At 37.6% G+C, this 144,179-nt stretch overlaps 1 protein-coding gene across 1 annotated transcript; it reads left to right on the top strand.

Moving 5' to 3' along the window:
- The first annotated feature begins 24,901 nt into the window (after nucleotides 1-24,901).
- Nucleotides 24,902-130,761, top strand: LOC149845803 (pectin acetylesterase 12-like). Its single transcript, XM_089996024.1, has 12 exons — nucleotides 24,902-25,398; nucleotides 26,528-26,610; nucleotides 26,795-26,924; nucleotides 27,169-27,242; nucleotides 53,373-53,459; nucleotides 90,021-90,145; nucleotides 90,285-90,345; nucleotides 90,465-90,518; nucleotides 90,600-90,677; nucleotides 90,778-90,883; nucleotides 91,017-91,162; nucleotides 130,399-130,761. Exons 1-12 carry the CDS (start codon nucleotides 25,185-25,187, stop codon nucleotides 130,510-130,512), a joined length of 1,272 nt encoding a protein of 423 aa, XP_089852150.1. The 5' UTR covers nucleotides 24,902-25,184; the 3' UTR covers nucleotides 130,513-130,761.
- The last annotated feature ends 13,418 nt before the right edge of the window (nucleotides 130,762-144,179 follow it).

Genomic DNA, 144,179 nt, shown 5'->3' with positions numbered 1-144,179 from the left:
TAAAATAATTTCTTAGTCAAATTAAGGCAAAGCAAAAGGCATTGATTCGATCCTTGGCTCGATTACCCTTGGTAAAGGTGCCAGGAACGACCGAACCTTGTACCGACAAGCGAGTCCCTATTTCCCATCTTTTTCAAAAATGGCGGAAGTTGATTTTCATTTTTAAAAAAATAGAAACATTTGAAATGCGAAAGGATCCCGCTCAAGGAAAAAATTTGCATGGATAACAGTCGACTAAAGAAAAGTTAGTCAACTGATGAAAATCATCAGTAGACTAAAAAAAACTTTCAGTCGACTCCTGCTAAATTTTTCAGAAATCGAATATTCTGGCCAGTCGACTAAGTGTCGATTAGTCGACTAATCAGAAAATTGACGTTTTGCTTTGAAAAACTGGCATAAAAAATTGGTCGACTGATGAGTCTATTGGTCAACTGATAAACCTGAAAATGTGGGTAAAGAGCTTTCTAAAATGATTTTCGCCATGGGTTCTTTTAAAAAAGTTTTTCTTAAGTATTTTTAGGTGAAATGCAAGTAATATATGCAATCAAAGTAAGGCTTTTACAAGAATCTAAGACTTTTAAAGAAATTTACATTTGCACACTTGTCTTCACAGATTCTTCAACGAATCCTTCAATTCCTTTCATCTTTCTTGATTGCCTTAGCTGAAATTCAGTTGTTCTAGTTGTTCATCATCAAAATCTTGTACTTGAATTATCGTGTACGGCTTCCATGTCTTAACAGAAAGTTGTTGTAAAACTCATGATTCCCAATGTTGCTAAAAGAACCATTTGTTATTTTTGTGGTTATGCCACTTTGTTGCTAGAAATCATCCTTGTGTTGTTAAAGGATCCCTTAGAGACCTCTAACCATCACAGTTGTTGCAAATCATTTGTCCAAGTTTTTCATGGCTTTTTTTATCGACTTGCTGTCATTTGCACCCTTCTTCTGTTTGGGTGTGTCACCCCTGCACACTGCTCATGAATGTTTTTGTGAACCTTTGGACTGATTAAGAACTTTTTTCTTTTATCTGCAGATCTGGTTTGAATATACTTACCTTAATTTATAGTAGTTCTTGCCTCTTGTCTGATCAAAACTAGCATTTTTTGGCATTGAATCTTGAGTAAATATTTTTGCTAGTTAGATTTTATACTTGAGATTTTATTCTTAATCTTTTGCTAGTCTAACCAAAGCTGGGGTAAGGGGGAAGGAAAACTTTTCATTAGAGAAAATACCTTACAAGTGTTTGTGTTTGCCGGTTGAATAGTAAACTTAAAACTAAAACTTGGTTAATCTAAAAAAGTTCTTTGAACCATGTATGCCATTAACTCATATTTGTGACAATCTGTTTGTCAGACATATTCACACTATTTGCACCATATCTCTTAAAATACATAAAGACAATTCGTGTGTGATAGCTCGTTGGAAAGCTAACATCTGCAGCTATAATTTTTGTCATATTTGCTGAATCGATCATCTTGACTGTCAAAAGTGACTTAAAATAGAGAAACAATTCTATGAATGACTATTTAGGACTGTATCAGTATGCCCGCTTGTTCAGATCGTATCAGAGTCATATGACCTCTAATTTATGTGATTTTTATTTTTTTGGATCTGTAATTAAAATATCCATAATTTTTGTGTTTGTGTCTTCATCGAAATCCCCAAAGTGCATCCTTGTTCTGGTCTATCTCTGCAGAACAGTTCCAAGAGTCCCAACCTGTGAACACCAATCCTCTTCTCTGGTGTCAGTATTGTATCTCGGCCATCATTTGTCTAAAATTCATGAATTTGGATTCGTTAGAAAGGAAAAGACAAACACATTTATCTAACTTGATACGCCTTGCAAAGGCTAGAGGAATGTACTGCAAAAGCAAATGGTCTTTCAGGTCATGCATTTATCACTAGCCAGGGGGGAATTTAACACTCAATCAAATGATTCCAAAAGTTCTCAAATTCTCATCCCAGATAGAACTCCACATAAAACAATCAAAACAAATGAGTATTTAGTTACAATACATCATGAAAAGTTACTTATGGGAGGACATTTTCGTCAAATGCATATCTATCTTTTAAAGACTCCCATTTTTACAAAAGAAATCACCAAAACATCTATATTGTTCATCGTCGAGTTCATTTCTTGCTGCAAAATGATTCTATGTGCAGCTGCAGATACATCCTCTCTAAGAAAATGAGCTCAAAATGATTCTATGTGTAACTGAGGATACTCCACTGCACCATTTTGTCATGAAGTATATCGAAGATTAGGCAGATATTTTTTCAACTGCGAAGTATGATTTATGAACAGTAGAGGGACCGACAGTAGGAATAGACCAAATAGATGGACATCAGCATCACCCCCTCCTCTCTATCATGTAGAATATTTGTGCTTGCTCCGGTATGGCGGCAACAATTGAAGATGATTATGGTCATTATATTCTGCGTAAGCTTTGATATACTTCATGACAAATATGCCACAGTCGTATGTGTCATGAATATATCGATGTATACATAGAAGATAATAACCATAATCATCATCGAAAATTATACACATCTTTCCTCATGGTGTGAAACAACTATATTATCAGCATCAAACCCTATCTATCAAGCACAGGTAGAAGGAACACTGAAGAAGAAAGAAAAATACAAGGAAGAAGAAGAAGAAGAAGACGAAGGAGAAAAAAGAAGAAGAAGAAGAAGAAGTTGTTTTGCCTTAGAAAAGAGGAAGAGAGGTTAAATAGATTAGGGTTTTAGACATGGACAACATGTCGGGTCGGGTAAAGTAGGGTTTTACATAGAATAAGGTTTTACACATATCTATATTAGGGTTTTACATAGAATAGGGTTTTACCCACGTATACACAAATCGACATGACGTTTAGACTTAGTAAAGTACAAATCGATTTATAACTTGATATAAATATTTAAGTAAAAGTTGCAAATCGCTATCACTGTTTTATAAAAGGTGTTCTATAACGATCTGTACAACAATGGACATAAAGTGAAAACAATTTGTCCTATCGCGATTTGCATTTATGAGCTTTGTTTATGTGAACGATGTCCTAACACGATTTACACAATGCTATATTAGTAAGAACCCGTTATTATAAATCATCATCTCACGTTTAGTACTCATGAATAAAAATCATGATTTACACAATAATGCTATATTAGTAAGAATCAGGATTAGGGTTTGTTGTCCTATCGCGATTTGCTTTTATGAGTATTTTCTACGTGAACGATATATTGTATCGCGATTTACATAATGATTGATTCATAAAAGGCAGAAAGGAAAAACAATAAACAAATAGACACAATGTTTAGACTTAGTAAACTATAAATCAAGGTAACTTTATAAATACAAATCAACGTAACTTCATAAATACAAATCAACATCGTTCACAAAGACAAACAAAGACATATCATTGTCGTGGTAACTTCATAACTACAAATTGACGTGATTTACAACCACATTCATTTACAAAATATATGAGTATTTAGTTACAATACATGATGACCAATGGTTTGGCTTAGATACAATAGATGGCCATCATCATCGAAGAAAACATACATCATTATATGCCCAATAGCGATTAGGGTTTAGGGTTTAGGATTTTAGGGGGTTAGGCTTTATGGTTTACGATTCAGGATTTGGGGTTTGAGGTTTGGGGTTTGAGGTTTAGGGTTTAGGGTGTAGGGTGTAGGGTGTAGGGTGTAGGGTTTAGGGTTGAGGGTTTAGGGTTTAGGGTATAGAGTTTTAAGGGTTCAGGGTTTAGGGATTTGGGTTTAGGGTTTAGGGTTTAGGGTTTAGGGTTTAGGGTTTAGGGTTTAGGGGCATAGGGTTTAGGGATTGGGGTTTAGGGTTTAGGGTTTAAGGGTTTAGGGGTTTAGGATTTAGGGTTTAGGGTTTAGGGTTTAGGGTTTAGGGTTTACGGTTTAGGGTTTAGGGTTTAGGGTTTAGGGTTTAGGGTTTAGAGTTTAGGGTTTAGGGTTTAGGGTTAGGGGTTTAGGTTTAGGGTTTAGGGTTTAGGGTTTAAGGTTTACGGTTTAGGGGTTTAGGGTTTAAGGTTTAGGGATTGGGGTTTAGGTTTTAGGATTTAGGTTTAGAGTTTTAGGGGTTTAGGGTTTAGGGATTGGGGTTTAGAGTTTAGGGTTTAGGGTTTAGGATTTAGGATTTAGGGTGTAGGGTTTAGGGTTTAGCGTTTAGGATTTAGGGTTTAGGGTTTAAGGTTTAGGGTTCAGAGTTTTAGGGGTTTAGGGTTTAGGGTTTTATGTTTTAGGGTTTAGGGTTTAGGGTTTTAGGGGTTTAGGGTTTAGGGGTTTAGGAGTTTAGGGTTTAGGGGTTTAGGTTTTTGGGTTTTATGTTTTAGGGATTGGGGTTTAGGTTTAGGGTTTTAGGGGTAAGATTTAGGTTTTTGGTTTTTGGATTTTAGGTTTTAGGGATTGGGGTTTAAGGTTTAGGGTTGATGAGTTTTGTCTATGTGAATGATATATCTTATTGCGATTTACACAATGACTGATTAATAAAAGGCAGAAAACTAAAACAATAAAAAAATCAAGATGATGTTTAGAATAGATAAAGTAAAAATCGAGGTTACTTCATAAATACAAATCGATTTACAACTTGATACTGATTTAAGTCACAGTTGCAAATCGATTTCATTACAACAATTTATCTTATCACAATTTGCTTTGACGAGCTTTGTCTATGTTAACGATTTTCATATCGTGATTTACATAATGACTGCTAAAAGATGAAAAAGAGGAAGAAAAAATAAATTGACACGATGTTTATTGGTAATGTGAACGATTTATCCTATCGCGATTTGTTGTTACGAGCTTTGTCAATGTGGACGATATGTCAAGAAAAATAATAAATAAATCGACACGATGTTTAGACTTAGTAAACTACAAATCGAGACTTAGTTGCAAATTGACTTCACTATAACGATATGTGTTATCACGATTTGCTTGATACGTCCTATCGCGTTGACTAGTTTTGTAAATGGCAGATGAAATGACATTTTTTAATTTAATTAATATGCAATGCAATTTATTTGCTCACGCTTTTTGAAAACTACTGGTATTTTTTTGAAAACTGGCAGTATGTGAAACGAGGTTTATTTATATATGAGTGACACATTGCACAAGTTTAGGACGATGTTGTTTCGCTTTGCTTCGTGAAGAAGGAACAGACGCACCAACATTTTCTTTATAAACGACATGTTTATGAATCAAACATATAACCTGCTTCATCGTAAAGGGGGTATCGATGTCGAGGAAGGAGATGACGACACAACCAGTGATGGTGAATCAAGTGTATATTGTCTAAACCTCATGACAAGTTTCTTCAAAATTTGTCTCTTTTATGACATATATTTGATTTGTGTTGTGTACTGTAGAAAGGAATTTCAATATCGTTTCTTGAATATTTTGTTAATGTCAGTGAAACATCCACAAAAGCGGTGCCTGAAAACTCAGCAAAGAGCTCCAAGATAACATCAAACGGCTGCAAAACGAATTTGCAAAAGGAAACACTATCAGTAATTTTGTACATATAAAACCACTATCAGTTATATATTATATATTCCATGGGTATGTATGTTAACATGTGCATATTTGTTGCAAACAGACTATATCTGATTTTGTCATGTATATTCAAAGCAACACAACAACCAATACTAGATGCATCATCACCCTTTATTTCATGGTATATCGGTTCTCTTATATGTTTATTTATTTTTATTTACTCTTGTTGCTTCGTATTTTAACTTTACTATTATCACTGTTTCGTTCAACAGAGTTTCGTTCATCGATTGCCATACTCCATTGGATTTCAAGATGGACTACCATACCGGGGTAACGATGATCACTGCAGAGACTTTTGGTCAAGTGAAAAGGCAAGTGAAGAAACCTCTTGTCCAAAGTTTAGGCATAACAGTCCTAACATGATTTTTACTATCGATTTGTAAGATATTTTATCGATTTGCAGATATTGATTCCTACACTCTGGCAAACTGCTTAACAATGGGTCTTATACGTGATGGATTTACGGAAAAAACAAATATGGTGCTATAACTCATTGGACTTTCACACTGGTGTACATCGTGACATTTTGCATTTGGTAAGTTTTCATCTATAAGGGTATCGTATCATGTACGGTGGCAAAAAATTTACTTGCTTCTGCATTAATCACAGGTGGGATTCGTTAAAGACGTTTTGGGTGTCGACATTGGTGAGTGGAGTTTTTGCTCAGCACATGATGCTCCTTTACAAAATAATGGCGTCGATTGTAGCATATTTGTAATGAAGTACATTAAAGCAATATACAATGAACGAGAACCTGATTTCAATGTTGTATGCTCTTTATTATCCTCTATTATTGGGGACTCAATTTATATATTGGTGTCACATTACATTTTTGTTGTAGGATGATATACCTAGATTCTACACAGAACTATGCAAAAATTTGACAGAGTTTCTAATTGCAGAAGAGAAAAAAACTCAGCTAGCAAGAATACCTAGAAGGCAACGAATGACGCGACCCCCCTAGGAGTAATATGATGTATATCAACTTCTAACAGATTTTATAGACTGTATAACCAAATTTTGTAAGACTATGTATACAAATTATGTAAATCTCTCTGGGTTGAAATAAATAAAATTTTGATTTTACTAAACATGCCAATAAGTTGGACTGTTATTTGTAGTAAAGGCAAATCGTTGTTATGTTCACCCTTCGTAAATAGAAATCATAAAAGTGATTAGCATTGTGTATAGTGGAAATGAGTTGTTTTCTGTAACGTGATATTCTATTAGTGTATAAATCTATTTTAATTAGTGTAGCACACAAATGTCACTGAACAAATCATTGTAATGATCGGCCTTCGTAAATTAAAATCGAACAAGCATTTATATAAGGCTGAAATGATTTGCCCAAACATTGATAAATGGCTGAAACGATTTGCACAAACATTGTCCATTACAACGATTTGTACTCATGCACAGTGTGATTTTCATCCAGTTATGGTCGCCATAGACGTCATTGTGTAACTTATTATACCATCCTAATTTACACAATGACGTATGAAGGCTACGTGCTATCACGATTTGCTTTTATGAGCTATGTCTATGTCAATGATATTTCCTAATCGCTTTTACGAACGATTGGGGTTGAGGGTTTAGGTTTTGGGGTTTGGGGTTTAGGTTTTAGGTTTAAGGATTTTGGATTTTACTTCAACGATACAAATTGAGTTAACTTCTTAAATATAAATCGATTTTGTTCACAAAGATAAATCATTCTCGCCGTAACTTCGTAACTACAAATCCACATGATTTACAACCATATTCATATACAAAAAATATTAGTATTTAGTTACACTACATCATGACCAAAGGTTTGGCTTAGATACAATACATGATCATCATCATCAAAGAAAACAAATATACTCACCAGTATGAAACCCACGTCCAAAATAATGATGTGCTTCTAATGCAATCCATGTGCGAAAATATGGAAAGCTATTTCTGGGAGGACATTTTCGTCAAACGCATATCTATCTTTTAGAGACTACCATTTTTATAGAAGAGATCACCAAAACATCTATATCTTTCATCGTCGAGTTCATTTCCTACTGCAAAGCAATTCTATGTGCAAATGAGGATACATCCTCAACAAGAAAATGAGCTCATTAGTAATGGCATCCCACTACATCATTTTCCTCGGATTGAGGTTGATTCTTAGATACTCTAGCAATGACGCACTCTTGAGAATATGCTTCACAAACTTCAGCTCATGCACTATCCCCTTGAAGGAGCCGATGGGCTACATGATAAATTGCTTTTACGTATTTGTCATGAAGTATATCGAAGATTAGGCAGATATTTTTCCAGCTGTGAAGTATGGTTTGCGAACAATGGAGGGTCCGACAGTAAAAATAGATGAAATAGATGGACATCAGCATCACCTCTTGTCTATCATGCAGAATATTTGTGCTTGCTTCAGTATGGCAGCAACGATTGAAGATGATTATAGTTTCATGAATATATCGATGTATACACAGAAAATAACCACCATAATCATCATCAAAGATTACACAAATCTTTCCTCACGGCGTGAAACAACTACGTTAATGATCATGCATATATTTCAGGGTTAATTAACATTAAAATATGCATGATTTTATAAAAAAATGTTTTAAAAACCCAATTTTATGCTAGTTTTGAGTGAATGACCTAAAATGAATTAAAAATAGAAAATGCTTGAAAATTAGTGTTATTTTGCAATTTAATGAATATTTTAATGTTTGTCATTGTGAGTTCCTAAAAATAAAATAAAAATTAGAGTTAAAAATAGAGTTAGTTAGATATATTTTAAAACATAGTTGAAAAGAGGTGTTTTGTAAATATTTGTTTTAGAAAAGCCTTTTAATGAAATATTAATAAAGTTTTGGACCTTTGAAAAAAAATAAAAATGGGTTACCGAATTGCTTTAAAATTCAAGAAAGGGGAAGAAACCAATTTGTCTCCCTCTTACGCTTAAGCCTTCCTTCTACCCCCTCTGTTCCCTCTCTTTTCCTATCTTCCACCGCAGGGTCTCCCTTTCCCCCTCTTTTATTTTTTCTGTGTTCTCCTCCTTCTGTATCTTATTCTTCGATCTGGTGGTGCTTCTTCAATCGACAATGGCGTATGCAATGGAGGCCACCTCTTCTCTATTCCAATTCATCTCAAATCACGATAAATCTTCTTCATCATTTTTTTTTCTTTCTGCTTTCTTTCTTGCTGTAGTTGTATGATTAGTTTAGTTGAGAAAATAATCCACAAAAAAAATAAGTATCATCTGATTTCTGTTTTTTTTTTATGCCTTATCTGATTTTCATTTGTTGTTTCAATGCATCATCTAATGTGAAGTTCCAGTTTATCTTCGTTTGATTTCTTGTGCTGTCTTTGATTTTCTGTTTGTTTTTATTTCTTTCTCATTCCTAAAATTTCTGTTCATAGCGTGATGTAGTTCCAGATTCTTTATTTTCATCTTGTGTTTTTTTTCCCTGTTTTTCATTGTATTTTTTTTGTTTCATCGCATTAATTTCTGTGTTGACTTCACTCGATCGGATATCTGGATCCCTTCTATTGCTGTGTTTTTAACTGATCATCATGTTTTTTTTACATCAGAAAAAGAGATCACCGAAAATCTGGATTGATTTCCGCCTGATGGCCTGATGTTTACTGCATTTCCGGTGATGGATTGTTGTTTAATGATTTTTCCGGTGAGTGATTGTTTGAAATCTAATTGAGTGTCTAACATCCATCGATTGACTATCTGATTTCTCAATTATCGATTGAATGTCTTAATTTTATTTGGATCAGATGTTACTGATCTCTGATCGAAGTGCCACCTGAAATTTGGCTATTTCTGGTTGATTATTTGATTTCTGGAAAAGGTTGGGTTAATCAAAGATAAATGTTGTCCAGCCATTTTGATTGATTTTTAATTGCTGGATCAAGAGTGACGAGATATTGATCTCTGGATCAATTTGACTCATCAATGTGATTTCAAATTTTTGAAGATCTATCTGATTTCCCGTGACCAGGAGTATAGTTTACAGAGTTTTTTTTTACATTGTTGTTTTTTTTAGCTCATTTTCCAGTGGTGGTTGTCTAGAATTTCAATCAGTATTGTTTGGAAGGATTGATCAGATGTCGGGATTGCTTTGTTAGTTGTTAGTTAATTGAATTGTTAGCTATTAGTTGTTAGCATATTTGAGTAATACAAGCAATTTGTACTTTTAATTACTTAGTTGAATAAAGTTGCTTAAGTAAATAAATAGTGAGTTGTTAGTGTATCAATTTGTTTAGGATTAGTAGAATAAGCTTGTTTGAATTAGTTAAGTAACTAGGAATTGTTAGAGTGATTGATTAGTAAAGTAAACTAGCTTACTCAATATTAGATCATAAAATTTACTTAGTTGTAATGGATTAATTAGTTGTTTTTAATATTACTTTTAGTCTTAGAATTACTTAGTTAATTGTCATTAGGTTTATCTAGTTATTGTCATTTAGATTTCGTTTATTTTACTTTTCATTGTTTTAGTATTCTTCGTTTAGCACTGTTTCTACTTCTCTCTCTTGTACTGCTCGTGTTCATTTGACTTGTGCAGGATCGCATAGGAGTGGAGCAGAAGCGATTGCATGACACGAGAGGGTGCAAGAGTAGAAGCTTCTTTTTACTTTTCAGTTTAGAATTAGGAATTTAATTCTGGGTTTGTAAATATTGCATTTTATGCCCTCTGCGAAGGGTATTCATTTGTTGTAATAGTTAGTTGTTTTTAATTTACTCGTATATTTTACATTTAATAATACGACAACAAAGAATAAGTTTAAATTTGTGTGCTTGAATACAAAATATTCTCGTTCCCTAAGTTCGACCCGGTCTCATCCACTGGTGAGAACCAGTTTTTATTATTTGATGTCTGGTTTTCACATGTTTTACATATAAAAATCTTTTCAAAATTACAACGATTCAAAAGAAGACATCAAATTTTTGGCGCCGTTGCCGGGGAATGGCGAAATACTAGTATTCACTTTATTGCCTAGTGTTTGTTTGCATTTAGGAGTAGAACCACGTATGTGCATATCGTAGAGACGAGCTTACTTTTCTGCACAGCCCACCTACTAGGATCCCCTTAGAGGTGACTGTGTACGATTGGTATCGTACACATAGATTTCATACTTTCTTTGCATAATCTCTGTTGTGTGAAACTGTGTGGTGTTTGTTTAGTTTTTGTTGTTTTTAGTTTACTCACTTTTTGGTTTGCGTGGTTTGACCGCTTAGTGCGTTAGTTAAGTAGAAAACCCACAATTACGACATGTGCTACACCGGTCTATTCCAAGGTGTACGCAATGGCTGACGATCATCATTTGATTCATCTTTTAAGGGAGTACTTCGTGCCAAATACGTATACTCCTGCCTCCTGCATCACAAGACCTGATGTTGGAGCGAGCCATTTTGAGATTAAGGCCAGTATGATTCAAATGCTACCTTCGTTTTATGGCCTTAGCAATGAGGACCCATATCATCATCTCGACGAATTACTTGAGATTTGCTCGACAGTGCGAATCAATAATTTTGGAGATAATGCTATGAGGTTAACTTTGTTTATGTTCTCTCTTAAGGATAAAGCCAAGCACTGGCTAAAAGCTCTTAAGACGGTTCGTATTACTACTTAAAAAAGAATGCATAGCGAATTCCTCAAAAAGTACTTCCCAATTGGTAAAACGAATCAGTTTCATAAAGTTGTAACCAGTTTTTCTCAAATTGAGGAAGAACAGTTTCATGAGTCTTAGGAGAGATTGAAAGATCTTCTCTGCAAGTGTCCCCATCACCAGGTGCCTCGTTGACAGTTGGTGCAGTATTTTTATGACTAGCTTACTGAGAAGCACCGTCAAATGGTTGATTCATCTTGTGGGGGCACTTTTATGCTCAATAGTGAGGATGAGGCGTGGTCTCTATTTGAGACCTTGAGTGAAAATACTATGCATCATGCTTTGTCTTCACAACTCGATAGGACTACACCTGTGTCAAGTGGTCCTAGGAAAGTAGGGTTTTCCGAAGTTGGGTCTGAGTTAGAATTACGTACCAAGGTTGACCAGTTGACTAGGAAGTTGGATCAATTCCTAGCCAATTCTTCGCGAAGTCCAGTAGAAAGAGTGTGCAAGCTTTGTGCTAGCCCTGCACACTGTGTTTCAGAGTGTTCGGCAGCACCACTATATCCTGAATTCGTTCAGGAGCAGGTGAATGTTGCCCAAGGTTTCGCTAGGACCGAGCATGATTTATTTGCACCTTCATATAACTCGGGTTGGCGAAACCCCCTCATCAGTCCACCCCCTAACCCTTCCCAGAGTCAACCCAGGCAAGGCGGTTATGCGCCTAGATTTCAACAATCAAGTTATTTTCCAACCCAACCTGCTTATACTCAACCCTATTCTCATGAGCCTTCACCTAGTCAATCTTTCCAAGATAGGATATTACAAGTTTTGAGCTCCCATACGCAGTCAATAGCCAAGCTAGAGACTCAAATGGGACAGTTGGTTGAGACCTTCAGTAGGCAAAGCAAGGAGAACCCATCTAGTAGGCCTGTTGTCTCAAAGGGAGAGGATTCCATGTCATTTAACCTGCATCCCAATGATTCACATCATGAGCAGGTTAAATCTGTTATATCCCTTCAGAGCGGGAAGGCGTATCATTCCATTCAGGAATCGACTCATGAACCCCATATCATTTCTACTGACGAGTCGATTTCCATTATATCTCAGTAGAAGGGGTCTGGCCCACAGCATGCATTATCAGCACGTATTCATAAAGCCCCATTCTCTCAGCATTTAGGATCACCGATTGTTTTCAGTAAGCAAGAGGTACAGATGCAGAAGGTGCTTGACCAAGTCAAGCCAGATCATATTCACCACTTGTCTGAAGTTGCATTCATTGATAGTCGGTCGGTCCTAGACTATCATTTCTTGACCAGTCTCTCAGATGAGGCTAATTTTCGTTCTTCATGTCGAGAGAGTCATGATACTACATTTAGAGGTAGACAGGATGGAAACACAGTGTGCAGTGTCACAGATGATACTCTTTTCTTCATAGAGCCTGATTGAGCCTGACTTTATGTCCATTGATCTCATGAACGATGAAGGTTTTTCTAGGGATCCATCTGGCTGGGGACGTCAAACTTAGTGCTTTATGGGAGGCAACCCATATCTTGTATATTATTAGATTTTCTTAGAATTTGTAGAATTTTATTTTGTTCTTCCTTTTTCATTTTATTCATGAGTTTCATGTTTTGTCATATATGCATTGCATTCATTACATTCATAGAACGTGCAATTTTAATTCATGTCAGGTCATTCTACTCTTTTTTCTCATTTATTTCCTCTCATGTGCATTCACTTAGTTTCATATAAGCATGGGGGAGTGCCACTGGGACAGTGTCATTTAAGCATGGGGGACGGTGTAGTTTGCATACCTTGATATTTCTGTTTACGTTCTTGCACATGTTTACACATCTCTCATGAAAAGTAGGTTTTTAAAGAAAGAGTTTGAACTTATATGAATGTTATTTCAAATCTGATGTTTTTAAAGGATTTTTAAGCCCTACAAAATTTTTTTCTGACATAGATCTAAAAATTATGGTTATTTATGCGGATTTCGAAGAAATGATGATAGATACATGTTAGAATTTATTTTGAATCATAAATATGAATATGCATAGTTTTATTTTTGAAAAACTAAGCAAATGAACAAAAGCGTAAAAATGAGCTCAAAAAGTGAAAAAAGAGCATGCGTTAGGTTGTTTGGATAATTCCACAATCCCTAGTAGATGGAACTTAGATGTAAGTTGAAACTTTTAATTCCATTTCGAAAAGGATAGTGGAAAACTTTGTGATCCTAAGTAGCTGAGAACAGATACAAGTTGAAGTGTTTGACTCTCACGTTGCAAAGGTGAATGAAGGAAGTCACTTTTATGCCTTGTTGATATCTTTTTGGTATGCATTGAAAAAGTATAGAAGATATTGACATTGCACAAGGCATAAAAGCAGACCACACGCAAGCTATAAGAGAAGAATGAATGCGCAAAAAGAAAAAGTGTGAAAAGAAAAAAAAAAGAGAAAAGAGCTTAAAAAGAAAGAAAAAAGTTCAATGCTTAGAAGTGTGATTGAGAAAACCTATGCAGAAAACATATGAGTGAGGATAAGTAAATAATAACTTGTTTTTATTGGATTTTTTAAGAATAAAACATAAATAACTGTGATATTTAGAAAAGTGAAAGAAATTCTTTTTCTGTGGTGGTATATAAAAGATTCTAATTATATTTTGATTTTGAAATAACAAGAAATATTTGTGAAAATAAAGTCTTTCATTATCTACTACTTATGAGGATGTGTAATATTATGCATACATGACAGAAATGTTTGTGGGTAGCATCACTGCAAACCCTCACGAGACCTTACTTGTCCACTGGGGTAACCCAGGGGTTGAAAGGGCTTGTTGCATAAGATAAATGCAACCGTGATTCCTACGAAAGTGAGTTAGGTGATAGTTTTTCATTTCTGGCATTTTTCTAGTTTGCTCGAGGACTAGCAAAACATAAGCATGGGGGTATTTGATCATGCATATATTTCAAGGTTAATTAACATTAAAATATGTATGATTTTATGAAAAAATGTTTTAAAACCCCAATTTTATGCTGGTTTTCAGTGAATGAGCTAAAATGAATTAAAAATAGAAAATGCTTGAAAATTAGTGTTATTTTGCAATTTAATGAATATTTTAATATTTGTCATTGTGAGTTCCTAAAAATAAAATAAAAATTAGAGTTAAAAATAGAGTTAGTTAGATATATTTTAAAACATAGTTGAAAAGAGGTTTTTTGTAAATATTTGTTTTAGAAAAAGCCTTTTAATGAAATATTAATAAAGTTTTGGACCTTTGAAAAAAATAAAAAATCGGTTACCGAATTGCTTTAAAATTCAAGAAAGGGGAAGAAACCAATTTGTCTCCCTCTTACGCTTAAGCCTTCCTTCTACCCCCTTTGTTCCCTCTCTTTTCCTATCTTCCACCGCAGGGTCTCCCTTTCCCCCTCTTTTATTTTTTCTGTGTTCTCCTTCTCCTTCTGTATCTTATTCTTCGATCTGGTGGTGCTTCTTCAATCGGCAATGGGGTATGCAGTGGAGGCCACCTCTTCTCTATTCCAATTCATCTCAAATCACGATAAATCTTCTTCATCGTTTTTTTTTCTTTCTGCTTTCTTTCTTGCTGTAGTTGTATGATTAGTTTAGTTGAGAAAATAATCCACAAAAAAAATAAGTATCGTCTGATTTCTGTTTTTTTTTATGCCTTATCTGATTTTCATTTGTTGTTTCAATGCATCATCTAATGTGAAGTTCCAGTTTATCTTCGTTTGATTTCTTGTGCTGTCTTTGATTTTCTGTTTGTTTTTATTTCTTTCTCATTCCTAAAATTTCTGTTCATAGCGTGATGTAGTTCCAGATTCTTTATTTTCATCTTGTGTTTTTTTTCCCTGTTTTTCATTGTATTTTTTTTGTTTCATCGCATTAATTTCTGTGTTGACTTCACTCGATCGGATATCTAGATCCCTTCTATTGCTGTGTTTTTAACTGATCATCATGTTTTTTTTACATCAGAAAAAGAGATCACCGAAAATCTGGATTGATTTCCGCCTGATGGCCTGATGTTTACTGCATTTCCGGTGATGGATTGTTGTTTAATGATTTTTCCGGCGAGCGATTGTTTGAAATCTAATTGAGTGTCTAACATCCATCGATTGACTATCTGATTTCTCAATTATCGATTAAATGTCTTAATTTTATTTGGATCAGATGTTACTGATCTCTGATCGAAGTGCCACCTGAAATTTGGCTATTTCTGGTTGATTATTTGATTTCTGGAAAAGGTTGGGTTAATCAAAGATAAATGTTGTCCAGCCATTTTGATTGATTTTTAATTGCTGGATCAAGAGTGACGAGATATTGATCTCTGGATCAATTTGACTCATCAATGTGATTTCAAATTTTTGAAGATCTATCTGATTTCCCGTGACCAGGAGAATAGTTTACAGAGTTTTTTTTTTACATTGTTGTTTTTTTTAGCTCATTTTCCAGTGGTGGCTGTCTAGAATTTCAATCAGTATTGTTTGGAAGGATTTATCAGATGTCGGGATTGCTTTGTTAGTTCATTGATTTTTTAGTTGTTAGTTAATTGAATTGTTAGCTATTAGTTGTTAGCATATTTGAGTAATACAAGCAATTTGTACTTTTAATTACTTAGTTGAATAAAGTTGCTTAAGTAAATAAATAGTGAGTTGTTAGTGTATCAATTTGTTTAGGATTAGTAGAATAAGCTTGTTTGAATTAGTTAAGTAACTAGGAATTGTTAGAGTGATTGATTAGTAAAGTAAACTAGCTTACTCAATATTAGATCATAAAATTTACTTAGTTGTAATGGATTAATTAGTTGTTTTTAATATTACTTTTAGTCTTAGAATTACTTAGTTAATTGTCATTAGGTTTATCTAGTTATTGTCATTTAGATTTCGTTTATTTTACTTTTCATTGTTTTAGTATTCTTCGTTTAGCACTGTTTCTACTTCTCTCTCTTGTACTGCTCGTGTTCATTTGACTTGTGTAGGATCGCACAGGAGTGGAGCAGAAGCGATTGCATGACACGAGAGGGTGCAAGAGTAGAAGCTTCTTTTTACTTTTCAGTTTAGAATTAGGAATTTAATTCTGGGTTTGTAAATATTGCATTTTACGCCCTCTGCGAAGGGTATTCATTTGTTGTAATAGTTAGTTGTTTTTAATTTACTCGTACATTTTACATTTAATAATACGGCAATAAAGAATAAGTTTAAATTTGTGTGCTTGAATACAAAATATTCCCGTTTCCTGAGTTCGACCCGCTCTCATCCACTAGTGAGAACCAGTTTTTATTATTTGATGTCTGGTTTTCACATGTTTTACATATAAAAATCTTTTCAAAATTACAATGATTCAAAAGAAGACATCAGTTATCAGCATCAAACCTCATCTATCAAGCATAGGTAGAAGGAACACAAAAGAACAAAGAAGAATAAAGAAGAAAGAAAACTACAAGTAAGAGAAGAAGGAGAAGAAGAAGACGAAGGCAAAGGAGAAAAAAGAAGAAGAAATTGCGCTGCCGCAGAAAAGAGAAAGAAAGGTTAAATAGATTAGGGTTTTAGACTTGGACAACAGGTCGGGTAGGTTTTTATATATCGATCTATATTAGGATTTTACGCACGTGTACACAAATTGACACAATGTTTAGACTTAGTAAAGTACAACTCGATTTAAGTAACAGTTGCAAACCATTGTGAGTAAATCACGATATTATATATCAATATCGTTCACATAGACAAACAAAGACATATCGTTGTCGCAGTTACTTCATAAATACAATTAGACATCCCGATAATTACCTACTGGTGATGATATCTGTTTTTTTTATGATGATGGTCATGTAAAAAAAGACTAGTTTTTTTTTTAAATGATTACGGTTGTAAATCACATCGATTTGTAGTTTTAAAGTTACTCATCGATTTGTAATTGTTACTAAAATATTGTTTCTGTATAAAACGCAAATCGGTATCATGTTGTAAATCACTTCAAATTTACCTTAATTTTTTTCATTGAATTTCATGTCAATTTGTAATTATGGGTTTAGGTGGGGGAGTGATTGGATTGGGTTGTACAACAATGTGTATATTTGAAGGCTAGATGAGACAATGATTTGTCTATGCACTTTTATCGTGATTTATACTCATGCACATTGCAATTTTCATCCAGTTGTAGCCGACATAGACATCATTGTGTAGATCACGATAGGACACTACATGGTATAACATTTTACAAATTGACACTACAAAACACATAATATCTTACAAATCGATATACATATCGTAAATTATATTATAAATCGATACAGAAATTTAGGATAATAGCTTACAAATTGACACTATAAAACACATAATATCTTACAAATCGATATACATATCGCAAAATATATTACAAATCGATACAAAAATTTAGCATAATAGCTTACAAATCGATATTAATAAAAAAAATAATATCTCACAAATCGGTAGTATGTTACTACAACCGCGATTTGTGATACATTGCATATACTGAGTGAATGGATGATACTGGATGGGGTAGATGTCGTTTCTCGCATCTGTAAACAAGCATTCTTGTCAACAGGTCACACGACTGTAGCATATTTGTCATTAAGTATATCGAAGATTAGGCAGATATTTTTCCAACTACAAAGTATGGTTTTTGCACAACGATTCAACTACAATATATGTATAACGATTTGTATATATGAAGGCTAGATGAGACGAAAAATTTCACTAATTGTATAAGCATTGAGCAATGACGATTTACCTACGATATCAAAATTATAGCTTTAGGCTAGATGAGACAATGATTTATACATGTGAATGATACATATTATAATGATTTATACATATGAATGATACATATTACAATGATTTATACATGTGAAAGATATATTATTAAACAAAATTTACATGTCATTCCTGTGTTCCATAGTTTTTTGGATGAAGCCATTTTCATGAACGGTGATCCACATAAATATTAACAATTCTATTTTTGTGGCTCATGGTTCATGAAAATGGCTTCATCCAAAAACTCTTTCTTAATAAGATCATCCAATGTATAAGCATATTCAACTTCTGTTTTGTTAAACTCTTAACAAATCTGACAATATGAAAATTGGGTCATGCAAAGAGGCATAACAACTAACTTTATGGTAAGACTTAAACAAAATTCATACGTGATTCCTGTGTTCCATAGCTCACTTTCGAATTGATCTGAGCTTGTCATGAAACAGAACAATATAAGACACTACATTAAGTTTCACAAGAAATGCAAACATCCTCCCAACATTGATTACATACCAAAAGACTTATAAAATTGAAGTTATCCTTCCAGAAAAAACTGATCGGAAGGATTGAATGTTACAACATTGTAATGCACGTCTGTAGGGTATTGCTGCATGTTGGAAATTACACAAGTTAGATGTTGATAAGATGCATGTAATACAATTTACATGGGAAGCAATATAATGTATTACATATCTGTTCATGCGAAGGGCTTGGTTGCTTTTGCTTAGAGGTTTGTTGTTTTTTAGACCTTTTCTTACCAACCAATTTTAGTGCACCCTTTATCCTCCGACGACTGCGATTAGAGGTAGGTTTTCTTTTGATATCCTTCGCTAGGTAAATTTTTTTATCATAATCTACAACATTCACTCCTGACTTGTTGAAGATGATGTTTGCGCTTCAACGCAACTTCTTATGAGTGTTAAGGAAAACATGATTTTCACCTCCGTTGTTCACTCCCATGTTGTTGGACTGGCCTTCATGAGCTGCAACAGACTGATGGTGAATTAACTGCACGTTTTCAAGTAACTTCCTTGACAATTTTCTCATGCATACATAGGTTTCTTCACTTTTTAATGCCAAATATGCAACATACATAAGTGACCTATACAGTTGTTGGTAAAGGGAGGCTATGTGACACTTCTCATCAATACCAGATTGACTGACATTATATGTATCTTAAAGTTCAATCTTTGCTTGTCTCGTCTATCTTTGCATTAAATATGACTCAGGTATTTCTTGTATCTTCTCTTGATTAAGTGTCTTTAATGCATGATGATATAAAATACCTTTGAAGTCATACATTTTGTACATACATTCAACTGTTTTGTTGTCAACATTATACGTGATATGTGCTTCCTGCCTTTTTGGATGCTCTTTGCCCTTTCATACAATATGGTATTTGTGCATATTCTTGGTTTGCATGTGTCCTTCTATGTTGCAATTCATGACTTGTATAACCTCCTTAATACATTCAAATACAGTTAGTGTATATAGATCTGCAGGTCACATAAATATTTTTATGCTCAAAGTTACAGGGCATGTATTGAAGCATTTCATATCTTGTTCAAACTCATTCTGTCTAAGACCATCTACAAATAATTCATATTGTTCCATGAAGTGAAACATTGTTAAACATGAATATATAGTTTTCTTCAATGTATCATGCATAGATTCAACTCTTTGTGTGCTTATCATACCTGCACAAAAGTATTGTCTTGCATATGCCAATGCCCACTTCTCTTTTTCTGCATATAAATTTTATAACCACAGATAGTCTTCAAGGTTGTATATCTGAATCATTGCCTCCCAATCAGGCATAAAGGTGACCTCATCTACGCTCTCAAGTACACACTTTCTAAACTTTTTGTCAAACCCTTTCTTCTGATTAAATATGTGTCCTATGTTCTTTGCTGCATTTTGAAAGATATGACATAAACATAGGCGATAATGTGCATCTGGCCATGTATGAGATAATGTATTCGCAATTACGTGATCACCATCTATAAGTATAGCTTCAGGTTGCTTCTCATTCATTGCCTGTGTAAATACTCTAAATAACTACTCAAAGCTTTCCTTGGTCGGGTCATACAAAAAAGCACCGCCTAATATACAACTCTGTGAGTGATGGTTCACTTTGACAAACTGCGCAAATGGCCACTGTTCAGTATTAATCTTCATTGTTGTATAAAAAATAAGCACATCATTAAAGCATTCATAATCTACTCTTGACTTTGAATCTGCCCAAAACATATTCACATATATCCATCTTCATCAAGTTGCATTACGCTAAAGAAACCAGGGTCAATGCATGATTTTTTCTGTAAGTAATCAACCAAAGAACATATTTTTTTATTATTCATGTTATCTGTCATCTTCCTTCTCAAGTGGTTTCTTAGATCCATAGGTGTGAATGACACATTCTCACAACTACCATCTATGTGCATGCACAAATTGTATCTCTTCTTTGGTGTAATGCCGATGCTATCAACTATTTCAGCAATTATAGCATGCGCTTCAGTTACTTTACGATGTGACCTTAACATAGGAGTTATAAATAAAGCTGCTAAATCATGGTTATGATCATTGATTAAAGTACAAACTACATATTTCCCATTCGAAAGTCTTCTTAACACCATTCTCGCTGGACATCCACATCTTGAATAAAGCTTGCTTTTTGTTGGATTTCCACTTGACTTCTTCCAACCTTCCTTAGAACAAACATATGTCTTTCTCACCACGATACCCTGTGCATTTTTTGACCAAGAATACCTTCCAACACTGAAGCCAAGTTTTAAGGCATAATCATTGTAAAATTTGTATGCAACTTCCTCATTATTAAACAACATTCCTTCTACGGGAATAGAGTCAAGTGTACTATCATGTACATTTCCAGTGCCTGCACCTTTATCAAGTGTACTCTATGATCGACTACCTCATTATTGAATTGCATTTCTTCTCTTGGAACATTCAAGTCAATAGTGAATTCAATGCATGCACCCTTCTTATCATGTGTATCATTAATGTACATGTTCACTTCTTCAGGTGTGCCATTAGTACAAATGTTCACTTATCCATAACATTCCAATGATTGAGATAGATCATCTTCATTGCAACCAAATGATAAGCTCACCACTGTCATAAGCAAGATATCATTTTGCATTAGCCAGTGCATACATTTACTACGATTTATTCAAGATGCATATAACAACGGATACCGATAAGGTTAAGCAAGTTAAAGAAACGATTCAACGAATCATAGTATAAAAGCAATAGCGATTTGTTATTTGCTTATACTATGCATCGAGTTGTTACTTACCGTGCCAATAAAAGAAATGATTTATCATATATGTGTGTTGACGATAGCGATTCACGTGACAATGATTTAATTATATCTACGACATTGTGAAGCAATTTTAATAGAAATCACTAAATAAGCAGTGATTTGAATGCAAAAATCGTCATCGCAAGCGCAAAAATGTATTTTCGCATGCACACGTTTTAAAATTCTATCTACAAATATCTTACAAATCAATACTAGAAAACACATAGTGTCTTACAAATCGATATGGCAATTTAGCATAATAGCTTATAAATCGACACTACAAAACACATAATATCTTATAAATCGATATACATATCGCAAATTATATTATAAATTGATACGAAAATTCAGCATAATAGCTTACAAATCGATACTACAAAACACATAATATCTTACAAATCAATATACATATCACAAATTATATTATAAATCGATACAAAAAATTCAGCATAATAGTTTACAAATCGACACTACAAAACACATAATATCTTACAAATCGATATACATATCGCAAAATATATTATAAATTGATACGAAAATTCAGCATAATAGCTTATAAATCGATATTAACAAACAAAATAATATCTCACAAATCGATAGTATGTTACTACAACCGCGATTTGCGATACATTGCATATACTGAGTGAATGAACGATACCGGATGGGGTAGAGGCCCTTCCTTGCATCTGTAAACAAACATTCTTGTCAATAGGTCCCATTGTCTTTCTTTCAACCGTCGAAAGGACAAAATTCACCTGCAATAACAAAACAATGCCTTAATGGCACTCACGATGATATACGTTCTTCAACAATAATATGATGACATGAAAAGGTACTCACGACACCTTAATGACACTTGTTAGAATGTTTGCGCATCATTGCTTTCTTCCATACTGCCTAACGACAACGAAAAAGAGGAGAAGACTGTAAAAAGAGATGATCGACAAATGCCCCTATATATGACGCCCACCAATGATCGAACCAGTCGATCGATTTATAGTTATCTTCACAAGGTAGGAATGAACCCATGAATATTTTGTAACACAAGGCAGGAACGAGAAGGCGACAATGTGTTGTAACACAAGCTAAAAACCAAGGCGGGAACATGGACTCAAGACGACGACAAAGGCTGCTTCGACGATATTAGACGACGATAAAGGCTGCGTCGTCAAAAGGAACTCCTGTTACAACAGATGGTGCAAACAGAATGTTTGAATTTTGAAGAGTTAATATCATCATCCACTTTCTGGATGAAAGACATTTTTGTCCTTTTCTTGAACTGGCATTTTCCTTTTTTGGATGGAGAACATTTTTATCCTTTTCTCGAACCGTTGTTTCATGGCGAGAATGGCAGGAAAGGATACTTAAGTCTTTGCAATCGCACCAGACTCCGATGCTAAGTGATGTCGACACAAATGGGGGATATGAGGCCCACCTGCTTATATATGTGACACTCATTTGGACTCCCGAACATGCACTGTAGCAAACAATGCATCTTCGGGGAAGAACACACAACACCCTCCCGCAAACTAAGGTTAGTCAAACCCCTACAACCATATCATTGGGATTCAAAACTTGCAAAGTCTCAACACAAGGTGACATGCACTAGCTGCTCCAACCAGACAAGCAGAGGCCTGTTGGTAGAGAGATAAAGACATGGGTCTATTATATTATGCCCATTTAATTTGAGTTACCTAATGGAGTTTCAATAAATGAAACGAGATGGCCAGCACAAAAACAGATGTGGACGATGCAACTACCGCCCCGTGGTCACGTTTAGCACTTTAGTGGACACGACTTTCTCCAAAGTTAGGAAGATTCCTTTTGAATGTGGTCACGGCATACAAGCTTAGTGGTCAATTTTTTCGGAGCTTTTTGAAGAGAAATCCTGGTGGCAGTCACTTTCATAAATTAATTTTAAGAATTTTCTTCCTTCAAATAAAAACAATCCAACAATAAAAAAATGCCATCATGCCAAAGCTATTCATATTCAAAGGCTAAGAATGCATGAGTGTGATATATAATCGATCCTTAGTTACATTCAATCACTACCCCACACCTCACATGAGAACCGTGGTGCAACCCACTTGGAAACTGTGGGGTTAGAGTTCACATACATCTCCATCAAGCAAGATAAGAGTGTTGAATATCATCGATGACTCAATCATGTACAATATGACCTGAGCTGCCACCGGGATAATCGGTGACAGCCGATGCACAAACACCCACATACACACAATGTACCATTTCTGCATGTTTTAAGCTGATAGCTGTAATCTTTGTTTGATTCGAACATTCCAATTTGGAGCTGCGATCTATGACTTAAGATAAATTAAAAAACTTAAGAGCACACGAGTATGACGTTTTTTTTAAAATTATTATCTGTGGAAGGAAGACTTACGCTTATAAACCAAAAAGCTAGATCCTTTTTTATAATGTCAATTTTTACTGACACCCCCTTACAAGTATTCAATTCGAAAACGATTTACTCGATTGAGGGGGAGCTTTTTATTTCGAACGCTTAGCTAGAGGGCAAAACTAAAAGCGACAGTATTATTTCTGCAATTAGTTATTATAGAATGGAAGAGGCGCATTTTCACGAAAGCTTCGCATATGAAAGGACTAACGACCAATAAACCGTCAAGAATAGGGATGCCAATGGATTGGATTTTATCCGATGTCTGACTGAATCCTACTTAATCAGATGCAAAACTATTTTCATTTTAATCATATAAGGATACGGTTCTCGTTTTTTGTTACTGACTTACACAGATATACAGATTTGATGGATATCCAAATCTGATTACATGCAAAAAAGGGGATTTGGTATAAGCTTTTGACCATCCGAATCAGAATACGTTTAGGTAACATCCGATTAGTCAATCGGTTCTGGTACTGACCACACCCGATCCGAATCCGAACAGGTTTCATCCTTAAATAAGGATGTCCTAAGGACAAAACTGTCATCCACGATTGTCATGGAGGAAGCGTTCTTTTCGTAACTAGACAACGTGGATGACGTATTTTTAGTGAATGTTTCTAACGTGAAAAGACAACTATCACCAACATATCATTTACTCGCAATGAAAGTCGTAACTAGAGTAATACCGCACCATCCTTTCTGTTTTTTCTTCTTTTGAGAGAGAGACTCTTTCTTTCTTGTGATTATAAGCTTTTGTGATGCAAAACACAAAGTAACCATTTACGCTACAAAAGATCAACGATATTCGTGAAAAGAAAGATAGGAAACCGCGGTTTGGAAGTTGAAACTTGGCGGGCTATAAATATAAACTTCCCCAATTCCTCGATGTTTATGGTGAGATTTTTTTGCTACCCTTTTACTGTTCTGTGTGCTTGGCGGCAATCAGAAAGGAGGAGGTGCATTTATTCAACAAAATATAAAAAAAGCATGAGGATGATAAAAAAATTTGAGACGTCTTGAGAAAAGTAGAAAAAAAAAAATCACAGGTTAGTTGTTTCACTTTGCTTGAGGGGAGTGCAGAGTGCTAAAGTGACAATGAAACATTGTCTAATAGCTCTCAAAGGAACCGAAATAACTTGTCCCATTTTCGTTCTTGCAGCCTTCAGAAACGTTTTAGAGGACGTGCCGACCGTTACTGTGTCCCCTGACCACTGCTTTTCCATGTTTAGCGTCTTTTCTTGTGACCATTTTCAGCTGGTCATTTCATAATGGCCCCATCAATGCCGTAAGCTGAAAAAGCTAAAAACAACAGACACCCATTGGATATCAATATCTCCCCTCCGCTTCCTATTTATATGGTTCACCCATATTCACCAGAGAGAGAGAGAGAGAGAGAGAGAGAGAGAGAGAGAGATCCTTTCTATTTTGAGGAAGTGGGAAGAAAAGAATGGCGGCAGAGGGGCAGAAGTGGTGGTGCTTGGGATTAAAGAGATATGCGTTGTGGGTACTGGGCATGGCCGGGTTTTGCTTGAACGGCGATGGGGTTCTGGGTTTTGAGGATTTGAACTTAACAGAGGTATCACAGTGGGGTGATGGCTATATCCGCAATCCCCTCATAGTGGGCTTAACCCTTATACCTGGTGCTGCTGCTAAAGGAGCAGGCAACCTCTCTCTCTCTCTCTCTCTCTCTCTCTCTCTTGTTTCCCATCCTCTATAATGCTTCCCTCTAATCTTCCTCCCGTCATAATAGGAAAATATGAGATATTATGGTTTGTCTTTGATTGACGGTCAGATTGGGAAATCATGTGCTATTACTTTAAGGCTTGTAGCAATCATATTATATTCAATGAGGATTTTCTTATGAACACAATATGGTTGCAATGATGGTGTTAGTGTTGACTCTGTAATGGTGCTCTCTGTTGCCCCAAGTCCAAGTCATATAATATGTGTCCATTACTTTTCATGGATATTTCTTTTCCTTTTTCTGCCTTTCTTGCTTTTCTTCATCTGTCATTTCTTATTTTGTGGTTGCTCTAGCACTTGTTGTTTTTAGATTTTTGTCTTGGTTAAGATCTGAGGTTCTGAGATAGCTGAATCGCTTGTTCTGTGTTCGTTTTGTAAACTACCAGATTCGTGTGATAAGAGTAAGTGTCATGATTTACAGTAGTTATGTCTAACATCTCCTCAGTCTCATGTTCTGGAAATATCTCGTTTCAGCAATTATACTAGTATTTGAATATGTTCAATGCTCACAATCCAAAACATGGCATTTGAATAAAATCACTTCATATTTGGGAACATCAGTCACAACAGTGTTGTTCCATTGATGGATATAGTAGATAACTAAATTATACGATTCTGAATAATAGTTGGTAGAGGTTTATCATTAAAGGTTCATTTGATAGACGGTCTGGTTTCTATATGATTTGGTGATCCTGAAGAATCTGAACAGCTGTAGTAAAAGTTGATTAATCTTATCAACCGTAATAAGTTTATTGGATGAATATTCATCAGTCCCAAGTTGGTGTCAACCACATGGAATCTCTTCCAATGCTAGCAAACAAGAAATAAAAAGTATCAAGTAAAATTTTGGGATTTTGGATTGTATAATTTTTTCATGTACAAGCACAGTCCTGACTCCTGATACTCTCTCTCTCTCTCTCTCTCTCTGGAGCCCCTTTCCATGATAAAACCCCAAAAACTTAAATTATTTATTAAACTTATGTTTCAAGTGCTTTTCTAAAGAGTGTAGGATCTGGCTAATCCTTCTTCCTTTCACACTTTATACAGTTTGTCTAGATGGGACTCTACCTGGCTATCATCTACACCGTGGCTTTGGTCCAGGAGCTAATAGTTGGCTCATCCAATTGGAGGTATGGGATACCATGCAAATTGCAACTCATGTTAGTCAAGTGTGGTCATATTTGTATAAACTAATATTTCATGTGAAACCTGATCCCTGTATTTTTGAGTCTTTGTGGTGTGCTCCATGGTCCTTTAATATGAACATGCACTGTTGTCCATTTAATAACTCTTCTGGCAATGTTTTAATTACAGGGCGGAGGTTGGTGCAATAACGCTAGGAGCTGTATTTTTCGTAAGACAACTCGTCGTGGTTCATCAAGATTCATGGAAAAGCAACTACCATTTACTGGAATTCTAAGCAACAATCCTGCAGAAAATCCTGGTTTGTTGAAATTTTGCTTACTATGTTTTCATTTTCTTTTTTCTGAGTTGGATTTAAGATATCCTGATGTATCTGGAATACTTGAATGTTTTATTGTTCCAGTTTGTTGAAAATTTGCTTACCATGTTCTCGTTTTTCTTTTTTTCTGAGTTGGAAGTAAGATATCCTGCTGTATCTGGAATACTTGAATGTTTTATTGTTCTCCTGGGATAAATCCTCAAGATACTTGCTTGATGATACTCAGACTTTTTCAACTGGAATAGAGTCAAGCTTCGCTATTGTGATGGTGCATCCTTTAGTGGGGAAGGCACGGACAAGGTGAGCTTGATCCCATCACCGTTCTAATTACTTATATTCACTTTATATATGTGTGTGTGTGTGTGGAATCAGTTGCAGTAGGTTTTCCATTCTTTATTGAACTTTGCTAAGAGTGCCTTTGTCGAAGACTCAAGTGATGAGCATCTTATTAATGGTTAGTTTTTCCTTTAAAGTTGACCTATGTTTTTCAATATGAACAATACTGAAGTGGGAACCATCGTTGCTAAATGTTTATTTTTTCTCAAATATATCCCTTTGTTTTGGTATTTGCAAGCCGTTACTTTTGTTTGGTCCTGGGTGAATAGACACTGAAAACCACCAAAATGCAAGGCTAAAGTTGTTATGGTATGCTTGAGCTCTACTGTATATCCCAAGATTCTGCCTTTTGGATTTATGCTTCTCTATGAATTCCCTGAAATAAAGGCATGCTGTGACATATCTACGAGCAAAGTAGTATGTATTGTTATCACAGAGACACATGGGTGCATGAAAAATGACCGTCATATGCTTAGTAGAAGTTTCAATTTCATTTGGCTTTATGCTTCACCACTACCAACTAATAAGTGAATAGGAACCCCCTCAAATAGAGGTAACTGAAAAGGTCTAAAAGGAAAGCAGTTTGTGTTACGACATCTAGAGACATGACTAGAACATGCTTTGGTTGACATTGGAATTTTGCAAATTAGGTGCATGTTTTGGAAACTGAAGCATGAAAACTGTATCTTGAAATAATATTTTTGAAGACACTAAGATTAGATAATAAATATACCTTCATCTTACTACTTAGAAGAAAGAGTCTGTTTAGAAAAGGAAATCTATCTTCAGCTAGGAGAGGTTTGGTCAGACAATTGGAAAGTGTCTTGCATCCATGACCATGTCCAATTGAGTTGGTAGGATACAGGATAAAACAGGTGCCACACAGTGCAGAGTTTTTTTTCTTTCTTTTGTCATGATGAAAACAGATAATTTGGGATATATATCTTATTCCTGGTCATGTAAAAGGACCAAGAAACATCTCTTTGAACCAATGTGAACTAATCTTACAAGGGATTATATAAAGATCAGGGAATAAATAAGGTCAGTCTTAAGGCATGGAGAGCTCCATCTACATGAAAGTGAACATAGATGAGTCCTGTCCGATGGTGTCCAGACTCCATCCATAAATTTTTAAGGTGTTCTATATTATGTATGAATCTGTGAGCTGGATGTACTCGAGCCTGTCTTCAATGAGATTTGGCTTGTATTGATGTGATCCATATCCATATCCTTAAGGGTACTGCGTGAGGTACCCACATTCAGCCAATATTTTATATGGTTATCAGTATGGGGTTCCATTGTAACAACTGTATTTTTCCGTTAACTATTTGAATATTTTTATATAAATAACGCGTAATTCGTGTGATTCGGGCATGGATCCAAGTTATGGATCCAGGATCCATATATGATCTCTATATACATAGGTACAATACCTTATATATATACTTATAAAATAAATAAATAAATGAAAAATGTATATATATACGTACATCAAGGGATCCACGATTGGATCCATTCGGATCCAACTCGTGGATCCATATCGCGTGGGTGGTGCGGATCCAAAACCGTGGCTGGACCCGGGTCTCGGACCCGGCCCGCAGCCCGCATGCTTATATATAAAAAAAGGGTTTATGTTAAGGGGCATACGAAGGCCCGATAAAATGAAAGGGGTTAGGGTGAACCCTAACCCCTGCAAAGGGATATCGCAAAGGGGGAAGGGGCTGGAGCGCGCCGTCGGGAGGGCAGTGTGCTCCTGCCTCTTCGGGGATCAGCCTCTTCAAATGGGGGTCTCGCCCCTCTTCCTCCTCACCTCCGCTCTCTTCTTTCTCCCACTCTCTCTTCTCCTCTCGCTCCTGTCTCCGCCGACGACCCGAGAATATCCTCTCGTCTCCCTCTTGGTTTCACGCGCAACAGCGGGACCTTCGGTGCCGACGACCTCCCATCTGCGGCAGACACCTTCTCTCATCTCTCTCTGTCTTCTCCTACCCTCTTTGCTGCATCTCCAACGAGCCCCTGCGTGAACCTTCCTCGACAGTTGCCGACGCTGACGACAGTCCCCATCGGCGACCCGCGGCCAAGCACCACTCTCGGCCACCTCCTCTCGCCGGACAAGGTAGGATCCTGTGCTGCTATTGTAGGTGTTGATTGATATCTTGAATGGGATGGAGTTTGTCAAGGGAAGGAGTCTGGATTTTCGTAGGTAGTTTAGAAAGGGGTTCTTGTAGGGATCGGTACCCCCTCTCTGATTAGATTATCTATTGATCCCTAGTTGTGGGTGTTTCTGTCATGCCAGAAATTATTATGTGTATTGCATGCTCCGATGCTGGTGTTTGAGATTCTGTTGGCTGCTACACATATTTGGGGGTTTTCGTATACAACTCTAGTTTGAATGGAATATGGGGGTTATGATTGCTGAAATCTAACTTGATCGTTATATTTTCGGCTGCCATGGAACCCTATTTGATCACGGTTGTGGGAAAACCCCGAAATCAACAAATTTGGGGATTTTCGACAACAGTGAAATCTAGATGTTCTTGTTCTAGTTTTATAGGCTTGGACGATATGATGAGATGTTTCAGTTTTAAGTTTGGAGTGAAATGCATAAGGACTTGTTTTGGCAGGGGTGTTTGGTAGAAAGGATCTCAGTAGTTTAGCTGTTGGTTTTGTTCAGTATGGTGTAATTTTGTCTCTTCAGTAATTTGTGTGTTTTATCATACATATTATTATTGGACCAGTTTACTGTCACGATTTGGCAAACTGATATGAAGGCGATATTGTGACTGTGTTGATTTATTTAATTTGTGCCTGGAGATGGACTTGACATGCATGTGTTTCTTACTGGTATTAATTTCTTTCTGCTGCTGAAACGTGTGCAATCAACATTTTAGACATGAAAATCTATAATGACTATTAAAGGATTACCTTACAGAAATTCTTTGTAAAAGCATTTCAGTTTGTTCCCGAATGTAAACCCCGTATGATTTTCTAGTGAATAAATGTTCAGAACTCATGATCTATGGTAAAAGTTGTTAGAAAGTATGTAGCTAATACAAAATGACAGAAATACCCCTATTGGGTATTGCACACATATGTATATATATATATATATATATATATATATATACATATATATATCTATACATATATGTGTACGAGTACACATATTTTAACACCGCGCCTCGAACTTTGTGGGGGAAAAAAACCCAGAAGTTTGAAAATACAAAAAGAGTCTTGAAAAGAAGTTCAATTCTTCAAAAGTCTTCAAGGGAAATCTCCATCTTTGTGACATCTCAGCAAATGCTTTCAAATGTAAGTCTTCAAAAAATGTCTTTATTGGTGATCATCCCCATAGTACCTCCATTGATTGAATCCATGATGTATCTAAGGCACCACATCTTAACGATCCTGTAGAGAAAGAACAAACCAAGAGAAGACTCAAAGTATACAAGAGAAATAAAATATTCTAACCCAAGAATTGCAACAATAATATATTGAAAAGCAAGAGTGGTTTTAAACAAGATAGTAACAACTTTTCAAATCATTAGATAAGAGGCAACATTCTAAGGATGACGGTAAATCATGATTTACTAAGATGAAATATGTCTATTAAGAGACATTTCAAACAAATCCCCAAAAAGGATATCTAAATGGCAGATCATAATAGGATAATTAAAAAACTACTTAATCATTTCAATACTATGTGAAAAAGTCTTTAAGAAAAACAATGTATAATGTCTTCAAAGAGACAATGCATATGAAGTGCACCAACTTCCACAAATCGTTTGGCATAAAGGCCCAATAAGTATTCAAAGGAATTTATCAATACTTGGAAGTAAGAAGTGTGTGCACAGAAGAACACAGATACAAATTCCCAAAGGCATGACGAATATGAACTTCAATAAGAGGGGCTTTATAAAAGCATATTTAACACGCATAGATCAACAATAGAGTTTTTTACATCTTTAGGGAGAAGAAGATCTATGTCAAACAAATATCATATAAAAAACATGATTTGACTGAGTATATTAAAACATCCACCCAAGATTCAAGAATGAATGTTATTTGAGTAGAGAACCTTACACATTTAGGAAAATCTCACTCAAATGACAAAAAACTCATTTTGCATATCAAATACAAAACTGACCGAAAAACCATAAGCACTTAATATATAGATTAAATGCCAAAATATCAATTTGGTTTTAAAATATGCATATCAAAGATATGATTTACTTGTATCTAAAAAAAACAAAATATGAATGAAATTTCATAAATTTCAACAATAGTTCATCCACTACAAGTAAGTACCTCATTAGTCCTTAAAACCCCACAAATCAAGTGTATAAGCTACTAGAACAAGAATATAATTATAATGCTATTAAAGGCCAAAAGACACACACAAAGGTGTGTAAAAACATCTCTTGTCTATATGTAATAATACTTGAAATGAGTGTATCTACGACAAGGACAAGAGAATACACGCCAACATAGACCAAAAGCATCTTTTGTCTTCGTAAAAAGATATTCAAAATCAAGTATGTTCAGCTACTAGAACAAGAGTATCAAGCCAACCATGGGCTCAAACACAATACATCTTTTGTCTACATAAAATGACACTTGAAATGAGTGAAAGAAACCAACCATGGGCATATATCTCAGTGACTAGAACAAGAACACAAATGCCAATATGGACTAAAATCACGGACTAAAATCACACACCATGGTGTGAATCAACGTGCCTTGTCTACATATAATGACACTCAAGACAAGTGTGTTTAGCTACTAGACCAAGAGAACAAAGCCCACAAAGGGCTACCAACATAAAAAGGTGTAATAAAAAATCTTGTCTACATATGATGACACTTAGATAAGAGTTATAAAAGGAGAAGACTTTTGAGGCAATAAGACTTGTAATGACAAACATTTAACAAATAAAACATAAATTTTAATATACCTTAAAACATTTAAGGTTTCAAACTTCAAACATCCATCACAGATTCACATAAATAAGAGCATCTATAAAAACAATGGGAAAAAATAAATGAGTGACACACTCATAATTAAAGATCACATAACAAAAGTCATTTTAGAGTCAAACTACAAGTTGACAACCTAAAATGACATAACACGAGGTGCCCATAATTCACCTCAACAAACATCTCTAATATCACAATAATAAGGCTAAACAAATGATGCAAAACAACCTATGATGAATAAATATAAATGCCATAAAAAGGCAATAAATATTTAAGGAACTCATTTTCCAAATAGCTGATTTTACAAAGAGGGCCGATTCAATGGTCCAATACAATTAATCACAACAATATGCCTTAAAACAATAAATTTGCATAAATTATGTTTAATCATGATCAACTAAAAAAAATCATTTATACCAAAAAGGCTTATTATGCAATGACATGAAATATTTAAGTAATGTCATGTGTGAGAACGGATTTGGAATACTCCAAGAGTCAAATCAAGTCTTAACTACTTGTGCACAAGTACTAAGAACAATATTACAATATTCTTGGAAACAAATGCATGCACATACGCACAACAAAAACACTTGAAACACTTGTGCACAAAAAACACAATACAAACTCACAAATGCATACACAAGAGTCATAAGATTTAAGAAAGAAGCTTGGGCTATAATCCCAAAGCCTTAATCATGATAGATATAAAATGCAATTAAATGATAATAGATGCAATTTTATGTAATACAAGATGTCGAATGACAATATCTTGAAATAACAAATTTAGTTCAATATGGGCATTCTTTAATAGATGTGGTAAAATATGAAACTCATGCAGAAAGATTCTAAAAAAAAGGACAAGTTTGTAAAACTTGTAATATTAGGAGAAAAACTAAAACTAAAGGATCAAGCTTGTAGAAGGGATTGAAATTCTACAATTAGACCTTCAAAAGCCCACAACAAAACTTCCAAAAGAACAATTCGAAACTTCGAAGGATCTTCACAAGAACAAACACTCTTCTTATAAGAACCGTAGAAGTCTCACACATAGTACTTAACAATAAGAACCACACAACACTCAACAACGAATATGTAAAGCAAAGAGGAAAGATAAAAATTTAACTCCAAATGGAAGAACTCCATACACAAGAGTTACTAGAGGTATTCATATATCACTACATGAAGAATCTCTAATAAACATATTTTTACTACTCATGGCAAGAAAAGTATGCGTACTATCACAAGCTTTTATATGTTAAAGAATTTCAGTCTCAACCCAACTTTCTTTAAAAAACTTCTCATACATATGAAATTCATGCTTTTAAGCAAATATGCAAGAGATAATTTCAAAGTACCAAAGTTATTTGATAAAAATTTAAATTCAAAGATGTCCATTAATACAAAGCTTTAAATCATATGCAAGATTTAAAAAACAACAATAAAATCACATGGATCTAGTGAGTCCCATCCATGGATCTAGTGATCATGGAATTCATATGAGAAGGTGGCGGGTTAGGTGGTTAAGAGGGCGGTGGAGGGGAAGGTGGACTGGACGATTTAGCTAAAGTTTCATTGAGGTGGTGTGAAACAGAGTTGGGCAAAAAAGGTCAGGACATGAGATGACACATTTGTCTCACGGTCCACATCGACAATGGGAGGGCCTGTGCTAGAAGAAACCGTGGGAAGATATGTAGGAAATGGAGAAACTAATACATAACGAGGGGAATGTTCAAACAAAAAGGAAAAGGTGGATGTGACACACACACGCGATTTTTGGAGAAAACTAAACATCAATAGCCTTTATTCATTGGACTGTACCCCCAAAAAACACGAGTAGTTTTACAGTCAAGCTTATGTTTACGATAGTCCCCCAAATATAGAAAACAAAGACACCCAAAAAATTTGAGACTCTTATAGTCAGGAAGTTTATGGTAGAACTTTTGAAAGAGAATGATTTTGCAAAAGAAAGGTGAGCAGTTAATAAGATAAGTGGCAGTTAACAAACACCTGATCCCAATAATTTTGAGAAACTAAAGCATACACCAAGAGGGAGAGAGAGAGAGAGAGAGAGAGAGAGAGAGAGAGAGAGAGAGAGAGAGCCCAGTCTTGACAACATGACAATGCTTCCTCTCAGCAATGCCATTTTGTTCTGGGGTCTTGGGGGCAGGAGAACAGAGGTTGGATACCATTATCATTCAAAAATTTCATGAGCCGGATGATCACATTGAAAATAGTGAATTTGTTTTGAGAAAATATTTTTCACCATGAGAACAAACTTTCGAAAACAGTCAAAAGCATACAATTTCCCTTTTAAAGGATAGAGCCATGTATAACGGGTGCACTAATCAATAAATACAACATAATATGAATACCAGCATGAGAAACAATAGGGGATGGATGCCAAATATCTGAATGCACGACCATAGAAAGATGTTCAACGACACGATTCAAATCATCAAATGAAATACTTTTGCTACATTGTCAACTAGAGCAAACAAAATCATGTTTGTTATTTCTAGCAACTAATGACTCATTATACTGCAAAAGTATTGTAAACTAAGCTTCACTGGATGCCCTAGATGACTATGGCACACGTAAGAAGGAGCTTTAACTACAGCAAGGGCTTGAACCTCACCAACGTTCTCACTAGTCCACACCTTTCCAAACACTAGATACAAGTTACCATCAATCTTTCCATGCTGTAAAATTTTCCCCAACTATCAATCCTTAACAAAATAACCCCATGAGAAAAATTCAAAATAACATTCATTAAACGCAGCAATGGACAAGAGATTCTTCTTAATTTCAGGCACCACAAGAATATCTTGCAATTTAAAGAGCAAATCATTTATAGTGAGAGATGCATTACTAGATTGAGATATGAGAACAAGACTACCATTACCGACCATCACATGATGCATAACTTGATAGTTGTACATTCCCGCAACATTTTTTGGATTGTTGGTTATATCAGGATACCACTCATTCTCATGCCTTGCATCCATTATTGAGAGGCAACAAACGATTGTACCAACAAGTCGTTCTATAGGAGTTGAAATGACAAAGGCATTGAGGAAGTGCGCTTTCTTGAAAGTGTGAAACAGCGTGCTTTCGAAATGCGTTGGGAAGCGCAAATTTTTTTTTTGAAAAATGCTTCCCCCTTTTTTCCATTTTTTTTGTAGTTTTATTTTATTTTTATTTTTTTTTCTCTTTTTTCGCTTTCCCTTCTCTTCCCCCTCGCTTCCTAAGTCGCTTTCGGTTTGCTTCCTAGGTCGCTTCTGAGACGATTCTTGATTCGCTTCTAAGTCATCCCACGCGTCTCGCTTCCTAAAGTTTTGAAATTACCTCGCTTCTTGTTTCCCGCTTCCGCTTCCTGTATCGCTTCTCGCTTCTGCTTCCTCGACTAGCAACTCTGGTTGAAACTTGGGGCACATTTTAGCACTGTGACCTCATTGGCCACATGCTTGATAAATTGATTTTTCACGATTTTGATTGTCTCTTGCTGAATTATTATTCTGAATTTTTTTACCAGCCTGATTATTTCGACCCTGCTGATTATTATAATTTCCTCGACCACCAGCATTTGATTGAGAGTTATTTCCTCTTCCTCTATATCGACTTTCCCGGGAAAAAATATTATTATTTGAACGTCCTCCCTGTGAATAGGAATTTCCATGGCCACTGGAAGCGTAAAAGTTGACACACCACTATTCTAAGCATTGGATTCACCATAGATATTTTTGAGGCTTTGTTCTGTAAGGAAACAACTTTGAATATATTAGGTTCAATAATGAACCAATACACATGCACATGAAGTGCGAATATACCCACTAAAGGGGAAAACACAAGCACATAATGTGCTAACACATAAACCCACAAAGGAGCAAAAATGCCTATAAGGCATAAGTTAATATTATTGAAGAGAAGAAGGGTGTAACACCCATTACATGGAGCAAAAGCTCCTCCAAAGGAGTTAATAAATTACAAGAGGGAGACCCCTATTTATAACACAAGAGAGGAGCCACATAGGGGGCTCCCAATGACTCTTTGGGGAGCCTCCCTAGGTGGCGCAAACCACAAAAAAGAAAAAATAAAAAAGAAAAAGAAAAGTAAAATTACAAACACATTCCAAATGGAATAGGCGTAAAAAAGGGAAAATGACTAAACTACCCCTATGTCTAATAATAGAGAAATATATATTTTATATATATAATTAGGAAGATACATATGCATATATACCATATATGTATATGTATCATCCTTTATATATATAAAATATATATAAGATTACAAAGATTGAATCATACATTTTAACACCCCCCTCAAACTTTGCGTGGGGGAACGAAAAGATTGAAGAATGCAAGAGGAAGAATCTCAAGGCTTTAAGAGCCTTCAGTCCGAATGCCATTGAAATTTGCAAATGTCTTCCTCCAAAGTCTTTAACAATGAGCACCTTTCATGATCTATCCAAGGTACTTCTTTTTTTCTCATCTTCAAGATCCTGTGGAACAAATCAAGAAAAGGTCCAAGTAAAAGATATCTTTGCACTTTAATCAAGTGAAATATTCCAAATAAGATGAATTAACCAAAAATCATATCATATAATTCATCCAAAAGTAATGGTGCAAAAAGATATTCTATGCATAGTAAAAACACAATTATTTTATTTGAAACACAGGATTTGATGGAACAAGATAATTACTTATGTATGCAAAATGATTTTAGAAAACCAATTTTTCATAATCATATACCATGTTGAAGAGGGAGCTGAAACAAATTATAAGAATGCATAATGCATTCATAAAGTCCAACATTGGACAAACATAACTTCATAACGAGGAATAACATAATGGTCCACAAGGGACACCACGAGAAGCCTACGAAGAGGCATAAGTTGCACATAATTTATTGAATGAGGGCCAAAAGGCCATAATGAGCATATGCATATAATATCATGAAATGAATTAACACCTAAAAGAGTCATTAATGATCATGCTTCAATCATACTTTAGTCAAGTAATATTACATGAGCCGATAAGATAGAAAGACAAGTGTTATTGATTTTAGCAAGTCCTTTGAAAGCGATTTCAAGAGGGAAATGCTCAAGAGGATAAAAAAAGAGTGTATAAAACACAAGAGTTCAAAAGGTTTTAAGTCCACTTAAGAGGCAAAATAATGAGTTATTTGAGTAGAGAACCTTACACATTTAGGAACATCTCACTCAAATGATTGTAATTACAAAAACTCATTTTGCATATCAAATATAAAAAGGTGACCAAAAAATCAATTTGATTTTAAAATATGCATATTAATGATATGATTCACTTATATATTTAAAAGACAAAATATGAATGAAATTTCACAAATTTCAACAATAATTCATCTATTACAGGCAACTACCTCATTAGTCCTCCAAAACCCATAAGTCAAGTCTATAAGCTACTAGATCAAGAACATAAGTATAATGCCATTAAAGGCCAAAGACACACAACGGTGTGAAAAAGAACCTCTTGTCTACATGTAATAATACTTGAAATGAGTGCATCAACGATAAGACCAAGAGAATACACGTCAACATGGACCAAAAACATCTCTTATCTACGTAAAAATACACTCAAGACCAAGTATGTTCAGCTACTAGAACAAGAGTATCAAGCCAACCATGGGCTAAAACACAATACATCTCTTGTCTACATAAAATGACACTTGAAATGAGTAAAAGAAGCCAACCATGGGCATACATCTCAGCGACTAGAACAAGGACACAAATGCCAACATGGACTAAAGATCACACACCATGGTGTGAATCAACGTGCCTTGTCTACATATAATGACACTCAAGACAAGTGTGTTCAGCTACTAGACCAAGAGAACAAAGCCAACAAAGGGCTACCAACACACAATGGTATAATAATGTCTTGTTTACATATGATGACACTTAGATAAGAGGTATAAGAGGAGAAGACTTTTGAGGCAATAAAACTTGTAATGACAAACATATAAATAAAACCTTGGACAATATTTTGAAAATAAATATGTGCACATACGCACAACAAGAACACTTGGAACACTTGTGCACAAAAGCATGTAAAAGTATCTTTAACAAGATGCTATAATCGATGGAACGATATAAATGTAAGAACATACACACACCAAGAACACTTGGAACACTTGTGCACAAAAGCACAAAACACGAAATCACAAATGTGCAAATGCACTCATAAGATTCATAAGCAATAAAAGGTTGGGCAATAATCCCCAACACCCTTGAATTAAATATACCTTAAAACATTTAAGGTTCCAAAACACCATATATCCATCACATTTATATATAAATAAGAGCATCCATAAGATTAATGGCCAAAAGAAAACGAGTGACACACTCATAATTAGAGATCATATAACAAATCATTCTAGAGTCCCAAGGTGTTCATAACTCACCTCAACAACCATCTTTAATATGGTAAGTGAACAATCTAAAATGACATAACACAAGGTGTCCTTAACTCACCTCAACAATCATCTCTAATATAACAATAAGGCCATACAAAAAGGATTAATGCATCATATAACTTGTGATGGATAAAAATAAATGTCATAAAAGGCAATAAACACTTAGGGAAATCATTTTCCAAATATGTGATTTTATAAAGAGGGTCGATTCAAAGGTCCAACATAATTAATCACAACAATATGCCATATAACAATAATTTTGCATAAATACGAAATTATGTTCAATCATGATCATTATCAAAAGACTTAATAAACACAACATGAAATATTTAAGCAATGTCATGTGTGAGGACGGATTTGGAATAATCCAAGAATCAAATCAAGCCTTTATAAATTGCAATTATATGCATACCAAGATGTAGAATGACAATAATCTTAAATGAGCAAATTTAGGACAACATATAACAAGATAATGCGGAAGCACTTATAATGATAAAAGAAACAATCTCACAAGTCCACTAAGGGACAAAACAAGTTCTAAAAAAGGCAATATAAACATCTCTTTATTGAAAAGAGAGTACCATGTGAAAATGTCTGTGAAAAGACAACACACATACAAGCATAAATACTTTATAAAAGAAGTGCACGAAGACACTCTCACAACACTTGAACAAAATACGCAAAAAACGTAAAAGTAGCAAATATGCACTAGTGCATGTATTTCATAAAAAGAGTGAATGCTTGAGACACTCAAGCTTTCAAAAAGATGGTAATATTTAAAAAGTCTCATGAAAAACCAATATTAAAAAGAAGCTTATAACAATCATGAAATCTTCTAAAAGAGTATATACTCATAAGAAGATTCACAAGGATCAAAAGACCTCTCAAAGAGAGATCCAACAAACAAAATTCTCAAATGAGGGTACATACGAAAGGAAGAGGGAAAACTTTATTAAAGTGGAGAAAATCCCAAAAAAAATACTAGGATTGCGTTATGGCATAAATCTATAAAAAAAATTCATAATATTATATGACTTAATAGATTATAACCAACTCCTAATGTAATAAGTATGCAACATCAATGAAGACCATAAATCTTATAATAAAACATATTCTTGAAATTGAATTGAAGAATGAAAAGAGAATAACCATATTTCATGAAATCATTTTTAAAACTTAATTCAACCGATATTATAAAAATGTCTTCTTAATAAAAAATTGTTCATATGAAAAAGAACTCATTAGGTAGGAAAATAAAAGATCATTTTTCAAAGACACATGATATTATGAAAGGCCTCATATAGGACATTTTAGAGGGTAAACACATACCTTTAATATGAAATAATTATGATGAGAGTATGTGAGCAATGCTACATCTCTCACAAACATTTTACTTCTAACATAACTTTCTTTAAAAAACTTATTTTTCAAGAAAAGACATACGAAAAAGAATAATATAAAAAGTTCAATGGAATTGTTAAGAATCCAAACTCATAATGACATGAAGAACACATATGCAAAAACATATCTAATTCTTTATAATGCTCAATATTTAAAGAAATATAATGCATACCAAATATTTTAAGAAGCAAAAGAGAGAAACACATATGCAAAAACATATCTAATTCTTCATAATGCATAATACTTAAAGAAATATAATGCATACCAAATAATTTTAAGAAGCAAAAGAGAGAAACAAGAACTTCACCATTCTTCTTTAAAACTTCTTGAATAGCATGCTTCCCAATGCAACAAAGAGCAACTCGATCCCAACCTTGCTCTGATACCATGTAAGGAAACGACTTTGAATATATTAGGTTCAATAATGAACCAATACACATGCACATGAAGTGCGAATATACCCACTAAAGGGGAAAACACAAGCACATAATGTGCTAACACATAAACCCACAAAGGGGCAAAACTGCCTATAAGGCATAAGTTAATATTATTGAAGAGAAGAAGAGTGTAACACCCATTACATGGAGCAAAAGCTCCTCCAAAGGAGTTAATAAATTACAAGAGAGAGACCCCTATTTATAACACAAGAGAGGAGCCACATAGGGGGCTCCCAAAGGAGTCGTTGGGAGCCCCCAACGGTCACATTTGTGACCGTTGGGGGCTCCCCAACGACTCTTTGGGGAGCCTCCCTAGGTGGCGCAAACCACAAAAAAGAAAAAATAAAAAAGAAAAGTAAAATTACAAACACATTCCAAATGGAATATGCGTAAAAAAAGGAAAATGACTAAACTACCCCTATGTCTAATAATAGAGAAATATATATTTTATATATATAATTAGGAAGATACATATGCATATATACCATATATGTATATGTATCATCCTTTATATATATAAAATATATATAAGATTACAAAGATTGAATGATACATTTTAACATGTTCATGACTTAGCAATGAGGCTCTAAGTTCATCAAATATGGAAGGATTGTGGCAAGTATACATTGCCATAGAGTGAGATTCAAAATCTGGGTCAAGTTCTCTATGAACATGAAAAACCAGATCTTCGTTTGAAACAGGTTTTTGGATAATATCAAGAGAGTCAACAATGGTTTTAATCTTCTGCAAAAAATCATTAATGTGAAGTTACCTTTCTTGAGGCTCGCCAATTCTTGCTTCAGTTGCTTGTAGTAAGAATGAATGACTTGCAAAGTTATTGGCAAGAGCTGTCCAAACATCCTTCGACCTTCGAAGGCCCATGACCAATACAAACATGGATCTGTATAACTAGGATTAGAAGACACCTTTCCATCTGCTCAAGTTATTGTAGGATCAGGCAGTGGGACGGATCTATCAACATACCCCATGAGATCATGAGTGTACAATACAAGCACGAACTAGCTCCTCCACAACAACAAGTAGTTCATGTGATCTAATTTGATGCAGATGAGATCACAAATATTAAATATAGTTGATGGTGACAATGAGACCAAAGATAAAAAAGCCATTAGAGCACGTTTAAGGTCTCTAATACCAAAAATGACAGCAAGAAAAACAAAAAGATGAGCAAGCACAATTTTAACTTGGTTTGCCGTTCAGCCTACATCCACTCCACGAGATCCTCTGTCTCTCTCAACCAGCTTAGAGAGAGAGAGAGAGAGAGAGAGAGAGAGATTTCCTTTAAAGATGAAGAGTTACAATATGGAGTTTGCTTGCTTGTCAAGCTCCTTGAATTTTGGTTTACACTAGGAAGTTTCCTATCACAAGATTCTTTCTCATTAGAGCATACTTTCTTCTTAGATCTATCCAAACCACACTTGAACTAATACGCATAAAGGCGTAAAATAATGCAAACATGCACAAATGCATGTAATAAGAATATATTGAATGAAAAGTAGGAGCTTGAGACACTCAAGCCTTAAAGAATTACAAGGGGGAACACCCCTATTTATATACATCAAAAGAAGTCACATGGGGGGCTCCCAAAGGAGTCGTTGGGAGCCCCCAACGACTCTATTGCCCGTCCCTAGGTGGCGCAAACCAAGAAACAAAAAAAGAAAAAGAAGAGAGTAAAAAAAAATAAAGATAAAAATTACAAGCATATTCTAAATGGAATATGCGCAAATGGGAAATTACAGAAATACCCTTTTTGGGTATATTTGCAAAATAAACAAACAAATAAATAAATAAATAAATATATATATATATATATATTCACAGAGATATGTATACGTATCTCTCTCTCTCTCTCTCTATATATATATATATACATACAACTGGATTTAGGGATTACATTTTAACACCCCCCCTCAAACTTACGGTGTGATGACTGCATGTTTGCCAAGAAAGAAGTGAAATCTAGGCGAACAAAGTTCCTTAGTGAAGAAGTCGGCCAATTGATACTCAGACGCTACATATGGGAGATCAATAATCCTCTTCAAGTATTCTTCTCTGACATAGTGGCAGTCCATCTCGATATGCTTCGTGCGCTCATGAAAGGTGTGATTCTTGGCAATATATATTGCACTTTTATTGTCGCAGCATAGCTTTGTTGGCTCTTTAATACAAACACCCATATCTTCTATAAGACGCCGAATCCTTACAATTTTCATGGTTGTGGATGCCATAGCTCTATATTCAGCTTCAGTGGAGGACAAAGAGACCTTATGTTGCTTCTTACACCTCCAAGAGACTAGCGATTCACCTAAAAGGATACAGAAACCAGTGGTGGAGTGACGATTATTAAGGTCACCTCCCCAATCAGAGTCAGTATACGCAATTAAATTTAATTCAGAGGATGAAAAAAGAAATACTTCCTTATTTGTTGTTCTCTTTATATATCGGATGATTCGAAGGACTGCACTCATGTGAACCGATGTAGGAGCATGTTGGAATTGACTTGCAATGTGTATTGCATGAGATATATCGGGCCTAGTGATGCTAAGATACATCAATGACCCAACCAGCTGTCTGTAAGAAGTAGGATTATCCAAAATAATCCCATCATCGATCCTCATCTTGAATCCAACAACTTCGGGTGTTTCACAAATTTTGTACTTGTCAATTATCTCACAAGCAAACTTAGTTTGAGATAAAAAATATCTTCTATGAGAGAAAGCAACTTCAATGCCCAGAAAGTATGTCAGAAAACCTAAGTTTGACATTTCAAAATTTTCAGTTAGCGTAGACTTAATTTTTTTAATTTCCTTGATATCATCACCTGTAATTAACATGTCATCAACATATATCAACAAGATTACAATTCCTGCATCAGATTTCTTTACAAATAAGGCAATGTCAGAATAGCATGAGACAAATCTATTTTCTATCATTAAACAGTTAAATCGGTCATACCAAGCTTTGGGAGCTTGTTTTGGACCGTAAAGAGCTTTTCGTAAACAAATAACTTTACCATTAGGGCAATCCATTCCAGGAGGAGCAGTCATATAAACTTCTTCATTTAAATCTCTATTTAAGAAAACATTTTTAACGTCCATTTGATAAATGTTTCATTTTTTAATTAATGCGATGGTAATAAGGCATCTAACTGTAACCATTCGAGCAATGAGAGCAAGCGTTTCATCATAGTCTACCCCATATTCTTGTCCATATCCTTTAGCAACTAGACGCGCCTTATATCTCTCAAGAGTTCCATCACTCTTGGTCTTGACTTTAAAAACCCACCTACATCCTATACTTTTCTTTCCTTTATAAAGATCCTGAAACTCCTATGTTCTAGCTTTCCTAAGAGCTCTTAGTTCATTTTTCATGGCTTCTACCCATTCATTCATCTTTTTGGCTTCTTCAAAATTTTTGGGCTCAACATATGAGTGTATGGCACTAAGACACGCTCTATGTTTGGGAGAAAAGGACTCATAAGATATGAATCTAGAAAGAGGTCTCTTATTTCTCTCAATTCTTTGAGAACTTTCACCCAAAGTGATTGTTTCACTAGGCTCACTATATTTTTCTATAGCACTTTTAAAATTGTTTTGGTCTCTATGTCTGTATACAACAGGTTCCCTAGAAGATCTATCATCAGCCTTATGATAGATAAAAGGCGGAGGAGGATTGGCATTCTCTTCTACTTCATTTTCACTTGGTGTGGATTCCTCATCACTGATGTCATCATCCCTTGACAAAAGATCAAATAAAAAAGAATAGTCCATATTTTCCTCGTGAGATTCAGATTTTTCAAACACACTAACATTTTCTAGAAAGCTTACATTTCTAGACACATATAACTTATCATTCTTGATATCGTAGCACCAAAATCTTTTTTGAGTCTCGGAATACCCAAGGAAGGCACATGGGATGGCTTTAGGAGAAAGTTTATCATTTTTATCTGTCAAAATAAAATATTTGCACCCAAAAACCCTTAACCTACTGTAATTAGGATCTCTTTTATATTGAAATTTTATCTAAGTTTTTGGATGGAAGACAGTTGATAAGATAGACAGATGCAAGGGCGGCTTCGGCCCAAAATATTTTTGGGATGTTTTGGGAAATGAGCAAAGTTCTGGTTGTCTCAATAATGTGCCTATGTTTCCTTTCAGCCAAACCATTTTGTTGGGGTGTTTTGGGACATGAATTTTGATGAATTATCCCATATTTCTCAAGATAACTTTTAAAATTATTTGAAAGATATTCTCCCCCAGAGTCGGTTCTAAGAATTTTTAAATTTTCGTCAAATTGATTCTTAATCATCATATGATAAGATTAAATGTTGCAGAAACCTCATGTTTATATTTAAAGAAATATATCCAAGTAAATCTAGAGAAATCATCCACAAATATCACATAATAAGAGAACCCTCCTTTTGAAATAATGGGTGTCGGTCCCCAAACATCTAAGTGAACAAGTTCAAAAGGTTTTGTAGTAAACACGGATCTTTGATAATATGACAAACTTCTCATTTTTCCAAGTGTGCAATCATTACAAACAAAATTTTCTTTACATAAGTGTTTGGCAAACGGAAGATACAAAATTTTTGTCATATTGGGGTGACTAAGTCTTTTGTGCCATACATTAATGTCTTTGTGATGCAACACATTACAAAAAGAATCTTTTGCAATTTGAAGAAAGTCCATATAGTAAATATCTCATTTTCTAGAGCCTTCTCCAATCAATTTCTCGAACTGGCGATCCTGTATCCAACATTTATCAGATGAGAATTTTATATCACATCCATGGTCCGAGAGTTGAGAGACAGAAAGCAAGTTTAAATTTAGTTTTGGAATAAATCTAATTTTAGGAATAAAAAAATTTTTTTCTTCAAAATTTTCAGTTCCTTTAATTTCAAGAGAAGTGCCATCGGCAGTTGAAACAAAAGATGGTAATGAATTCTTTAAAAAATTGGATAAAGAACATATGTTGGAGGAGATATGAAAAGAGGCACCTGAATCTAAGAGCCAAGAGGTCTTACCAGGAGAAGAATAGGTAGATGTAGCGGCTTCAGAAACAACTCCCTTAAGAAGTGGTTGAAGCGCTTCCATGATCCGATGTAGATAAAGAGCTCCATTCGAGGGAGTCACATTTTCTTCCTTTTGAGATGTGGTGGCCATGGCAAGTAATTTCTTCCATTTAGGGCAAACAGGTTTGATGTGCCCGGGTTCCTTACAAAAATGACACACAATTTTGCTGTAGCCCTTTCTTCCTCCTTGACCACTTGATCCTTGATTTTGATTTTTGAAGTGAGGAGGCTTATAAGTTCGAACATTGTTTCTCGGTCTTGAAACAACATTAATGACATCACTTTCTTTATTAGTTGAAGTTGCAAGAACACTCAGATTGTTTTTGCAAGTATTCATACGCGTTTTCTCCCCACTAAGCTTTGTAATGACATCTTCAAGTGAGGGGAAAACTGTAACGACCCCAATCCATACCCTTTAAAAATGCGATTTTTTTTTCTAAGAGTTGAGGAAACCTTCCCAGAGATCTGGGGTCCTCACAGTTCCACTTTCCATTGGATAGCCCAACCACCACAAACGAAGTTGCAATCATCATCCATATCAACCAACTAAAACTCTTTTATTAATGAGTAAGAAAATTTCAAAGACAAGGTTTTCTTCAACTGAAAGTAAAGTAACAATTTCAGAAATTAAAAGAACTAAAAGACAAAAGAAAGAGCCACTATGTCTTCTACTGAAGCTGACAAGCCCAAGTATAACTCATTCATCCCCAGATGCATGTCCAACTTCATTGTTCACCATTTCCTGTGAAAAACCAACAAAGTAGGGTGTCAGAACCGAAATTCTGAGCACAACTACTTCTAAAGAAACCAGGTGAGAGAAAGAACATGGATAAGATTTCATGCAATGATTTGGGTGAGTGCAGATATAAAATTTGCAACATTCAAATATCCATAACTACCAATAATTGCATATACTTACCAGTCAAGAACAGTAAAGCAGTGTCATATATCAATAACTAAATAATCAAACCTTTCAGCATGATTTCACAAAGTAAATCATATGCTACCACCAAATGATGTCATGATATCAAGAATGATTCAAACATGCATGATCTAGCATAACAGAAAAATGCATGATTTCTTCTGTTATCTTTCATTTAAGTTTCATCTTTCCATATGCATGCCCTATTAGATGCACACATCCTTAAGTTCCTCTTTTTAATTACAGTTGCCCGCGGATACACCAAACAGGTACAAACCCCGAGGTCAAGTAGGTTCTCAGGGTAGCTTAACACACAATTTGTATTTTATTACTGGGTTCCCACTTAGCCCTCGACCGATATCAGGAAACAACACCATCCATCGGAACATTAGACCTCCACATCTAATGTCGGAGACACAAGGGACACCCCACGCTCACAAGTGCCACTTCCTTAATACCATAAACTCACAATTGTGACTAACACACCACTCCCGGGTAAAGTGGCGGATTCTCCCTAAAACCGTGGCCAGGAGAAGAACCTCAATATCGGGTTCATGGGCAACAACGCACACGGAGTTTTTGTATCCTCACAGTCTCCCCCAGATCGGATATCCAAGATTCTCATGCTCCAGATGAGATATCCCAGAATGTATATTACACTGTTCTTGTTCATTATATTTTTATTTAAAGTTCATTCTTTAAGTTTGCAACACCATATGCAAAAGTAAGGTGAAAACCCGCATCCTTCCTTGCGGGGACCCTTTCGGGACTTCAGCCCGTGTAAACCACTAGAACAGTGTAGTAAAGTGCCAAACCATCTTATGTGGTTCAAGTGATGCAGTTAAAAACATATGTGAAAGAAAACCAAACCCACGGCTCTCCAGGCCGATGATGGTCCATTTAGGCCATCGATGCATCACATAATACAACCAAAGTAGTGTTTATTCATACACTAAGCCAAAATGTCAAACACATGTGTATTCATGCAAATATAAACCCATATGTACATGAAATTACTCAATCATATGTATTTTCACTATATGCGGTACCTACATCATATACATATATGCACATTTCTTTTGAGTGTGAGTGTACATGTGTAGTTTCACATATTCATCAAGAATGTTTTTCCAAAACCGACTACTCATGGGAAACCCAAATCCAGTGTCTACCGAACACCCTATGGTTTCAAACCTTGATCATTCATGTGATTCACAGGAATTTATTCTTAAAGTGTTCATGCTTTAATCCATGATATACAACTACGAAGATTTCACATAATGATTTATACCCAAATTCTGAATTTAGAACAGAATGAAACCTGTGATACATTTAACTCAACATCGATCTAGCATCTTATTATCTTAAACATGTTGTTTAATTTAGAGGGTACACAATACAGTTCCCAACAACCTGATTTGTAGTTCAAGTTCATCTCAAGAATCTGACTCTTATCATCATGAATATACCATCTCAAGACACAAATGAAATTATTATATAAGACCAGAAATTTTAGATAAAGCCTGTCATGATAACAAATTCAAAACATAAGACTCTTAAGTTGTGGAAGCACCCACCCAATGCTTGGGCAGGACACTTTCCGAACCAGCTACCAGTCTGAAAATCTAAAATTTCAAAATGTAAGATCAGCAGTGTCATACCCGGTTTGAGCTTACACCATAGTTTTTATTCAGCTAGTAAGGTCTATGATTCAGAACAGTACCCAGACATCTGTTGACAGGGGGGGTCCCCTGCTAATCCTCATAACATTAAAATGAACAACATCTAAAGTGCATTATGTAAATGTTTTAGATTTAAAGCATGCAGAATGTATACTTAAAATATTTCAGGAACATAGGCTTAAGAGTATCACTCTAGATCCCCAACTATCACCATTGCTCTCATGAACTGCAAATGAAATTAAGAGTTATTTTGATACAACTCATAACTGGTTGAGTCCAACCCTCAATACCTTAACACAACTCAGAAAAATCATAGACTTCAGCAGACCCATGATAAAAATGACACTTCACAGCCTTGAAGTTATGGTGAACCGAGCTGCTGATATGAACTTTATCATACATAAACAAAATTTAACCCAACTGTTGCAACTTAGTATAAAGCCCATGATCAAGACTACTGTAGTCAAATGAAAACTGTAAAAAGATACTACACAGAAAATAACTTAACGTTCATGGTTTTAATTCTATCAACATCCATGTACAGGAGAATCAAATTTGCTTTAAGAGAATCGTGTTTACCCCAAAATCGACAGATCAAACCCTAGATTAGGCTAATCAGGTGCTTCCATACTGATTTCCTAAATTAATACACGCCAAACCAAAATCGGTGTAGAGCACGCATGTAAAATCAAGGATTTACATTGACAAGTTAAACCCTTATTGCTGTCCGAGTTGGGGCTTCCCCTATAACTCCTCACACGGAAAGATCCGAAACCCCCAATTCACCGATTTGGGGTTTTAGGTTTAGGGTTGATATAAACCCCAAATCCTACCCTCAAACCCCCACATGGAATCGAACCTAGGTTCGATCCCTCACCCGAAATCCAAGAAGCACCGTACCTCTTGAAGACTTTTTCGGCGATCGGAGGCTGAAGACGTGCAGGCACGGTTGGCTGGTGTCGCTCTACGCTGCTGCCGTGAAGAAGGGTGCTCGCTGGAGCTGCGGTGGCTGTGGGTTGCCTCAATTTTTTTTCCGGCGTGCCCTATTCCTCCGACGCGCACGCAGACAGAGAGAGAGACGAGGGAGAGAGATGGGGGAAGAGAGGGATCGAGTGAAGAGGGAAAACCCCTCTTCTCTACTCCTTTTATCGGCCCAGACTCCCCCTCCTCTGCCGAGATGGGCGCGGGGTCGTTACGCTCTGCGTAACCCCCCCTGCCCCCCCCCCCCCCTTTCTGTTGTTGTTAGGGTTTATCGGGCAACCCTTATCGGGTTGCCCCTTTTTTTTTTTTTAAAGGCTGATACATGGGGCGCGGCTCGGGTCTGGACCCGAGACCCGTAACCCGACCCCAAATCAAATATGGATCCACAAGTTGGATCCGAATGGATCCAACTATGGATCCTCGAATTAAATTTTTTTAAATTTAAAAATTTTATTTATTTATTATTATCATTAAATCGAGATTTAAATCAATAAATCCTAATTACCCCCTTTATGGGTCCTAGATCCGAAATATGGATCTAGGCCCAATTGAATTATTTTATAAAAATTTCGGGTTTTACAAAAACAAAAGAGGAGAGAAGAGCGGACCGAATTTGCTCGAACTTGGGTCTAAGTCCATTAAAAAAATTGAAAAAATGGTCCTCTTCCAATTGTTTATACCTAAGCTCAATGGTTTCTCCACTCCATTTAGGCTCAAGCATGGCGAGTTCATCCCTTATAGACATTTTCATTTTGTTGAAGGGTCAAAGCCCTTTTTTGGAGATAGTACTTGTGAGACAAGTCTCTTGATGTGTACATTTTCTCAAGATAATGCCAAGCTTCCGATGCTTTTTTCAATTTAATAATATTGACATTGATCTTAGTTTCAACCGATGAAAAAATCCAGGAAAAAATCTTGAATTTTTTTATTTTCCATTCTTCATGTTTCTTGGAATATTCTTCAAAAGTTCTACTTCTTTCTTCTCCTTCGAGGATTTTAATTTAACCTTTTTATACCAAAGTAATTTTTGGTTCGGGTTCCTGTATAGAACCAAGAACGTATCCCCAAAGACCTTTACCTTTTATGTGAGCTTCCATGTTCTTGGCCCAAACGTCATAGTTTGAGCCATTCAACTTGAAGCCAAGAGAGAAATGAGAGTCCTTTTTGCCCATTAGAGAGAAGAGAATAGAGAAAAAATCATGTACCGCAATAAGATTTTAGATCTTACTTGATGTATTGGATGAAAATAAGTCTCTACGTCAATCAAAAAAAACTTGAAGGCACACTTTTCGAGACACTCAACCACACGTCCTTCCTTCTTCAATCCAAACTCTGATACCATGTAAAAATGTCTATGAAGATACAATACGCATACAAGCACTAATACTTCACAAAAGATGTGCACAAATGCCCTCAAACCACACTTGAACAAATATGCACAAAGGCGTAAAATAATGCAAACATACACAAATGCATGTAACAAGAATATGTTGAATGAAAAGGAGGAGCTTGAGACACTCAAGCCTTAAAGAATTACATGGGGGAACACCCATATTTATATACATCAAAAGAAGCCACAAGGGGAGCTCCCAAAGGAGTCGTTGGGAGCCCCCAACGACTCTATTGCCCCCCCTAGGTGGCGCAAACCAAGAAACAAAAAAAGGAAAAAAAAAGAGTATGAAAAGAATAAAAAAATAAAGATAAAAATTACAAGCATATTCCAAATGGAATATGCGTAAAATGGGAAATTACAGAAATACCCTTTTGGTGTATATTTGGAAAATAAATAAATATATATATATATATATATATATATATATATATATATATATATATATATAGGGATTACATTTTAACACTAGAGACTTCCTTGGGATATGATCAGACTTGAAGCTTGCTTGGATCCATTTTTTTGAATACCCAATCCATTCTGGTCCTTAACAGCTGGATGTGAAGGTCATACTATCATAACTGAAGGGTCTCACGTTTGAATCCCATTGGGGTTATCCCTTAGCTTCCGTGCAACAAAAAATAGAAAAAATGTTAGTTATTGGAGAAAGTGGACCAAAATTTTGATTTATAACTAGCATGCACCTGTTTTGGTATGAGAATGATATGAGATGTATTAAATTCTTTAATTGCCATATAAATGAAGACCTTAAAAAATATAAAAATAATGCTCTTGCAAATATCTTGAAAAATGTACTAGAAACCATCAGGGTTTGATGAGAAGTGACCATATGGCTGTTTTAGTTTGTCCCTTGGGAAGTGGGCTTTCCAATGCATTTTGGTGCTTCTGCACAATATCCATGTCATCTCTCTTGAATCTCACTTGAAAATATGTAGAATTATATTATCACTGTTCTCATCACCCAAGACGTCTTGCACTTTGAGGGGGTTGAAGAATTCAGTTCATTCACAACTGAAGATGTTAGACTATGAAAGAAACTCAGAGTTTTGATTTCGCCCATTCAACTATTGATCCGTGGTCTATTTTTATTTTTGATCACCCTTCTTTAAGTTCATTGATCATGACTGTCATAATGTAACGCCCCAAAATTTTATCCATTTTTTCAAGTTTTTTTTTTTGAAATAAACACAGCAGAAATAATTAAACAAGATTGGCAAAAATCTTGGGCGAGTTACAGGTATTAGCATCCAACATGAATCATAATTTAAATGACATTCAAAACAAATTCAAAATAGTCATTATACAAGAGTTTTATCAAATTGAATCTAGAAATGTTTAAAACAATAGAAAATATTCCCAGGTCGGCAAGAAAATTTAGATCTTGTGGCGCCAATCAAAGCTTCCTGCAATCACTCCTGATTGATCATTCCTGACCGGAAGATTTTAATAAATGGAGGACAGACTTCACAAGCCTCAGTAGAGACCAATCTCAAGGCAGGTAAGTAAAGTGCCAACATACAAGCACATGCTATTTTTGAAAATTAAGATTACATTCATTCAAGACAAGTGTAGATAATCTCAGAACATATCAAAAGTAACAATAAAAGCATGCATGTACAACTAAGTGTAGAAAAGTAAAACTGTATAGGAATATTTATGTTTCACTTGATTAGCCCCCTACAGGCACACGTTGTTCGAATATGTCGAGACAAATGAGATCACTCATGAGTTTATTACGCTTTGGTGTTTTAATAACCCACATGACTATTTGAATCAGATTCCTAAAGGGATGGTATAATGTCTTTGCCTTCAAGTCTTCTGTATTAATGTTGCCTAAAACTGTATGAATGTTGCCTCCAAGTCTTCTTGCTTTCATTCTCTCTTATCTTTGCTTCATCAAATCTAAGTGTGTTCTTGCAGGGAACATTTTTCAAGGCAGATTCACACTTCTGACTCTTCTGCAACATTCAAAGTAGATCTGTATAAGTTTATATTCTGATACTCCTGTGGACCATTCTGTATTTGGTTCTTTGTCTATTGATTAAAACACCTATTTGTAGTGATCCATCAAATTGAATTGATTCTTTTAGTTGGGTGTTCTAGTTGACACATACGGACAATAATCAATTCTAGGAGAATAGTTTTATTAAGCAATTGAATTAAAAATTTGGGAAATAAATGCAAATAACTATGTTAAACTGGAAGTTAGCAATAAATAGTGTGTGTTCTAGCCATGTGCATAATGCGCTCGGTTTTAAATGGGAATTCAAGTACATGAAAACTTATTCACATTATCTCCATATGTCCATCAATGAAAATTGAGTGCAAGAAATAATAAGGAATCTTGTCAATGTCCGGGATGCATATCTGTTATTTTAATTGTGACTTGCTTTTATTTGTAGACAGTCCAGTATATCATTTGAAATTGCCAGCATGGCAATATTGGGAAGACTTATTTATGGCATCCTAAAGGATTTTATTAGTAGGATATTGTAGATTAATGGTAGCACATAAATAATTTCTATTTTTAATGGTGTATCAAAGAGATCATGTATTATGAGTTACAGTATCTTGTGTGTGCTACATGTTTAACTTTTCAGTTTGAACATTTTTGAAATGCTGATGAGAGGCTTCCTCACAATTCTTTTCTTTTGATCCTGTACTCTTGGTATGGTTTTTTCTGTTTTGATATTATCTAGTTGTACTGCTTTGACACTTAACATTACTCAAACTTATCAGGTTGCAAATCTTTTTTTCCGTGGACAACGCATCTGGTTGGCTGCCATGGAGGATTTAATGTTGAAAGGCATGCGTCATGCCAAACAGGTCATTACTTGATTTAGCATTGTTCTGGTGGATCATATGGGTTGCACATGTACACATCTACATCTGACTTTTGCTGGAAAGAAATAAAAAGATAAAAAAAACTTTCTGCAATACATGTCAAGGTGTTTGACAAGCGAATAGGCTCATGTCTGCTAAAAAGACAATGTGAGGTGAATGTAGTTAAAAATTGATAGAGACCTAATTTCCTGCCAGTAATACAGTTAGACCAACAAATTTTCAATGCATATGATTTCATAAGAACACCCTACTCTTAGCAGTGATTATACTGTCCAATGGAGCTAATACATATCAACACTTTCTACCTGGTATTATTGATAAATCAAATCGACCATGGCTAACTGAAGTTTAATGGAAGTGTTACAAGAGTCCATGTACATGTCTTCTAACACTCCCTCAAGCTGTGAATGGTTTGCAAACATGTACAGTTTGGTTTTCAAAGATCAATATCCATGCGTGGACAATAGTTTAGTAAACAAATCTGATACTTGATCTCAGGCTCTTGATCTTCAATCTTTACTTGTAGGAAATGTTACTCCAACTTGAGATGCTTAATTTTATTGTGATGGACAGGATTAACTAAAGTCACCTTGTCACTGCTATTACCAAAATACAAGATAGATCAAGTAATGGTTGAATCCAATAAATCTCAGCTGACAGTAGCCATGGCCCTATGCTCTGGTTTAGTGCTGGACCTAGTCATGGTTCTCACTTTTTGTTGCTCCATGAAATCAAATGTTACCCAAAAGTGTAACGCCCCGAAATCTTAACCCAAATTTTGAGGAATTTTTTTTTTCAATACAGCGGAAACCAATCATACCATAGGGCTAAGCATTCCAGAACATTACAGATGGAGCAATACCAAAACATTCTTTTCATTTCAATATCAATGAAAATTAAGATCAGAGTTCTCATACTATCCTTGGAACAGTAAATCCAAAAATCCCGATCGAAGCCTCATCCCGCAGTCGCTCCTAAATCCAACTCTTCACCTGAAAATTTATAGGAATTAGACTACAACTGTCTAAGTAGGAATTACTGTAGTTTTTCTTGTAGGTATATCATGTGTCAAGTATATGGTGTGGTTGCCGAATATGATTTTCAACCCATACAAGAATAAGTAAAGAACTACGCTACAACAGTCAACAATTTATGAGAAGCAATATGACAAGTATCATCAAAAGCAATCATTTAAATATCCCATAACCACAGATACAAATCCATACAATGATTTAGAGAAATGCAATTATGACAATTCATAATACAGGTACGCATTCATACCACAAGGTACATCCATTATGCATAAAGAAACATTAAACCATACCATGATGCATAATTTTAGTACAACAAGACATTTAACATACATTGAAAGTTAAACATCATGCATTCACCAAACATATAACACTTAAGGGAAAACAGATAACATATGCATGTTCTAATGCATAGTAGGAAAATGCATGACTTATGTGAAATGCGTGATTTCTTTTGTTATCTTTCATTTAAGTTCCATCTTTCTATATGCATGCCCTATTAAATGCACGCAACTTTAAGTTCCTCTTTTTAATTACCGTTGCCCGCGGATACACCAAACGGGTACAAACCCCGAGGTCAAGTAGGGTTCCCGGGGTAGCTTAACACACAATTTGTATTTTATTACCGGGTTCCAAACTTAGCCCTCGGCCGATATCAGGAAACAACACCATCCATCGGAACCTTGGAAAACAGCATTCAAAGTCGGGGATACCAGGGAAAACAGCATCCACTGGCGCCACTTTCTTGGTATACCAAAACAACAACAGCTGTGTCAAAACACACCACTCCCGGGTAAAGTGGCGGACTCTCCCTAAAACCGTGGCCAGGAGAAGAACCTCAATATCGGGTTCAGGGGCAACAACGCACACGGAGTTTTTGTATCCTCACAGTTTCCCCCAAACCGCAACATCCAAGATTCTCATACTCCAGATGAGATATCCCAGAAAGTATATTACACTGTTCTTATTCATTATATTTTTATTAAGAGCCAATTATTGAGTTTTGCAGTTCCACATGCAAAAACAAGGCAAAAGCTCGCATCAACCCCTGCGAGAACCATCACGAGACTCCAGCCCGTGGAAACACATCGAACAGTGCAATATAGAACAATAATATAAAGTATGATGTTTGCGATGCATTTAACCAATTAAAGAAAAAGCAAACCCAAGCTTAAGGCTCTCCAGGCCTGTGATGATTCCTCTAGACCATCGATGCATCGTATGCAAAAATCATAACAACTTGCAATGTATGCAATAATACCAACATGAATCCAAATGCACATTCATTCATACCAATTTAACAATGTGCATGAGCTGCCACAATCATATGCATGTGTTCACCATCCATGTGCAAGTGCTTTCATGACATCACCTAACACACATGCATTCATCCAAGATTTCACAAACACATGAGGACATTTATGCAAGATTGTACACACCAATACCATTGATGCCATGTACACACTCGTACCAAGCCAACTTTGCGGAAATCAAATATCTCACATGTTACAAACTATAAAGCATGCTAACACGTGTCATTAAATATTCAAAACTCAACTTTACATTCAAAAACTCAACTTTACGTACATAATAACAAATAGAGTTATCAGCACAAATTTATTAACATTGAATAATTTATGTATGCCCTTCACATGCTTAGACATTGCCCTGTGCCAAAAACCAAAGTTTCTCAACATACACTATGATCTGAGTATTAACCTGTGTGGTTTAGGTGATGCACTTAAACATATATGAAAAGCAATCGAGCTCATGTCGATTCCCTGATCTTAACAACAATTGCATAAGCATATCACTGTATATTCCCATCATGTGCACACATACTTGCATGTTTGTTTTTATTGAAATGAACGTCAAATGCACATTTTCTTTCAAATGTGTGCAACTATCAAGGCACTGGTTCGGTTTGGAAATGTCATATGCCCATCAACACAAATTTCTATCACGCTCCACCTTATTGTCAACTTCAAAATTTTATTAAGTGCATGCCTATCTTCTGCATAATTTGGTCAACAACATGCAAATACCGATTCTTAGCACCTATATTTATATATATTTACAATTGTATTTAGAGTACGAAGGTCTCTCTTTATCAAGAGGTTCACATCCAGCCGACCCAGTCGACTGAGGTCCCAACCAGGCTCAGCCGACACCAGTCAGCTGGGTCGGGTCTGGCAAACAGACTGGATAACTAAGCCAGCCCAGCCAACCTCATCGGCTGGGGCCTGACAGCACCTGCACTGGCCCAGCCCAGCCTGTGTGTGCTGTCGAGGCTGGACAGTTACCCACCTATTTATGTATATATATATATATTATAGGAATAATTACACGGTCATATATCTGATAGGAAGCATGATTATTGCGCAAGTATGCAGTTAAAGCATTCAACAATTAAGAAACAGTTACACACCTACACAAGAGAAAATTTTACACATATAAATTAAGAAAACCTGTGAAAGAATTTTAAATCATGCACACCATGTATCTTGGTGTGGTTACTGATCTCCATGTTTTTCTCTACTAAACCATCCAGCTCATACCCAGCCGAACACCCGGCTGGGTCTAACAGCATAACACTGTAAGTAGTATTGAATACGCTCCAGCACCCAAATGCAGATGTACACGCTATGGAAGTTCTTCTCACGTGTGAACAAGAATGTGGTGACAGAAAATTCTACAAGTAATATTCCCATGTGTGCATGTAAGTGTACAATAATGTGCATAACAATAATTCTCATGAACTAGGTATGTAAGTGTGCTGCAGAATTACAGACAAGGATATTTATAAGACTTGAAAACAACTGAAATGTAAATAACTCCAACCGTTGACAGATAAACCTTACTATCACGTAATAGGTGTCAAGGCTGATTAAAGGCATTTAACTCAACTAAAAATTTATGCATATAAACGAATCACAACATTAAGACATTCTAAGCATTAAATTTTCAGAACTTACATTAATTCAGACAAAAATTAATTTGAACCTGAATTCATTTTAGATAGTTTAATATAGGTTCCATAGTTGTAACACACTGATCAGGTGTCTTATACATATATATATTTCTTTTTCACACCTTGATATTAACAGAGGTTAATCGACTTTGATTTACAGCACTCCAACCCTAAAATTTGAATGACGTGCTCCCTCTCTTAGGAGTAACATAACATTGTAACTAATAGTGGATAGTTTCAGTGATTTAACAAAATAAAATGGACACTTAGGAATCAATTAGGGAAATAAAATTGGGAGGTCACGGTTATCAGGGTATATGCCCTTAACAGAAATATGAAAACCCCTCTCTATTATTCAAACACCCCTGTAGCATCTAGATTTTTCACAGCAGCCGAAACCTAAACCCACACCAAGTATAATAACCCCTACTATCGATAATCCAAAATCCCCAAATCAGGGATTTGGCATCTCTGATGGCTTAAAAACCCAAATACCCCAAAAAACCCCTTTCGGATTTTTGGATTCACTGCACCCGCATCGTATGCTTGACCCACAGAATACCCAACAGAAAAACAAACAGGAAAACCTACCCTTTTTTTTTTCCGGCGAGATGGTTGCTGCTACAACGAAGGAGGTGAAGACCGAGAGGGAGAGAAGGACTCGGCAGGGCCGGCGGCATCGACCCAGTCACACGTAGCGAGGGTGCCGGTGAGAGACTCCAACGAACTCCAGGGCAGCGCCGATGGTTTGCGCAGAGGGGGACGGGAGAGGAAGAAAGAAGCGAGCAGAGGTGGGGAGGAAGAGGGGCAAGACCCCCATTTGAAGAGGCAGGAGCACACTGCCCTCCTAGCGGCGCGCTCCAGCCCCCTTCCCCCTTTGCGATATCCCTATGCAGGGGTTAGGGTTCACCCTAACCCCTTCATTTTATCGGGCCTTCATATGCCACTTAACATAAAAGCTCCTCTTTTTTTTTTATAAGCATACGGGTTGGGGCCGGGTCCAAACCTCGCGACCCGCGACAATGGATCCGCTGTTAGCGTGGATCCGGGTTGGCTTTTTAATGCTAGATCCATAATGAGCATGGATTCGAGTCCGGTTTTGAAAGTGGATCCGATTATGTTATAAAGGTGGATCCACATGTTGGATCCAAATGGGTCCAACTGTGAATCAAACCCAAAATAATTTTATTTATTTCTTTACTTTTATTATTATGTATATATATAATAATTTACATAGGTATGATTCTTATGGATCCGGGAAGCGGATCCTAGGCCCAAAACGCATAAATTCTACTTAATTGCGTAAAAATTTTGCATAAAATTTTCGGTTATTACAAAAAGTACATAAAACCTGTAGTAGAACAACCAAATCATTGGGTCACCTGTCGAATCTGCATTTGAATATGCAATAATACACAATGGAACGATTGATGCTGTAGGAGGCATTGTATAAACTGATCCATCATTCAATGTGGCTCTTTTGTATCTAAATATTCTTTTACAGCTTTAAAATGACTTTGTCTAGATGCGTGCATGAACTATGACACCTGGTCAATTCTGGCCATGTGAATGAAAGATCTATGTTTCTATGGCTAAGAGATCAATTTACTGTCATCATCAATGAAGTACTTATTCATTACAGCAGGAGTCATAACTAGTTTGCGTTTTGGCATTCCAAACCTTTAAAACAAGCCAGATGCATACTTTTGATGTTTAATCCCACTGTCCACACAATCATCATTATTGTGGATATTTTGAAAACATCGTGATAATTATTGGTATTTTAAGGTAAGCCAAAATTGTCAGCAATATATCACGATGTTTTTCAAAATATTGCAATATTTTTAGGAAAACTCTTTTTATTTTATTTTTAAGCCTATTTTTTGTTTCTTTTATATTTCAAAACCTTTTAAAACTTGTTTCTTTATATTTTTGCAAGAAAAATAATGTATGACTTATTATTTTCTTATTTTTCTATTATTATTTATATTTTTTCAAAATTTTAAGCTTTCGAGATCTTCCCAAGTTTTTTATAAACTGATCCATCATTCAATGTGGCTCTTTTGTATCTAAATATTCTTTTACAGCTTTAAAATGACTTTGTCTAGATGCATGCATGAACTATGACACCTGGTCAATTCTGGCCATGTGAATGAAAGATCTATGTTTCTATGGCGAAGAGATCAATTTACTGTCATCATCAATGAGGTACTTATTCATTACAGCAGGAGTCATAACTAGTTTGCGTTTTGGCATTCCAAACCTTTAAAACAAGCCAGATGCATACTTTTGATGTTTAATCCCACTGTCCACACAATCATCATTATTGTGGATATTTTGAAAACATCGTGATAATTATTGGTATTTTAAGGTAAGCCAAAATTGTCAAGCAATATATCGCGATGTTTTTCAAAATATTGCAATATTTTTAGGAAAACTCTTTTTATTTTATTTTTAAGCCTATTTTTTCTATTTTTTGTTTCTTTTATATTTCAAAACCTTTTAAAACTTGTTTCTTTATATTTTTGCAAGAAAAATAATGTATGACTTATTATTTTCTTATTTTTCTATTATTATTTATATTTTTTCAAAATTTTAAGCTTTTGAGATCTTCCCAAGTTTTTTCTGAGAAAAGCCACTTAATAAAAAAACACTGAGAAAAACCTTCAGCAAGAAATTTCCTTGAAAGATGCAGGTGTCTATGATCATAAGTATATGTTCCAAAACCACACATAATAATCATGTCAGCAACATATAAAAAAAATAAGTCATATTTTTTACCTCTATAAATAAATAAGGAATTATGATCTCGCTAGTCCCAGACAAAATTGACTGCCATAGACAAAATAGCATGTGCAATATGAAGAAAGATGCACTTAAGAAACACTTAATAGCACCAAGAATATCATGGAGAATGAAGAAAAGGGGACATTGGAGGACACAATGCTCTCTTTCACAAAAGCCACTAAACTTATGACACCAATTACAAAAACACCTTTCTAATGTTAAATGAGGACAGTTGCAGCCACTCAATGTAATGCCCCAAAATCCAGGACTTGTAACTTTTTACGAAAAATTTGAAAGCTTTGTAATCATTCGTTTATCAGAGTTTTTAAATAGAAATTCAGCGAAAATTGGTGTTTGAAAGAGTAAGTCAATGGACCTTGGGCGCATTACAGCACAAACTTTCCTTCACAAACAAATTTAAAACTCCATACATTTAAGAAATCAAATAGATCATAAAAATATAACTTTTTCATTAGTTTAAAATTTGTACAAAGGAGAGATTTTCAGGAAAACCTTTATGCAAATTTACCGGAATGTCCTCAAGAGCGGAACATCAGGGAAAAAGTCTCATCCTGATCTCATCACGCCATCGTGTCATCACAGTCCGAAACATCACTTGCCCATAAAATGAGTCAGTTTCACGAAAAACCGGTAGGTGCACAAGTGAGACAAGGTGAAACTAAAATAAGTAATTATAACAAGAAATGAGTTATATCTAGCATGAGCAGTAGACTATGCAAGTGAATAAGTATTTATAACATGAATAATTGAGTATGCAAACAAATAAAGGTTCTCAATGTGAGCAATTAACTATAAACAAGTTTGTTATCCACTATTACAAGGTAAGAGTTCATTCCACACAAGACATACCCAATTTCACGGCAAGTAAATACATTAATCATAAGGTACAAGCAATTGCACAAGCAGTTTATAAGTTACACGCGATAAGCAATCACACAACATGCGGTTATATTAATCACAAGATGTAAGCAGCTTATAAGACAAACAACTACATTAGTCCTAGTTGTAAACAGTTCGTAGATTACGAGCTGTAAGTAGATACCTTAGTCGTAAGAGACTAAGTCAACAATGTTGCATTACAACAAACACAAATAGTTCAACCAAGTAGTAAAACAAGTCATATGTATCATATTGTAACTAGCATAATGCTATTATCATAAGCATTTAACTAGTACAAGCAGCTAGTTATTACTAGCAAATAACTAGTGTAACGCTGCAATAAGCCTGTATAATTCAACGAGTAGTATACTGAACTATTGAGCAAACAAGCAAGTCATGTCACAACACCCACATCTTAAATAATGTGAATAGGTTAACTTACGTTTCGATATTAGCTGGTCAAGCGGTTACGCGCAAGGCACGAAACGTAGAAACAATCGAGACTAGTCTGGGGGTTTATTATGCGATGTGTTTTATGATACACCGGGTGACTAATTGAATCCACTCCTAAGGGGACGACCAGTGACCAAGAGGGTAAATCCCTAAAGGCATAGGTGGCCCATGGATGCATCCAAACTTCTGCAGAAGTGGCCTGAAAGCTATCTTTTGTAGCCCATTTCCCCTAACTCTGATGACTGAGAAAATCAAGTTTTTTGCCTGAAATAGCCATTAATGGTCTGTCCATCAGAGTTTTGTACCATTCATCCTCTGTCTTGATGAAGTCAGCGTGTCGAATGGGCACGACGGAGGTTTCTTAACCATCGCCACATTCTACATGCTCTGGTCTACTCGACCCACTCAAGCATCTTGTCTGTGAAGGCGAAACCATCACCATTAGGTGATTTATATGTGCCATTGCACGTTCGAGGCAACCACACACCTCTCATCCTACTCACCGCAGTACGCAACGTATATGTTAAAAAGTACAACCACGATGAGAGGGGTCAACTTATTGTAAGGGTGAAAACATCATCATTTTGTGGTCTCAAGCACGTGTCAATGCACGTTCGAGGTGAACATAGACCTCTCATCCTACTCATTGTAGTACGCAACATACCTGTTCAAAAGTACAACTACGATGAGAGGGGTATGGATTTATCAAAGGAAATCCCCGCAACATTGCTTTGCCAAAAATACATGGTGTAACCATTCAAGTTCAAACTTGACATGCTCTGGTTCTTTAGACCGTCACGAGCTTCTTGCTTGTTAGGCGATCATCAACATTGCATTATTACAATAGTGTGCCCAAACACATTTTGAGGTTACCACAAACTTGTAAAAACCGTGATCTTTAGCTATTATTTATAAAATAAAATGTTTTGAAATATGCAAATTTGGGCCTGAGATCCACATTTCGGATCCAGGACCCATAAAGGGGTATTTATGTATAAATGATATCATCCACGTTTATACTAAAATTAATAATAATAATAAATATTTAAAACAAATAATATATATATATATATATATATATATATATAGAGAGAGAGAGAGAGAGAGAGATAAACTTAACAGGAGGATCCATAGTTGGATCCAACTTGTGGATCCATATTAAAGGGGTAAGACGCAGACCCAACTCGGGGTCGATTTTCGGGTCCTGGGTTCGGACCCGGGCTGCCCTGTGTAAAAAAAAAACGCTAGTAAAAGGGAATGGGTCTGCTCGATAAAACAAAGGGAAGGCTGCGGTTAGGGTTCTGAAGGAACCCTAACACGATGGAAGCAGGGGGCGGGGTCATGCGAGTATGCCGAATGGAAAGAGGGGAAAACCTATCCACTCCTTCCTTTTCGGAGGTTTCCCTTTTTCAAATAGGGGATCCCGAATCCCGTTCTCTCTCTCTCTCTCGTCGGTGAGGGAGTTGCCGCTGGTCTCATCTTCTGCGATCAGAAGGAAGGAAGGCCTGATCGTGCCCACGTCCCTCACAGTGTGCAATAGAGGTCGGCGGGATCAACCTCACACGGTTGCAGCAGCCACCTAGCGTTAGACAGAAGTACGAGTCCCCTCTTGTGAAAATGGATGAGAAATCGAACCCCGGTTTGATTTTGTGCTGTTTTTGGATGGAATCCCTGGGGTAGGATAACCACAAACCCACCCGACTAGGGTCGGCTGGGCCTGTTGGAACCCCAGCCGACTGGGTGTAAACCCTTAAAAAGAAAGGGAAAAAAAATCTAATACATTGGAGTTATCGCAATTGGTTTTTTTTTTCTTCTGATAATATGAAGGTTTGTCTGATATGCCTGTCCAACATTTGGAAGGTTTTTGCAATAGGTTCAATGTTCTGACATAGGTATTGGGCATTGATTGGTAGGTGGAAATCCTTGCTCGGTGTATATTTTTGCTTTTGACAACAATCTGCAATATATGGTGGTTTACACATGCATTTGAACCATAATTTGTTAATGTATGTGAGTGCAAAATCTGGTGATGGACAATACATATTTTCAGTCATAAAACTTTGCTTGGGCATGTACTCTTTTAGAAAAGAAGCAAAAATTTAGGTCATTAATGGGCCCTTGTTAGTTGTTTCACCCTTCACGATCTGGCCGACCCAGTCTGCCGAGCCTGACTTGTCGATGATTGGACAACTCTACTGGGTCCGGCTGGACTGAGTCCAGCCGGCTTATCATCTCTGTCAGCCTATCATCTCTGGTCAATCTGTAGGGCCCAACCGCGCCACTCGCCTGAGCCGATTTAGGTTGAAATATATATATATATATATATATATATATATATATATATATATATATATATAAAGTATACAAATATGTCTTGTAGCATGTGTTGTATCTGTATACTTCCAGACTTTGACGAATGGGAGGGTTTCAGCTACGTACATGCTGGAACAAAATTTTCAAATGCCTATGACTAAATAAGTCTGTATGATTCAATGTTCAAATGTAGTGTTGACTACATGAATAAACTGAGAGCATGTGTGAAATTCAAAATTTGGGGATTTTTTACCAGTTGCAGATCTTGGCCTTCTGCAACTGGCAAAAAAGGTCTTTAATACGCGGCAAAGGGTACTTATTTTTAATCGTCACCTGGTTGAGCATTCTATAATCTATGCACAACCTCGAGGTTCCATCCTTCTTTTTCACAAAGAGTACAGGAGCTCCCCAGGGTGATACGCTTGGACGAATGAATCCCTTATCTAAAAGCTCCTGTAACTGTCTTTTGAGTTCTTCAAGTTCAACAGGTGCCATCCGATATAGAGTCTTAGATATGACGGCAGTTCCAGGCAACAATTCGATGTCAAACTCTACCTCACGAGGCAGAGGAAGGCCAGACAACTTCTGGGAAAAGATATCCGGAAACTCACTAACCACGTCTAGGGTATCAATAAGAGCAGGCGTAGGGTCCGACTTAACGACGCTGATGAGGAAAGTTGGATAACCCTTGCGAATGAAGCTACGAGGCTTAAGGGCTGAAATCATCCGGCTTGCTCGCATGGGTCGAGGAATTCAAAATTCTACGGAGAATCCGGAGGGGAGAAGGTGATCTTGCCCTGACGACAAACAATCTTGGCATGATGCTGGGACGACCAATCCATGTCCAAAATGAGGTCAAATTCTGACATATTCAACAAGATGGCGCATGCAGGCAAAAGACGATCCGATATTACCACATCGAGATCAGGAATAAACGTCGCATAACTAGCGTTCTCCCCCAACGGATTATATACTTCTAAGGTTGTATGCAAGCGCAGAACAGGCGATTGCAACTGGGCCGCAAATTTTGCCGAAATAAAGGTATGCGTAGCACCTCAATAAAAAAGAACGAAAGCAGCATGGCCGGCAACTAAGAGAGTACCTTGTACGAGTTCTCTCTTGGTCAACAGTTCGACGGTAGTGGCGTAGACTCGCCCTGAGACTTTCTTCACTCCGTTGCTCTGCGGTTGCTGCTGCTGCTGGTACGCTAGCTGTGGTTGTTGCTGATGAGGAGGCTGAGGTACTCCACCCGACTGCCTGAATTCATCGGCCGCCTTTTTGCGACAATCATGAGCGTAGTGACCCATCTTACCACAATACAAACAACCCCTTTATCCAAGGGGCAAGGTTGTCCGACGTGAGATCCATTGCACCTAGCGCATCCATTCCCTGCGGGTCGTCGAGGCGGTGGGCGATTCTACTGGCGTTGCCTCTTTGCAGGTGGTCCTTGCTGCTTCCCTCCTTCGGGCTTAACGGGAAAAGGTGGTCGCCGCACCTGACCATGAGACTGTGCTTTCTTCTGGTCACCTCCAGATACAGGTGGCTTTTTAACCTGTGCCGCTCTAGAACGTTCCCAATCCTTGTTTAAGAGGGTCGCTGCTTCAACTACTGCTGAGAAGGTCACGGACATGCTTGAAAGGACCCGGTACCTGAGTCCTTCCTTTAGGCCACAGACAAATTTGCCTGCTCGCTCGCATTCACTATAAAAAAGGGTAGGGCAGTACTGTTCTAATTGCTGAAACGTGGCGATGTAATCGCTCAACGATAAGTTGCCCTGACACAGCTCCAAGAATTCCACCTTTTTCTTTTCCCTCGCATGAGTAGGAAAGTAATTTTCGTAAAACCTATGCCTAAAAGCGTCCCATGGGATGACCTCTGCATCTGGGAAATGCCTTTCCCGAGTCGCGTCCCACCAAACTCTAGCATTGTCCTTTAATCGTAAGGACCCAAATAAAGTCTTCTTTTCATCGGAAACCGAAAGGACCAGAAACACCCTTTCGATTTCTTGGATCCATTGCTCTGCGGCGTCAGGATCTACCTTGCCGGAGAAAGTTGGAGGGTCTAGCTTTAAGAATTTCTCGTAAGTGACCGTCGAATCTATAGGAACACACTGTCTTTGTGTGGTGACCTAACTTTTGATCGCCTCGGCCAAAGTGCTGAGGGTATCCATCACGAATCCCCTTTGCTCAGACCATTCGTCGGCGGAATCTTCATTCGAACTTCTCCTCATCCTTGAAAATAATACATCGAACTAAGTTAAGCTTATGACTAAAACAACAAGCAACATATTTAATTATATTTCATCATCCCTTTTTGTACAAAGTATCCAGAATATTCGGCAATGCCGATACAAAAACATCAAAATGATAGTAGTCTAGTACAAAAAGTATATAGACCCAGACCAACTCTTAACATCCAAGACTCCCTTCAGGCGGGACCAGAGAACTGACGGAGATATTCTCTCTTATTTCCTGTGCATCTAAATCTGCGCTTGGGGGTAAATAAGAAATCATCGTCATCCTCCGTAGGATATTCCTCATAAAGAGGAGTAGCAGGCGTGTATTCTGGAGAATATGACACATCCGAGTTCGAAACATAAATGGTTGGAGACTCGGGCACAACAATCGGCATTAGAGAGGCTGACGTATGAAGCTCTGGCAGAATTGGGATCTTGCCTAAAACTGTTGCCTCGACCTGAGGCGGCTGTGGAGGAGGAGACACCCTGTAACGCCCCAAAATTTCGACTTGTGATTTCGAAAACCTTATCGAAAAACCTTTCAAAGATTTAAAGTTTTAACTTTTAAAAACGACAGCGGAAGATATTTAGAAAGGAGCACAAGTCAACAATCCTGGGTACGTTAGCTGGAGAAAACCATCATTCACATGAACAACAACTTAAAGGAATTGAAGAAATAAGGCAATAGATTAAAATCTGCAGTTTATTACAAAATGAGCATTTTGTTCCAAAGTTCAATAATCTAAAGAAAACTCAAAAAGACTCAGAGCCAAGCCACCAGCAGAAAGAATGTAAAACCCGAGATTTCTTTCTGAAAATATTTCAAAATTTTCAATTTGGGCCTAGACCCACATTACTGATCCAGGACCCATAAAGGGGGGGGGGGGGGTAATTAGGATTGATTATGTGAAATCTTGATTTAAGGGTAATAATAAATAAATGAAATTTTTTTCTAATTTAAATTTTTTTTATTTAATTCGAGGATCCACAGTGGATCCATTTGGATCCACTTGTGGAGTCATTTTGTTTTGGGGCTAGGTTGCGGGTCCCGGGTTCGGACCCGAGCCCCACCCCAAACTAATAGCCTTTTTAAAACAGAAAGGGCAACCCGATAAGGGTTGCCCGATACACCCTAGCAGGAAAGGAAAGGGGGGAAGGGGGGATTACGCAAGGCGTAACCGACCTCCCCCTCCCATCTCGGCGAGGAAGGAGGGGGCCTGGGGTCGATAAAAGGGGGGTGAAGAGAGGGTTATGCCCTCTTCACTCGGGCTCTCTCTTCCCCATATTTCCCCATCTCTCTCTCTCTCTCTCTCTCTCTCTCTCTCTCGCTCGGTGTGCGCACGCCGGAGGGCAAACCACCATCGTCAGGCAGCGTGGGCTACCGGCTGCCATTGAAGGTCGCGGCAAGCAGCATCCACACTCCCTTCTTCACGACAGCAGCCTCCAGCCACCGGAAAGCCACCGTGAAAAAGGTACGGGTACCTCTTTTTGATTTCAAATGGGGCATCGGTGGAGGTTTGATTCCATGTAGCAGTCGATGGAAAATCTTGGAGAACAGTTCCACTGTTGCTCCCTTGCACCTTTTGTGCTTTTGTTGTATAGAAGAACAAAAAAAAAAGAAAGTTCAGTTGTGCAAATAGAGTATGCTGTTGATTGCTGGCAGCATACACAGGCCCACACTGGGCCTGTGTATATGCTGCTAAGCCCAGCCAACAAGATCGGCTGGGCTGGGGCAGGTGTGTGTTCTAACAAAAACAAAAGATATCCAGTTTTTGTGGGGGGGGGGGGGGTTTGCTGTCACCTTTGACAGCCTACACAGGTCCAAACTGGACCTGTGTGTATGCTTTTGGACCCAGCCGACAGGGTCGGCTGGGCTGGGTTTCTTCTCCTTTCCAAAAAAAAAAAAATCAGTTTCTTGTAGCAGGTATGCTGTTCTTTTTGACAGCATACACAGGCCCAAACTGGGCCTGTGCACATGCTGGTGGACCCAGCCGACAGGGTCGGCTGGGTTGGGCTGGGTGTTTCATCTTTACAAAAAAAAAATATAATAACAAAGGTGCTTAAGCTGTTGGATTAAGTTGTGGACAGTAAGAGAAGGATGGGATTTAAGTTATAAGCCTTTTTGGGCTGATTTGTTTTTCTACACATCATGTTTAATCATGTTTTTTTTTAACAATAACAAGTCTCAATTTGTATTTTTAATACATGAATATATCACTATGATGCATGTATGTGTCTGTGATACATGCAGTATATGTTTCTTTTTCAACTTAAATCAAGTCAACTCTCTTTGTGATCCATCCTAATCTCCCATTATGAATATAAATATTTTCTTAGCTTCTGATCCATCCTTGTTGACCCATTTTGTGTTTTCATATATCGATATGAAATTTTATGGAAAAACATTTAGATTTATCATGCTGTTAGGCATTCTTATTTTAATTTGAATGGTTGGACAATATTAATATTGTTAAATGAATCGGCATCAGATTTATCATGCTGTTAGGCATTCCTATTTTAATTTGAATGGTTGGAAAATATTGATATTGTTTAAATGTATCAGATTTATCATGCTGTTAGGCATTCTTATTTTAATTTGAATGGTTGGACAATATTAATATTGTTAAATGAATTGGCATCAGATTTATCATGCTGTTAGGCATTCCTATTTTAATTTGAATGGTTGGAAAATATTGATATTGTTTAAATGTATCAGATTTATCATGCTGTTAGGCATTCTTATTTTAATTTGAATGGTTGGAAAATATTGATATTGTTTAAATGAATTGGCATCAGATTTATCATGCTGTTAGGCATTCTTATTTTAATTTGAATTGTTAGAATGAGATGATAATTCATCCATGGTTTAATTCTGATATGTCTTAGAAATTAAAGATGGTATTGAATTTGTGATCCCTGTATTAGTGTTCCGGTGATCAAAATGAATCATCGAGGGTTTGGTAAACCCGAGCTGTGGGAATATTTTCCCTTACTCATTTCAATGCATTTCAAAGATCATGCTTCATAAATATTTCAGCTTTATTGCACTGTTCTCTATGTTTTCCATAGGCCGGAGTCCTGTGATGGCTCTCGCGAGGTAGATGCGAGCTTTTATTCTTTCTTTTTGCATGTGATGTTGCAAAACTTAAGAAATTAAAATTTAAATAAAAGAAATAATAAAGCACAGTGTAATATACCTTCTGGGATCACCCATCTGGAGAATGGGGATCTTAGAAATCCGGTCTTGGGGAGACTGTGAGGATACAAAACTCCGTGTGCTTAATTTTGGTCCCCTGAACCCGATATTGAGGTTCCTTCTCCTGGCCACGGTTTTAGGGAGAGTCCGCCACTTTACCCGGGAGTGGTGTGTTTGACACAGCTGTTGTTTTTGGTACCAAGGAAGTGGCACTTGTGGGCGTGGGGTGTCCCTTGTGTCCCCGACATTAGATGTAGAGGTCTAATGTTCCGAAGGTGATTCGGTCGAGGGCTAAGTTAGAACCCAGTAATAAAATATAAATTGTATGCTAAGCTACCCTGGGAACCTAACTTAATCTCGGGGTTTGTACCCGTTTGGTGTATCCGCGGGCAACGGTAATTAAAAAGAGAAACTTAAAGTTGTATGCATTTAATAGGGCATGCATAAGGAAACAAAAGACTTAAATAGAAGATAATAAAATGATTCATGCATTGCATAAAAGACATGCATTTTTCCTGTTATGCATTAGATCATGCATACTTTAATGGTTTTCTTACTCAGTACATGAGGGTAGATGTTGAATGTTAAATTCTTGTTGCATGCTGAAATTTTAGTAGATGCTACTGCTTTACTGTCTTTGCGTGCTTAGCAATTATGATTGTTGCATGAATAAATTCTCAATTGCTATAAACTGTCTTGTATGTATTTCCATTAATTGTTGCATGATATCTCATCTTCATTCTTTATCTCACTTGTTTCATTAAGAAGTAGCTGTGCTCAGGATTTCGATTCTGACACTCTACTTCGTTGGTTTTTCGCAGAAACAGGTGATCAGTGAAGTCGACAGCTACTGCGAGGGCGCGAGAGTCACAACGAGTTTTGACAGTCTTCTTTGTGGACAGAGTGGCTCTTTGTTTTGGTTTTTCAATCTAGTGTTCTTGTTATTTGCTTATTGTCATCAGTAGTTACTTGAGTCAGACACTTTATTTTTGAGATTAGTTTTTAATTCATGAATAAAGGTAATGGTTAGTTATGGATGTTAATTGCAAGTTCCTTTGTGGGTTGTGGCTATCCAGTTGGAATTGGAACTGTGAGGACCCCGGGTCTCTGGGAAGTTTTCCGCACTGTTTTAGAAAAAAAAAAAAATCGCATTTTCAAAGGGGATGAGTTGGGGTCGTTACAGGTTTGGTATCAGAGCGACCACAAATACTTGCAATTTTATCGTCTTTTAGTGTTTATTTTTCATAATTGGTATGTGAGCCCTGTCCTGAAGCGTCAACAAGTTGTGACTCGTCCTCCAGAGCAGTCTTCTTCACTGGTATGGTTGCTTAATACTTTTACTTAATGTATATAAGATCTGTGTGATTATGGTAATTATAATTTCATGTTCTTTGGTGTGAATTTTAAAAGTCTGATGTGATTCGAGAACGAATATTGTTCGTGATCAACCCTAAGGGGGTAGTATCGATAATGGTCTAATTTGGAAAAGGTGGTGCATTGTAGATGTCGCACTATACCCGTAGAGGTGCTTCGTCTTCTATTGCTGCTCCCACAAACTGGCAGGAGGAAAGAGATTTCATGATGGGGGCCATCCATACCCTGACAGAGACTATGACGGCTCAAGCGGCACAAACGGCCCAAGCGGCACAGGCTGCACAGGCAGTTGCACAGGCGGCCGTGCAGGCAGCGACTCGTGACCCTCCGGTCAATATTGTTCCCAACGCAGGTGGCGTTTCGTTCGAGCGGTTTCTGAAGTTGGACCCGCCTTCCTTTTCAGGAAAGACAGACCCAGAGGCTGTTGCGAGCTGGGTCGAGGAGATCGAGCGGGTGTTTGACGTCTTACTTGTCCCTGAGGAGAGAAAGACGCCCTTTGGCACGTACTGCTTAAAGGGCGATGCCATGAACTGGTGGGACACCCTGCGAAGGGTGAAATTTGCTGACTGGGATGAGATTCCTTGGAGACGTTCAGGGAGGAGTTTCTGGACGCCTACTTTCCCCCTTACGCCGAGGAGCAGATGCAACAAAAGTTCCTCGATCTGACTCAGGGGACCATGAGTCTCGTGGAATACACTACTAGGTTCCGGAGTCTGGAGAAGTATAGCCCAAACCTCTTCAAGAATGAGAAGGCAAGGGCGGCTAGATTCGTGCGTGGACTGAAGGACGGGTTGCGGACTCGTGTGCTCGGGGGTCGTCCTTCTACCCTGGCCGAGGCGATCGAGTCGGCCACCGTACTGACCGAGGACTGGGAACGATCCAAAGGTGGTTTTCAGAAGAAGGGTGGCAGCGGAGGAGGTTCTTCAGGCGGGACTAGGAAGAATCCTCCAACAGGAGGGGGAGTGCAGAACGGGAAGAAGCAGCGGACCTGGAACGGGCGACAGCAGGGCGCGCAACAGGGCCGACCTCAGCCGCGGAGACAACAGGGGAAGACCCAACCGACATGTCGCAGATGTGGCAAGAATCATCCATTAGGTTTTTGCCCATCGTTTAAGGGGGTATGCTACCAGTGCCAGCAGCCAGGGCACATTGCCCCCTTCTGTCCGAACAAGCCTGCGGTTCCGGGTGGGCAGCCGCAACAACCACAGCAGCAGAGGCCTCAACAGCAGTAGGGTCAGCGCAAGACCAATGGACGGGTCTACACAGCGACAACAACCTCCCAGGATGATCAGGCTGATCTGATCGAAGGTATATTCTTAGTTGCCGAACACTTTGCACGTGTTATGTTTGATTCGGGTGCAACACACGGCTTTATTTCCTCTTCGTTTGCAAAGTTGCTTGATGTGGTTCCATCTAGCCTCGAAAGGGCTCTTGATGTGATGTCACCTATGGGTGCATCCTCTTCCTGCGGGAAGTATTTTCCGTCCGTATGCGTGGTGATAGAAGGCCATGAGTTGTCGGCCGATTTGGTCATTTTGGATATGACATTCTATGATGTCATCTTGGGCATGGACTGGTTGTCCAAGCATAATGCGACCCTCCAGTGTCGGGGCAGGAAGGTAATCTTGGAGCACCCCAAATTGTCTGCATTGTTGTGCCATTCGACGAGACCAACCGATGGGGTGAAAATCGTGTCAACTTTGAAGGTCTCCAAGTACCACAAGAAGGGTTGCATGGTATTCTTGGCTAGTGTTTCTGCTCAAGACAGTCAGGCACCGTCCTTGGAGCAGCTAGACGTTGTCCGCGAATTCCCGGATGTTTTTCCCGAGGATTTGCCGGGTTTGCCTCCGCATCGAGAAATTGAGTTCTCGATCGAGCTAGTGCCTGGTACAGCACCAGTTTCACGCGCTCCGTATCGCATGGCACCTGCTGAGTTAGGGGAACTGAAAAAGCAGTTGCAGGAGCTTCTTGACAAAGGATTTATTAGACCGAGTGTATCCCCTTGGGGTGCCCCGGTCCTCTTTGTTAAGAAGAAGGATGGTTCAATGCGACTTTGTATTGACTACCGCATGTTGAATCAAGTGACGGTGAAGAACAAATACCCTTTGCCTAGGATCGATGATTTGTTTGATCAGTTGAGAAGGGCCAAGGTGTTCTCGAAAATCGATCTTCGTTTAGGATATCATCAGCTGAGGATTAAAACCGAAGATATTCCTAAGACAGCGTTCAGGTCCAGATATGGGCATTATGAATTTCTAGTGATGTCATTTGGACTTACAAATGCCCCTGCGGCATTTATGGATCTGATGAACCGGGTTTTCAAGTTGTGGCTGGATTCTTTTGTCATCGTGTTCATAGATGACATTCTGATATATTCAGAGAGTGTGAAAGATCACCGAGAGCATTTGCGACTCGTGCTGCAGACACTGAGAGAACATCAGCTTTATGCTAAATTCTCAAAGTGTGAGTTTTGGATCGATAGGGTGATGTTTCTTGGTCACGTGATATCCGAGAGAGGTGTAGAGGTTGATCCAGCAAAGGTGGAAGCCGTTTTGTCATGAGAACAACCGAAGACGGTGACAGGCATTAGGAGTTTCTTGGGATTGGCGGGTTATTATCGTCGATTCATTCAAGATTTCTCGCGTATAGCGGCTCCGATGACTCGGTTGTTGCAGAAAGGAGTGAAGTTCGAATGGTCCTCTCGCTGCGAAGACAGTTTCCAAGAGTTAAAAAAGAGGTTGACCACAGCGCCAGTGTTGACATTGCCTTCCGGGGCGGGTGGTTTTGTGGTATATAGTGATGCGTCAGGGACTGGACTGGGTTGTGTTCTTACGCAACATGGAAATGTCATAGCATACGCTTCCCGACAGCTAAAGGTGCATGAGAAGAATTATCCCACACACGACTTGGAGTTAGCGGCAGTAGTGTACGCGCTGAAGATTTGGCGCCACTACCTTTATGGAGAAACATTTGAGGTCATGTCTGACCACAAGAGCCTCAAATATATCTTCACCCAGAGGGACCTGAATTTGAGGCAACGTAGGTGGTTGGAATTCCTAAAGGATTACGACTTCTCCATCGCTTACCATCCGGGTAAGGCGAATGTGGTGGCTGATGTGCTTAGTAGAAAGGCGTCAATCACAGCAGCTAGCTTAATTGGACGCAGTTGGAATCTGGTCGAGGAGTTCGTACAATGGCAACCTTTTTCTGATGACTCCGAGCGCATCCTTTGTGCCGGGATGCAGGCCCGACCAGAGATCATAGATCGAATTGAGGAACTCCAATCAGAAGATCCGGACTTTGAAAAGTTGTGCGAAAGTGCTCAGAAGCCCGAAGCGCAGTTTCGCCGGGAGGAGGGCGGAACCATTATGTTCGGGGACCGATGGTGGGTTCCAAAAGCGTTACGGGAAGAGCTGATGAGTGAAGCTCACAGGTCGAAGTATTCCGTTCACCCTGGTTCCACCAAGATGTTCAAAGATCTTCAGAGGACGTACTGGTGGAATGGGATGAAACGGGACATCGCGGAGTTCGTATCTCGGTGTCTTACTTGCCAGCAAGTGAAGATTGAACACCAGAGACCGGGTGGACTTTTGCAGCCTCTTGAGATTCCAGAATGGAAGTGGGATGATATCTCAATGGACTTCATCGTAGGGCTGCCTAAGACCCGACGACAACGAGATGCCATATGGGTGATTGTGGATCGGTTGACAAAGAGTGCTCATTTTCTTCCGATCAGGATTAGTCAAAGCTTGGAAAGCTTGGCCGATCTCTACGTAGAAGAGATTGTTAAGCTTCACGGAGTGCCTCGTTCGATAGTGTCAGATTGGGATCCGAGGTTCACATCTCGATTTTGGCGCCAGCTTCAGAAAGCCCTTGGCACTACCTTGAAGTTTAGTACTGCTTTCCATCCACAGACAGACGGGCAGTCGGAACGAACGATTCAGACGCTCGAGGACATGTTGAGAGCGTGCGCTTTGGATTGGGCCGGTGATTGGGACAAACATGTGAAACTTGCAGAGTTTTCTTATAACAATAGCTTTCATGCTAGTATTGGTATGGCCCCGTATGAAGCACTGTATGGCCGACCGTGTAGATCTCTGGTTTGTTGGGATGAGGTTGGAGTAAGAGCAGTAGAGTCTCCAGAAATCGTCCAGCACTATGCGGATCAGGTACGTTTAATTCGACAAAGGTTGATTGCAGCTCAAAGTAGGCAAAAGAGTTATGCCGATCAGCGGCGTAGAGAGCTCAGTTTTGAGGTAGGCGATCACGTGTTTGTTCGAATCTCGCCTACGAAAAGTATCTTCCGGTTTGGGAAGAAAGGCAAGTTGAGTCCTAGGTATGTTGGACCCTTCGAAGTCCTTGGACGTGTCGGAGAGACGGCGTGTCGAGTAGCCCTTCCTCCTCAGTTTTCGCAGATTCACGATGTTTTTCATGTCTCGATGTTGAGAAAGTACGTGCCTGACCCCTCACACGTAATTCACTATGAGGCGATCGAGGTACAACCTGACTTAACAACGGACGAGAAGCCGATAGAGATTGTGGAACGCCAGGAAAGGGTATTGCGCAGTAGGACGATTCCGTTCGTAAAGGTGCGATGGCAGCATCATGGGCTAGATGAATGCACCTGGGAGCCTGAGGCAGACATGCGTCATCATTTCCCTCTTTTATTTGGTACGTGCTAATTTCGCGGACGAAATTCTTTTAAGGGGGTAGGGATGTAAAACCCGAGATTTCTTTCTGAAAATATTTCAAAATTTTCAATTTGGGCCTAGACCCACATTACTGATCCAGGACCCATAAAGGGGGGGGGGGGGGTAATTAGGATTGATTATGTGAAATCTTGATTTAAGGGTAATAATAAATAAATGAAAATTTTTTCTAATTTAAAATTTTTTTATTTAATTCGAGGATCCACAGTGGATCCATTTGGATCCACTTGTGGAGTCATTTCGTTTTGGGGCTAGGTTGCGGGTCCCGGGTTCGGACCCGAGCCCCACCCCAAACTAATAGCCTTTTTAAAACAGAAAGGGCAACCCGATAAGGGTTGCCCGATACGCCCTAGCAGGAAAGGAAAGGGGGGAAGGGGGGATTACGCAAGGCGTAACCGACCTCCCCCTCCCATCTCGGCGAGGAAGGAGGGGGCCTGGGGTCGATAAAAGGGGGGTGAAGAGAGGGTTATGCCCTCTTCACTCGGGCTCTCTCTTCCCCATATTTCCCCATCTCTCTCTCTCTCTCTCTCTCTCTCTCTCTCTCTCTCTCTCGCTCGGTGTGCGCACGCCGGAGGGCAAACCACCATCGTCAGGCAGCGTGGGCTACCGGCTGCCATTGAAGGTCGCGGCAAGCAGCATCCACACTCCCTTCTTCACGACAGCAGCCTCCAGCCACCGGAAAGCCACCGTGAAAAAGGTACGGGTACCTCTTTTTGATTTCAAATGGGGCATCGGTGGAGGTTTGATTCCATGTAGCAGTCGATGGAAAATCTTGGAGAACAGTTCCACTGTTGCTCCCTTGCACCTTTTGTGCTTTTGTTGTATAGAAGAACAAAAAAAAAAGAAAGTTCAGTTGTGCAAATAGAGTATGCTGTTGATTGCTGGCAGCATACACAGGCCCACACTGGGCCTGTGTATATGCTGCTAAGCCCAGCCAACAAGATCGGCTGGGCTGGGGCAGGTGTGTGTTCTAACAAAAACAAAAGATATCCAGTTTTTGTGGGGGGGGGGGGGGGGTTTGCTGTCACCTTTGACAGCCTACACAGGTCCAAACTGGACCTGTGTGTATGCTTTTGGACCCAGCCGACAGGGTCGGCTGGGCTGGGTTTCTTCTCCTTTCCAAAAAAAAAAAAAATCAGTTTCTTGTAGCAGGTATGCTGTTCTTTTTGACAGCATACACAGGCCCAAACTGGGCCTGTGCACATGCTGGTGGACCCAGCCGATAGGGTCGGCTGGGTTGGGCTGGGTGTTTCATCTTTACAAAAAAAAAAATATAATAACAAAGGTGCTTAAGTTGTTGGATTAAGTTGTGGACAGTAAGAGAAGGATGGGATTTAAGTTATAAGCCTTTTTGGGCTGATTTGTTTTTCTACACATCATGTTTAATCATGTTTTTTTTTAACAATAACAAGTCTCAATTTGTATTTTTAATACATGAATATATCACTATGATGCATGTATGTGTCTGTGATACATGCAGTATATGTTTCTTTTTCAACTTAAATCAAGTCAACTCTCGTTGTGATCCATCCTAATCTCCCATTATGAATATAAATATTTTCTTAGCTTCTGATCCATCCTTGTTGACCCATTTTGTGTTTTCATATATCGATATGAAATTTTATGGAAAAACATTTAGATTTATCATGCTGTTAGGCATTCTTATTTTAATTTGAATGGTTGGATTGGACAATATTAATATTGTTAAATGAATCGGCATCAGATTTATCATGCTGTTAGGCATTCCTATTTTAATTTGAATGGTTGGAAAATATTGATATTGTTTAAATGTATCAGATTTATCATGCTGTTAGGCATTCTTATTTTAATTTGAATGGTTGGACAATATTAATATTGTTAAATGAATTGGCATCAGATTTATCATGCTGTTAGGCATTCCTATTTTAATTTGAATGGTTGGAAAATATTGATATTGTTTAAATGTATCAGATTTATCATGCTGTTAGGCATTTTTATTTTAATTTGAATGGTTGGAAAATATTGATATTGTTTAAATGAATTGGCATCAGATTTATCATGCTGTTAGGCATTCTTATTTTAATTTGAATTGTTAGAATGAGATGATAATTCATCCATGGTTTAATTCTGATATGTCTTAGAAATTAAAGATGGTATTGAATTTGTGATCCCTGTATTAGTGTTCCGGTGATCAAAATGAATCATCGAGGGTTTGGTAAACCCGAGCTGTGGGAATATTTTCCCTTACTCATTTCAATGCATTTCAAAGATCATGCTTCATAAATATTTCAGCTTTATTGCACTGTTCTATATGTTTTCCATAGGCCGGAGTCCTGTGATGGCTCTCGCGAGGTAGATACGAGCTTTTATTCTTTCTTTTTGCATGTGATGTTGCAAAACTTAAGAAATTAAAATTTAAATAAAAGAAATAATAAAGCACAGTGTAATATACCTTCTGGGATCACCCATCTGGAGAATGGGGATCTTAGAAATCCGGTCTTGGGGAGACTGTGAGGATACAAAACTCCGTGTGCTTAATTTTGGTCCCCTGAACCCGATATTGAGGTTCCTTCTCCTGGCCACGGTTTTAGGGAGAGTCCGCCACTTTACCCGGGAGTGGTGTATTTGACACAGCTGTTGTTTTTGGTACCAAGGAAGTGGCACTTGTGGGCGTGGGGTGTCCCTTGTGTCCCCGACATTAGATGTAGAGGTCTAATGTTCCGAAGGTGATTCGGTCGAGGGCTAAGTTAGAACCCAGTAATAAAATATAAATTGTATGCTAAGCTACCCTGGGAACCTAACTTAATCTCGGGGTTTGTACCCGTTTGGTGTATCCGCGGGCAACGGTAATTAAAAAGAGAAACTTAAAGTTGTATGCATTTAATAGGGCATGCATAAGGAAACAAAAGACTTAAATAGAAGATAATAAAATGATTCATGCATTGCATAAAAGACATGCATTTTTCCTGTTATGCATTAGATCATGCATACTTTAATGGTTTTCTTACTCAGTACATGAGGGTAGATGTTGAATGTTAAATTCTTGTTGCATGCTGAAATTTTAGTAGATGCTACTGCTTTACTGTCTTTGCGTGCTTAGCAATTATGATTGTTGCATGAATAAATTCTCAATTGCTATAAACTGTCTTGTATGTATTTCCATTAATTGTTGCATGATATCTCATCTTCATTCTTTATCTCACTTGTTTCATTAAGAAGTAGCTGTGCTCAGGATTTCGATTCTGACACTCTACTTCGTTGGTTTTTCGCAGAAACAGGTGATCAGTGAAGTCGACAGCTACTGCGAGGGCGCGAGAGTCACAACGAGTTTTGACAGTCTTCTTTGTGGACAGAGTGGCTCTTTGTTTTGGTTTTTCAATCTAGTGTTCTTGTTATTTGCTTATTGTCATCAGTAGTTACTTGAGTCAGACACTTTATTTTTGAGATTAGTTTTTAATTCATGAATAAAGGTAATGGTTAGTTATGGATGTTAATTGCAAGTTCCTTTGTGGGTTGTGGCTATCCAGTTGGAATTGGAACTGTGAGGACCCCGGGTCTCTGGGAAGTTTTCCGCACTCTTTTAGAAAAAAAAAATTCGCATTTTCAAAGGGGATGAGTTGGGGTCGTTACAAAGAAGATAAATCTTGATCCATATTGCACCACGCCATCGGCCGCCTGTGCAGTCCTACTCCTCACCTGCCCATGAAATGGGTCAGTTTCATAACAAACTAGTAGGTGCACGAACAGATAAGTAGAATGAAAATAAAGCAAGACATTCATGAAATAAGCAGTTATGATATTTAAACAATCAATACAATTATAATATATTCTAACAAGTGTTATATGTGCAAAGAGCTGTTAGTTGAAGCATTTCAAGCAGTGTAAGTCTCAATCATCTACAACTATTCAAGAAGATATCATTTAAGTTATGATATTAACTGGCCTGTGGGTACGCACATACGCGAAACGTAGAAACAGCCGAGACCGAATACGGGGGTTTATTATGTCAGGTGTTTTCATTAACCCGGATGGCTGACTGAGTCCGCTCCTAAGAGGACGGTCAGTGACCAAGAGAGTAAATCCCCAAAGGCATTCGTGGCCCATGGATGCATCCAACTTCTGCAGAAGTACCTGAGACCACCTAGGATAATTTATGGTAATCCCAATTCCCCTAACTCCGATGACTGGGGGAAGCCGAGTCTTTTGCCCGTGGGGTGGTTGTTAACAACCTGTCCATCGGAGTTTTTGTACCATCCATCCTCTCCCTTGATGTATCGTGAAGGTCGAAAGGGTACGACGGGGGTTTCTTAACCGCCGCCCCATCCTACATGCTCTGGTCTATTAGACCCACTTGAGCATCTTGCCTGTGAAGGCGAATGATCACCATTTATGTGATCTCAGCATTGTGCTAAATGCACGTATTGCGGTTGTTATAGCCTCATCCCCCAAATATCGTAACACACAAGGGACGTACTTGTCCAAAAGTACGGTCGTACCTTCCTAGAGGTACGACTACGATGAGAGGGCAACAAAATGTCTTGTGATACTTTTGGTTCATACATGACATGTATTGCTTTATGAGCAAATGGGCCTGTGGAGGCCGGTATTATCTCATTGATATCAATAAGGAGTTGCTTGATCACTTCGAGGTACTCAATGACCTCCCGTACTATTTGTATCATACTTGTCTTCAGGTCTAATTACGAAAGTAAATTTGTGGGTTTCTCGATAGATAACCCATCACAAAGTTTTATAAATGTCTGTATTATACTTGGCATGCTCGAATACTAAGAAGCAAGAAGTCTCATACAAGATTTATCAGACAATAACCAATAAGGCATCTATAGTAACTTATAACAGTGAGCAAGACGAAAATACAGTAATAAGGTCTTTCTAGAAATGAGTCTACTCGTAGAGCTCACAATAAGCATGTAATTTCAAAAGAATACGGATGCAGAAACACAACACAAACAATCACCAGTTAAGAAATTCTACGAGTAAGAATGCATGCCAAATAAACTATTCTATCACAGAATCCTTATAATTTTTATTTCATTCATACAAACCCTTCGTGCGACTTTCCCCTACCTCGGGATGTCGTGCAGCTGCGTGCGTCTACGCGTGTAGATGATACGAGGCTCAGGCCGCGGAGCCAGAGCGGGGTTCGATACGATGTCTGCAAAAGTATGAGAATTCAGCGCTACTCTATTTATCATGCGAAGAATAGAAAGTTAGGCCTGTCTATCGAAAAAAAAGAGAGAGGCAGCAGGGCTGTGCCCCTGCTGGCCGAAATTAGAAAAGCGACAGGGGGCGAGCCCCTGCCTGCTGACAACAGTAGGGCGATAGGGGATGAGCCCCTGTCGAAAACAGCGTGGCGGCAGGGGCCAACCCCTGCTGACAGCAGTGAGGCGGCAAGGGCTGAGCCCCTTCCGATCACAACGAAACAGCAGGGGCTGAGCCCCTGCCGACAGCCACGAAGCAGCAAGGGGGGCCAACCCCTGCCGACAACACGAGACGGCAGGGGACCAGCCCCTGCCGACAACCATGAAGCTGCAGGGGCTGAGCCCCTGCCGACAGCCAAGAGACGGCAGGGCTAGCCCCTACCGACAGCAACAAGGAGGTAGGGGCCAGCCCTTGCCGTCAGTCGAGAGGCGGCAGGGGGCCAACCCCTACTGACAGAGAGAGGGAGATAGCTCGGGACGGGGGGTGTCAGGGAGAGCAACCGACCTCCCGTTGGTTTCCCTATCACCCACAGGGGTGAGGGGGGGTGTCGTAGGGGCCTCGGTCCCCTGCCGGCACTCCAGCGAATTCCCAAAGGGAAAAGAAAACGACAGGGCCCCTCGATGGGCATAGGGGAGGCTGCGGCAGGGGCTGTGAGCCGCCTGTCGGCCTCCCGGCGAGGTGACAGAGAGGGGGGGGGGGGGGGGTGAGGAAGAGAAGAGGGAGGAGAAAAGGGAGGAGGAGGAGTGACGTACCTGGGAGGCGGTGGCCGGCGTCGGCGTGGGGCGCAGCGACGGCGGCGGTGGCGAGCGCAGAGAAGGAGGAGAGGAAGGTCGGCACGAGGAGGAGGAAGCTCGAGAGGGGAGGCGTGCCTCCCCTCGCCCTCCTGCGATGCTCTTAAAGAGCTTGGGGGACGATAAATGGGGAAACCCCGATGGGTTTCCCTTATCGCGTCACAGGCGCGGTGGAGGGTGCGGCGCACAGGGGAAAGGGTTTTAACAAAACCCTTTCTCCTGTGTCGGGTTATTAAAACCCTAAAGAAAAGGGTCTCGGGTCGGGTCCGGACCGGACCCGACCCGGGTCCAATAAAATTTTTTTTTGAAACGTGGGTTTTACACACCCCCTGTTAGCTGGGGTGGGGAAGACCACAGCGGCAGGGGATGGAGGAACAAGATCGACTGAACCCTGAGCGACTAAAGGCTCAATCTGACAAAGGCACTGATCTGAGAAGTGCCCGAGCCGCAACGATCGCAACTATACTCCGCCTCCTGAGGGTTAGGCTCCCCAGAATCCACCACAACAACCCGCTGATGAACCTGGACGAAGGAAGGCACCTGCCCGCCTACCCGTGAAAAAACCTCGGCTCAAGCTGTCGCTAATGGAACCTGGAAGGACAAAGGTAGCGGGGTGCACCACTCATCCGTGAAAAAGGGCAACGGAGAGCGACAGGACCCAAACTCGGTCGCAAAATCCTCGGGTCAACCCTGACTCAAAGAGGGGCCACCCTCTGAAGAAATGCGAGCGCGCGTTGTACGTGAGGAACCGCCAGGGAGGCGGTGGCCGGCGTCGGCGTGGGGCGCAGCGACGGCGGCGGTGGCGAGCGCAGAGAAGGAGGAGAGGAAGGTCGGCACGAGGAGGAGGAAGCTCGAGAGGGGAGGCGTGCCTCCCCTCGCCCTCCTGCGATGCTCTTAAAGAGCTTGGGGGACGATAAATGGGGAAACCCCGATGGGTTTCCCTTATCGCGTCACAGGCGCGGTGGAGGGTGCGGCGCACAGGGGAAAGGGTTTTAACAAAACCCTTTCTCCTGTGTCGGGTTATTAAAACCCTAAAGAAAAGGGTCTCGGGTCGGGTCCGGACCTGACCCGACCCGGGTCCAATAAAATTTTTTTTTTGAAACGTGGGTTTTACACACCCCCTGTTAGCTGGGGTGGGGAAGACCACAGCGGCAGGGGATGGAGGAACAAGATCGACTGAACTCTGAGCGACTAAAGGCTCAATCTGACAAAGGCACTGATCTGAGAAGTGCCCAAGCCGCAACGATCGCAACTATACTCCGCCTCCTGAGGGTTAGGCTCCCCAGAATCCACCACAACAACCCGCTGATGAACCTGGACGAAGGAAGGCACCTGCCCGCCTACCCGTGAAAAAACCTCGGCTCAAGCTGTCGCTAATGGAACCTGGAAGGACAAAGGTAGCGGGGTGCACCACTCATCCGTGAAAAAGGGCAACGGAGAGCGACAGGACCCAAACTCGGTCGCAAAATCCTCGGGTCAACCCTGACTCAAAGAGGAACCACCCTTTGAAGAAATGCGAGTGCGCGCTGTACGTGAGGAACCACCAGGACTACTAGTAGGGTTACCGGATGCGTCCATCTTACAGTTGGCACAAAGAATAAAAATTTACCCCAATTAGGCCAAGACTACAACAATAAGGAAAAAGGGGACAGCTACTCACAGTGCAACAAGATGCTCGGTAGTCGAGACTTTACTCTTCACAACCTCTGGCTCTGATACCAATTCTGTAACGCCTCGAAATTTCTTAACTTGACAATTAAAGTTTTCTGAGGAAAATCCCTGAAAGTTTGAACTCTATTATTCTGAAAACCCTTCAAAAAGTATCTTTCTATTTTGAAAATCAAGTTTTGCAAATTCCAGGCACGTTAGCTCGACAATCCAATCATGACCACAGTGATAAATAACAGACATCTGAATAGAGTACTAAATTCTTAATAAAAAGTCATTGTACAAGGAAAATCAACAGGAGGCCCAGCCCCCAGATCAAAACAAAAACCCAAAACTCAAAACCCTGCAACGACAACCAGAAGTTTGGAAGGAAAAGTATAGCCTCGAGCTACGTCGCATGCACCGTTGACTGCTTGTCGCCGCTACTCATCACCTGCCCATAAAATGGGTCAGTCTTGCGAGAAACTAGTAGGAGTGCAAAAAGAACAAGAACAACTAGCAGGTAAAGCAGTTAAGCATACCACGACAGCAACAATGAGAAAAGGTATACTGCACAGGAAACTCACCAGTATGCTAGCACGTAATACCACAAGTATGCAAAAACCACAGCTGAAGGGTGAGCATGCTTAATTTAGTTATCACTTGTTAACCGGCCATGTGGGTACGTACATGACACACGAGCCAAAACAGTCGAGACCAATCCAAGAGTTTATTATGCTATGTATCTTAAGATACCTCGGTTGACTGACTGAATCCTATCCTAAGGGGACGACCGGTGGTCGAGAGAGCAAGCCCCCAAAGGCCCAGTAGGGATGCATCCAACTTCTGCAGAAGTGTTAGGCTATCTAGTGCAACCTCTTTCTCCTAACCTCCGATGACCAGGAAAGCCGAGTCTTTTGCTCGTAAATAGCCATTAATGGCCTGTCCATCGGAGTTGGTACCCTTCGTCCTCTTTCTTGACGAAGCTAGGTCGAATTGAGCGCGACAGAGGTTTCTTAACCGCCGCCTCATTCTTTATGCCCTGGTCCATTAGACACAAGCGAGCATCTTGCCTGTGAAGGCGCCTGAGACCTTTTTGGTGTATTATAAATCAGTATCATTGCACGATCGAGGCCTAATCTGCCTCGTAGTACTCATTGCACCGTGCCAACTATATTAGCGCTGCAATAGTACCCAAAAACCAAACGTTTGCCCAAACTTAGGAAACAACAGCCCTTCATGCAACAGGGGTCTTGTCTCGAGTTAGGAAAACCAGTATCTCATTTCTTAATTCACTGCAGAGTTCGAACGTTGATACTTGCGCTCTTACACAAGGCTAAGCTTTGTTGTCGAACCCTACCAATCCACGGCAGGGTTGAGACTACGACAATAAAAAGAAGAGTAACATATATATATATATGTATGAAATAACAAAAGCAACAACAAATGAAATCAACAGGGACCAGGATTGCGAAACCGCGTTTTGGAAGTAAAAGACAAGAAAGGAAAGTGCAAAAAGAAAAGCTTTGGCACATATAGCGCGACGACAACGAAAAGTAAAGTGTAGAAAGGAAACGGGACCAAGATCGCGAAACCGCGTCCTGGAAGTAAAAGACAATAAAGAAAGGTACACAAAAAGGAAAGCCTTGGGACATATAGCGCGACGACAACGATAAGTAAAATGCAGGAAAAGTAAAGTGCATGAAAGGACGTACATATATACTATATGTAAATGTTTTAATTTATTGGTTAAGTCCTTTGTTTTTAGCAGTTCATTGTTCCTGTTCCTTTTTACGCAAACCCCTACCTAGAAGAGGTGCGAGGGTCTATACGCTTGTGAGCGTAAGTGATCACTGTCTCGGACCGCGTAGCATGAGAAGGCTCTGTGGTGCAACGTGCAAAGCTAAAAAGGTTAATACGCCATAATACCACGAGAGACGGGTCCGGTAAGACTTGCAATGGTACCAGACCCCAAAAAACTAGGGGAGGCAGGGAGCTCAACTCCCTGCACAAGAAGGACGGAGGCAGCAAGGCAGGGGAGGGAGCAGAGGCTCCCTGCCAAACCCTCCTCAACAAGAAATAGGGCAGGGGGCAGAGCCCCCCCCCCCCCCCCCCCCCTGACGGGAAGCAAATAGGGGAGCAGGGGGAGCTTTGCCCCCTGCTGGAAAGCACGAGGCAGGGGGGCAAATCCCCCTACCGAGGAGCACAAGAAGGCAGGGGTCTTGCCCCCATGCCAAAAAATGCAAGGCAGGGGGACGAAACCCGTTGCCGCAACACATAAGAAGGCAGGGGGCTCGCCCCCTGTCGAGAAGACATAGGAAAACAGGGGCTCGCTCCCCTGCCGGAAAGCACAAGGCAAGGGGGCGAAACCCCCTGCCAAAACAAAACACAAGGCAGGGGGCTCGCCCCCCTGTCGGAAAGCACAAGGTAGGGGGGCGAAACCTCCTGCCAAAAAACACAAGGCAGGGGGGCTCGCCCCTTGCCGGAAATCGCAAGGCATGGGGGCGAAACCCCTTGTCGAAAGACAACGAAAGGCAGGGGGGGCTCGCACCCTGCCGAAAATTGCAAGGCAGGGGGGGCGAAACCCCCCTGCTGGAAGACACCAAAAGGCAGGGGGCTTGCCCCTTGCCGAAAATCGCAAGGCGGGGGGGGGGGGGGGGGGAGCGAAACCCCCCTGCCGGAAGCCACCACCCCCTCCTACCGAGGCCGCAGGCGGAGGGGTTCGCTCCCCCCTCTCATGCGGGAAACAAGAAGACGAGGGAGAGGGAGACTCACCTGGAGGTCGCAGACGGTGCCGGACTGTGCCGGACGGAGGTGGGTAGCGGGCGTCGGCAGGTGTCGGCGACGGCAGGTGGCAGGGATGGCGAAGAGGGGGGAGCCGGAGAAAAAGGGAAATCGGGGCGTCAAGGAGAGGAGAGGCGACAGGGAGGGGAAAGCATTCGATGCTTCCCCCCCTCCCGCCTGCTTCATTTATAAGCAGAAAACAGGGGGAGCGGGCGCCGCTCGGTAGGCCCTTACGGCCTACCGATAATCGTCCTCTTACGGAGCTCGGATTCGGATCCGACCCGGGTCCAGAATGATTATTTTTTTTTTCTGGTTATTACAAAATGCCTTAGCTCTTTGTCACAAAACTTTGAAATAAGAAAAGAGTTAAAATACTTATAGATACACTAGTAAGTAATACAACACAAAAAATTAAAAATATAATATGATAGAACCGAAGCTCTTTGTCACAACTATGAAATGAAGAGAAGAGTTAAAATCAAAGTTGCTAGACTAGGAAGCAGAAGCGGAAAACGATACGGGAAGCAAAAGCGAGAAGTGATTCATTTTAAAATGTATAGGAAGCGGGAAGCGATGAATAAAAAAAGTAATATAAGAATTAAATGGGAATCGAAATGAAACACAAATAAAGACTAAAATAAAAGTTACTATTCTTAAATTTCATGTTTTTTTAGTGTAAAAATTAAATTTTAACAAAATCTAAAAATGATGACTGCCAATTTAGAGAGCACATGGAAGTGAGTGAAGCGTGAGAGGAAACACATAAAAAACATAAAAAGTAGAGTGGAAAAACATATAAGAAGAATAGATGAAGCGTGTGGAAAGCATAGGAGAAGCATGAAAGAATCAAGATTCTCATCAAGTTTTGGAAGCGAGGAGTGTCAGGCTTCCGAAGCGAGCTTCTCACCTATCTAAGAAGCTTTCGGTAACTCTAGTTAAAATGCTCTTAGACTTACACTAGTAACTAATATAACACAAAAAATTGAAAACATGATACAATGCCCCTGAGAACATAAAAAGCCACTATATTAACCCAAAAAGCACTATATTACATTTTCAGGCTAGTGCAACATTCCTTCAAGTTATCTCTAGTAGGCAAACCCCATCTCAGTTCTGGTAATGGTTTCTGCCATCCATGAAGTTTAATATCATAAGATGACATGTTTGTAGCTGTTTGGATTGTTGACCTAGGTTTCCAGATTAGAACTTCGGTTAAGGTATCATAACTGTTGATTCTTTTGGTGTTATCTATTGGGAAGTGTAATATGAGTTTTTACCTCTCAATGGACAAATACAAGAGAGAGATAAGTCCACCATGGGACAATACAACAAGCCTTTAAAAGGCAATATACTAAAAACAATAAAATGAATTTATTCGAGAAGAGCTCTAAAGCTTAAAAAAATACATGGGGAGCACACCCCTATTTATATAAAAATAAGTGAGAAAAGTGGGAGCTATTGGGGGCTCCCACATGTTGTCGTTGGGAGCCCCCAATGGTTGTGTAATTGAATGTGCATTGTGGACATGCTTTGGAACAAGGTGTCTTGCGTATTCATTAAAATTTTGCAAAAGATGCATAAATCACTTTGAGATGCTTTTGTGGTCAGATGTGAACCACTGCGGCCATGTGGGCCAGGAGCATGTATTGCTCTAATGTTGTTGATTTTAATTTATGCATTGCAACATTTATTTTTTAAAATTTTTGGTTTTCCTAAATTAATTGCACTATTATATTTTACGAGTCAGGGCTTGAAATTGGTTTTGCATGTTGATTTGCAAAACGGTTCTTATGTAAAGAACCTGAATTTGTTTAAAAAGATAAAAGAGACAAACCGTGTAATTAATCTCTTCCTTAATGTCCCTTCTACAGTGTGAGAATCTTGGATGATGGTTTTGGGAAAACCGTGAGAATACTAAAAGTCCATGTACGATTGTGCCCCTAAACCTGATATGGTGGTTCACCTCTCGACCATGGTTTTAGAGAGATTCAATCACTTTGCTTGGTTGTGGTGTTATTGACTCAATTGTAGTTATTGGTATACCAAGAAAGTGACGTCAGTAGATGCTGATTTTCTTGATGTCATGGCATTAGATGTTGATTTCTAATGTTCTGATAGATGGTATTGATTCTTGATATCGGTCGAGGAACAAGTGTGGTACCCAGTAATAAAATACAAATTGTGTGTTAAGCTACAACTGGAAACCTAACTTGGACTTTGAGAACTTGTGCCCGTTTTGAGTATCCACGAGTTTAAGAACAAGTGAAAAGTAAAATTGTGTGCATTTAATAGGGACATGCATGCAAAAGCAACTCTGATAAATAACTTAATATGTTATTCATGCATGTGCATTGAATCATGCATATTTATTGTTCTGCATTAGTTCATGCATTCATGCTTATTCTGTTTCGCATGATAGTTGTTATTGCATGATACTTGTTTAAATGCTTGAATGGTAAGTTGATTATGAATTTTTTTTTTGTGATATTCCTCTGAAATTATGCATGAATTTGGTTTATACTATTTCACTATTGTTTGAATTTTTAGAGGAATTCATACAAAGGACTTTGGTTCTTACCTGTTTTCAAAATATGTTTTACAGGTACAGGTACTCAGTGATGGTTTGACCCGTCAGCTGGAGACTGCGAGCCTTGTGTAACTAGTTTTGGGTTCTTGACAAAGTGGCTCCTTGTGATAGATGATTTTCTGTCTTAGTATTTGACATTTATTATTGATTAATAAAGTTGATTAGTCTCCTTTGATTCAATGCACAGTCTGTTATGGTTTGGTATATATTAAATCTCTGAGACCCCGGATCCTTGGGTTTGTTTCTGCAATTGTTTTAAAAAAAAAGATCCACTATTTTCATGCGGATTAGTTGGGGTCATTACATGAAAAGCGTGCCTCAAAGCACAAAAACCATGCCTAGCCTCAAGGCGAGGGCCTTCCTGCCTTGAGGCACACTGGTATAGCGCAAAACCTATGAGGTGTGCACCTCATAGGCCTTGAGGCGAGGCACACACCTCTCTTCTTTCTTTTCCTTCTTTATTTGTCTTCTTTGATTCTTCTTCGATTCTTCTTCTCCTTTCCTTTTTCTTCTTCCGTTCACCTTCTTCTTCCGGTCTTCTTCTTCTTCCTCCGTTCTTCGTCTCCTTCTTCCTCCATTCTTCATCTCCTTCTTCCCTTCATTTTTTTCTTCCCTCCTTTTTATTCTTCCCTTCTTCTTTCTTCTTCCCTTCTTCCGTTCTTCTTAATGGCCCAGTTTTTTTGCATTTAATTGATTGTGTATATAAAAATTGTATATGTCAAATTAATTGTTAAGTTTGTTTAAGCTTCAGTTTTTTTTGCAGTTAATTGGCTGGGTTTAGTTTGTTTAAGCTTTAATTTGTTTCTTCTTCAGTTAGTTTATATAAAAATCGTATATGTCAAATTGTTACTTTCAATTTGTGTGATTATTTGCAAATATGCATGTGGCTGTGTATGTACATGTAATTGACTATTAGATCATGGAAATGAAAAACGAGTTTAAGCTCTTTTGTTTGTGAGAATAAGTGTAGATATAGATTCTTATGTGTGATTTTAGTAGTTTAATTAAAGTTAATTTTTCAAGCAAGCATGTATGAAAAATTAGCTTGATGCTTGTTTAGAACTTTAGATGAATTTTGTGCGTAAGATTGAGAAATTTGTCATAGAATTTACTCTTTACGTGCCCTAGTGAAAGTTTCAACTTGTATTTACACATTAAAATTACACTTGTGTGTATTATTTGTTAGATATTTAGATAGATCAATTTGTTGCATTAATGTTACTTTTACATGTTATTCTCATATTTTTCAGAATTTCTTTGAGATTTCCTATTACTTATTGGATGTTGCTTCATCAATAAAGCAGTTTTATTTATTTGTATTTTTAAAATTTTTGGAAGTTTTCAAAAATTTATTTTTGAGGCTTACGCTTTATGCCTCAAGGCTTATGCCTGGCTTCATAATTTGGTGGAGCTCTTCGCTGCACCTCAATGCTTTTCACAACATTGTTGAGAACTTAGATTTTTGAATTTTATTTTTTTATTTGTAATCATCTTTGAAGTTATTCATTCTAAAGTAGCTGTTTGTAGCTGCGTGCTCATTAAAAATAGTACATGTTTGACAGGCTCTTCTCTCTGGATGCTCCGCTGGGGGTTTAGCATCCATAATACATTGCGATGAGTTTCACGAATTATTTCCAATTGGTACAAGGGTTAAGTGCCTTAGTGATGCTGGATTTTTCATGGATGCGTATGCCTCTCTCTCTCTCTCTCTTTCTTTTATGTGCATATATGTATATCTTAGTTCTTATGGAACGTTAGACAGTAAAGATGATATTTCCTTTTTATTGATCAAATAAACTCTAAACTCCAAAAATTGTATGTTACAGGATTGATATATCTGGTAAACACACTATGAGGTCATTTTTTGAAGGTGTTGTTAATATTCAGGTGCACATCATTTCTACGTTTATATTATGCACTGTATCATTTTCTAAATTGTTGACTAGACTAGATGAGTGTTTTAGAGGCATTCAAAAGCTAAGATCTATGAGAACATCATTTCTTAGGGTGCGGGAAGGAACTTGCCATCCACTTGCATGTCAAGACTGGATCCAACATCAGTAAGGTTCTGCCACATAAGCTGTCCTGCAAATTACAAGCATGTGAAAAAGAACATTACTAACATATGCATCAAACTGCAGTGTTTCTTTCCTCAGAACTTGGTGGCTAACATCAGAACCCCTCTTTTTCTTCTGAATGCTGCATATGACTCATGGCAGGTAAAATGTGGTAATCTTGAAGCGAGCCATGCATGTATTTATAGGATTAACTCAATGATTAGGGAAAATTTTGATGAGTTATGCTTCACATTCATTCCAGGTCCAGGCTAGTTTGGCTTCACCAGCTTCCGACCCTCATGGTTACTGGACTCCCTGTAAAATGAATCCAGCAAATTGTCATCCTTCACAATTTGGATTTTTGCAAGGTTTGTCTTTCTCTTTTCTTTTATTTTTCTCCCTTTTTTATTCTTTCTTTCTTCCTTGTATTCTTGCAAATCTGTTGATGCAACTATATGTTAATGATGTTTATATTTTTGCATTTTTTCTTGCATTGTGCAGGCTTTAGGTTGTCAATGCTTAATGCTATGAAGAGTTTCTCTACATCCAGGCAAAATGGCTTATTTGTAAATTCATGCTTTGCACACTGTCAATCAGAGAGGCAAGATACTTGGTTTGCTGACGATTCTCCTCGTATTGGAAACAAGGTAATTACATGCTTTCTTATGTATTTTAGACAATTAATCATTGCAACGATTCTTGTTTGTGAGTTTTTTTTTTCTGTGGTTCCTTGAGCTATGAAAACTGCAATTATCCTCGCTATCCTCTATGCTCTAAAATGTCAAATGTTTTGTTTATCATATTGCAAGAATCCATTTGCTTTCTACAGCTTTCAGGTGAAGCTTTTTTCCTACTGATCTTATGAAAATTGGTTCATTAAATGAATTGTGGTTGGTAAGCTCACTAAAATACCATGTCTCACATGAGAAAATGTTGTTGAGAGATAAATCACTACAAGAATATGGGTCAATAGCAGTGATGAAAGTCGCCACTATTGTTGTCTTTGTCACCGTTATACACTTATAACGGCGACAAAAAAGTGGCCGCCTAGTTTTGGCCTCTATTGATTAATAACGGCGACATTTATATGTCGCCGTTAAAGGATACACCCAATAGTGGCGGCTTTGAAAATAATCTCACAAATAATCAAGTTTATCAAAGACTTGACAAGAACATTCACTCGTTAAATGCACTAAGGCAAAAATATCACAAAGTGCACTAAGGCACAAGACACATGAAATACCGAATATTATTGAGAGAAAACTTCACTGCTAAAGATAATTTACAACGAGTAATGAACCCTTATTTATAGGCTTGGTGAAGAGCAATAGCCGTTGGGCTACTTCCAACGACTCTAATTAGAGCCGTTGGGAACAACCCAATGGCTGGTCAAATAGTCAAATGTTGACTTTTGACTAGACTAAAAAACAAAAAGAAAGTAAATAAAAAATAAAAATTTATTACAAAAATGTATTTCATAAATATATATATATATATATATATATATATATATATATATATTCATACATATACATACTCTTACATTATGAAGAGTATATATATATACATATATATTCAAGTATATATATATATATATATATATATATATATATATATATATATATATATATATATATATATATATATATAACATGTGAATTTCTAACATTCCCCCTCAAACTTATGGTGCAATCAACGAAAGTTTGTCAAGTAGAAAATTGAATCTTGGTGGGCATAGTGCCTTGGTGAAGAAATCAACAAGTTAATATTCCGATGTCATGTAGGGAAGATCAATAGTCTTTTTTAAGTATTCTTTGTGAACAAAGTGACAGTCCATTTCTATATGCTTAGTTCTTTCATGAAACGTGTGATTTCGAGCAATGTATATGGAGATCTTGTTGTCACGGCATAATCTTGTAGGATTCTGAAGATGAACTCCCATATCTGAAATTAGTTGTTTGAGCCACACGATTTTCATGGTAGTGGTTGCCATTGCTCTATACTCAGCCTCCGTAGATGATAGCGACACTTTTTGTTGTTTCTTGCACTTCCATGAAATCAAGGATTCACCTAAAAACACACAAAAACCAGTTGTTGAACACCTGTTATTTAAATCCCCTCCCCAATCAGCATCTGAATATGCAATAAGATCTAATGAGGAAGAAGATGATAAAAAGACTCCCTTATTGATTGTGCCTTTAATATATTTGATGATTCTCATGACTGCACCTATATGAACTGATGTGACTGACTAACTGCATGTACTTAGATACATAAGAGATCCCACAAGTTGTCTGAAGGGAGTTGGGTTGTCCAAAGGAACTCCATCATCAGCATGCATCTTCATTCCGACAATCTCTGGAATGTCAATAACTTTCTGATAATCCTGACATGTCAATGATATCTAAAGCAAATTCTGTTTGTGACAATATATATCCTCTGTTAGAATATGACACTTCTATTCCAATAAAGTATGTTAGGAAACCAAGATCAGTCATTTAAAAGGAGGTTTTCAAAAATTGTTTTACTTTTTTAATTCCTTCTTTGTCACTTCCTGTAATCAATGTCATCAACATATAAAAGTAAAATTACAATACCTGCAGAAGAGTTCTTGATAAACAAAACTATGTCAGTATAACATGGTTTGAAACCATATTTGGTAATAACATTGTTAAATGTGTCAAACCAAGCTTTAGGTGCTTGTTTAAGCCCATACAGTGCTTTTCTTAATTTAAGTACTTTACCTTTAGGGACTATCAACCCCGGTGAAACATTCATATATACTTTCTCATTGAGATTGTCATTTAAAAAGGCATTTTTAATATCCATTTAGAATATATTTTAATTTTTAATAGCTATAATAGCTACAAGGATTCAAACAGTTGTCATCCTGGCAACAAGAGCAAAGGTTTCTTCATAATCTACTCCATATTCTTGAGAATATCCTTTGGCAACTAACCTGGCTTTATGTCTTTCCATGGATCCATCGCTTTTTGTCTTGACTTTGAAGACCCATCTACACCCTATTGTTTTCTTTTTGAGGGGTAAACTTAAGATTTTCTGTCGTCCCCTCAAGAGCAGAGTCGGAACGTGAGACGTAGCGGCATCACTTCTGCAGAAGACCCAAGGACGTGCCCACCTAGGACAAAAAGAGACAGTCTTATGTTAAAATATTTTGGTATTATTATATATATATATATATATATTGTAATACCCACTAGGGGTAAAATAATCTTTTCACATGTATATATGCATATCCAATAGGGATATGCTTTTTCTACTTTCTTTATATTTATTTTCTTATTTTTATTTCTTTTTTATATTGAAAGAGGGGTCCACCATAATTGTTGGACCCCTCCAAGTAAAATAGTCTTTTCACATGTATATATGCATATCCAATAGGGATATGATTTTCCACTTTCTTTATTTTTATTTTCTTATTTTTCTTTCTTTTTTATATTGAAAGAGGGGTCCACCATAGAGTCATTGGACCCTTCCAACAGTCATAAATACGACCATTGGAGGGGCTCCAATGACATTATGTGGAGCCCCTCTTTGGTTCCTTTTGTGTATAAATAAGGGGCTTTGCCCCACTACTTTGTAAGCATTTTTAAGCTTTTCTCAATAAGTGTTTACATATTTTTAGCTCTCTCTCTCTCATATTGTGTGTGTTACTCAATTGCCACTTTGCATTTTATTGTATTTTTGCCATTAGTTGCCTATTGCTTATATGCTTGTGCATCTCTTAGTCACTTAGTTACATTATCTTTTTTCATTAGTGTTTCATTACATGGTATCAAAGCCTTGGTTGAGAAAGCATTATTGAGGTACTCTTACTTATGTTTGAGTAGTTTTAAATATCATTCACTTGTTCTACTTCAACTCCCTCCATGATGACCGACAAAGATACAAAGATCGATCTTTCATTCAAATTGATTGGAACCAACTATAGAATGTGGGTGGCCGCTATGGAAAACAACCTTAAAGGTAAAAGACTTTGGGGATATATATATATATGTGGAACCATTCCAGAATCACAATTGAAGCTTACCAAAAAGGAGGGAAATGAAAAAAAAGCCTTGAACGAAGAAGAAAAGGGCAAAACTATTCAAGAATATCAATCTAAAGTTGAAGATTGAAAAAGTGATTATGCCAAAATATTGGCATGGTTCATGAATAATGTGGAGCTCAAAATTTGCGTCAATCTTGCCAAATTCAAGAAAGCAAATGAAGCTTGGTTCTTCATGAAAGGTATGTACATTAAAAAAAACCTTGCTAGGCATTTCTTTTTGCAAGAAAAAATAAGAGGAACCAAGCAAGGGGATATGAGCATTAGAGACTACTATAGTACTCTATATCCATTGTGGGTTGAACTTGCTCTTCTCGAACCACAATGGGAAGGAAGTGCTATTGCCATGAAGCAAGAGCAAATGGAGAGAGGTTTTTTCAATTTATCCATGGTCTTCGTCTCGAATTTGAACAACTAAGAGGGTTCCTTCTCCATAGGGCTTCTACCCATCTTAGTGAAATCCTAGCCGATTTATGCCAAGAAGAAACTCACTTGGCCCTTAAGAAAGATATTGATGAGGTCCATGCGGTATCTAGACCGGGAAATAACATAATGACATATAAACCTCCTCATTTTTGAAAAAAATAACAATGGTGGTGGAAGAAAAATTATGTCACCATTGTAATGAACCAGGTCATCTTTGATCGGATTGTCCTAAGCTCAAAAGAAAGGTGGCTTTCGTTGGAGAGTGTCCAAGCAATTTAAGTGAAGATTCAAAGAGAGATGGAGACATAAAGGACTCCATTGCGCAACTTACCGAAACTCTCTAACAATTCATGAGGATCAATTATTCCACATCTTCCACCTCCAGTGTTGCGATCTCATCAACTCCCAATATGTCTTCTTGGATTCTTGATCCGTGTGCCTCTTTCCACATAACTATAAATGCATCTCTTTTATCAAAACCAAGTCTTAATTCTTTTAAATCTTTCGTTTTCACGGCCGATGGAACATTATTAGATGTTGAAGGAATTGGAAGTCTTGAAAAGGTTTTTGGTCAAAACAAAGAATTTCATGTACCAAAAATTAGAATCATTCCAAAACTTAATTTAAATATTTTTTCATTTCTTAATTTGCCGATTTTCGATGTAGTGTCTCTTTTTCACCAACCAATTGCTATGTGCAAGATCTTTGGTCCGAGAAGCGGATTGGGCAAGGCTATAGAAGAAGAGACCTATATTATATGGATTTTTTGTCTTTGCCATCCAAATCTTTTTGTAATCACATTCAATCTAAAGATCTTAAGACTTGGCACAAAAGGCTTGGTCACCCTAGTATTTCCAAGTTGTATCTTTTTTCTTTTTTGGAAAAATTTTGTGATGAAAAGACATTTACTTGCAATAATTGTATCCTTGGAAAAATGCATTCTCTTCCGTATCCATATAACAATTTTATTTCCAAAAGACCATTTGAACTAGTGCATTCGGATGTATGAGAACCGACACCCGTTATGTCTAAATGTTGTCTTTATTGATGATTTTACTAGATACACATGGGTTTACTTTATCAAAAACAAATCCGATGTTTTTTCCATCTTTAGAGAATTTCATGTTCTTATTCAAAATCAATTTCAAAACTATATAGCCATTTTTATATCCGATTTCGGAGGACAATACATGTCAAAAGAATTTCAAAACTATCTTAAACTAAATGACATTATGCATCAAAGATCTTGTCCAAAAACTCCTCAACAAAACGGTCTTGTCGAAAGAAAACATAGGCATCTCATTGAAATAACAATGACTCTTCTTGTTTCTAAAAGTGTTCCAAAGAACTTTTAGGCCAAAACCACTCTTACCGCAACTTATCTCATAAATCGAATGCCTTCATCTTCCTTAAAAAATGTTTTTCCCTTTGAAAAATCATTCAAAATATCTCCAGATTTTAAAAGAATAAAGGTTTTTTGTTGTAAGTGCTTTGTTCTTTTTCAAGGACAAGATAAACGTTCACCAAAAGCTCTTGAATGTGTTTTTATTGGATACGGTGAAAATAAAAAATGTTATAGATGTTATGATAATCAAAATAACAAACTTTATGTTTCAAGAAATGTGACATTTCTTGAAGAGCAAAATGGTTTTGAAATTAAAAAATCTAAAGAAGAAATTGACTATTTTTTCCTATTTGACTTATTACCTAGAAATAAGTCTAAATGTGATTTAATTTGTGATCATATTTGTGATGACAATTCTTGTCAAAATGATGATTTGTCACATCAAAATGTTTATTCTCGCAATGAGAATCCTAATAATATGCATGTGTATACTCGGCGTGAGGGCAATGAACATCAAAGTGCTTTCGATATATATTCTCAAAATATCTCTTTATAAGATCAAGTTGAAAAAAACCAACCTATGCGATATTTTAGGAATAGTAGACCTCAAAAATTTGCGTCGTATGATTTCTTTTCTCCAAATTATAGAACTTGTCTAATGATATACATTCCTATCATGAGCCTTCCAATTTTAAAGAGGCTAAGCAACATCTATATTGGGTTGATGCTATGAGACTTGAACTAGATGCACTCAATAAGGCTAACATTTAGACCATCATAAGTCAACCATTAGGAAAAAGAGCTATTGGATGTAGATGGGTGTATAAGGTCAAAACCAAGAGCGATGAAACATTAAAAAAATCCAATTCTAGGTTAGTTGTTAAAGGATATGCACAAGAATATGAAATAGATTATGAGAAAACCTTTGCCCCAGTTGCTAGGATGACCAATGTAAGAACCTTGATAACTTTAACATCTATTAAACAATAGCCTATCTATCAACTAGATGCTATGTCACATGGGTGCGGGTACGAGTGTGGGTACGGGTGCAAAGCAATTTCAAAATTTTTGGACACGGGGACATGACTATATATATATAATAAGATTGTAAATTTTAAAGCAATAAGTTGACCGGTCAAAGTTGACAAAATATATATAACAATAATAACAATAATATATATATATATATAACAATTATAAATGGACAAAAATAGACTCAGTCAAAGTTGATCGAGTCCAAAATTAATTTTAATAAATGGACAAAAATAGACTCTGTCAAAGTTGACCGAGTCCAAAATATGGACAGACTCAGCCCCGGTGTGTTGACCGAGTCCGACACTTCGTTAATCGTGTCCACCCCGTATCCGAAGCCGCACCCGTGTTCGTGTTCGCACCCGTGTCGGGGCGTGTCGATGCGGGTGTGTCGACCTTTTAGCCGAGTCCGTGTGACTTAGACTAGATGTTAATAATGTGTTTTTAGATGGGAATTTGTGTGAAGAAGTATTTATGGATCCTCCGCTAGGTCTTGAGCAGAGTTGCCAGTTGAGGAAGCGGGAGCGGAAAGTGAGGCAATTTAAAAAATGTAGGAAGCGTGGGACCGCTTAGAAGAAAATTACGAACCGTCTCGGAAGCGACCTAGGAAGCGAACCAGAAGCGACCTAGGAAGCGAACCGGAAGCGAGGGGGAAGCGAAAAAAATAAAAAAATGGGGAAGTGTGGGGGAAGCGCGCTTCCCATAAAAGGGAAACGTGCTTCCCATAAAAGGGAAGCGCGCTTCCCAAAAAAGGGGATGCTTCTCCACGCGTTTCAGAAGCACGACGTTTCGCGCTTCCGAAGCGCATATCGGGGAAGCGCACTTCCCCGTTACCCTAGGCGCTTCCGGTAACTCTGGTCTTGAGATTGATAAAGGAAAAAATTTTAAACTTAATAAAGCTCTTTATAGCCTCAAACAAGCTTCAAAAGCTTGGTATGATCTTTTTAGTAAAGTTGTTTTTGCTAATGGTTTTACCTCTTGTTATACTGATACTGCTCTATTTGTTAAGTCTGTAGGAGATCATATAACTATCTTATTGTTATATGTTAATGACATGATTATCACTGGGAATGATAAAAAGGGCATTGAGCTTATTAAAAATATTCTAAAAAATAATTTTGATATGTCTGACCTTGGATTTCTAAGGTATTTTTAAGGGATTGAAGTTGCATATTCTCTTCGGGGGTATGTTCTGTCTGAGATGAAGCGTGCATCAGACATTATTGCTAAGTCTAGATTAACTGACGAAAAGGTGGAAACTTTTGAGTTTAGAAATAAATTTTCATGCTAGATAAGACAACGTAAAGGCAACATCGAAAAGCTAGAAAATACTTTTCATGAAAAGATCAAAATTCACAAAATGAATGTCCAATTCAAAAGCGACAATGAGAGTAAGAGACATTTGAACAATTGTTTACCTACTACCTTGTTCATGTCATCAAACAAGAAGAAGACACACTTTGCTACTATCAACCAAAACACAAAAAAACAAACAAACCATTCACTATAATTACCAAGTCAATAGTGGCGACTATAAAACCCAAGATTTTCTTTGGTAATTAAAGTGAATAAATGATGAATTATTGGTGCATTTATGACTATAGTGTGAATTCTTGATTTTCTTGATTTCGATTAATTACGAAATTTTCGTCTCAAGTTATGAAAAACATTGCAAAAATAATTGTAAAAATTTAAAGTATCTGGACTAAACGAGAAAGTAAGTGGTTTTAGATTTTGGACTTTGGTTTTGAATCTAAATTCGGCATTTGTATCCAATATGGTTCTGAGGTGATAATTGGATTGGATCCAATTTAAAATATTAACCGGACCCAATAGCCATGGATTGGACCCTCATAAGGGACGTCCTATGTGGACCCCCATTTGGATCCAAGAGTCCATGTGGGTTAAAATCTTATTTAGTTTTAATTTAGAAAATTAAATAAATAAATAAGGTAGATAATTACGATCTTAATTCAAAAATTAAATTAAATTATTAATTATGATAATAAAGAGGGTGGGACGTCCCACACCTCTTGAATAAGATTAAATTAGTTGAATTTTGTTAGTGTTTGTTGTGGAGTAGTCAAGCATAAGTATCCTAATCAAAAGAAATTTTAAGAAAAACAAATAACCAACTGAGGAAGGAGTCTAAGAGATAGACTTTTAACTCAGAGAGGACTCCTCTCACCCTCCACACAGTTTTGGAGGTGAGAGTCCTTAACCTCTTAGGACTAGGGCTAGGTGAGAAGGTTATTTAAAACCTTTCCCACACGCTCCTCTCAATGTTTTAGAAAAAAACAAAAAGAAGAAAGAAAAATTCTCTCTCTCTTTTCTTTTTTGTTCTTCTTCTTCCTCTTCTTCTAAAAACGTCTAGGAGGTCTGGAGTAGTGGTGAGCAACCATTAAACCTGTGAAACCTTTGGTGGTGGTGGTGGTGGTGGTGTTAAGATCGGACTATTCAACTTCCTTTCGGTTTAGCGAATCCATTAATTTTTTCGGGTAAGATTTACGTAGTAGATGCTTTGTGCATACCCCAAGCATGCATATATGTATAATATATTATTTCAGAGGTGCATTTACATATTTAGATCGGTTATACACATTTTTATTTATGAAATTGTTATTTGAATTTGCAAAGCCCGAATCATGGGTTTTCATCAAAACGATTTTAAAAGGCGTCTAAATAGGGTTTCCTTGTTGATGCATATTAGATTCAGTCATAATGTGTTTTCTTTTTGGTGATATTCATAAGTTAACCCTTATTAGATCTAGTTAAATCTAAAATACTGAGATTTCAAAGGTTTTTTGGTCTCAAAAAGTTTTTTAGCAAAAACATTTTTTGAGAAACCTTAGTTTGAGATGACTCATATATTATTCCCGACCAGTTTTGAAAATAATTTTGTATCTCTCAGAATATCAGTCCAAAAAATCTAAATAAAAATATTGAGTTAATCTACACATCTTAGGCTTAATTTTAGAAACTTATTTTACCTTATTTGGATTCGTATTAAGGAAGAAAAGTCCATCCTAATAGAGCTCCAGTTTCAGGCTCTGGTTACAGGACTGTTTCAACCTATCTTTTTGAAAGGAATGAAAGCCCAAACAAAATCACTCTGAATATTTTATAAAAAATTTTGGATGAAGTCCAACATATAATAAAAGACCGTGTAAAAAGGGTTTTGTCAAAAACGTTTTTTTATAAATTCCAAGAAAATCATCAATCTGATAAAATTCTGCAGTTTATAGATTCTGGCCTATTGCATCAAGTGGCCTATTGCTTATATGCTTGTGCATCTCTTAGTCACTTAGTGACATTATCTTTTTTCATTAGTGTTTCATTATATCCTAGCCCTCTTAAATTCTCTGAGTTGGGGGGCCATCGAGGCATTGCCCTTCGCAGCATAACAAAAAAAGGGCCTAGAGAGTTTCATATCGCCTACCCTCTCTAAAGTAAACCAAGGACCATTTTGGTTCAGCATACCTCGGTAAAGGCATACTCGGAATCCTGCTCAGGGTTATCTTTGTTAATTAGGCCATAGATAAATGTATCTACCATTTAGGGTAGTGCGTTGTCATGTCACTGTTCTCTCTTTTGGAACCTTAATTCAACATTTTATTGAGCACCCAAATGCTCATGCAACCCTATGAGATTTCTATCACCCTGCATGCATTTCACAAGTACTGCATCTCAAAGCATTACATGCATTCTCATAAACAATGAATCATGTAAATATGTTATTCAACAATTTATTCATGCAGTATCAAATAATTTCAATAAATAGAATTCAACATGCATCATTATTTGTAACGACCCCAACTCATATCTTTTGAAAAATGCGGATTTTTTTTTTAAGAGTTGCGGAAACTTTTCCAGAGACCCGGGGTCCTTACAGTTCCAATTTCAGCTGGATAACCATACACCACAACAAACTTACATTTATCATCCACAACCAAACCAAACCAAACCATTTTATTTATGAATCAATAAGAGTCTCGTACTCAACTCAAAAGTGAAGTAACAACCGCAGGAAATAATAAGAACTAAAAGAAACAAAAGTAGAGCCACACTGTCCGTAAGTGAAGCAGTCTGAAGCAAATGTGGTCCTCGTATCTCTTCAGAAGCGAGTCGACTTCACTGATCACCTGAGGCTGCGAAAAAACCATAAAAGTAGGGTGTCAAAATTCAAAGAATCCTGCGTACAGGTTCTTCTAATGAATCAAATAAGAAAAAGAACATGAACAAGATCCACACAATAATTTTGAGGAACATAAATATCACATTCGTATTTCAAATAACCATTCATACAATAGAGAACATCTATTAAGCATGGGTGAATATTAACTAAACAACATGTAATGCAATTTAAGCAATAAGGGCATTTAACATACATTAGAGAACATAATGCATTCATCAACATATAACAATTAAAGGAATAGATAAAAGATGAATGTCCTAATGCATAGCAGGAATATGCATGATTTATGGGCAATGCATGAACACCTTATTATCTATTCTTAAGGTTTTCATTTTCCATATGCATGCCCTATTAAATACATACAATTTAAGTTCATCTTTTTAATTACTATTGCCCGTGAATACACCAAACGGGTAAATTTTTCGAGGTCAAGTTAGGTTCACAGGGTAGCTTAACACACAATTTGTATTTTATTACTGGGTTCCAAACTGAGCCCTCGACCGATATCAGGAAACAACATCATTCATCGGAATATTAGAAAACAACATCCAATGTCGGAGACACCATGAAAGACAACATCCACTAGCGCCACTTTTTGGTATATTAAAACAACAACTGTGTCAAAACACACCACTCTCAGGCAAAATGGCGGACTCTCCCTAAAACCGTGGCCAGGAGAAGAACCTTAATATCGGGTTCAGGGGCAACAACAACACACACAGAGTTTTTGTATCCTCACGGTTTTCCCCAAATTGCAATATCCAAGAATCCCACACTAAAAAGGAACATCAAGGAAATATAAATTATATTGTTCTTTACTTTCTTTTATCTTAATAATTCATCTCTTTTACATTTGCAAATCAACATGCAAGTTAATAATATAAGCTTGCAAATCAGCATGTCAAGCTCTTCACGGGATTACAGCCTATGGCAACAAAAAACAATGCATCTCTTTTATATTTGCAAATCAACATGCAAAATAGGCTTGCAAATCAACATGCAACCATAAGCTCGCAAATCAGCATGCGCAGCTCTTCACGGTCTACCACCCATGGCAACAATAGAACATCGCAATTCAAACCATAATATGAATGTGATTTTTGTGATGCATTTAAACAATTTAAGAAGGAGCAACCAAAGCTCAAGGCTCTCCAGGCCTATTATGGTTCATTTAGACCATCGATGCATCATACGCAAAAACCATAACAACTTGCAATGTATGCAATGAAGTCAACATGCTTCCCAATGCATATTTAGATATGTCAATTTAACCATGTGCATGATATGTCACATTCATATGCATGTGTTCACCATTCATGTGCATGTGCCTTTACGAAATTATTCCCCCTACATGCATTCACTCATGAATCATCTCAATTGGGACAAGTGAACAACTCATGCATTTATGTACACACATCAGTTCATGTATGTGCATGCATTTGAAACAAACTTCATATACTATGATGCTTAAGTCACATCAAGTCAAAGCATATAAATAATTTCAAATCTCGACATGTCTCGAGAACCACAATACATGCACACCACACGTTTCGAAAATTTATATGCACATTCAGAAATGCAAACATGTGTCATGTGTATGCCACAAAAATATTCATAAGCATGTCTTTATTCAATTCGGATGCATACTCAAGTCAAATGCATACTTTTATTCATGAACCTGTTCCAATTAAAACATGTGAACACGCACGCCCACATGCCAAAATACATCCATTCCATGTATGCACATGTACAAGAAAGCAGCCTTGCAGTAATACTTTGATTCAGCATAGTATATCAAGTCTAAGCCTGTGAACAATTTCATTCTTTAACGTGCATAAAGTTAGTCTAATACAATTCTGGGAATTTACAAGGATAGCTGAATTCCATTCAAGTTGCACATGTATAAGCAATGGGCATTAACTATCAGAGTTGGTTATGCAGCAAACCGCATATTATTTGGTCAATGATGGCACCTATGGTTGTTTTCTTTTAACAGAATTTACATAAACACATGACCCATATATATATATATATATATATATATATATATATATATATATATATATATATATATATATATATTTGTGTTCCTGCCCAGCCATCAGTGGCTGGGGGTTTATTGATAGGCAGGAAGAGGTTAGGCAGACCCTTACCAGTTGTACTAGCCTACCATTTGGGATCTGAACTTGCAACGTCCCAACACAAGGTGACGTGCACTAGCTAATCCAGAAAAAGCAGAGATCCAGTGGTGTCTCTATTATTCCTAACAGGTACTCTGCCCATATATTGGCATTCATCCAAGCCATAAATGGTGTCCAACATGGTGACCGCGATGGTAGGTACATGGCTCAGCAAAAGTTTCAGTGCCCATACTGATCCAGTAGGTGGAATAAGAAATTCTGACCCAGGTTATGTTTCTTATCCGGATCCACATCTTATCAGATGTGTGGAAAGAGTATAGCCTCCAGGAGTTGGCGGCTTAACCTTGGTTGCATGAGTTTATAGGGAGGACAGCGACCACACGTCAGCAGAGTGGTGTACTTATGAGCAATAGTGAAATATATTCATAACAATAATAAGAGTTTCGCTGTCTTCCAAGACCCAAATGATCCCGCAGGTTTTCGTTGATGAAAATGCAATAAATTAGTGGGAACCCACAGTAAGCTAACAAATAGTGGCTTTAATTAGCTGTTCAAACTGCAACATAAAAACAATGGAAGCACGATTATACACTATTAACTAGCCAGTCTAATTGCATTACCAGTTTCAGCAATGGGATTTGTGCTACCACACCAAATAGCCTCCCTAATACGAGGTGGGGCATATACAGATTTTCAATAACACATGCTGGTATACGCATTTTAGATTCACATGAGCATGAGTCTTCAGATGCATGCAATATAGTATTCAACAATAATTATAGAAACACAAACATACCAACACTCAATATATTTTTAGATTCACCATTATAAGAATTGTTTTTTTTTTGTTCATGCATATGAATATGTTTTATCATGAAGCAATATGTACAGAAATCCCGTACCATCACATTTTCCATTAGAAAGGGAAACATCGCATCACTGCACTTCGAAATAACTTCCAGAAAAGAGAATAAAAAGAGGATATCTACATCAGACCTCAGGGTACAAGTATATGGGATATTCATATCTGCATGACTGTCAAAACTTCACTAACATCAGAAATAAAGGGATTCAAACAAGAATGTTGGTCCACAGTGTTAAAAAGGGGGGAGCCCTCGTTCTCCTGTGAACGAGCGAAAAAGAGAGAGAGGAGAGAGAGAGAGAGAGAGAGAGAGAGAAAAAGGGGGATTTCAGAGAAAGGTCGTGCGTCAATCGTGACTGCACCTTTCATTGTATTTAAAGTTTAAGTGAATATAACTAGGGTACAAAAATACCCCTTAACAACATGCTAATGTACAAACACTAATTGGATCTGGACCCGATCCATTATGTAAGTGGATCGGGTCAGCCATATACACGATGACTTCTTTTCACCCTCCCTCAAGTTGTGCATGGTGTTGAACCATGAACAACTTGTTTTTCAGAAACCAAAATCTATCCTTTGTCAGCCCTTTAGTGAGGATGTCAGCAACTTGTTCTTCAGTTGGCACATATATGGGCTCAATCTCTTTGTCTTCAACCTTTTTTCTAATAAAATGTTGATCTATTTCAATGTGCTTTGCTCGACTATGGTGGATGGGATTGAAGGACATGTTGATGGCACTTTGATTGTCACACAACAACAGTGATCGAGCAATCGGTTCTCCCATTTCTGTCAGGAGATGTCTTATCCATGTAGCTTCGGTCGTGGCAGTGGCCATCGATCTATATTCAGCCTCAGTGCTTGATCTAGCAACCGCCTTTTGTTTTCTACTGCTCCAGGATACCAAGTTTGGCCCAATGAAGTTGCAATAACCAGATACTGATCGTCGTTCGTCTAGATCACCCGCCCAATCAGCATCAGCATAAGTGACGATCTCATGGCCCTCACGGTCCCCGCCTGGATCTAAGTCTCTTTTCTTGTATACCAGCCCATCACCAACCGTACCCTTCAGGTAACGAAGTATACGTTTGACTGCCTCCATATGTGACATACGAGGTTCATGCATGAATTGGGATACCTGATTAACCAAATATACTATGTCAGGTCTAGTAAAAGTCAGGTATTGCAACATGCCAACTAAGCTGCGATACTTAGTGGGATCTCCATATATATCCCCTTCCTTTGAACTCAGTTTCTGATGAATGACACTTGGAGTTGTCAACGACTTGCAATCTGTCATGCCTGCTCTGCTGAGAATGTCCAACGTGTATTTGTGTTGAGTAAGGGTGAGTGTATCATTTCTTTTATCAACTTCTACCCCAAGAAAATATCGCAGCTCTCCCAAATCTTTCATCTTAAATCTCTGATTTAATAACTTCTTTACCTCCTCAATGTAACTTTTACAGTTCCCTGTGATGATGATGTCATCTACATATATTAATAGAAGAGTAGTGACTCCTTGTTCATTGTGAATAAATAATGAGTGATCTAGAAGGGACCGAGAGAAGCCATGCCGTTGTATTTCTAAAGAAAAACTGTCGAACCAGGAACGAGAAGCTTGTTTCAAACCATAGAGGGCTCTCTTTAACTTGCATACATATTTTTTGGCGTCTCGTTCGGCATATCCGGTGGGTTGTTCCATGTAGACTTCTTCTTTTAAATCTCCATGCAGAAACACATTCTTTACATCCAGCTGGCTCAATGTCCATCCATGTTTAATGGCTAGACTCAACACAATGCGAATGGTCCCCATTTTAACTACAGGGCTGAAAGTTTCATCAAAGTCCAGGCCTTCCTCTTGTGTGAATCCCTTGGCTACAAGTCTAGCCTTATACCTTTCGATGCTCCCGTTTGGTTTATACTTTATCTTGTACACCCATTTTGACCCAACAACATTTCTGTTTAGTGGTCTAGGTACAATCTCCCACGTCCCACATTCATGTAAGGCCTCCATTTCTTCATTCATTGCTTCTACCCATCTTCTAGAGCTCGCAGCTTGGTAGAACATGAGGGGCTCATCCTCTTTACTTATGGATGTCAAGAACAACTGAAAATCCAGTGAAATTTTTTTATAACTTACCCACCTGTCAAGCGGATGTCGAATCCGTGAGGATCTTCTGACATCCATCGTCTGCGAAGCGGATGATCCAGATGGATCTGTACTCGTGCAAGAAATGAATGAGGGCTCTTTCTCTCGCCGGGTGTACACAATACCCTTATATCTTGTTGGCTCCAAGTCATGTGTAACAGTCTCCTCCGTTTGAGTTTCATTGGCTGATTCCTCATGTGTCTCCTTCTGACTGCAATTTTCTGGACAGTCTACCTTACCATTAGAAAAGAGTTCTGAATTTAACCATGGGTAGTAGACCTCAATGCTGGGGCTCGAGTTATCAGCATGAAAGGTGGAATTAGCATCCTGATCATCAAAGTTCATTTCATCGAAAATTACATTCCTTGATATTTTGACACGCCTACTCAAGGGATCATAGCACCTGTACCCTTTGTAGTCTTCTGCATATCCTATAAATCTGCATTTTAAGGCTTTATCTTGGAACTTGTGCCTGAGTGAGCTGTCAATGTGAACATAACAAACAGACCCAAACACACGTAATTCATGATAATCAGGTTGTATGCCAAAAAGAGAGAAATATGGTGACTTGTGTTCTAAGATACTCATGGGCAATCGATTTATCACATGAACTGTGGAGTGAAAAGCCTCAGTCCATAACGATACAGGGAGGTTGCTCCCATGCATCATGCTCATAGCAGTCTCAACAATGTGTCGATGTTTCCTCTGAGCAATCCCATTTTGTTGAGGTGTATGCGGGCAAGACACTCTTCTCTTTATCCCATTATGTTGAAGGAAACTAACAAAGTCACTCGAGGAGAATTCACCTCCTCCATCACACTGGAAATTGAGAATGTTGGTAGAGAAATGATTTTGAACAAAAGAATGAAATCTCTGGAACAATCTAAAGACTTCTGATTTGTGTTTCATAAAAAATATCCAAGTATAACGTGAGTAACTATCAATGAAGATAAGATAGTATTTACTGCCAGAAAGAGAAGTAAGTGGAGCAGGACCCCAGACATCTGAACAAATGACCTCAAATGGCCTTGAAGCTCTTTTATTAATGGAAGTAAATGGTAAAACATGACTCTTACATAAATGACAGCTAGAACACTTTGTATCAACGACTTCTGAACTCAGACTGGACTCAGGGATGAGATTATTCGAGACAAGTTTTTCAATAAAATGACGACCACAATGGCCAAGACGACTATGCCAAAGTCTTGGCTTATTACATTCAGAAATAGTAAATATAAAATCAGGGTCAAAAGATTGACGTTGGTGAGGCTTCAAGGATGAATAGTTGGAATGAATGAAGGAAGGATCTTCTTGAAAGATGTACATATTGCCCCATCGTTTTCCTTCAGCGAATGTCTTCCTCGTGCGAAGATCCTTGACATAAACAGAAGAGGGAGTAAATTCAACTGAAGCATTAGCATCATCAATAAGTTTTGAGACAGAAACAATGTTCTTTTGAATATTAGGTGCATGGACGACACTTGGAAGTTTAAGAGAGGACTTTGACATGTGTATAGTGGCATTTCCAGTATGTGAGATTGTGTGATGAGATCCATCTCCTGTGACTATGCTATTCTTACCAACATAAGGAGTGAGAGTCAAGAGTTTACCTACATCACCTGTGACATGAGTAGCTGCTCCGGAGTCGACATACCAAATTCCTTTGTCATTTTGCTTCATATTCAATCCTGCCAAGGCTGCCAGCAGCAACTCTTTTACTTCTCCATCCTTCCTAGCTTCTGCTTGTGGAGCTTTCCCTCTGTTTTGAGGGTTAAACCAACAATTCGCTTTAATGTGCCCTTTCTTGTTGCATAGGAAACATGTGGGAGTGGGTCTTTGTCCTTGTATATTGGGTGTTGGAAGTATGCCACGACCTCCATAGGTATTTCTCCCTTGGCCTCCTTTTCCTCGAAAAGAACTTCCTCTTCCTCGACCATAACTTATTCCCATAGCCAGCACATCCTGTGTTCCTGAATGCCCATGAGTATCTTCAGAGGATCCTTTCAGAGTCATTTCATATTGTAATAATTTCGCACGAAGATCTTCAAACTTTGGAAGTTCTGGTAAACATAGTAAGGTTGTCGTCATAACATGATAATCTGGCCCCAATCCACTCAAGGTTTGTTGAACTTTATCTTTTTCACTGACAAGACACCCAACAACAGCCAGTTGGTCTGTGATACTTTTCATTTTATTCAGGTATTCCATGATAGACATGGAATCTTTCTTCAGCATTTGAAACTCTCGCTTAAGAAACATAATTCTTGCCTCAGAAATTTGAGAGTATGTTTGAACTAGTGTATCCCACAGTTCTTTGGCCGAACAATCATCAGGAAGGGCAATAAGGACCTCTTGTGAGAGAGTTGAAGTGATGTATGCCACTAGCGATTGATCCCTTTTCATCCAAGCAACATATTCTGGATTCTTGTGAAGAACAACAGATTGTTCTCCTTTATCATCCGCTTTTTCCTGCGAAAGGAATTCTGGAGGAGCGGGAACCGATCCATCCAGATGACCAGAGAGATCCTGACTCTTTATAAATGGGATAATCTGTCTTTTCCAGGTTAAGAAATTGAGGTTATTCAGTTTTTCAGAAACTAGTTGACCGAGAAAACTTGAGGACAAACATGATTGCCCATGAGTAAAATCCATTGGAGGGAAAAGCTGAACTCACACTTAAGTATATAAAGAGAAACAAAGCAAAACAGAAGGTTCGGCTAAGAGGACACTCGGTTGACAGGTGAACTAGAAAACAAGTTCACGTGATTTCTAGGTGCTGCAGAGAGTTCGGCTAAGAGGCTGATGTACCAGGTGATACTTTGCAGTCAGGACAGAGCAGAAGTTCAGAATGAAAACAGCAGACAGGTGCACTAGAAAACAAGTTCAGAATGAAAACAGCAGACAAGTGAACTAGAAAACAAGTTCAGAATGAAAACAACCGAATTTCAGAGACAATGAAATCAGCAAAGATTAACAGAGGAATCACAGATTGACAGATTGTAGGAAATCAAATGAATCACAGTGATTCTGTAATAAAAAAAAAATTTACGTCACCATAGAGGTTGCGTTTCCATTGGAGAAGGAAGACTCAAAGACAAACTGCACTTTGCGTTTCTAGAAAACTCGATCAGACTCAGAGGTTGCGTTTCCAGATGTACTCGGCTGAAGGATGGAGAAAACTCGATCGTTGGCAGGCGTGATTGAGGGAACAGCAGATCGTGGCTGTAGGGATCAGCAGATCGTGATGAAGAGAACAGCAGAACGTGACAGGCCTGTGATGGAGAAAACTCGATCGTTGGCAGGCGTGATTCGTCGATCGTGGCTGAAGCGTCGATCGTGGGTGAAGAAGACTCGATCAGACTCAGCAGATCGTGGTCTTCTAAATAAGCTTTGATACCATGTTAAAAAGGGGGGAGCCCTCGTTCTCCTGTGAACGAGCGAAAAAGAGAGAGAGGAGAGAGAGAGAGAGAGAGAGAGAGAGAGAGAGAAAAAGGGGGATTTCAGAGAAAGGTCGTGCGTCAATCGTGACTGCACCTTTCATTGTATTTAAAGTTTAAGTGAATATAACTAGGGTACAAAAATACCCCTTAACAACATGCTAATGTACAAACACTAATTGGATTTGGACCCGATCCATTATGTAAGTGGATCGGGTCAGCCATATACACGATGACTTCTTTTCACACAGTATACGTATCATCTCAGGACATGCTATGTCAGGAAGTGAACATTGAAGTTCTGAACATCACAAGACTGCATAACATGCAGCAACCGTGAATTGAAAACGGGGTTTCCTAGCAGCCGAGATCCCCAAATCGGCAGCCATCAAACCCGTCTGTAACGTGGATTGGAAAACCCCCAAATATGAGATTTTGGGGTTTTCAGAGGCAGCATTCCTATAAGGATTCCAAAAAGCAACACTTGTCTCAAGGGGGGCCTTTTCCGGCACCCACATCCCAAACTCGACCCACTGAAAGCCCAAAAGAGAAAAAGAAAACAGGAAATTCAAGATGAGGTTTTCCCTCAAAATATTATATGGAACCCGATCCATATTCCATTCCTCACTCGATTTCAAGAGAGAGAGCTCGTACCTTCGAACCGGTGTTTGAGGGTTACTGCCGTGAGAGAAAGAGGTCGTTGATGGCTCTGGTTGCTGGTGACAGCAGCTAGGGGGTTGGCTTCGTTGGCCGACGTCGGTGGTTGCCGCACGCAAGGGAAAGGACAGGAGAAGGGGGGGGGGGGAGAATGAGAGATATGAGCGAGACCAGACGAAACGGAGTGAGACGAGGAGGAGAGGTGTGGGAGGGAGAGACTCGGAGACCCCTCTTGTAGGAGAGTGCCTGAAAAAGGAGGAAACCTCCCCGACGGCTGTGCATCGCCCCTCTCTCCCCCTTTGCGAATTTGGGGTTCTGCTGTGTTGGGGTTCTGCTGTGTTAGGGTTCATTCAGAACCCTAACTCTGCATTTTATCGGGGTGTAAGCCCCTTTTCTTTTAATTTTTTTTTTCGTTACTTACCTGCCACGGGGGGTGTGGCTCAGGTCCGAGTGTAATACCCGTGAATTTTATCCGATAAATAAACTTGAAATTTATGTTCTTGAACTGAATATCAGATAATTTTATTATTGTATGTGTTAATTGTATGTAGATATCGGATATTCTATTTGGATCTTCAATGTTGGAACCTTTATACCCTGTTTAAAACTTCGATTTTCCATTTGAATCTTAGTTAACGGATCTCAAACATTTTAAGTGGATAACCAATAAGGAATTTTAAGCAAATGGATTGGATCTTTGATATTGGATCCTCCATATCAGGGTCATATTGGATAGTGGATCCAGGACAAATGGAGTTGATCCACGATGTTAAAACCGGATTTTAGTGAGGAAAATTTCAATATCGGATCTATAACACTTTCATGGGATCCGTAGTAGCTTATGCAAAGTTTAGACCCACAATATTTCTTTTGGATCCTGGGCATCGGAGAGGTAAAAAGGGTAGGGAACCAATTAAAATTTACTTGGATCCGTTATAGGTCACGTGGAAACCACAATAGTGTAATCTGGATCCACAGTTCCAAATCATATGATCAAAATTTTGGATCCATGGATCCAGATTTAGTAAGGGGACTTGCGAAGCCGAATGGACTTTGGATCCATAATAAGTTGGTAGGGATCCATAATAATATAACTGAATCCACTGAATTTTATTAGAGTTACATTTTAAAAACTTAAATATCTAATAAGTTAAACGTTTTAAAACGGGTCCGGATCCTCTGGTGGACCCGAACATGCCCAAACCTGGGCCCAGCTGTGATGGGTCGCGGGTCACGGGTTCGGTCAAACCAAAACCCCAACAGTGGTGCGCTAAAAAGGTAAAAACACACACACACATACATTTGGACCCGGGTCGGCTCCGGATCCGACCCGGATCTGCCAACCCGTTAGGGTTAAAACTCTCATGGCCAGGGGGTTCTTTTAAAATTTCCCCCTGCGCCGCTCTCCCTCTTCCTATTTCTGCTAAGGTTTCCTGATCAACGCCCTCCCGCACCCTTAAAATCACGCAAGGGTGAGGGGAGGCCTTTACCCCTGCACTCTCTGGCCTCTCGCTCACCGATGGCCTCAGCCAACACCCTAGCTTCCCCTCCCGTTCCTTTTCAGCCGCCAGCAACAATCGCTGCCATTTCCCCTTCACTCGTGTACTCTTGTTAGCTCTCTCTTTCACGATTCAAGGAAGAGACTCTGCGGAGTCATGGCTGATCGATAGTCGCGGCAATGCCAACAGGGTCATCGTCGTCGGAAGGCCTTTCGACCACCTGCTGTTCGGTCACCGGTCACCTCCTGTCGCCAGCCATCTCCAGTCGTCAGCGACAACTCTTCCGCCGGAAAAGGTACGGTCTGTACACTTTTCTTGTTCGGGGTTGATTGGATCCGGGTGTGGTTTGGGTTAATCAAGAAAGAAAGCCTGTTTAGATGTATCGGAGTTGGGGGTTTCTCGTGTGTAACCCTAATTAAAAGAAGGGTGGGGGTTATGGTTGCCGGAAAACTCGAGTTTGTCAATTAGGTATTCCAGCTGACATTTTGAATTGTAGGGACCATCAGTTGCCATAGATCTTTTTCGACAGACTGGGTATCCCGGTTACCCTGCATTCCATTGGTTAGGTTGCAAGAAATTCAAATCAACCGGTTTATGTTTTTTTTTCTTCTTTTGGAGGGGTTTCTGTAGATGTTGCCTACGGGAAAACCCTGTTTCGTACATAATATGATCTGGTCTTCGGTTGTATTTCAGATCTTTACTTTAAATATGTTACAATCGTGAGTGTGTATTTTTTTGTAAATAGCTTCTTTTTTTTCATATATTCTGTTTACGAATCCTGCTAAATTCTTTGTTAAGTTATCGATAGTAACAGAATCTGGATTTTTGGTGCTAGTAAACTACAACTCAGTCGATCTTTGTAACTGCATTAGTCTGCATAATGTTAAATAATTGATAGTTTGATTTGGGTAATTTCGGTAACTGTTCCTAGCAAAAAAAAAATGTGCATACTTTCTTGGGTAATACTCCTGATCTGAGTAGTTGGCATTAGATGCATAAATTGTCATTCTGATAATGCATGAACCCTGAATAGGATATTCATTATTACCAGATGATTTTCAATTAAGCTGTTCAGATATGTTCCTTTTGAATCATTCTACTTATACATATACCTATATCTATATATATGAAAAAAATTAACTAAATATATATATATATATTTACACATATCGGAATAAAGACTGACCTGTGAATTCTGAGTGAGCATTCAATATTTACTAAAATGTTTGTGCATGCATCTGTAGGTGCTTGAGTCTGATGATCATCATGTATGCTATAACTTTGTATTTTGAAGGCCTGACCAACTTATAGATTTTATTTTAAATGTTCCGTACAATGATAGTGAACATGCCATTTGGTTAATTAGGTTTATGCAAATGACAATACTGCGAGATCTTGACGCGAATGCTGGCATGTTTCTTGTTTTGCCATCTTTTCCCAAGAAAGAACAAACTTCAACACTTGAAAGATAATATAGGTTGAATTTTAAGAAATAGAAGTATTTTGGTTGATTTACTTATTTGGTGTAATGGACCATCTTCTATCTGCAAGTTAAATGAGACATCTTGATTTCTGTGTAACACAGGTTGTAGTAAGTTCAATCCTTAACAATTGACATATATAATGATTACATGTTATATTATTTATGTTCAAATTATGAATCAGATCCACATAACTTATAGTTTTGTTAAAATAGCAAATCTTTAAGTGTATGATAGTCTAAAGATGTTATATTATTTTGACGGTTTTAATACTTGAGTAATACGTTATTTTGTGGATTGCTATTAAGTCGGATTTTCCTATTATTTTGTGGGCTGTGATCAGATCTGAGTAGTTGTGATCATGTATAAGCTTATACACTTGTATGCATGATGTGTGAAATTAAATATGTTACAGTCTCATAAGCTTCTTTCTCATCGTTTAAAGTATGTTGGCTGCGATCTGTTTTAGTGGAACCCATATGCCTTCTCAGATTAAAACTGATTCAGTCCTGTGCTTCTCAGTGATGTTTGAGATACATTCTCTAGTATGTCTTGTTCAGTTGATATTGAAAATTTGGTGTTCAACTACATAGTAACTTGTATATTCAGTGGATAGTTAGTCGCATATTAAGCTGCATAATTTATGATGTTCAATTGCATATTCCTTAAAATGTTCCAATGCCTATTATATGTATATCATCTAGAAGATTCATATGGCCATTAAGATGCTTATTCTCCAATGTCCATACGCTTGTTAAACTGTATATTTTTCTGAAGTACTATTGCCTAACACTACATAATTGCTGAAAGTATCAAATGCCAACTAAGCTGTATATCTTGTGGAATGTTCAAATGAGAGTGTGTTGGGAGAAATGTATATAGTTATATTACCAAATCTCTAGGACTATAGTGCATGCTCAGTAATAGGACACCAACAGTGTCTTTGCTTGTTGGCGGAGTTTTTAATACATGCCACCCTGTGTTGGGATGTCACAAGTCAAAACCTAATGGTACGTGGTGGCAATTTGCTAATGAAGAATAAATAAATAATAATAAGGATGATGAATGAGGAACTGAAAACCGAACCTATGGGTCAGTTTGTTGTGGACATATGAATGTCAAGCCAGTGTGTTGAGGGTCATGTATAGACCATCGAAGTTATGATATAAATCCACATGAAAATGAAAAGATAATATTGTTGTCCGACTGGTTTAAAGGCACCGGGGGCATTCGTGTTTGACTGGTTTAAAGGCACCGGAGCACTTTGAGTGGGTTATGCAATCAATACGACAAAGGATGGGAACTGTTCTATACCCCTTGGTGAAATGACTAAGATTGGGAATTCTACTGCTATGATAGTAGAAAGAAGTTGGGGAAATGCCCTATACTTCGGGAAAATAATTAAATGAAAAGATTAACCCACTCAGATTCGGGCTTACCTTGGAGAGGGTAGGTGGTACAAAACTCTGGGGACATGTGTTTAGTTTCGAGCGTAAAGTGACTCGTTGGTCTCAGTCCTCAGAGTTGGGGGACCCGGACTACCAAATGTGTCCTAGGTGGTAGCTCCATGTTCTTCTGCAGAAGTTAGGGATGCATCCTGTTTTGGTTTTGGCCTTTGGGAGTTTCTCTCGGTCACTGGCCGCTCCCTTAGGATTTTCAGTCTCAGTTAGAATGTTCGGGTTAATAGAATAACTTTGAATAATATACCCCCGAACGTTCTCTTCTGTGATGGTTGCCTTGGCCCGTGTGTACCCACGGGATAAGAAAAGATAAACAATAATTAGAACAACTAGGTATCACAGTGAATGGAGTTATTAAAGAGACAATTTCGTATCCTTTCTAACATGCTTTATGTTCTGAGCGTGTGATGAAATGCAGATCCTGAAATGTGTGGATACGAAGTAATTAAATTCATATTGTGACTATTATCTGAAAGTTATGCATGTTACTGTTATTGTTGTTGCATAAAAGCTTTACTTGCTTAATTATAGCTGTTGCATAATCTGCCTACTTACTTAGCTATAGGTCTGCATAGTCTGCTTTACGTGCTATGGTATATGCTAAAGATTCACACTTGACACTCACATCACATGCTAGATTCATGATATACCTGCATTAAGAGTTACAGTTTTCCTACTTAGACATGGTAGTCTAATTCCAATCAATTTACTATTTTTTTTCAGGTAAAGAATAAGGTTTATGAGCGGCTGCGGGATGAGGCATCGGATCGAGATTTTTGGATTTATTGTTCCAGGGATAGTTTGAGTTCCTTTTATGATTTTAACTCTGATGATTTTCATTGATAAATGGAATAAAATAAATGTGTTGGGTTTTCTCTCCACCGTAATGTCTCAAAATACTTAACCCTATATTCTTTCTTGTTTCGGCTGTTATGAAAAAAAAAAATTTCCTCTTAAATTTGGGTTAAAATTTTGGGGCGTTACACCGAGACCGAGACCCGGGATCCAGACACAGTCTTGATCCGCGACACCCCATTGCGGTGTGGATCCGTGTCTTACCAACAATGTGGATCCACAAGTTGGATCCAAATGGATCCAATTGTGGATCCCTGCACTAAATTTATATATATATATATATATATATATTTTATATATGACATTAATTATATATGTATATACTCCTTTATGGGTCCTGGATCCAAAATACGGATCCTAGGCCCATTTTGCACATTTCACATTATTTTATAAAGGAAAAACACGTTTTTTTTTTGGTTATTACATTATTACAAATAGAAATCATTCTATGAACCACAGTTCTAAATCACTAACAAGTTATTTAGGTCTCGTGGTTAGAGTAGCCCGAAACGGTACAACTGAAACATGTTTTGCCAAATTACAATGCCATCAAACACCATATTCATATTTCACATTCTTTGTAAATAAGATCATGCTCATGCTCAATTTATCATAAAAATAAATACAGTTATGCTATCATGAGTGGATTGGATTCTGAATATCAAATACAATTTGTGTAGGAGCATATTTCTTAGACACAGGGCATCCTTACACCAAAACCATAACTTACCGATCGTGATCTAACTCACTTCTATCTCTATCATAAATATTTATATCAGATCTTATATAATTCAAAACTGAATTTGTGAAAAATTTGAAAAAAACATCTGTTGAAACTTTAACGAAGCACACAGGAACTGAGGCAGAGAGAGAGGTCGGCAGAGAGAGAGAGAGGGAAAGTTGATAATCCATTAGGGCTAATCTCCTCTAGTTTAAATAGAGGTTAGCCTAAAAAGAAAATTACATATGGGTCCCTCATATATAAAATACTAAAAAAAACAACTGTAAGAATAAAAGAAGCTTCAGATGGTCGACTAATCTTAACACTCCCCCTCAAGCTGGAGCATAGATATCAATCATGCTCAGCTTGTCACAGCAATGAGAGAAACTAGGCCTCACTAGAGCCTTGGTGAAGACATCAGACACTTGATCTTCGGAGGATACATGATCTGTGCAAATATAACCAGCCTGAACCAGGTCACGTAGTGACAGTCAACTTAAATATGTTTGGTCCTTTCATTAAAAACTGGGTTGTTAGTAAATATATGTAGCAGCCCTATTGTCACACACCATCGTCATAGGTAGGGATACTTTCACCTGAAGGTCAATCAAAACTGATTTTACCCACATAATTTTAGTTGTTGTCTGAGCCATAACTCGGTATTCCGATTCAGCACTCGACCTAGCTACAACAGTTTGTTTCTTACTCCTCCAGGTAACAAGATTTCCTCCCACAAAAACACAAAATCCTGTTGTTGACTTTCTATCTTTAATAGACCCCGCATAATCTGCGTTAGTGTAAACAACGTCTAAAGAGGAATTTTGTTTAAACAACAGTCCTTTACCAAGAGATGACTTTAAGTACCTGAGAACCATCGTAGCTGCATCCCAGTGAACTTTGGTAGGTTTATCCATGAATTGACTGATTTTACTCACGGCTAATGAAATGTCAGGTCTAGTAACAGTCACATATAACAACTTACCCACCAAGGATCTAAAACTGGTACTATCCACATATTCAGACTTCTCCTCGAGCATATGAGTTTTGGGATCCATCGGAATACTAGTTGGCTTCGCTCCTAGCATTTCAGTCTCTTTTAATAAATCCAAAACATACTTTCTTTGCGACAAAACTAAGCCCTCTTTGTTTCTTGCCACTTCGATCCCCAAAAAATATCGGAGGGAACCAAGATCTTTAGTAACAAAATGTTTCTAAAGATCTTTTGTTGCAAAAATATCTTGGGCACTGCTCCCTGTCAATATGATGTCATCGACATATACCACCATAACAACAATTTCAGCACTAGTTTTCTTAATAAACAAGGAGTGGTTTGAAGCTGACCTGACAAATCCAAAACACGACATAACCTCAAATAATTTGTGAAACCATGCCCGAGGGCTCTGCTTCAGGCCATAAATAGCCTTCTTCAACTTGCACACCTTCTGACACTCCCCTTGAACCTCAAAACCTGGGGGTTGTTGCATGTAGACTGTTTCATGCAAATCCCCATATAAAAAGGCATTCTTGACATCCAACTGAGATAAGGGCCAACCATAGTGCACAACAATAGAAAGCACGAGATGAATAGTGCCAAGGCGAGCAACTGGGGAAAAGGTTTCAAAAAAGTCAACACCATAAGTCTGAGTATAGCCTTTTGCAACCAACCGGGCTTTGTATCGTTCAACCCATCTGAGTTATACTTAATGGTATATACCCATTTGCAGCCAACAATATCTGCATCAGTAGGAGGATCAACCAAGTCCCAAGTGTCTCGAGAGCATAGGGCATCCATCTCATCCCGCATAGCCTGCATCCATTTCGGGTCGAGTAGAGCTTGACTGTGATGAAGTGGAACAGAGGAGGCAGACATATCCAAAATAAAATTCTTCATAGATGCCCCAAAATTAACTTCTGAAACAAACTGAGAAATTGGATGAAGAGTGCACTGTCTCTTTCCCTTGCGCAGAGCAATAGGAAGGTCATCATCAAGAGCAGAAACATCAATATGCTCAAAGATACTTACCTCAGGAGAAGGAGCGTTTGGGGGCATGGAGGTAGGTGATATCCTGTGAGTGTATACTATGGGAGGGTTTCGGTAGCGAGACACACCAGAGGATGGAGCCAAGGAATGTGGAGGAAGCGACTCTAATGGAAAAGGAGGAATTGGCAGAGGAAGGATATCTCCATGGCTCTCCTGTCGCCTTAGAGTAGTACTCGAAAAATATGGAATAGACTTAAAAAAAGTAACATCCTCACTGACATACTCTTTATGGGAAGTAGGGTCATAGCAACAATATCCTTTTTTATTCTTAGGGTACCCAAGGAAAACACATTTAATGGACTGCGAATCAAGTTTATCTTGATTAGGACCCAGCTTGTGTACAAAACACACACATCCAAAAACTTTAGGGGGGATAGGAAAAAGAGGAACCTTTGGATGGAGAATTTGAATTGGGATCTGGTATTCTACAGAATTTGAAGGCATACGATTTATGAGAAAGCCGACAGTCAAAATCGCATCGCCCCAGTATGACGCAGGCATATTGGATTGAATTATTGGGCACCGAGCGACATTGAGGATTTTTCTATGCTTCCTCTCCGCCACACCATTTTGTTGGGATGTATGGAGACATGTAAATTGAGGTTGAATCCCATTAGCAGAATAGAATTGAAGTAAGTCTTTGGATTTGAATTCAAGAGCATTATCAGTTGGAACAATCTTGACACACAAGTCAATTTGAGTCTTTATTTCAGCAATTAAAGATTTAAGAATGATAGGGCCTTGAGATCGATCCTTTAACAGGAACACCCACAATAACCTTGAGAAATCATCAACAATAACCAAATAATAACGACATTGAGTCCTACTAGGAATCCTACTAGGAATCCTACTCGGACTCCATACATCGACATGAAGGAGATCAAACAGTCTTTGACTCGACGGACTCTGACTAGAGGGAAAGGAGCTTCGACAATGTTTTCCCAATTGACAGGTTTCACACTGAAAAGAGACTGAAGGAGGTATATGAGGAATGACACAACGAAGTTTTGGTACTGGAAGGTGACCCAGACGATGATGCCACAGTAAAGGACTTGAGGATGATGTAACAGCAGAGTAAACTGAACCCACAGGTTGATGTAGATAATATAGACCACTTTCCTCATAGCCACCACCAATCCTCTTCCTCATCAGCAAGTCCTGAAAGGTACAACCCATAGGATCAAAAATCACCCTACAATTCAGCTCTTTTGTCATTCGACTGACAGATAATAAATTTTGTGGAAAAGAGGGAGCATGAAGAACATTCGACAATTGAAGAGTAGGGGAAATAGACATGTTTCCCTGCCCTACAATTGGGGAAGAGCTGCCATCAGCAAGAACTACCCCTTTTTTATCAGACAGGTTTTAAACTTAAAAAGTTACACGAATTTCCGCATAAGTGTCTGGATGCTCCTGAATCAATGATCCACCTACCATCTTGGTCAGATAGGCCATCACCTGCCGAGCACGCAACCTTCGCAACAGAAGACTTCGAAGTAGATGAGCGTAAAGCAAGGAGCTCGTCATATTTAGCCCGGCTAAGAGTTACATAATCATTGGAGTAATCTGCATCTGATTTAACCACTTAAGCCATAAGATAAAATAATGGGCTTGACTAAAAAACGCAGATACAACCACATGCACACACCAACAACCAACTATGAAACCGACTATATCAAGTTTTGATTTCACCAATGAAATCTGAGATACACGACCACCGACTGTTCAGATCCAAACTTCAAATATAATTTTAGAGAAACTTGACCAAAACTTTCCACCTCAACAAAGGATGGCTATAGGTTGCTTATCAAGACCACACATCCAACACGATAAAGATGTGTCTGGTTCATGCCCAAAACTGTAGAATTATTCAACCTCCACTCTACCACCATTGACACGCTTTGAGGATAGATTCAACACTGTCACAACTTAAAAAATCGAATACCAAAAAATAACTCTCCACTCCAAAAAAAAAACTTCACGAACTAAATATCGGCTCCACACTACGCAGATCAACGACTGTTATAGGCCTTCACCATAATACCCAGATTTGTATCAGATCAACAACAAAAAAAAACTCCGCAATACGTAGATAGTGGTCTGTAATAGGCCTTCACCATAACACCTTGTTATTTCTGCGCAACTTCCTTCAAGATCTGCGATCGTATCCTAAAAAACTAGTCTGATCCAACAAAAAAATATACAGATCTACGATAATTTAATACCTTTCTTCCTTTTGCGACAACCAGACCTGACGTCAAATCTGATTCCAGATCACCCTCTGACAAAAGAAAATACCTTCAATAGTCCAGATCTCCACTTGATCTGGTTCCACGATCATTGGGTCTTTCTCTCCACCTTCACATGATTTCCACCTTCACGCCCGATCTTCTACACACGATCTGTCTTCATGCGATCCACCTTCACATAATTTCCATGTTGGGTCTTTATACAGCTTCCAGATCTTGCTTCAAATCTGAGTCATGACCTCTAGTCAGATCTTCATAGTTGTGACTAGGTCTGACTGCAGAACTGTCGCCAGGTCTGATCTTCACAAAGAAGAACAGAACGCTGATCAACAGAGAAAGATGTTGATCTTCTCCGACTATCCGATGAGATGTTGCTCGAGGGAAGATGATGCTGAAACTCAGGCACCCAAGATCGCACGCTGCTCTGATACCATGTTGAAACTTTAATGAAGCACGTAGGAACCGAGGCAGAGAGAGAGAGAGTTGATAATCCATTAGGGCTAATCTCCTCTAGTTTAAATAGAGGTTAGCCTAAAAAGAAAATTACATATGGGTCCCTCATTATATAAAATACTAAAAAAAACAACTGTAAGAATAAAAGAAGCTTCAGATGGTCGACTAATCTTAACACTCCCCCTCAAGCTGGAGCATAGATATCAATCATGCTCAGCTTGTCACAGCAATGAGAGAAACTAGGCCTCACTAGAGCCTTGGTGAAGACATCAGACACTTGATCTTCGGAGGATACATGATCTGTGCAAATATAACCAGCCTGAACCAGGTCACGTAGTGACAGTCAACTTAAATATGTTTGGTCCTTTCATTAAAAACTGGGTTGTTAGTAAATATATGTAGCAGCCCTATTGTCACACACCATCGTCATAGGTAGGGATACTTTCACCTGAAGGTCAATCAAAACTGATTTTACCCACATAATTTTAGTTGTTGTCTGAGCCATAACTCGGTATTCCGATTCAGCACTCGACCTAGCTACAACAGTTTGTTTCTTACTCCTCCAGGTAACAAGATTTCCTCCCACAAAAACACAAAATCCTGTTGTTGACTTTCTATCTTTAATAGACCCCGCATAATCTGCGTTAGTGTAAACAACGTCTAAAGAGGAATTTTGTTTAAACAACAGTCCTTTACCAAGAGATGACTTTAAGTACCTGAGAACCATCGTAGCTGCATCCCAGTGAACTTTGGTAGGTTTATCCATGAATTGACTGATTTTACTCACGGCTAATGAAATGTCAGGTCTAGTAACAGTCACATATAACAACTTACCCACCAAGGATCTAAAACTGGTACTATCCACATATTCAGACTTCTCCTCGAGCATATGAGTTTTGGGATCCATCGGAATACTAGTTGGCTTCGCTCCTAGCATTTCAGTCTCTTTTAATAAATCCAAAACATACTTTCTTTGCGACAAAACTAAGCCCTCTTTGTTTCTTGCCACTTCGATCCCCAAAAAATATCGGAGGGAACCAAGATCTTTAGTAACAAAATGTTTCTAAAGATCTTTTGTTGCAAAAATATCTTGGGCACTGCTCCCTGTCAATATGATGTCATCGACATATACCACCATAACAACAATTTCAGCACTAGTTTTCTTAATAAACAAGGAGTGGTTTGAAGCTGACCTGACAAATCCAAAACACGACATAACCTCAAATAATTTGTGAAACCATGCCCGAGGGCTCTGCTTCAGGCCATAAATAGCCTTCTTCAACTTGCACACCTTCTGACACTCCCCTTGAACCTCAAAACCTGGGGGTTGTTGCATGTAGACTGTTTCATGCAAATCCCCATATAAAAAGGCATTCTTGACATCCAACTGAGATAAGGGCCAACCATAGTGCACAACAATAGAAAGCACGAGATGAATAGTGCCAAGGCGAGCAACTGGGGAAAAGGTTTCAAAAAAGTCAACACCATAAGTCTGAGTATAGCCTTTTGCAACCAACCGGGCTTTGTATCGTTCAACCCATCTGAGTTATACTTAATGGTATATACCCATTTGCAGCCAACAATATCTGCATCAGTAGGAGGATCAACCAAGTCCCAAGTGTCTCGAGAGCATAGGGCATCCATCTCATCCCGCATAGCCTGCATCCATTTCGGGTCGAGTAGAGCTTGACTGTGATGAAGTGGAACAGAGGAGGCAGACATATCCAAAATAAAATTCTTCATAGATGCCCCAAAATTAACTTCTGAAACAAACTGAGAAATTGGATGAAGAGTGCACTGTCTCTTTCCCTTGCGCAGAGCAATAGGAAGGTCATCATCAAGAGCAGAAACATCAATATGCTCAAAGATACTTACCTCAGGAGAAGGAGCGTTTGGGGGCATGGAGGTAGGTGATATCCTGTGAGTGTATACTATGGGAGGGTTTCGGTAGCGAGACACACCAGAGGATGGAGCCAAGGAATGTGGAGGAAGCGACTCTAATGGAAAAGGAGGAATTGGCAGAGGAAGGATATCTCCATGGCTCTCCTGTCGCCTTAGAGTAGTACTCGAAAAATATGGAATAGACTTAAAAAAAGTAACATCCTCACTGACATACTCTTTATGGGAAGTAGGGTCATAGCAACAATATCCTTTTTTATTCTTAGGGTACCCAAGGAAAACACATTTAATGGACTGCGAATCAAGTTTATCTTGATTAGGACCCAGCTTGTGTACAAAACACACACATCCAAAAACTTTAGGGGGGATAGGAAAAAGAGGAACCTTTGGATGGAGAATTTGAATTGGGATCTGGTATTCTACAGAATTTGAAGGCATACGATTTATGAGAAAGCCGACAGTCAAAATCGCATCGCCCCAGTATGACGCAGGCATATTGGATTGAATTATTGGGCACCGAGCGACATTGAGGATTTTTCTATGCTTCCTCTCCGCCACACCATTTTGTTGGGATGTATGGAGACATGTAAATTGAGGTTGAATCCCATTAGCAGAATAGAATTGAAGTAAGTCTTTGGATTTGAATTCAAGAGCATTATCAGTTGGAACAATCTTGACACACAAGTCAATTTGAGTCTTTATTTCAGCAATTAAAGATTTAAGAATGATAGGGCCTTGAGATCGATCCTTTAACAGGAACACCCACAATAACCTTGAGAAATCATCAACAATAACCAAATAATAACGACATTGAGTCCTACTAGGAATCCTACTAGGAATCCTACTCGGACTCCATACATCGACATGAAGGAGATCAAACAGTCTTTGACTCGACGGACTCTGACTAGAGGGAAAGGAGCTTCGACAATGTTTTCCCAATTGACAGGTTTCACACTGAAAAGAGACTGAAGGAGGTATATGAGGAATGACACAACGAAGTTTTGGTACTGGAAGGTGACCCAGACGATGATGCCACAGTAAAGGACTTGAGGATGATGTAACAGCAGAGTAAACTGAACCCACAGGTTGATGTAGATAATATAGACCACTTTCCTCATAGCCACCACCAATCCTCTTCCTCATCAGCAAGTCCTGAAAGGTACAACCCATAGGATCAAAAATCACCCTACAATTCAGCTCTTTTGTCATTCGACTGACAGATAATAAATTTTGTGGAAAAGAGGGAGCATGAAGAACATTCGACAATTGAAGAGTAGGGGAAATAGACATGTTTCCCTGCCCTACAATTGGGGAAGAGCTGCCATCAGCAAGAACTACCCCTTTTTTATCAGACAGGTTTTAAACTTAAAAAGTTACACGAATTTCCGCATAAGTGTCTGGATGCTCCTGAATCAATGATCCACCTACCATCTTGGTCAGATAGGCCATCACCTGCCGAGCACGCAACCTTCGCAACAGAAGACTTCGAAGTAGATGAGCGTAAAGCAAGGAGCTCGTCATATTTAGCCCGGCTAAGAGTTACATAATCATTGGAGTAATCTGCATCTGATTTAACCACTTAAGCCATAAGATAAAATAATGGGCTTGACTAAAAAACGCAGATACAACCACATGCACACACCAACAACCAACTATGAAACCGACTATATCAAGTTTTGATTTCACCAATGAAATCTGAGATACACGACCACCGACTGTTCAGATCCAAACTTCAAATATAATTTTAGAGAAACTTGACCAAAACTTTTCACCTCAACAAAGGATGGCTATAGGTTGCTTATCAAGACCACACATCCAACACGATAAAGATGTGTCTGGTTCATGCCCAAAACTGTAGAATTATTCAACCTCCACTCTACCACCATTGACACGCTTTGAGGATAGATTCAACACTGTCACAACTTAAAAAATCGAATACCAAAAAATAACTCTCCACTCCAAAAAAAAAACTTCACGAACTAAATATCGGCTCCACACTACGCAGATCAACGACTGTTATAGGCCTTCACCATAATACCCAGATTTGTATCAGATCAACAACAAAAAAAAACTCCGCAATACGTAGATAGTGGTCTGTAATAGGCCTTCACCATAACACCTTGTTATTTCTGCGCAACTTCCTTCAAGATCTGCGATCGTATCCTAAAAAACTAGTCTGATCCAACAAAAAAATATACAGATCTACGATAATTTAATACCTTTCTTCCTTTTGCGACAACCAGACCTGACGTCAAATCTGATTCCAGATCACCCTCTGACAAAAGAAAATACCTTCAATAGTCCAGATCTCCACTTGATCTGGTTCCACGATCATTGGGTCTTTCTCTCCACCTTCACATGATTTCCACCTTCACGCCCGATCTTCTACACACGATCTGTCTTCATGCGATCCACCTTCACATAATTTCCATGTTGGGTCTTTATACAGCTTCCAGATCTTGCTTCAAATCTGAGTCATGACCTCTAGTCAGATCTTCATAGTTGTGACTAGGTCTGACTGCAGAACTGTCGCCAGGTCTGATCTTCACAAAGAAGAACAGAACGCTGATCAACAGAGAAAGATGTTGATCTTCTCCGACTATCCGATGAGATGTTGCTTGAGGGAAGATGATGCTGAAACTCAGGCACCCAAGATCGCACGCTGCTCTGATACCATGTTGAAACTTTAATGAAGCACGTAGGAACCGAGGCAGAGAGAGAGAGAGTTGATAATCCATTAGGGCTAATCTCCTCTAGTTTAAATAGAGGTTAGCCTAAAAAGAAAATTACATATGGGTCCCTCATTATATATAAAATACTAAAAAAAACAACTTTAAGAATAACAGAAGCTTCAGATGGTCGACCAATCTTAACAACATCAAAACATAATTAGAGCTACGAAACCCGATTTTCTCGATAGGAGCTCCCATAAACCGTTTCGATTAATGTGTTGATTTTTCAGTACTTCAAATCATATCAGACCTGATTAAAATATCCATGATAACAGATTGAATCAATGAGTTTATTATAATTAACCCATAACAAAAAACACACAAGTCGATTTTCCCGGTTTAAGCCCTCATAAGCCCGAATAGGAAGGCTCATATGTTTTTAATTATATTTAGTTGTAGCCATGCTTACCCATGGTAATTACACATAATTTAATTCAGTTTATGCTGCAAATATCTTAAAAATACCAAATCTCAAAAGCATATGCATTCATAAGAATCAAATTCCAAGAAAAAGCCCAAAACCCTAAATCGATTTTTGAGAAATCAGGGTTTTGGTTCTTTCTCAGTATTTGGTTCTTTGTTCATGATTCAATAAGGTGTCTTAACACTGATAATATGCGAAATATGACAGAAAAACAGAAAAAACAATAAGATACAAACATGTTACTGTCTAATCATAAGTACAAGTCGCAAGGGAAATGTGGATCCCTGATAACCCGTTTTTATAAAATCTACCAAAAAAAATTTATCGCATATAAAATCACCATATTTTTACTGTGGTTGCCTTTACCTGTCAAGAATACAACCCAATAAACCGATTTTAAAAATAATGAGTAAAAAAAAATTAAAAATCATTTACTTTAATTTTATTCAAGAGGTGTGGGACGTCCCACCCTCTTTATTATCATAATTAATAATTTAAGTTAATTTTTCAATTAAGATCTTAATTATCTCCCTTATTTATTTATTTATTTAATTTTCAAAATTAAAACTAAATAAGATTTTAACCCACATGGACTCCTGGATCCAAATGGGGGTCCACATAGGACGTCCCGTATGAGGGTCCAATCCATGGCTATTGGGTCCAGTTAATATTTTAAATTGGATCCAATGTAATTATCACTTTAGAACCATATTGGATCGAAAAGCCGAATTTAGATCCAAACCCAAAGTCCAAAATCTAAAACCACTTACTTTCTCATTTAGCCTAAGATACTTTAAATTTTTACAATTATTTTTGCAATGTTTTTCATAACTTAGAGATGAAAATTTCGTAATTAGTCAAAATCAAGAATTCACACTATAGTCATAGATGCACTAATAATTCATCATTTATTCACTTTAATTACCAAAGAAAATCTCGGGTTTTATAGTCGCTGATATTGACTTTGCTCCTTGTAGTGAATGGTTTGTTTTTTTCTGTGCGTTTTGGTTGATAGTAGCAAAGTGCATCTTCTTCATGTTTGATGACATGAACAAGGTAGTATGTAAACAGCTGCTTCAAAAGTCTCTTGCCCTCATTGTCGCTTTTGAATTGGACATTCATTTTGTGAATTTTGATTTTTTCATGAAAAGTATTTTCTAGCTTTTCGATGTTGCCTTTATGTTGTCTTATCTAGCATGAAAATTTATTTCTAAACTCAAAAGTTGTCTTGGAAGTCAATTGGAGGTGATATTGTATGGTCATGTGAGTCAACTTGGCTACCATCTAGGGGTGTCCACCGGTTGGGTATGACTAGATCCGATAGGATCTGGGTTTGGTAATAAAGAAGGCCATATTCAACTATCTATTTTATCTCATCCATGTTGTCGATGTCCTCAAGCATGAGGTCTACGCAATGTGCAACACACGGGATCCAAAAGAATGACCCAATTTTGTTTTTCAATTCTTTACTTGCTACCCTATAATTTGTTGCATTATCAATAATAAATTGCACAATATTTTGAGGTTCAACCTCTTGCACAACCTAATAAAAGCATATCAGACAAATCAATTGACTTCAAAAACATAATTCCTTTGGGGCAATAGACAAAGAAATTGATCAAGGTCCTTGACTTTCTGTTTGTCCACACATTTGCCATTGATGCTACACCATCTCATCACAATATGCCTTCACTTTTTCACATTAGTATAAATTTTTTTTTCTCTCAAAGCATGATATGAAGGCATTTTATATCCAAGCCCGATACTGGTTATGGCATCTGTCATGGCCTGAAAATGAAAGGAATTTGTTGCATTAAAAGGAATGCAGGCATCATAGAGTCATCTCCTAACTATAACATTCGCCTGCTCGATTAAATGTTGAGAAGTCATAGCAGTACGAATGTCGAGTTGCACCCCAGGGGCAATCGTAAGAGGGAAAAAGCTCTTAATAGATCCTCTAGCTCTACCTCCACTCTAAGAACTGTCTTATCCTCTACTTTCTCTTGTTCCTCTTCTTTTTGTGCCCGTGACGACAATACTACTGACACTAGTCATACCTTTCCCTTTTGCTGCAAAACTTTTTACTTTTGATCCTATGCTAGGGGATGTAGGATAAGAAGTAGGGATCTCTTCGTAATACACATCCTCCCAGGGCTCTGCATCATCTCCATTTATGCCTTATTCATCTCTCTTTCTTGTCTTTTTTCCTCTTAGATCATCAAATAATTGTTGACATTGTCATTTCGCGGCATCCAACAATTTTCTTGATGTGCATGCTGCAACATTATGATGTGTCCTTGCTAAATGATGCTTCAATCGAGAGATATCACCTGAAAAAGAATTTTTTCAATAGTTGCACTTGATTTTCAATTGGTTTTCACTCATTACTTGAGTGTCTCGTTGCCATGCCGGATCCTGTGATACCATCTTTCTCCAAAAAACTCAATAAGAATTAAAGAATAGGGATTTTTTTACCTTAACCCACTTCCTTGAGTGGAAAAATGATGGAAATGCACTTAGAAAATCGCAAAATCCCCCTTCTTTGTGCACGAATCGGCTCCCAAATCGATCTCACGACTCTTAGGGTGCCTGGGTTCCCTTATAACAACCTCTATTGCATTCGTTGGTGTGTGGCTTTGCCTTGCCACATGGGACCCACTTATAGTCCCTTTCATATGGCTCTAAGGAAACCCCAATGTTTTGGAGGTTTCCCTCTTTGTTTTGAAAACTACCTATATGTGGGTATTTTGGGAACCCACAAAAGTGGTAGTAATTCAAAACCTATATGAGAGGGTGGTTTCAACTGAGATCTTTTACGAGAGGAAAAACAAAATAACTGAACTAGATAGAGAGAGGCTTTGGGGTTCTTGTGTGTGAAAGAAATATTGTTGGGGCTTAAGAAAGGAGAAGAAAGGAGGTTCAGTCACGGATATCACTCGAAGGGTTTCAGTTTGTTGGGTTGAAGGTACTGACTTTTCAGATCAAGGTAATCGATATTGACAGCATATTAGTATATTTTTTCTTGTTCTTGAGAGACCTTTAACATCATGTACTTGCCAGTTTCAATAAACATTTCTCTCTTACTCTTCTCATGGACATAGGCAGTTTCACCGAGCTACATAAATTGGGTATCTTGTGTGCTTGATTGCTTTCTTGTTCTTTCATTACATTGTGTGTTTGCATGCTTCCCACACCCACTTCTCTCATATATTTATCCAATGTAGTTTGTTTGATAGGAATCATTCATTCAATCATATTTTCTGGAAAGCATCTCAAGTCCTTTTGGCTGTTGATTTTTTATGATATATATATATATATATATATATATATATATATATATATATATATATATATATATATATATATATATATATATATATATATATATGTGTGTGTGTGTGTGTGTGTGTCACAATCACATGACCCAAAACTTGTTTTCTACTAAGAAATGCATGTAGATCATATATGTAGGGTTTCATCGACAAACCCCCTCAAGAGTTGCAAGAATTATAGTTTTTACTATGTGGGTACAGGTGCTCCTGGAGCTCTCTCTCTCTCTGGAAACAATGTATGTGTGTGAGAGAGTGAACTTTGCTTAATCAACTTTTCTTGTTTTGAATAAAATGTTTACTGCTAAAATTTGTGCTTTTTAACGGCTCATTTTAATTTACATCACACGTATCTTGGTATCATTTCTTGTTTATGGATTGGGTTATAATATCAGCATCCTGCTTTAACCGTTCTGTTCTTATGCAGAAAATTGCAGTGGCTGTCGGGGATTGGTATTTTGATCGGAGCGAGATAAAAGAGACTGATTGTCCCTACCCTTGCGACAAGACCTGTCATAATCTCATCTTTTCGAAACTTTGAAATTCATGGTCCATGCCCATGATTTATCCTCCCATTCACATAAGCTGATTCTCTACAAGCAGATCAATAAAGGCTGGGCTTGCATTTTGAAGAATGAAGATGGTATGTAAGTTCATCAAATTGGAAGACTATCCTGTGTTTGCCGTTAAGCGGCAATATAAATCATATCTGTTGATTATATTTATTATTTTTTGTGGTGGTGTCACTTGATGATTTAAAATTAGAAGGGATAACATCTTGAAAATCCAAGTTTATGTTGGTTTTTTCTTCTTTTTAGGAAATTTCCTTTTTCCCCTACGTTCTTTCTTCTTGTTTCTTATTCCCATTCTTCAAGGATGATTTCTTATTCCCTACATCCAGGAGATTAATGGCATCCCTAACGCCATGGTTGGATTGCTGAACCTCTAGGTGTATCCCACAAAGTTTTTTCCAGAGCCATTGATGCTCTAGATGAATGGCATCTAGAGCATAAAAAATGGATGGTTGGGAACAATCACCCAACCATGGCATTCTCGATGATTAGCATCAGAGGCACCCAGACGACCTACAGTCAGAGGTACCCCTCGCCTGATCAGCGCTCTCAGTAACTCTATGTGGAATCACCAAACAACATTATCTATTAGCGGTTCATCATTAAAGCGAGGCATTCCACACTAAACCCATTGACTATGGGCAATGTGTTGCTTAGTTCTCATCCACACTCTTTTGTAACTTTGATGTATAAATTTAGTTTGGAAAATGATCGTACTGCACATGTAATTTGACCCGATTCCCTGAAAACCCTACAATTTTCAATATTCGTTTGATGTTCAAAATTGCAAATCTATCTTCATCCTTGCTCCATCTATGTGCACCTCGATATCGTTAGGACACTTTTACCCTTTGCAACTGTGAATTTAGGTATCTTTGTGATAAAATTATACTGCCAATTGAAAATGTCCAATACACATTTAAATCCATAGTCACGGGTTTTTTTTATGCGAATTTAGATCTCATGAACTTGCATAAATTTATTTGCGACATTTTTATTAAATTAAAACCACCAAAATTGCAAATATCATACTCTTTCGCATATAATAAAATGTTTTGCCTAAAAATATTTGTGAAACATCTCGCAGATAATATATATGTTTGCATATATCCTGAAATCACATAAATTTATGTGTGAAACACTTACCACTAATTTCGTAAATAGTTTACATTTTTGCATATATTGTACGCTCTCGCAAAAAGTTATTTGTGAATATACATATATCGCAAATATCGTACTTAAACATTTGTGAAACTATGACAAATATATGATATTTTTTATTTTTTATGAATTTCTCGAATCATATATAAACTCGTTATAGTTTCTAACTTGCTTATTTTTGCATAATCTAAGGTTTTCTTTTTTTGTCTTTTCTCTCTAATTAGTGATTCACAACTTGCTTTCCTTTCGGCTACTAATTTCAGCAACTATTTTCAATTCATTTGTGCATATCATACTTGTTCACATATATGTTTCAAAATCTTGTGAAGTATATTTGCAAAAATCTTACTAATTAGCAAAAATCGAATAGTTTTGCAAAACTGTTTCTTCATGTATAGACAAGTTAATATGATTAACATATAATTAAATACAGTTGGTTTGCATGAAATCAAAAAACTTAAAGTTTAACAATTACAAAGTTCATTTAATACTTGGAGCTTCATTACAGAGTTATAGTCAAAGTTTAACTTGATTCATTCAATTATAAGGTTTAACTTGATACATCCAATTAAATGTAAGTTTAACTTGATTCATCCAATTAAATGTAAGTTTAACTTGATCTATTACAAAGGTGCATAATTGTCTACAGTTCAGTTAGCTCGACAAACTCTTTCGGTACCTCTCTAACCGATGTCTCTGCCTTTTTATTATCTTTTGCACCCTTTGAAGCACTTTCCTTCATTTGCTTGTAGAATTTGATCATACAATTCTTTATATATGTGATGTCTTGCTGAAAATAAACTTTTATTAGCAAACAACTAACTATAATGAACATCTCAAACTAATGAACAACTGACATATAAACTAACAAGTACTGCATATATTGTATGACAAAATATGGCACAATCATACCTGTAAAATGAGGAAATACTAAGTAAAATATATATACATGTACGAAATGAGTTAACAAACAAATGCAAAGTAATTACTCATTCTCTTGTTGATGAATATATTCCATCCTCTGCGCTATCCAATCTTTGTAACGGTCGAATCCAAGTTGCGCTAAAAAATGAACCTGCAACACATATGCGTGAAAAGAAGATAACAAACATATATAAAAAAGAAGATAACAAACATAAAAAAAAACACATTATTGATTAAGTTATGTTATCGTACTATTTTTTTGAGGTTTTTATATGTTAAATATGTGTTTGACGTGAAATTGTATAGCCTAAAGTTCTTTTTCTTTATGTTCATTTCTCAAAGAACCTAGTGCTCGTTGCCCAATAGAAAAGAATTAAGAGTTGTAACATAAATCTAATGTAACGTCGTTGTGCATATGAAAATTTATTTGTAAGTATACAAAGTTGTGCAAAAACATACCTTGTCAGGATCAAAGAAATGATATGAAAAGACGTTTCCCTCCAAGCAATTAATTACCCCACCTCGTTGCCCTTTAGTTGTGACCATTTGTTGTGAACATACAACGTTTATCAGTTAGTTTTTATTAATCGGTATTAAAATAATATAAGCATTACTTTTATAACTCACAAAAACATGAGATAAGGTAAAGGGTCTTCGGGAAGTTGTCTCTTTCCTTATCCTCATTGTGAGCTACATGGAGTCTTTCTACGAATCTTGCTAGATGCTATATATTAAATTCAGTGTGGTAACAAAAGAATAAACAAAATTACGTGCAAACGTAACAAAAAAACAAATAAATGAACGTGCAAAATTAACACTTACATAACTTGCCAAGAGATTTTTTTTGTCAAACTCATACTCTTTCGGCTCTGGGGTATTCTCTTATGTAACTTTTCCTGCCTCATTAACATGTTCTTAATAACAAAATAAATTGTATAAGATTAATATCAAATATACACACATGATTCAGGATATTGCGTATACCTCATATACGATCGATTGTTCTTTGCTCTTTAAAACTCAAGGCTCTTTGAATGTCTTTGTTTTGTAAGAACATGTATGACCATACATCTCGAACTGCCTAGATATACACATAAAGAAGCAATTAATTAAAAAATATTGGATATACACATAATAAAGTAATTAATTAAAATTATTGGATATGCATACAAATAATCAATTCATTAAACAATACTATATATATACTATTATTGATGGTACTCCATGTTATGGCCAACCTCACCATATACAGTGCACTTGTATAGCAAAATATCCATATATTTTATTCTTCATCTATTAACCTTAGGTCGCTCTACTTTGTGAACCACTTTTCATTGATAGACAACTATAAGAGTAGGTGGAACAATGTTGTTATCTGCCATCGAGAAGAATGGATATTGATTATATGTAGCACAATACGATTCACCTTTGAACCACTTATCACAGTAATCCTCTGGTAGGTTGCCCTCACATAAAAGGCATATGATCACATGTTTACACGAAATTTCGCTAACTTGTTACTCTTCACAAGAGCACAAGCGCTTCTGAAGATCAACATTGTAACTGTGAGATTGGTCACGGGTTTCGTATGGTTGTCAGAAGCAATGCACTACTTGCACACTATTTATTGTGCCTTTTTCTTAAGTTCATCTAGCTTTTCTTTGACCTTCGGCACCACAACGTCTGTCATATGCTGCCTTGCAATCTTTCTTTTCTCAAAAAAATTTATCAGCATAAGATGAAGTCTTTCAATAAGTGAAATTAGGAGCTTGTCACGTATGGAAAGAATATATGAATTGAAGCTCTCCGTTGTATTAGACGTTAAGCAACCGTATCTTTTCGCTTAAAAGTAACAATTACTCTAATGTTTCAGATCCACGTCAGTGGCAATATTATGCGTATGTGCTTTGTTTATTGACTTTGTCAAGAATATAATTGCATTGTTATTTCATGGTTGGTCGAGTTGTACTTCATCAAAGTGCATGAGTGGTGAACTAAATTTCTTTGAAAAGTTCTTTGTCAAATGCTTCATGTAAAATCCAACATGACATGTAGGTCATGTGTGGGGGACAATATACTTTAAACCTGGATGCATATCTGAGATAACTATCAATACTCCTCTCTGTCTAAACTCATCCAAGTATGTGAATTCACTCTTTAATACCTTTAAAAACCATGCCCATGAATCTTTGGATTCCTTATCAACAACTGCAAAAACTACCGAAAACATCTCACTATAAGGATCAATACTATGTCTCAACAACAATATACCTATGTATCTTCCTTTTAGGAATGTGTCATCTACCATAAGAATTAGAGTGCATCCTTTCAAAAACCCATCAATGCTTGGCCTAAAGGATACAAACATGTATTTAAATCCATCTTTTTGATCGATCTTAATGTATCCTAGCGATCCTCGATTAACATTTATTAGATGATCCAAATAAGTGGGAAGCATCTTGAAGGATGGTTTGAATGAATCATATAATGTAGTTTTAGTGTCTTTTTATCCACATCATGCTTGTTTGTAAGTAACCTCTACACCTTTCTCGCAACTGATGTCATTCATGATTTCTCTTAGAGTTATCTTTGAGTTATCATGTGTTTGTGAATAACACTTGAAATCCACTTGTAAGACACTTTCTTCACTACAAGGTTGTCCAGTGATCCACCACATATATGCTCGCTATCATACCTCTTCACTTGAAATAAACACACTCCATATAACTTTGTCCAATGGATCATCTAGGGGCAATCAATTGTCATATGAGTGTTCTTTCTCGTACATACGACAATAACTTTATTATTATAGCTCTTTAAGAATTTTGTTTTATAGTTATTCTTTATCATTTGATATTTCAAAAACTCACAGCAATACTGGTTATCATTAAACCTTTCACCCAAAGCAATTTATTGATTGTTTGAGTGTGTTGATAGCTAATAGAATTGTTCATAATCATTAAGTCTTTCATTACAGAATTGCTCATACAAATCAGATGTTTCTGCTTCAATGATTTTCAATTGCTCTTCATTGTATAAGAATTCATTGAGCGAGAACCAAGGGTTTACATTCTCCAATTCCATTGGTGTATCGCTTTCATCCTCTCTGTTATCATTGCAAAATTTTACTTTTGCAAATCAAACTGACCTTTGAAAAGGATTTTGAAAATAACTCGCCTCTGTTTTAAAATGCAGGATAATTCCGAAGAATAGGACTCGTCTGTCGGTACGAGGTTCAACTGTTCCTAGCACCATAATCATGGGTAATCAAACCAAGGATCAATTTGGTGCTTTGTTTTGCTCAACTTGTCTAAATCGATGTTCTATTCCTAAATGCACAAAGAATCAGGCATGTGCTATGAATTTCAGAAAATACAGATTGAAAAAATGATGTTTTCTTCAGATATTGGAAAATACTTGGGAAGAGGATGATTGAAAATCGTGAATCACATTTGAAAAGTATTTTTGGATAAAGAAAAATTGATTTTTGAAAAAATCCTGAGATTTTGTTAGAAAATCGATTTCTGAGAAAAACTCAAATGGTTTTGAGAAAGTTGATTCCTCTTGAACTTGAACTTCGAAATTAGAATTTAGAAAATCATGAATTGAACTTAGAAAAGTATTTGGGGAATCTTTGAAAATCGTTTTTAATAAAGGGAAACCTTAATGCTTTGAGAAAATCATTTTCTAAAGAAAATTCTAGATAACTTTGAGAAATCAGTTTTTTGAGATTGGATTTTTGATTTGATCAAAAAGAGGGGTGCATAACCTTGTGAAGCCTGTTTCATGATGCATTTTAAACCTAAGTGATGCATGAATGCAATCTTGTAAAAGATATTTTCTGAAGAAATTTTGAGAAAATCCTCTGAAAAAGGAAGTTTATGTGCTTTATAGAATTTCAATGAAATAAATTCTCCTCATATCCCTGACTATGGCCACAAATATAGATTGAATATAACCCATTTGATTCTAAAAGGGGTAAATACTTAGAAAAGTTTAAAAAATATGCTATGATTTCTGAAAATGCCTAAGAGTGTAGGCCATTTATGACTTAGAAAAAGAAGATAAATCTGGGTTTCGTTCGTATTCTTACTATGGCCACAAATATGAAACCCACCGAGTTTATCAACTCCTTAGAAGCTAGTGCATATGTCATTTGTGTAGACCATGGTGGATTTGAATATTATATGAATCATCATCCATCACACATTAACATTATTGAAAATACACTATATGCAATGCAACATTATTCTAAGCAGGAAATTAAATTCTTATTCCAATATTTTTTACAATTTACATCAATAATAAATTAAATTAAAGAAAAAAAATAAAGAAAATACAATCTTGAATGTTCCTACAAAATTATCAAACTTGTTAGTGAAAATATGTCAGCTTTATAAGCCTATATCTAGAAATTACTAGATTTATCCTGATATAAGCCTTTTCCCATGTTTTCCTGAGATAAACATAATAAAAGATGATATAAAATTGAATAAATAATAAAAAGAAACAACTTTGAAATTTAGAATTTTGGGAAAAGTGACCAAAATGCTCCTGAAAACAAGACTATGGCCTTGAAATCAGGATTTTTAGAAAAGATTTTTATAAAACTTTTGATTTAAAGATCAAACGGATTCAAATCAACACCAAATCAAGTATGAATCACCCTATCATGATTATAAAAATGATCAAACCCTAAAAATATAAAACTTTTCCTAAAAAAATCGAAATATCATGAAAATAGCATTTTTTTCCCATGTTTCAGTTGAACCGGGACTCCCCGGGCATCCTGTTTTTATGATTTAATCAAATAAAGCCTCAAATGAATTTTAAAATTCATAAAAATTGACATGGACACTTATGATAACCCTAAAATTAAAGTGCAATAAAAATATATATTTTTGGTATTATTTTGGTATAAAAATTGAATAAAGACCTAAAAATATACGATTTTGCCCACGGGCACGTACCTGTCACAGTATCAGACCTGAATCGGGTATCATACCACCATAGAAATTTATAAACATTTATGGAGAGATATTATGCAGATAAACAAATTTTATCTTTTTCATAAATCAGAAAAATCATCTTCGGTTAGGGAGATATCGTTCCGGCAATATACGATTGATTCTGGCTTATACGTGATGAGTTGAAATAAACAGATCCGATTTCGGGTGCAGGGAAATATAACAAATTGTGTTAAACTTTTTGCAGATGACAGTAAACATGCAGATTAATCTACTTCTTTTTACGGATCATCGATCGGATCTCCGGTTAGGGAGATACGATCTGCCCAAGTTGTTCTAGGGTTTAATGATGCATAACGGGCTCTGTAAAATTGATTATGATTTCTGACAGAGGCAAAATAGCAAACAGATATATAAAAATCTAAAAAATGTACAGGAAACACTAGACAGGATAACAAACACATTGCAACTTATGGATCATCGATCGGATCTTCGACGAGGGAGATATCGCCTCAGCAAGTTGTTCCTGAATCTACATAGCGTTTTCACAGTTCAAAAAGCATAGTTCGGTTTTTTATTTTTTTGACAGGGTTAAAGAACCCAAAATAATCTGATTTTTTTATGAGAAATCACTGAAAAACATTAAAAAAATATATTTTTTGAAAGAAAATCAAACATAAAATAATGTGGTTCCCGCGTGCCCGGGATCAAGATTTATAGATTATCGATAAAACATAAATAACCTAATATAAACATGAAAAATAATAAAAGAAAAGCAATAAATAATCCAACGAATTTATATTTGATGCTTGATCACATAAAATAAACATTAATATGATGAAATAAAATAAAAAAATTCAAGGAAAGCATGGTTGGGATTTGATTTAGCATCTAAAAGAGGGATTCGACCATCGAAGGGTCGAATCTCGATCTTTTTCTGGCGTTTAGCATAATGAACCCATCAACAACGATTTCAATAGATCAAAAATGTGTAGATGATCATGGGTGATCTGTAGATCACTTTCTTGAATCATTTACATGGTTCTTGAACAAAAAAAATTATAAAAATCATGCATAGAGGGGCGGTTATGGTGAAAAATACCAAATAAAATAATAAAACTAAAAAAGTAATGAAAAGAGTTAGAAGTTTTACTTTGGGGCTGCTGCAACAATGGAGGAACTTGAGAGAGGGATTGCTAGAGGAGAAATAAGGAGCAAAAAAGAGGAGAGAGCCTAAAGAGGAGGTCGATCCCCCTATTCCCCTTTTTATAGGCATTAATTAGCATTAATTAGGGTTTGTTTGACTTTTTGAAATTATATCTAATAAAACTAACTAAAGGGGGGCGATTTTGGGATATACTTCTAACTTAACTAAAACCCTAATTACTATCCTAATTGAGTCCTAATTGTTTAAAATAAATCTCAAATGTGGCGCCACCCCCTGTGGGTCCCACTTGTTTTTCAAAAAATGATTTTAAAACTTTTAAGATAAAGGGGTTAAAAACAACTAATATATAATTTTTGTATTTTTTTTAATATGAAAGATGTAAAATGAAATGAAATTGAAAATTAGGGTTTTGCACCCCTGCAGGGTGGGCCTCACTTGAAGAGAGTTTGAAAACTGATTTGAAAATCAAGTTTTTGAAATAAAGGGTTTTAAAAAGGAAAGTTTTTTAAAAGAAAGTTTGAAAATAAAATCGAGGTTCTAAATCAATCAGAGTCCTAAATGGATTGAAACTCTTCCAGATGCGGCACCAACTGTGTGGGCCCCATATCAGGGTTTTGAAAAAGTTGAAATAAAGGCTGAAAAGGTTTTTGAAACGGAGTTGAAATCACCAGATAAGAAACAAAAGTTTGGAAACAGAGTTCTAAACTCACTGAAACTCTCGGACAAAGTCCTGAAATTTTGAAACTCTTAAATTTGGGTTTTTGAAAGACAAATAAAGAGATTTTAAAAGATCTTCTCAGAGATTAGTGAAAATGAACAAAATATGGGATCAAGGTCAGAGTCCTAATCAACTGGGACTCTAGGATAGAGTCTCAAAATTTTGAAACTCTTAGAACTGAATCTGTTTTCGAAAAATAAGTGAAATAAATGTAAAAAGAGAAAATCAGAGTAGAGTTCTGGACTGATTGAAACTCTAGGGTGGAGTCTTAAAATTTTGAAACTCCACAATGAAGTCCTGAAATTTTAAAATTTGATTGTTTTGAAAGATAAATAAAGAAGTATTTAAAAGATTCTCTAAAAAATGAAATCAGGATTAGAGTCGTAATCCAACTGGGACTCTGAAACAGACTCCTGATCCGACTAAAACTCTAAAATTTGGATTTCTTTCGAAAGATTTTCTTGAAAACAGGTAAAAATAACAAAGAAATATAGAGTCCTAATCTGACTGAAACTCTGAAATAGAGTCCTAGTCCAACTAAAACTCTAAAATTTTGACACAAATAAAAGATTTTGACAGATTTTGTTGAAAACAATTAAAAATAGAGATGAAATACAGAGTCCTAGTCTAACTAAAACTCTAAGATTTTTGTCTTTTTAAAAGTCAGATGAGAAGGTTTTTGAAAATAAGTGAAAAACAGGAATAAAGGATGAAATCAGGATAAAGTCCTAATCTGACTAAAACTCTAGGACAGAGTCCTAGTCCAACTGAAACTCTAAAATTTTGGCCAAAATGAAAGTTTTTGAAAGGTTTTCTCAAGAATAGATAAAAAAAGAAGTGAAAGGTAGAGTTCTTATCCGACTGAAACTTTGAAATAGTCTTAATCCGACTAAGACTCTAAGATTTTGGCGAAAATGGAGGAATAGACAAGGTGTAGGACTACTTCTAGTTTAAGACAGAAATGGGATTTTGAAAAAAGGCTTAAAAAGGTAAAAAGATAGAGTCTCAGTTCAACTAAAACTCTGAAATTTAAGAAATAAAGGAGTTCAGAAGCGACACCACCTAGATGGGTGTCATCTAAGAATTGAGATCAGTTAAAATTGAGTTTAAAACGAATCCAGATCGCTTTCTAAGGAAAATATTTTGAAATATAAGATCCTGGGGGTTGACAAAAGGCAAATATTGATCTAAAACTTAGGTTTTTGAAGTTGATTTCGAGATAGGGTTTTAAAATTCGAATCTAGATTAAAAGATTTTAAAAAAGCCAGAGTGATGGATCTCAAAAATGCCATGCAATGTAATAAAATGACATAAAATGATATAAAATGATATGGAATGTTATGAAATGATTGCAAAAGGCAAACCCTGGATAAGGGATTTGAAGTCCCGAACCCCTGGCAGAGATAAAGATTTAAACATTTCTGTTGGAAGGCAAAAATTGATGATTGAAATTGGGCTAAAATGGAGATTGAATTTTGATTACGAGACAAAATATTTGGATTTTGATGTAAAACTTGGGCCTCGAATAGCCCTAGTTCAGATGACAACCAACTGGTCTTCTGAAGGCTTCAGAGAGTGTGCCACAGTGGCAGGAGGCAGGTGTTTGTGAATATAGGTGAAAACTTAGGGTGTTTACAGATGCCCCTCTTTGCTACTAAGCTGGTTGAAAACCGAGCTTAGTGGCAAAGAAAAACACACTAAATTTGGGTTATAAAATGCTCCAGTTAAAAGAATCTGACTGGGTATGGAAGAATTAGCTCTGGTGATAATGGTAAATATGAAATGGAGAATGAAGAAGAAAATTCACCTTATCGGAATGAAGCTCAGGCTTAGCCCTTAACCTGGATGGGTTGAAAAACACCTCATAAAAGAACGAGGTTCAGGCTTGACCTTTGACCTGAAGGAGAAAATAGAATGAAGAAGAAAATTCATCTCATTGGAATGAGGCTCAGGCTTAGCCCTTAACCTGGATGGGACAAAAAATACCTCGTAGAAGAATGAGGTTCAGGTGTAACCCTTAACCTGAACGGGTAAAATAGAATGGAGAAAAAAATTCACCTTATCGGAATGAGGCTCAGGCTTAGCCTTTAACCTGAATGGAGAAAATAAAATTCTCGAAAAGAGAACCCATGATGGAACCTTCGAATTTCGCATAATAAATCTGCGAGAGGTTTGCAAAAGGAAAAAAATGGGTGTCCCTAAAACCTGAAAAGGGATTGATCTTGGGCATCTCATTGTTGGAACTGAATGGCTTTTAAAACAGATGACCTTTTGCAAAAATAATTCAGGTTTAACCCTTACCCTGAACGGGAAAAATAGAATTCTCGAAAGGAGAACCCATGATGGAACCTTCAGATTTTGCATAATAAATCCAAGAGGGGTTTACCAAAGGATGAAAATGGGGGTCCCTAAAGCTTGAAAGGGGATTGATCTTGGGCGTCTCATTGCTGAGATTGAATGACTTTTAAAATTGATGACCTTTTGCAAAAACAATTCAGGTTTAACCCTTACCCTAAACAGGAACTGTCTATGGTGGGACAATGGGGAACACCGAGAAGTGTGTGAATCTGAGAGCCCAGGCGCTCAGATTAAAATAAGAAGGAAAGGATCTTGAAAACTCCTGTTATCAAGTCCTTATATCAAATTAAACATCAAGCTCTCGCTTCATGTCAGGATAACTTAAAAAGATTGTCAATAAGATAAAAATTGTAGTTGATCCAAGATAATTGAAAATAAACACATTTGTTTGAAAGATATTTCATCTTCTACCTAGAGTATTACCTCCAACTGGGCTAACTCTATAGAACCCAAAATCAAAATCAAATTTATTACTTTTGAGTTTCTTCAAGGAAGCTATCCATTTTCTTGATATGAAAAGAAAGAAATTTGTTCTTAGTATCATGAAAGCAATTAATGATTCTAGGCTCCTAGGTTCACAAGATATAAAGCTGACATTGTAGAACACGATTTTGAGAATTGAATAGAGCAAAGCACTAGATTGATCAGGCGAAGACAGATCCTATCTCGATCGCCAAACCTGTTATCATTGCAAAATTTTACTTTTGCAAGTCAAACTGACATTTGAAAAAGATTTTGAAAATAACTTGCCTCCGTTTTAAAATACAGGATACTTTCAAAGAATGGGACTCGTCTATCGGTACGAGGTTCAACCGCTCCTGGCGCCATAACTAGGGGTAATTGAACCAAGGATCAATATGGTGCTTTGCTTTGCTCAACTTGTCTAAATCGATGTTATATTCTTAAATGCACAAAGAATCAGGCATGTGCTATGAATTTCAGAAAATGCAGATTGAAAAAATAATGTTTGCTTCATATATTGGAAAATACTTAGGAAGAGGATGATTGAAAATCGTGAATCACATTTGAAAAGTATTTTTGGATAAAGGAAAATCGATTTTTGAAAAAATCCTGAGATTTTTTTAGAAAATCGATTTCTAAGAAAAACTCAAATGGTTTTGAGAAAGTTGATTCCTCTTGAACTTGAACTTCGAAATTGGAATTTAGAAAATCATGAATTGAACTTAGAAAAGTATTTGGGGAATCTTTGAAAATCGTTTTTAATAAAGGGAAACCTTAATGCTTTGAGAAAATCACTTTCTAAAGAAAATTCTAGATAACTTTGAGAAATCGGTTTTTTGAGATTAGATTTTTTATTTGATAAAAAAGAGGGGCGTGTAGCCTTGTGAAGCCCGTTTCATGATGCATTCTAAACCTAAGTGATGCATAAATTCAATCTTGTAAAAGATATTTTCTGAAGAAATTTTGAGAAAATCCTCTAAAAAAGGAAGTTTATGTGCCTTATAGAATTTCAATGGAATAAATTCTCATCATATCCTTGACTATGGCCACATATATGGATTGAATATGACCTATTTGATTCTAAAAGGGGTAAATATTTAGAAAAGTTTAGAAAATATGCTATGATTTTTTAAAATGCCTAAGAGTGTAGGTCATTTGTGGCTTAGAAAAAGATGATAAATTTGGGTTTTGTTCGTATTCTGACTATGGCCACAAATACGAAACCCACCGAGTTTATCAACTCCTTAGAAACTAGTGCATGTGTCATTTGTGTACACCATGGTGGATTTGAATATGCATGAATCATCATCCATCATACATTAACATTATTGAAAATACACTATATGCAATGCAACCATATTCTAAACAGAAAATTAAATTCTTATTCCGATATTTTTTATAATTTACATTAATAATAAACTAAAATAAAGAAAATACAGTCTTGAATGTCTCTGCAAAACTAGCAAACTTGTTAGTGAAAATATGTCAGCTTTTCAGGATTTATCCAGCAATATCTGGAAATTACTGGATTTATCTGGATATAAGCCTTTTCTCATGTTTTCCTGAGATAAACATAATAAAAGATTATATAAAATTGAATAAATAATAAAAGAAAACAACTTTAAAATTCAAAATTTTGGGAAAAGTATACAAAATGTCCCTCAAAACAAGACTATGACCTTGAAATCAGGGTTTTCAGAAAAGATTTTTGTAAAACTTTTGATTTATAAATCAATCGGATTCAAATCAATACCAAATCGAGTATGAAGCACTGTATCATGATTATAAACATGATCAAACCCTAAAAATATAAAATGTTTCCTAAAAAAATCGAAATATCATGAAAATAGCAATTTTTGCCCGTGTTTCAATTGAATC

This window comes from Nuphar pumila, chromosome 2 (genome assembly GCF_984573655.1).
Source record: "Nuphar pumila chromosome 2, dmNupPumi1.hap1.1, whole genome shotgun sequence".
NCBI lineage: Eukaryota > Viridiplantae > Streptophyta > Magnoliopsida > Nymphaeales > Nymphaeaceae > Nuphar > Nuphar pumila.
The sequence above is the reverse complement of the archived record's forward strand: the minus strand, read 5'-3'. Positions and strand labels throughout refer to the sequence as shown.

Excerpts from the sequence above, each read along its gene's own strand:
- LOC149845803 (XM_089996024.1), top strand. The coding sequence starts at position 25,185 with ATGGCGGCAGAGGGGCAGAAGTGGTGGTGCTTGGGATTAAAGAGATAT. Across the intron at positions 26,611-26,794 it reads GTTGGCTCATCCAATTGGAG|GGCGGAGGTTGGTGCAATAA; the intron begins GTATGGGATACC and ends TTTTAATTACAG. Across the intron at positions 90,346-90,464 it reads AAGGTGTTGTTAATATTCAG|GGTGCGGGAAGGAACTTGCC; the intron begins GTGCACATCATT and ends ATCATTTCTTAG.